The sequence below is a fragment of the Pseudophryne corroboree genome, chromosome 3, assembly GCF_028390025.1.
Source record: "Pseudophryne corroboree isolate aPseCor3 chromosome 3, aPseCor3.hap2, whole genome shotgun sequence".
Classification (NCBI taxonomy): Eukaryota; Metazoa; Chordata; class Amphibia; order Anura; family Myobatrachidae; genus Pseudophryne; species Pseudophryne corroboree.
Window position 1 is genome coordinate 407256156 of NC_086446.1, and position 121896 is coordinate 407378051.

Here is a 121896-nt window from a genome sequence, read left to right on the forward strand (position 1 = left end):
ACAGTATTAAATACCATCAGTTGTGTGCTGTCTGTCTGTATGGGGTTACTGGCTGCTGATTTAGCAGCTTCGTCTGCTCGGCTGTTACCAAGTGATACCGGGTCTTGGCTATACGTGTGAGCTTTACACTTGATAACAGCCACTCTGTCGGGTTCCTGTATCGCTGTTAGAAGTCTTTTGATGTGGGCTGCATGTGCTACGGGTGTGCCAGCTGCCATCATGAAATTTCTGAGGCGCCATAGGGCCCCGAAATCATGGACTACTCCGAAGGCGTACCTAGAATCTGTGTAGATATTGGCTGATTTGCCTTTAGCCAGTTCGCACGCTCTGGTTAGGGCAACCAGTTCAGCAACTTGTGCTGAGTGTGGTGGGCCTAGGGGTTCCGCTTCTATGGTACCTTGGTCATCTACGACTGCGTATCCAGTACACAAGTCTCCCGAGTCCGTCTGTCTGTGACAACTGCCATCAGTGTAGAAAGTAAAATCTACATCCTCCAGTGGGTTGTCACTGATGTCAGGCCTTGCCGTGAAATTTTGGGCCAAATATTCCATACAATCATGTGTGTAATTTTCCTTACTAAATCCTCCTTCACCATCACTCTCATCCTCCACCCTTTGTGCCTGTCCAGGCACACCTGGGAGATATGTTGCAGGATTTAGTGCGCTGCATCTCCTTATGGTGATGTTTACGGGGGCCATCAATGCCAATTCCCATCTTGTAAACCGTGCTGATGAGACGTGTCTGGTTTGGGCCGAAATCAGTAAAGCTGACACTGCATGTGGTGTATGAATTGTGAGGTTGTGTCCTAGCACTACATCTTCGCTTTTACTTACTAGCAATGCTATTGCTGCAACGCTTCGCAAGCATGTGGGGAGGGATCGCGCTACCGTGTCTAGCTGAGCGCTATAGTAGGCTACCGGCCTGCTGGCATCACCATGCTTCTGGGTTAAAACACCTGCCGCGCACCCAGCACTCTCTGTTCCGTACAGCTCAAAGGGTTTTCCATAATCTGGCATGCCTAATGCTGGTGCCTGCGTTAGGCACTGTTTAAGTCTCTCAAATGCCATTTCAGACTCGTCTGTGTGCGAAATCCGATCAGGTTTGTTTGAGGAGACCATCTCCTGTAAAGGCAAGGCCAGTATGGAAAAACCTGGGATCCAGTTACGGCAATACCCACACATTCCTAAAAACGTTCTAATCTGTTGCTAGGTTTGTGGCAGGGTCATGTCACGAATTGCTTGAATTCTATCAGCGGTGAGGTGTCTCAGTCCTTGTGTCAGACAGTGTCCCAAGTATTTTACCCTGGTCTGGCATAATTGTAACTTGTCTTTGGAAACTTTGTGTCCGGTGTCTGAAAGATGAAACAGGAGTTGTTTCGTATCTCTCAGAGATGATTCCAGTGAATCTGAACACAGCAGTAGGTCATCCACGTACTGTATTAATATTGATTCACTCTCAGGTTGAAAAGACTGTAAACAATCATGCAAGGCTTGTGAGAAAATACTTGGACTGTCAATGAAACCTTGTGGTAATCGAGTCCAGGTGTACTGAACTCCTCTGTATGTAAATGCGAATAAGTATTGACTGTCAGGGTGCAGAGGTACCGAGAAGAAGGCGGAGCAGAGGTCAATCACAGTGAAAAATTTGGCAGTGGGAGGTATTTGCATAAGGATGACAGCTGGATTTGGCACTACGGGGAATTGACTCTCAACTATTTTGTTGATCCCTCTTAGATCCTGCACTAATCTGTAACCCCTCCCCCCACTCTTTTTAACAGGGAAGATGGGACTATTGGCAGTGCTGGACGTTCTTACCAGAATGCCCTGTTGTAGCAAGCGCTCTATTACAGGGTAAACTCCTAACTCCACCTCTGGCTTCAGAGGGTATTGTGGGATTTTTGGAGCTATCCTACCATCTTTTACTTGTACAACTACTGGGGCTACGATTGCCATTAATCCAGTGTCTTGTCCATCCTTGGTCCAAAGTGATTCCGGTATCTGGGAAATCATTTCCTCTACCTTGGACGGACACCTATTTACAATAACAGTGTGTGACATTAATCTTGTTGGGGAGTCTAGCATATCCTGTACTTCCTGAGCGTGGTTTTCGGGTATGTCCAAGAACACACCTTCAGGAGTACAATATCTGACACATCCCATTTTGCACAGTAAATCTCTCCCTAGGAGATTAGTCGGAGCCGATGCAGCCAGCAGAAAAGAATGCTTGGTATGCAAAGGCCCTATCGTAATCTCTGCAGGTTTGCTTAAAGGGTAGTGTTGTACTACTCCTGTTACTCCCATGGCTGGAATTGTTTTACCAGTGGTTCTCATGCCCACGGTCGAATTTATCACTGACTTGGCCGCCCCCGTATCTACAAGGAAATTTAGAGATTTACCAGCTACATCAATTGTGACCTCGGGTTCACTTCCAAGGCTCGCAATTAATTTCACTGGCTGCAGACTACAGGTGTGGCCCCACCCCTATTGTATGTGGTGACCTCCCTGCATTGCGCTGGCAGCTATTACCTGTGAAGGGGGTAAATGGGAACTATCAGAGACTTGCCAGTCTCTTTTTGGGGGATACCTTTTTGTTTCCCCTGCGTGTGGCTCATAACTCCGTCTCTGCGGTCCTTGATCCCAATTTCGTGTGTCATGTCGTTGTCTAGGGGGTTGATATGAGTTTTGTGCACTTTTAAATCTACAGTCTCGTGCAAAATGTCCCTCTTTATGACAGTAATAACAAGTTACCACATTTGACTTACCCACAGGGGTCTGAGACTTATGCTGAGTTGGCCTTGTGGTAAGGGCCTGTATACTTACAGCCATCAGCTTATCACTCTGCGACTCCCTGTGTCTGGTGATGTTCTGATCATGATCAATAGCGGCCTCTCTCAAAGTAGCCGACAAACCTCGCCAACATGGTTGGGTGGTCTGTACCCTCGTCCTCAATACTTCCTTTAAACCATCCATTAACACAGATACTGCTACTTCTCTATGATTCACATTTGTCTTAATGTCTTCTATCCCTGTATACTTAGCCATTTCCTGTAGTGCCCGATGAAAATAATCAGCAGCTGTTTCTCCCTCCTTTTGCTTGATGGAGAAAATTTTGTTCCATTTAGCAACAGCTGGGAAATATACTCCCAGCTGCAAGTTAATTCTTTTCACATTATCTTGGTTGTACTCCTCAGTAAGGGGTACTTCTTCATCTAGTCTACAGTCAGTTATAAACCTCGCTGAGTCAACATTGGAGGGTAAACATGCTCTCAGCAATGTCCGCCAATCTTTGTTATTGGGCTCCACAGTATGTCCTAGCTCTCTAATGTACTTCTGGCTTGCAACTAGATCTTTCCTAGGATCAGGTAATTCAGACACCATTGATCTTAATTCCGTTCGGGAAAAGGGGCAGTGCATGGCGATGTTTCTGACAGGAGTGACTCCTGAAGTGTCAGTTTTCCCATTTGGTACTGCAATTACCCTAACGGGATTAAGTTCAATAACATCATTCTGAGTAGATTCTACAACATGTGGTGTAATGGTTTCAGCATAGTGTACAGTGCCGTACTTACCAGTTGATACGACCTCACCTGTCCCTCCACTAGGGGCCTTTGATACTGCTCTTACTGGTTGGGACGTGCCCACTGTTGTTTCTGCTATGGTGGCTGCTAGAGAGAGTGCCGATATTGTTGTGGGTTCATCCTCTTGGTCACAATCCTGGGGAAAGTTTAAAACAGGGTACAGCTTGCACGAGTTAGTATTAGCATCAACAATCTTAGTTACATTATTCTTAACATCTATACAGTTACTAAGTGCATGTTTATCATACACCAGTGTGCCATTCTCTGTAACCACTTTCTCTCCCGTTATGTATGGTGGTGGTGGAGCGGTGGCTATCAGTTTTCTGATAGGGTTAGATCCAGCCGCTTGAGCCAATCCTCTCTGTATTTCACCTTCCTGTTGCCATAATTGTAAATAATCATAATGTTTGATCCGTCTCTTTGCAGATTTAATGAGACATATCCTTCTCCTTAAATTTTGTAACACCTCAGGGCTAAAACTGCCTACCCGTGGGAACTTTTCCCCGTCATGCACAGTCATTCTTTCCCATTCATCGCACAAAACCTCTGTGTGTGAACCGTATTTCTCACACATGATATACCTTGCCGACCCGATTGGTCGGTTTATTGAATCAACTTGGACCAGGGTTGATCGCCCCCTACCTGAACAACTGGCCCCCATCTTTGCAGGTGTTGCTTTCGCTACCACTGACCTTCAAATCAGGGTCTTCAGCGAACCCTTACAAAAACCAAGATGTCCGGGGTAGACTGACGGTGAAAGTTTACCGAGTACCTCCACTCACTCCGCCCACGTCGACCAATACGCCCACACACTGCCTTAGCGCTGGCGTACTCAACCTAGGGCCCCTGCGACCTGAACCTCTATTTACTGGAACATGTGAGTGTGATCCGAAGAGCACTTAACCCTTCCCAGTAAACATCAGTTGCTGGAGAATTCCTGAGTGACCAGCGAACCTCCCTTAAAATAAAAAAAATTACACAAATCACGTTAGAATGTACAAATAGCGTTTATGACCCCTCTAGCGTACGCAAATGGTACTGGGTCAAGTTACTAACTAATGCACACAATTACATGCGGTACAATCGTTCTGCACATAAGCAACTAATCTTATGTGCGGAACGACCAGTGGAATCGAAAATTGTGGCTGCGAATTCCTTCAGCCAGAGCTTAATGGCCTATATGGGTATTGCACCAACCCTCCTGGTGTTGTGCTTCTTGACTCTTATCTGTAGCGGACTTCCTAGTCCGCTGTACCTAGACCTCCTGGTCTGTCTCTGGACCTCCTGGTCCGTTATCTCTAATGCTCTTATTTTAATATGTTAACAAGGGATGCCTCCCAAGCCACCGTGCTGTCACTTGCACGTATGTACCTCACGAGAACTCGATTTCCTGTGATTCCACCCAAAAATGAGAAACTTATATATATGTATACACACTCTTTCACCTCATATACTCTTTACTTTCGTTTCTGCGCAGAAATCCCTTTCATTCAGTATCACAGTCTAGTCCCGAAAGGAGTTACAACTAGAGAAGGATTATTTACGCTAAAATTTAGGACACTGAGATTGACTTGCGCTATTATCGCGTTGCCTCCGTATCGCCTACTAAAACAATACTATCGTGATTTGTATTACATGGGCGTACCCATACGCTCCGTTGCGTAATATACGCTACGTGCATCAGCCCTTGCGTCGCGTACGCTTGTCCCGCCCTTTGTTAGGGACACGTGTACACAGGCCAGACACGTCCACAGTAACACAAGTAACACGTTTATATCAATGTAAATGATCTTTAACTGTAATCATCTACCAAGCACCACACAGAACTTCCTTGTATCTTAGGCAAGCCGTGTGCGTGTTTTACAAATTACTCCCTTACGTATTAATTTTACTTTTAACTACCAATAGCAACAAATCTTTCTCAGAACGTTATCAATGATAAATGGCAAACAGGAAAGCGAGATATGAAATTACACAAATGACAAAATGCAGGTGTGTGCGTGTGTTGCGTACGCAATGCGTATCAAACAGAAATAAAACAGTTTTAAAAGACAATAGCGTACTGTTCTTACCTTCCGGTTCCGGATTCCACCAGCACTCCTACAGCGTAGCGATGCAGACGCTTATCTAGTCAGCACTACCGTATCCCTCACCACCAACACGGATACAAAGGGATACGCCTTCCCGCCCTTTGCTGACAGATAAAGTCTGCTTGTGTTCGCTAGAGCGGATATGTGGAGGACGGACGAGCCGCCAATTGATAAAGCTAAATATTTATCTTATAACATTCACTATACATTGGTAAGAGACTCAGTACGCAATGGGCGTACGGGGTACCGTAAGGGTACGCACTTAGCGTAGCAGATGCTAGGCCGTGGTCGAGACGCACGAGCGACACGTTCGCTCACGGCTTAGCTGGGTATCGAGCACGCTATAGGCGGTCTGAGTACCGTAATGCTACGCTACTAGCGTAGCGGACGCTGTGCCCACAAGAGGAACACGAGCGGCGCAGACACTCACAGGATGACACACAGTAAACCTTGTATGCAACACAATGAAAGGCTGAGCCTATACTGTAAACCTTGGTTTTGTAATGTGAACACAATGCAATGCTAATTAACCTCTATTATATAAAAGCCTCTTGAGCGATTGAGACGCTCTGAATACTCTCAGCAATGTAATAAACACACAATACCTTGCTAAGGTTCCAAAACCTTTACTAACTAGATTTAGTTATGTAAAAAGGGAAAAATAAGATTTTACTTACCGATAAATCTATTTCTCGTAGTCCGTAGTGGATGCTGGGACTCCGTAAGGACCATGGGGATTAGCGGCTCCGCAGGAGACAGGGCACAAGAATAAAAGCTTTAGGATCAGGTGGTGTGCACTGGCTCCTCCCCCTATGACCCTCCTCCAAGCCTCAGTTAGGATACTGTGCCCGGACGAGCGTACATAATAAGGAAGGATATTGAATCCCGGGTAAGACTCATACCAGCCACACCAATCACACCGTACAACTCGTGATCTGAACCCAGTTAACAGTATGATAAAACGAAAGGGAGCCTCTGAAAAGATGGCTCACAACAATAATAACCCGAATTTTTGTAACAATAACTATATACAAGTATTGCAGACAATCCGCACTTGGGATGGGCGCCCAGCATCCACTACGGACTACGAGAAATAGATTTATCGGTAAGTAAAATCTTATTTTCTCTGACGTCCTAGTGGATGCTGGGACTCCGTAAGGACCATGGGGATTATACCAAAGCTCCCAAACGGGCGGGAGAGTGCGGATGACTCTGCAGCACCGAATGAGAGAACTCCAGGTCCTCCTCAGCCAGGGTATCAAATTTGTAGAATTTAGCAAACGTGTTTGCCCCTGACCAAGTAGCTGCTCGGCAAAGTTGTAAAGCCGAGACCCCTCGGGCAGCCGCCCAAGATGAGCCCACTTTCCTTGTGGAATGGGCTTTTACCGATTTTGGCTGTGGCAGGCCTGCCACAGAATGTGCAAGCTGAATTGTACTACAAATCCAACGAGCAATCGTCTGCTTAGAAGCAGGAGCACCCAGTTTGTTGGGTGCATACAGGATAAACAGTGAGTCAGATTTTCTGACTCCAGCCGTCCTGGAAACATATATTTTCAGGGCCCTGACAACGTCAAGCAACTTAAAGTCCTCCAAGTCCCTAGTAGCCGCAGGTACCACAATAGGTTGGTTCATGTGAAATGCAGAAACCACCTTAGGTAGAAATTGAGGACGAGTCCTCAATTCTGCCCTGTCAGAATGAAAAATTAAGTAAGGGCTTTTATATGATAAAGCCGCCAATTCTGACACACGCCTGGCTGAAGCCAGGGCTAACAGCATCGTCACCTTCCATGTGAGATATTTTAAGTCCACAGTGGTGAGTGGTTCAAACCAATGTGACTTTAGGAAACTCAACACAACATTGAGATCCCAAGGTGCCACTGGAGGCACAAAAGGAGGCTGTATATGCAGTACCCCTTTTACAAATGTCTGAACTTCAGGCACTGAAGCCAGTTCTTTCTGGAAGAAAATCGACAGGGCCGAAATTTGAACCTTAATGGACCCTAATTTTAGGCCCATAGATAGTCCTGTTTGCAGGAAATGGAGGAAACGACCCAGTTGAAATTCCTCTGTAGGGGCCTTCTTGGCCTCACACCACGCAACATATTTTCGCCAAATGCGGTGATAATGTTTTGCGGTTACGTCCTTCCTGGCCTTGACCAGGGTAGGGATGACTTCATCTGGAATGCCTTTTTCCTTCAGGATCCGGCGTTCAACCGCCATGCCGTCAAACGCAGCCGCGGTAAGTCTTGGAACAGACAAGGCCCCTGCTGGAGCAGGTCCTTTCTCAGAGGTAGAGGCCACGGTTCGTCCGTGAGCATCTCCTGAAGTTCCGGGTACCAAGTCCTTCTTGGCCAATCCGGAACCACGAGTATAGTTCTTACTCCTCTCCTTCTTATGATTCTCAGTACTTTTGGTATGAGAGGCAGAGGAGGGAACACATACACTGACTGGTACACCCACGGCGTTACCAGAGCGTCCACCGCTATTGCCTGAGGGTCCCTTGACCTGGCGCAATATCTGTCTAGTTTTTTGTTTAGACGGGACGCCATCATGTCTACCTTTGGTTTTTCCCAACGGTTTACTATCAGGTGGAAGACTTCTGGGTGAAGTCCCCACTCTCCCGGGTGGAGGTCGTGTCTGCTGAGGAAGTCTGCTTCCCAGTTGTCCACTCCCGGAATGAACACTGCTGACAGTGCTATCACATGATTTTCCGCCCAGCGAAGAATCCTTGCAGCTTCTGCCATTGCCCTCCTGCTTCTCGTGCCGCCCTGTCTGTTTACGTGGGCGACTGACGTGATGTTGTCCGATTGGATCAATACCGCCTGACCCTGAAGCAGGGGTTTCGCTTGACTTAGGGCATTGTAAATGGCCCTTAGTTCCAGAATGTTTATATGAAGAGATGTTTCCATGCTTGACCACAAGCCCTGGAAATTTCTTCCCTGTGTGACTGCTCCCCAGCCTCTCAGGCTTGCATCCGTGGTCACCAGGATCCAATCCTGAATGCCAAATCTGCGGCCCTCTAGTAGATGAGCACTCTGCAGCCACCACAGAAGAGACACCCTTGTCCTTGGCGACAGGGTTATCCGCTGATGCATCTGAAGATGCGATCCGGACCATTTGTCCAGTAGATCCCACTGAAACGTTCTTGCATGGAATCTTCCGAATGGAATCGCTTCGTAAGAAGCCACCATTTTTCCCAGGACCCTCGTGCACTGATGCACTGACACCTGGCCTGGTTTTAGGAGGTTCCTGACTAGCTCGGATAACTCCCTGGCCTTCTCCTCCGGGAGAAACACCTTCTTCTGGACTGTGTCCAGAATCATTCCTAGGAACAGTAGACCTGTCGTTGGAATCAGCTGCGATTTTGGAATATTTAGGATCCACCCGTGCTGACGTAACACTACCTGAGATAGTGCTACTCCGACTTCTAACTGTTCCCTGGACCTTGCCCTTATCAGGAGATCGTCCAAGTAAGGGATAATTAAGATGCCTTTTCTTCGAAGAAGAATCATCATTTCGGCCATTACCTTGGTAAAGACCCGAGGTGCCGTGGACAACCCAAACGGCAGCGTCTGAAACTGATAATGACAGTTTTGTACTACAAACCTGAGGTACCCTTGGTGAGAAGGGTAGATTGGGACGTGGAGATAAGCATCTTTGATGTCCAGAGACACCATATAGTCCCCTTCTTCCAGGTTCGCTATCACCGCTCTGAGTGACTCCATCTTGAATTTGAACCTTTTTATGTAAGTTCAAGGATTTCAGATTTAAAATGGGTCTCACCGAGCCGTCCGGCTTCGGTACCACAAACAGCGTGGAATAATACCCCTTTCCCTGTTGTAGGAGGGGTACCTTGATTATCACCTGCTGGGAATACAGCTTGTGAATGGCTTCCAAAACTGCCTCCCTGTCGGAGGGAGACTTTGGTAGAGCAGACTTCAGGAACCGGCGAGGGGGAAACGCCTCGAATTCCCGTTTGTACCCCTGCGATACTACCTGTAGAATCCAGGGGTCCACTTGCGAGTGAGCCCACTGCGCGTTGAAATTCTTGAGACGGGCCCCCACCATGTCTGAGTCTGCTTGTAAAGCCCCAGCGTCATGCTGAAGACTTGGCAGAAGCAGGGGAGGGCTTCTGCTCCTGGGAAGCGGCTGCATGGTGCAGTCTTTTTCCTCTTCCTCTGCCCCGGGGCAGAAAAGAGTGGCCTTTTGCTCGCTTGTACTTATGGGAACGAAAGGACTGAGTTTGAAAAGACGGTGTCTTTTTCTGCTGATGTGAAGTGACCTGGGGTAAAAAGGTGGACTTTCCAGCCGTTGCCGTGGCCACCAGGTCCGATAGACCAGCCCCAAATAACTCCTCCCCTTTATACGGCAATACTTCCATATGTCGTTTGGAATCCGCATCCCCTGACCACTGTCGCGTCCATAACGCTCTTCTGGCAGAAATGGACATAGCACTTACTCTTGATGCCAGGGTGCAAATATCCCTCTGTGCATCACGCATATATAGTAATGCATCCTTCAAATGCTCTATAGTTAACAATATATTGTCCGTATCCAGGGTATCAATATTTTCAGTCAGGGAATCCGACCACGCGACTCCAGCACTGCACATCCAGGCTGAAGCGATTGCTGGTCGCAGTATAACACCAGTATGTGTGTATATACTTTTTAGGATATTTTCCAGCCTTCTATCAGCTGGTTCTTTGAGGGTGGCCGTATCAGGAGACGGTAACGCTACTTGTTTAGATAAACGTGTGAGCGCCTTATCCACCCTAGGGGGTGTTTCCCAACGCGTCCTAACCTCTGACGGGAAAGGATATAGTGCCAATAATTTATTAGAAATTAGCAGTTTTTTGTCGGGGGAAACCCACGCTTTATCACACACCTCATTTAATTCATCTGACTCAGGAAAAACTATTGGTAGTTTTTTCACACCCCACATAATACCCTTCTTTGTGGTACTTGTAGTGTCAGAAATGTTCAATGCCTCCTTCATTGCCGTGATCATGTAACGTGTGGCCCTACTGGACATTACGTTTGTCTCCTCACCGTCGACAATAGACTCAGTATCTGTGTCTGGGTCTGTGTCGACCCACTGAGGTAACGGGCGTTTTAGAGCCCCTGACGGTGTCTGAGACGCCTGGACAGGCACTAATTGATTTGCCGGCTGTCTCATGTCGTCAACAGTTTTTTGCAAAGTGCTGACATTATCACTTAATTTTTTAAATACGATCATCCAGTCAGGTGTCGACTCCCTAGGGGGTGACATCACTAACCCAGGCAATTGCTCCGCCTCCACATCATTTTCCTCCTCATACATGTCGACACACACGTACCGACACACAGCACACACACCGGGAATGCTCTGATAGAGGACAGGACCCCACTAGCCCTTTGGAGAGACAGAGGGAGAGTCTGCCAGCACACACCAAGCGCTATATATATATACAGGGATAACCTTATATAAGTGTTATTCCCTTATAGCTGCTGTTTATTATTATTAGCTGCCAATAGTGCCCCCCCTTCTCTTTTTTACCCTGATTCTGTAGCAGGTCTGCAGGGGAGAGTCAGGGAGCCGTCCTTCCAGCGGAGCTGTGAGGGAAAATGGCGCTTGTGTGCTGAGGAGATAGGCTCCGCCCCTTCACGACGTCCTTATCTCCCGCTCTTTTCTGTAAAAATGGCAGGGGTTAAAATACATCCATATAGCCCAGGAGCTATATGTGATGTATTCTTTTGCCAACCTAAGGTATTATCTGTTTATATTGCGTCTCAGGGCGCTCCCCCCCCAGCGCCCTGCACCCTCAGTGACCGGAGTGTGAAGTGTGCTGAGAGCAATGGCGCACAGCTGCGGTGCTGTGCGCTACCTTAGTCTGAAGACAGGACCGTCTTCTGCCGCCGATTTCACCGGACCTCTTCGCTCTTCTGGCTCTGTAAGGGGGCCGGCGGCGCGGCTCCGGGACCCATCCAGGCTGAACCTGTGATCGTCCCTCTGGAGCTAATGTCCAGTAGCCTAAGAAGCCCAATCCACTCTGCACGTAGGTGAGTTCGCTTCTTCTCCCCTTAGTCCCACGATGCAGTGAGCCTGTTGCCAGCAGGACTCACTGAAAATAAAAAACCTAAAATAAACTTTTATTCTAAGCAGCTCAGGAGAGCCACCTAGCCTGCACCCTTCTCGTTCGGGCACAAAAATCCAACTGAGGCTTGGAGGAGGGTCATAGGGGGAGGAGCCAGTGCACACCACCTGATCCTAAAGCTTTTATTCTTGTGCCCTGTCTCCTGCGGAGCCGCTAATCCCCATGGTCCTTACGGAGTCCCAGCATCCACTAGGACGTCAGAGAAAATACAGTTAACATCTTATACACTACAGACTAACATCAATATCTAAACATAATAACTACACATATACAATATACAACAGCGTAACAATAACAGAGAGAGAGAGAGTATGGCAAATACAAACAGAGAACAAGTTGGTTACAGAGAAAAACTTACACACTGGAGAATGATCGCTGCGCAGTCCTGGTACCAGCTCTCAGGTTAGTCAGTGATGAAAACCTTTTGTGGAGAGTAGACTGAGCTGGCCCAAGCTGGCTGCCTTATATACACTGCATACAGTACACTACAAAGGGGCCTACAATCTCATTGTTCATTGGACGCAGGAATCTGTCCCTACATTATAACAAAAGGTCATAGGTTGATTCAAACAGGAGGGCTGCGACTATTTCATACTGCTCAGGTGGGAGGGAATCTCAGGATTCCCGCCGCATGGATAATGAACTGCAAATATAGTAAATGTCCATAAACTTCTTATAAACATAACTATTTGCAGGAGCGATTAATTTCTCTCAAACCAATACCGGAATGTTACTAATAATATACTCTACCGTTGCATACCAAACACCACTGCTCAAAACCTGTCTGACCCTTCGTATCATGCAAAGAGGGATTTCTCTGTCCATGAATCAGTTACACTAAACAAACTTACTGATATTATTAAGGAGACCGTAACCTACAAAATACACTATTTGGATTAACTATGTGACAATTGAGTCGCCCGCCAGACGCACACAAACTCTACCGTAAATGCACATACCACGCGCTTGAGCGCATGTCCGTGGAGGCGCCGTCACGCAACTGCGAATATGCGCACGCACGGGAGAGAATGTGCACGTGCAGCGGGCAAGCGCATGGGGTTAGTACAAGGCATGAGAATAACGATATTTTTCGACTTTGACAAGATCAAGGTGTCTTCTGCCTCCTCTGATGTTCTTTTCCTCAATACTCACCCGGCTTCAATCTTCCGGCTCTGCGAGGAGGACGGCGGCGCGGCTCTGGGACGGATGGCTAGGGTGAGACCTGCGTACCGATCCCTCTGGAGCTAATGGTGTCCAGTAGCCTAAGAAACAGAGCCCTGAAACTCAGAGAAGTGGGTCTGTTTCTCTCTCCTCAGTCCCTCGATGCAGGGAGTCTGTTGCCAGCAGGCTCCCTGAACATAAAAAACCAAACTAAAATGCTTTCTTTACAGTAAACTCAGGAGAGCTCCTGAAATGCACCCAGTCTCCACTGGGCAACGTATCAAACTGAGGTCTGGAGGAGGGGCATAGAGGGAGGAGCCAGTGCACACCCAGAGTCAAAGTCTTTCTTAAAGTGCCCATGTCTCCTGCGGAGCTAGTCTATCCCCATGGTCCTTACGGAGTCCCCAGCATCCTCTAGAACGTTAGAGAAATATTATTCTTCAAAGGTTTGGTAGGAATGTATCAGGAGTAGTTTGTCGGCAAATTGGCTAGAAACAGCACTAGATTCTGATGGTGTTGGAGCGATGCACTGTAGAGCAATCTTATTCAAACCCACTGTATTTCTGATATTATAAAAAATGCGAGTGTGTTTAGATGGACTCCTTATTTGAACCTCACCTCATATTTGTCCCTTAGCGTATAACACAGGTAAGAGCAGGTTACTGATAAACAGACGCGTTTCTTCTAGATCCATCATTGTTAATTCTAATTCTGACCACTAGATGTCGCACTAACGCTTCCCCGATGCTAAAGACACAAATCCTGCTACACACACCTCCCTTACACTTGGTGCCGTGCGCCTATTGGCGCTGTCCTTAACCAATGAGATTAGGACCTATAGACACTGGACCCGGAAGTGGTGCAGTGTTGTCTCTGCTTCCGGTTGAGGAAATGGAGGCGCTTCACCGGCTTCGGCAGTTTGACGCTTATCCAAAGACATTGGAGGACTTTCGGGTGAAGACATGTGGTGGGGCTATAGGTGAGGGCAGCTCCGGCGCAGGGGAAAGCATTCATTTATGCAGGATGAAAACCTCGGGCTTAGAAATCTATTTATTGTAGCAGTGACTTCTGGAGATTGTGCACCGTGACAGGCGTCCTTTGGGGACTATACTTCCCATAATCCAGCAGGCCTGGCACCCTGTGGGGATTATATCATACCTCCCAACATGACCCTCTCCAGGAGGGACACAATGCTTTGCTTCTGGATTTTTCTCTTAATGTATGATTGCTGGCACCTGTTTTGAACAGATTAATGGATAGGAGGAAAGGTGTTTCAACCCAGGTGATGGCAATCATAAATTAAGAGGGAAGTCCAGGAGCAGAGCATTCTGTCCCTCCTGGAGAGGGTCATGTTTGGAGGCATGTTATATTTATAATACTCCTGCCTTTCACCCTGTGGGGACTGTACTTCCCAGAATTCTCTTGCCAGGTACCCTGATAATCCTCCTGTTTGCCAGCCTTTAGGAGCTGTATTTTCCATAATCCACCATGCCTGGCACCCTGTGGGGACTATACTTCCCGTAATCCACCGTACCTGGCACCCTGTGGGGACTATACTTCCCGCAATCCACCGTGCCTGGCACCCTGTGGGCACTATACTTCCCGCAATCCACCGTGCCTGGCACCCTGTGGGGACTATACTTCCCGCAATCCACCGTGCCTGGCACCCTGTGGGGACTATACTTCCCGCAATCCACTGTGCCTGGCACCCTGTGGGGACTATACTTCCCGCAATCCACCGTACCTGGCACCCTGTGGGGACTATACTTCCTGCAATCTACCGTGCCTGGCACCCTGTGGGGACTATACTTCCCGTAATCCACCGTGCCTGGCACCCTGTGGGCACTATACTTCCCGTAATCCACCGTGCCTGGCACCCTGTGGGGACTATACTTCCCGCAATCCACCGTGCCTGGCACCCTGTGGGCACTATACTTCCCGCAATCCACCGTGCCTGGCACCCTGTGGGCACTATACTTCCCGCAATCTTCCCGCTGGGGGGGGGGGGGCGAGCAAGCACAACAAAGCTCCTTGATTTATTCACACACTATGGGTGTCGTGGACACCTACGAGTGGGAATAGTCCGTTTAAGTTTTTAGTCGGCATTATCAGGGTTCGGAATGCAGGCGGAGGTATTGTGACTGGTGGTCACATAACTACATCCCGCTTGCACTTATTCTCCTGCCCAGCTGCAGAGCTCATGATATCCTGGTGTCCTGCCTATATCTGTTTTAGGGGCAGATTAAATTAGCCATGGGGTTTTAGTTCCCGGGTTAAGGCCCTCATTCCGAGTTGTTCGCTCGCAAGCTGCTTTTAGCAGCTTTGCACACGCTAAGCCACCGCCTACTGGGAGTGAATCTTAGCTTAGCAAAATTGCGAACGAAAGATTCGCAATATTGTGAAAAGACTTCTCTGTGCAGTTTCTGAGTAGCTCGAGACTTACTCTTCCAGTGCGATCAGTTCAGTGCTTGTCGTTCCTGGTTTGACGTCACAAACACACCCAGCGTTCGCCCAGACACTCCTCCGTTTCTCCAGCCACTCCCGCGTTTTTCCCAGAAACGGTAGCGTTTTTTCAAACACTCCCATAAAACGGCCAGTTTCCGCCCAGAAACACCCACTTCCTGTCAATCACATTACGATCACCAGAACGAAGAAAAAAACCTCGTAATGCCGTGAGTAAAATATACTTGACTTTGACTTGAAATTTACTTGACGCAGTCGCAGTGCGAACATTGTGCATGCGCAGTTAGCGGAAAATCGCTGCGATGCGAAGAAAATTACCGAGCGAACAACTCGGAATGACCACCTAAGTGCCCACAGCTATTCAGTTGTATCCTGCAGTAAGCCATAGTTTATAAGGGACAGTAATTTAACACAGTACCTAAAACCCCAAAGTAAGTCCCACCGGTAATTGAAGCTGCTCCTTAGTCTGATGCTTCTGAAACCTTATGCACTGCTGTGGTTTTTGTTCGTTTAGCCAACTTGGTACCAACTTTAATGACCATGGATTTACAAAAGTTACTTGAGTATATACTTGGGTGCCCCCCCCCCCACCCGCAGAAGAATGGCAATTCAATGTACTTAAAATAGTCGATATATTACTTTTAGCTGTGCTTGTGAAACCACAGTCTGGCGCAGCTCTTATTTATTATGCATTATAATCTTATGTATAATAGTGTTTTTGTTGCAACCAGTGACCTCCTCTACATAAATCATTTACTAAGTATTTATGGTACTATACAAAGCTTTTAAATTTTAAACTGAAATACTAGATACACATAAAAACTTTAAAAACCAGCAATTGAATCCCATTGTTCGACATACTGTCATAAAAATATGGCATAGAGTATTTTCGGAACATTTTTTATATATTTTAGTAAATAATTGTTCACTCTTGTCTAACCTACAACATAGAAAAAGTGTTGCTAAAGGTTTATCTGTGTATAAGGTTGACTGCTGATGGCGTTACCGTTCTATGACAAATACTGTGTTTACTCTATTTCTTTGTTAACAAATTCACATTTGATCTTTCCTTTCAGTTACCGTGGTTAGTGGTCTTATAATGCTGATTTTGTTTTTCTCAGAGCTTCAATATTTCCTCACTAAAGAAGTAAGTTTGTCTCCAGTATATATTATACATAGTTACTAGGGTCTTACATTAAGAGCAATAAAATATGAGCTCCTCTGTATAGAGTGCCTGTAATATAATACATTTATAGTAACTGTGTTTATAAAGCAGCACAGTTTGTGTTCTCGATCAATATATCCAGCTACTCTTCTCTTTTAATGTATAAAGCAAAGCCGGCCATACATGTGGCAATCAGTGTAGCCAATTTATGCCGGAAATCACTGTGTGTATCTTCTGTCTGTGATCTGGTGACATTTACTGTATCTGTATTTACACTGTTATTGTGTCCTCCTATGTATTTGTATCGCTTTACTGCAAACTGCCACAATGCTAGCAACAAAACATATTGAATCTGATGAGAAGAATAAATCCAGCCTGGGCTTTATGCACTATACCAGTGATGGGGAACTTTTGGCACTCCAGCTGTTGTTGAACTATACATCCCAGCATGCCCCGCTACACTTTTAGCATGCCAAATAGCAAAACTGTATCAGGGCATGCTGGGATGTGTAGTTCAACAACAGCTGGAGTGCCAAAGGTTCCCCATCACTGGTATACTGTGTGCTTTTATCCTTGGTTAATTTTCAGCAGACTGCACAGCAGGAGACTTGTAGTAGTGTTCACGCTAGGCTGTTTTAGCAGGGCGCTGCGCCCTGCCCGAATTTTTTTTTTTAAAGGCAAAATCCGCCCTGCCCCTTTTGCGGCACCCTGCTAGAAAAGCCGCCCGCTTCCTGCCCTCCCAGCGTGTAAAGATGCCGCGTGCATGTGCACGGCATCCATTCACGCTATGGGAGAGAGCTGGGGGAAGCCCAGCACATCCGTCGGTGCTGGCATGCCCCCAACAGTGACGTCACCGGCCACAGATGCCCCCTATAGCAACGTCTGTGGGCCGCACTGCCCACTAAAATGACGTTTCCATGGCCACTCCCCCTAATTTACATGGCTGCGCCCCCATTTCGGGCATGCGCGGCTTCGCCGTCCGCGTGCAGATATGCCCCCGGAGTCCGGCGCCCTGCCCAATTTCATTTCTAGAAGGAACACTATTGTAGGTAAGGCATAGAGGGAGGCATCTCTATACTGACAGCCAGACTTCTGTGTTAAGAGGTAATCTAACACTATGCACGCTTTTTTATACTTGCCTATGCAGTTTGGGGGACGCTGTCTTATGTCCCCCAGACTTGCTATGTCACTGTGCAGTTTGGAGGACGCTGCCTTATGTCCCCCAGACTTGCCTTGTCACTGTACAGTCTGGGGGATGCTGCCTTATGTCCCCCAGACTTGCTATGTCACTGTACAGTCGGGGGGATGCTGCCTTATGTCCCCCAGACTTGCCTTGTCACTGTACAGTCTGGGGGATGCTGCCTTATGTCCCCCAGACTTGCTATGTCACTGTGCAGTCTGGAGGACGCTGCCTTATGTCCCCCAGACTTGCTATGTCACTGTACAGTCTGGAAGACGCTGCCTTATGTCCCCCAGACTTGCCTTGTCACTGTACAGTCTGGGGGATGCTGCCTTATGTCCCCCAGACTTGCTATGTCACTGTGCAGTCTGGAGGACGCTGCCTTATGTCCCCCAGACTTGCTATGTCACTGTACAGTCTGGAAGACGCTGCCTTATGTCCCCCAGACTTGCCTTGTCACTGTACAGTCTGGGGGATGCTGCCTTATGTCCCCCAGACTTGCTATGTCACTGTGCAGTCTGGGGGACGCTGCCTTATGTCCCCCAGACTTGCTATGTCACTGTGCAGTCTGGGGGACGCTGCCTTATGTCACCCAGACTTGCCATGTCACTGTGCAGTCTGGGGGACGCTGCCTTATGTCCCCCAGACTTGCCATGTCACTGTGCAGTCTGGGGGACGCTGCCTTATGTCCCCCAGACTTGCCTTGTCACTGTGCAGTCTGGGGGATGCTGCCTTATGTCCCCCAGACTTGCTATGTCACTGTGCAGTCTGGGGGACGCTGCCTTATGTCCCCCAGACTTTCCATGTCACTGTGCAGTCTGGGGGATGCTGCCTTATGTCCCCCAGACTTGCCATGTCACTGTGCAGTCTGGGGGACGCTGCCTTATGTCCCCCAGACTTGCTATGTCACTGTGCAGTCTGCGGGACGCTGCCTTATGTCCCCCAGACTTGCTATGTCACTGTGCAGTCTGGGGGATGCTGCCTTATGTCCCCCAGACTTGCTATGTCACTGTACAGTCTGGAAGACGCTGCCTTATGTCCCCCAGACTTGCCTTGTCACTGTATAGTCTGGGGGATACTGCCTTATGTCCCCCAGACTTGCTATGTCACTGTACAGTCTGGAAGACGCTGCCTTATGTCCCCCAGACTTGCCTTGTCACTGTGCAGTCTGGGGGATGCTGCCTTATGTCACTGTGCAGTCTGGGGGATACTGCCTTATGTCCCCCAGACTTGCTATGTCACTGTGCAGTCTGGGGGATGCTGCCTTATGTCCCCCAGACTTGCTATGTCACTGTACAGTCTGGAAGACGCTGCCTTATGTCCCCCAGACTTGCCTTGTCACTGTATAGTCTGGGGGATGCTGCCTTATGTCCCCCAGACTTGCTATGTCACTGTACAGTCTGGAAGACGCTGCCTTATGTCCCCCAGACTTGCCTTGTCACTGTGCAGTCTGGGGGATGCTGCCTTATGTCACTGTGCAGTCTGGGGGATGCTGCCTTATGTCCCCCAGACTTGCTATGTCACTGTACAGTCTGGGGGATGCTGCCTTATGTCCCCCAGACTTGCTATGTCACTGTGCAGTCTGGGGACGCTGCCTTATGTCCCCCAGACTTGCTATGTCACTGTGCAGTCTGGGGGACGCTGCCTTATGTCCCCCAGACTTGATATGTCACTGTGCAGTCTGGGGGACGCTGCCTTATGTCCCCCAGACTTGATATGTCACTGTGCAGTCTGGGGGACGCTGCCTTATGTCCCCCAGACTTGCCATGTCACTGTGCAGTCTGGATGACGATTGCTTATGTCCCCCAGACTTGCTATGTCACTGTGCAGTCTGGGGGATGCTGCCTTATGTCCCCCAGACTTGCCTTGTCACTGTACAGTCTGGGGGATGCTGCCTTATGTCCCCCAGACTTGCCTTGTCACTGTACAGTCTGGGGGATGCTGCCTTATGTCCCCCAGACTTGCCTTGTCACTGTACAGTCTGGGGGATGCTGCCTTATGTCCCCCAGACTTGCCATGTCACTGTGCAGTCTGGGGGATGCTGCCTTATGTCCCCCAGACTTGCCTTGTCACTGTACAGTCTGGGGGATGCTGCCTTTTGTCCCCCAGACTTGCTATGTCACTGTACAGTTTGGGGGACGCTGCCTTATGTCCCCCAGACTTGCCTTGTCACTATGCAGTCTGGGGGACACTGGATTACAATAGAGCGTCATGGATCTAAAGCTTGTTGTTCTTAATGAGCAGGCCCCTATGCTGTATATTTTAAAATGTAGTCATTAACTTTTGTTATTCCAGAGGTAGGCTATTTGTATTGCAGGTAATGCTGGGACTTCTAGTAGTACAACTGCTTGAAAACCACAGATTTACTAGTTTATTTTAAATACTATTTGCAGTACTGATCGTTTATACATTTATTGCTTCCTAATGTTTCCACATTCTTTTCCACAACATTTTTAAAGAATTGTAAGGCATCTATGTTTTTCCTTCATCTGCTCTAGCTATATACGTCTTCATTTTTCAGGTCTACCCGGAATTGTTTGTTGATAAATCTAGAGGAGACAAGTTAAAGATAAACATTGATATTATATTTCCGCACATGCCTTGTGCTTGTAAGTAAACTACAGTTTATTATACTATATATATCTTAGTGAATATACTGCACAATGGTAGATTGTCCTGGAATTTCACTTTGTCAGTGGCATGAATAACTTGCTGTTGAAATACAAAGGGGGAGATTCAAATCTTTGAAAAGTAATTTGGGAGTCAGTTTTTTTTCCTATCTAATAGACAGGAAAAAAACAGACACCCAACCGACTTTTCAAACATTTGAATTCCACCCAATGTATCTTGAACTGCCAAACATTCCAGCTACCGTATGCTCATTACAGAGGGAGAGCTCACAGATAGAAGATTCAAATATGTGGAGAATGAGGAATACCAATATATATTAAATACCGTAAATATTTATTGGCCTGATAGATGTATGGGACCCACCAGGTTTTAATATTGTTTATGGAAATAAGCAAAAAATCAATTGAATTAATGCTTTTCTGTGACTCCGCTCATTTAAGATCCTTTGCTTGAGCACTTTTATACTTTGCAGCGTACATAATATTCACTCCCCCCCCCCCCCAGCCCCCCCCTCGCCCCTGAGGTTTAAGCTGTAGGCCACTGAAATGTAAATATGGTAAGCATTATTGCTTGTAATATTGGTAGGTGGGTTCACTTAAACAGTTAATAGGATGCATGGCTCAGCACCTGTGTCTTGTTATTTTGTGAGTTTCCTAATCATGTGATTATTGTATGGCAGATCTGAGCATAGATGCCATGGATGTCGCTGGAGAGCAACAGCTTGATGTAGAACACAATCTATTCAAGCAGAGACTGGATAAAGATGGGAATCCTGTGACTTCAGAAGCAGAGAAGCATGGTAGGAGTCTATCATGTCCTCATAAATGCCACAGATCTATGGTTTCAGTTGACCAGTGTCCAGTGCAACCAGAATCCGAGTTGTGTTACAGCTGAAATTGGTGGATAATTTGATCACAAATGGAGGTTAAGTACATCTTGAAAACCAAATTTGCCCTCGACTGAATTTTATACCACTATCAGACTTAAACCCTGGCTTTAACCCTGCTCAGACCCGGGCCGCTGAGAACAGGCTGAAGCCGTGGTTTTCTGTACTTATCCTTATTCACACATGGGTGACAGGTCGTCACCCTTCACACCGAACCTGTGCCTTTTGGCTTACAGTGGGCACTTGGAGATGTCATATCCAAGTGCTACTTTCCCCCGCCAATTATACCCCTTTCACACTGCACAAATAACCCGGTATCGACCTGGCATATTGCCGAGTCGACATGGGTCAGTGTGCGGTGTGAAAGGCCCATGTCTGAAATACCGGGTCGCCTGACCCGGCAATTCAACCCGGGAATAAAGCAGTGTTATACCCGGGTTGAATACCGGGTCAATGGCAGTGTAAACGGGCTCCGAGGTCGATGCAACCCGGGACCCATTTACCACAACAGGGAGAGGCGGCGCGGAGATGATCTCATCTCCCAGCGCCGCCTCCGCTGACGGCTGCGCCCCCACTGCTATGGCAATCCGCCAGGCATATTGTCTGGTCGAGGAAGCCAGCAGCAGCGTCCAATGCTGGATCCCACCCGGGAAAGACCCGTTTCCAATTCCTGGGTGGGATCCGGCATTGGCGGTGTGAAAGGGGTATCAATTTATTTTAGGCATGACCCATGTCTTACCTTTCACACACGAGCTGGGTCCCTGACCTGAGATACAAGTCCCGGTAATATCCTTGATCGGTTGCAGGGTTGCGGGCACGGGACTGTCGACCCAGGTCAGAACCTTTCAGACGCTGGACCCCGGGTCGATATGCATGCACTGCACAAAAACAGGGTTTTGACTTATCTCTGAAAGGGGGTATAAATTGTCTCTATTAAGGACCTTAATAGCAAAATGTTTGACCTAACATTAATAACATAGGTTTGGAACAATGTTCCAATACGCTGATTTAAAGTACAACAATGTAAAAGAAATTCTTGGGAAATTTGGAAAGAGACGGGATGCTTTGTGGAAGGGTGTGAAGTCAGGGGGACTAGATCAAGGTTTGACAAGGTATATGATGGTGTGAGAAAACTATTTACCAGTTTTCCTCCAAAGGATGTGGTGGTCTGTTTCGATGGCTATAAAGTACACTATTTAATGGTCATTGTCAATCATTGATTTTGTTTAGACGGTAATTAAGGGTTTATTCTCCTGACTTTTTTTTTTTTTTTTTTTAAGAGAACCTCTTAAACTGGATCTGAGGTGTTTTTTTTTTTTTTTTGCATTGTAACATTTGTGGAAAAACTATAGATGTGGAATTTGTGTTGCCACGTGTCACAACAAGGAATGTTGGAGACCACATTTATGTCATAAATTGTACATTTGTTATCTTAACTATGCAAAAATATATAGATGTTTTTTTCCCTTTCCCAGGTTTATAGTTGTTACCTAAAATTAAGATAAAATAGATCATTTTGCTAGTACAGTGTTGCCTAATTATGGCCTTGATGGATGCCTAACAGAGCGTGTTAGGGTTAGTGAATACAGTGATGAGTTGGCTTTTATGTTTTTCTGTGATTTAAACCAGATGTCCTCTACTTATTATATTATATAATTGTTTTTTTTTTCTTTCCAAGTGTTAAGGTTATATCTGTTAAGTTCATATTTTGTTACAAATTTTTATTTAGTAAGTAACACAAATGAAAGTATAATATTTGGATGTCCTATTCAGATACATCCAGGCATGTATTTGTGAAAGAACTGTATGGAAATACGTGCACTCTGCTATGTGATTAGACTCCAATATTCCTGCCAGGCATCCTTCTAGGTTTTGTCATATTGCCCATGAGCGCTCACAAGCCGGGATACATAAAGACATCTGTCCAGGAGCAAGTACAGATATGTGGGCTGATTCGTACACGGAGTCCCGGTATCTGCATGTAGGGTGTACTGGTTTTCTACGCTCTCATTCAAGGGGAGGGTGCATAGATATACATTTTTCAAATAAGCACCTCTAAAAGTTTCCTAATAAACATATATGCTCCAGGAAAAAGACATGCTAGCTCTGAGAGTTGAGCTACTACAATGCCACAGAATAGCAGGCCTGCAGAACTCAAGGTCCAGAAATAAACAAGTAATGGACAGGTGCCCAAAACCATAACAAAGATAGGCTTGTAGGATGGGTTAAACCATTAACCAGTGCTGTACTTCCTGTGTGTGATACCTATTACCGATGTCTGTTTTTAAGAGAAAATATGTAGCAAGATGATACAACAATGACCTGTTACTGCTCCAAGCCTAAGCCTTGGAGCATTTTCTTTTCACAAATACATACCCGGATGTATCTGAATAGAACATTCAGCAGGTGAACACATAATATGTGCTATATTATCAACCGACTATTTAAATAGAGGTACTTGACCCCAAAATATTGTGCTTGTAGTAACTTTTGTTTGTTTTCAGATCTAGGAAAATCAGAAGAACCTGTGGTGTTTGACCCCAAAACTTTAGACTCTGATCGTTGTGAAAGTTGCTACGGTGCAGAAACAGATGATTTTAGGTAATTGGATAACAATGGTACTGCATGCGTGTGTGGTGGTGTTCTCTGAGAATTTTAACATATTCTAAGTTTAATTTCCACTGTATCTCTACAGGTGTTGTAATTCATGTGATGATGTGCGTGAGGCTTACCGTCGGAAAGGGTGGGCATTTAAAACCCCAGATTCTATAGAGCAGTGTAAACGGGAGGGCTTCAGTCAGAAGATGCAGGAGCAGAAGAATGAGGGATGCCAGGTGTATGGCTTTCTAGAAGTTAACAAGGTAATGTCTTTTCAAAACATTTCTACCTGAATCTCTGAATTAACTTTGCTCAGCCGTTTTTTTGGAATTCTGCCCAGTGCATATGAGCTGCGGTAGTTCATGGTTTGTAGATTGCTCTACATGTCAACCTAACTTGTCAACAGTAGTATTGCCCTACTGCATAGCAGTGTGTGGTTACTGGAATGTGAAGTGACTAGATTTCAGTACCTACATTGATGAACATTATAGTTTTTCTGCATGTTATAAGCATTAATTGATGAACATGTTCTGCAAGATTATCACTTGATTTCGTTGTTTTTAGGTGGCTGGAAATTTTCATTTTGCCCCTGGGAAAAGCTTTCAGCAATCTCACGTCCACGGTGAGTACTATAATTCTTTAGTACAAAATAATAAATAGCATAAGATTAACAGTTCAGCTTTGTATCAGTCTTTAAAGGGTAAATAACTATAGTGCATGCATGAGTTCTTGTCAGAGCTTGGTAAAGGTTGAACAGGATCTGAACAGGTAGATAAACAAGGATCCTTTTTGGAGAATGCGAAAAGTGGAACGTTATTGTAATGTGCCCACAATGTATAGGGTTTTGAGTAGTATAAAGTGTTTGTTTTAATAACTATTTGTATTTACTTTATTATGCTTTAAGCTTTTATTTCCTTCCATAATTTGCTGAATCCAATGATTACATGTTTTTTCTCGTGCATTTTTCCGTCTTTGTTAACCAGAAATAGTAATAAGGATTATGCAAAGCATTCTGCTATTGTCAGGCGGTGGGTAATTCTCTTAATGTCTCTGTAACCCAACACTTCATATTCTCTGGTACTCCTCCTGGAATTGCAAAGCCAGATATAGGCAGATCTTGTCCTACTTTTTTGTAGTATTGACATATATTCCGCCACTAGACTTTGCCCATATAGGTTTTATATAAAAACACAGAGCTTTAAACAGAAAACTACCATCCCATAGAAACAAATTGTTAAATAGGGAAATACTAGTGCTTCTTCTCATGTGTGCTCTTTTAATGGATTATCTTCTATATGTATAATTGGAAAGCAAAAACCTAAAGAACCTTATATTTACACTCACTCCGGACATGTCTTGGTCACAGCTTCAAAATTTAAATATAGTTTTGGGGCTAGCCTTCACGTTGTTCTATTTCTGTGTCCAATGCAGACCACACACACGTTGCGATCCTACTGCTTGGCCCTTAGTCACTGTTGCATCTGAAATCCAACTAATGCTGCTTTCAGATCGCAAATGCCGGATCATACCCGGTAAGAGAAACGTGTCCTTACAGGGTGGGATCCGGCATTTGCTCTCCTCTGCTGGCTTTCCGACCCGGCAATATACCAGGTCGGTTGCCATAGCAGCGGGGGGCGCAGCAGCAGCAGGGGCGGGGGTGGAGGTGGCGCTGGGTGATGAGCTCATCTCCTGCGCCGCCTCTCCCTATGCTGTGAATGGGAACCGTGTCGCATCGAAACGGCTCCCATTCACACTGCACCTGACCCGGTATTCAACCCGGTAATAACCCTTCTTTCTGTAATGTCCTAGTTGATGCTGGGGACTCCGTAAGGACCATGGGGAATAGACTGGCTCCGCAGGAGACAGGGCACTTCAAGAAAGAATTTGGATACTGGTGTGCTCTGGCTCCTCCCTCTATGTCCCTCCTCCAGACCCCAGTTTGAATCTGTGCCCGGACGAGCTGGGTGCTACGTAGTGAGCTCTCCTGAGCTTGCTAAAAAGAAAGTATTTTGTTAGGTTTTTATATTTTCAGAGAGATCTGCTGGCAACAGACTCTCTGCTACGTGGGACTGAGGGGAGAGAAGCAGCCCTACTCTCTGAAGATAGGTCCTGCTTCTTAGGCTACTGGACACCATTAGCTCCAGAGGGATCGTACACAGGATCGCACCCTTGGTCGTCCGATCCCGGAGCCGCGCCGCCGTCCCCCTCGCAGAGCCGGAAGACAGAAGACGGTGACAGAAGCAAGAAGACTTCGGAATCGGCGGCAGAAGACTCCAGTCTTCATATGAGGTAGCGCACAGCACTGCAGCTGTGCGCCATTGCTCCCACACTTAACCCACATACTCCGATCACTGTAGGGTGCAGGGCGCAGGGGGGGCGCCCTGGGCAGCAATTAGAGACCTCTTGGCAAAAGTGGGCATATATACAGTTGGGCACTGTATATATGCATGGGCCCCCGCCATATTTTTACACAGAAACGCGGGACAGAAGCCCGCCGCTGAGGGGGCAGGGCTTCTTCCTCAGCACTCACCAGCGCCATTTTCTCTCCACAGTTCCGCTGAGAGGAAGCTCCCCAGGCTCTCCCCTGCAGAATCACGGTAGAAGAGGGTAAAAAGAGAGGGGGGGGGGGGGGGGGGGGCACATAAATTTGGCGCAAAAACAATATATACAGCAGCTACTGGGTTAACACTAAGTTACTGTGTGACTCCTGGGACATATATCGCTGGGGTGTGTGCTGGCATACTCTCTCTCTCTGTCTCTCCAAAAGGGCTTGTGGGGGAACTGTCTTCAATAGAGCATCCCCTGTGTGTGTGGCGTGTCGGTACGCTTGTGTCGGCATGTTTGACGAGGAAGGCTATGTGGAAACAGAGCGGGAACAAATGAATGTGGGGTCGCCGCCGACACCCGATTGGATGGATATGTGGAAGGTTTTAAATGATAATGTTACTTCCTTGCATAAAAGGATGGATAAAGCTGAAGCCTTGGGACAGTCAGGGTCTCAGCCCATGCCTGATCCTATGTCGCAGAGGCCGTCAGGGTCTCAGAAGCGCCCACTATCCCAAATTGTTCACACAGATGTCGACACGGATTCTGACTCCAGTGTCGATGGCGATGATGCAAAGTTACAGCCTAAAATGGCTAAAGCCATCCGTTACATGATTATTGCAATGAAAGATGTGTTGCACATCACAGAGGAAACCCCAGTCCCTGACAAGAGGGTTTAAATGTATGGGGAAAAAAGGCAAGAGGTGACCTTTCCCCCTTCACATGAGTTAAATGAGTTATGTGAAAAGGCTTGGGAATCTCCAGATAGAAAACTGCAGATTTCCAAACGGATGCTTATGGCGTATCCTTACCCGCCAACGGACAGGTTACGCTGGGAATCCTCCCCGAGGGTAGACAAAGCTTTAACACGCTTGTCCAAGAGGGTAGCCCTACCGTCACAGGATACGGCCACCCTAAAAGATGCTGCGGATAGAAAGCAGGAGGGTATCCTGAAGTCCATTTATACACATTCAGGTACCTTACTAAGGCCGGCGATTGCGTCGGCCTGGATGTGTAGTGCTGTAGCAGCATGGACAGATACCTTATCTGAGGAACTTGATACCTTGGACAAGGATACTATATTACTGACCCTGGGGCATATAAAAGACGCTGTCCTATATATGAGAGATGCTCAAAGAGACATTAGCCTACTGGGCTCTAGAATAAATGCAATGTCGATTTCTGCCAGAAGGGTCCTGTGGACTCGGCAATGGAGAGGCGATGCCGACTCAAAAAGGCACATGGAGGTTTTACCTTACAAGGGTGAGGAATTGTTTGGGGACGGTCTCTCGGACCTGGTCTCCACAGCTACGGCTGGAAAGTCAAATTTTTTGCAATATATTCCCTCAACCTAAGAAAGCACCGTATTACCAAATGCAGTCCTTTCGATCACAAAAAGGCAAGAAAGTCCGAGGTGCGTCCTTTCTTGCCAGAGGCAGGGGTAGAGGAAAGAAGCTGCACAATACAGCTAGTTCCCAGGAACAGGAGTCCTCCCCGGCTTCCACTAAATCCACCGCATGACGCTGGGGCTCCACAGGTGGAGCTAGGCCCGGTGGGGGCGCGTCTCTGAAATTCCAGCCACAAGTGGGTTCACTCCCAGGTGGATCCCTGGGCTATAGAGATTGTGTCTCAGGGATACAAGCTGGAATTCGAAGAGATGCCCCCTCACCGTTACCTCAAATCGGCCCTGCCAGCTTCCCCCTTGGAGAGGGAAATAGTGTTAGCTGCAATTCACAAATTGTATCTTCAGCAGGTGGTGGTCAAGGTTTCCCTCCTTCAACAGGGAAGGAGTTACTATTCGACCATGTTTGTGGTCCCGAAACCGGGCGGTTCGGTCAGACACATTGAATTTAAAATCCCTGAACATATACCTGAAAAGGTTCAAGTTCAAGATGGAATCGCTCAGAGCGGTCATCGCAAGCCTGGAAGGGGGGGGATTTTATGGTGTCTCTGGACATAAAGGATGCTTACCTTCATGTCCCCATTTATCCACCTCATCAGGCGTACCTCAGATTTGTGGTACAGGATTGTCCTTACCAATTCCAGACGTTGCCGTTTGGTCTCTCCACGGCACCGAGAATATTTACCAAGGTAATGGCGGAAATGATGGTGCTCCTGCGAAAGCAAGGTGTCACAATTATCCCATACTTGGACGATCTCCTCATAAAGGCGAGGTCCAGAGAGCAGTTGCTGATCAGCCTAGCATGCTCTCGGGAAGTTACAACAGCACGGCTGGATTCTAAATATTCCAAAGTCGCAGTTGATTCCTACGACTCGTCTGCCCTTCCTGGGCATGATTCTGGACACAGGCCAGAAGAGGGTTTATCTCCCGATGGAGAAGGCTCAGGAGCTCATGACATTGGTCAGAGACCTTTTAAAACCAAAACAGGTGTCGGTGCATCACTGCACGCGAGTCCTGGGAAAGATGGTGGCATCATACGAGGCCATTCCCTTCGGCAGGTTCCATGCGAGGACCTTTCGATGGGATCTGTTGGACAAGTGGTCCGGATCACATCTACAGATGCATCGGCTGATCACCCTATCCCCCAGGGCCAGGGTGTCTCTTCTGTGGTGGCTGCAGAGTGCTCACCTTCTAGAGGGCCGCAGATTCGGCATTCAGAACTGGGTCCTGGTGACCACGGACGCAAGCCTCCGAGGGTGGGGAGCAGTCACACGGAAGAAATTTCCAAGGTCTGTGGTCAAGTCAGGAGACTTGTCTTCACATCAACATCCTGGAACTAAGGGCAATATACAACGCCCTACGTCAAGCGGAGACCCTGCTTCGCGACCGACCGGTGCTGATTCAGTCAGACAACATCACCGCAGTGGCTCATGTAAACCGCCAAGGCGGCACAAGGAGCAGGGTGGCGATGGCGGAAGCCAACATAATTCTTCGCTGGGCGGAGAATCACGTAAGTGCACTGTCAGCAGTGTTCATTCCGGGAGTGGACAACTGGGAAGCAGACTTCCTCAGCAGGCACGACCTCCACCCGGGAGAGTGGGGACTTCATCAAGAAGTCTTCACGCAGATTGCAAGTCGGTGGGAGCTGCCACAAGTAGACATGATGGCATCCCGCCTCAACAAAAAGCTACAGAGGTATTGCGCCAGGTCAAGAGACCCTCAGGCGATGGCTGTAGACGCTCTAGTGACACCGTGGGTGTTCCAGTCGGTCTATGTATTTCCTCCTCTTCCTCTCATACCCAAGGTGCTGAGAATCATAAGAAAAAGAGGAGTGAGAACAATACTCATTGCTCCGGATTGGCCAAGAAGGACGTGGTATCCAGAGCTGCAAGAAATGCTCACAGAGGACCCATGGCCTCTGCCTCTAAGACAGGACTTGTTGCAACAGGGGCCCTGTCTGTTCCAAGACTTACCGCGGCTACGTTTGACGGCATGGCGGTTGAACGCCGGATCCTAGCAGAAAAAGGCATTCCGGATGAAGTTATTCCTACGCTGATAAAGGCTAGGAAGGACGTGACGGCTAAACATGATCACCGTATATGGCGAAAATATGTTGCTTGGTGTGAGGCCAGGAATGCCCCTACGGAGGAATTCCAGCTGGGCCGTTTCCTTCACTTCCTACAGTCGGGAGTGACTTTGGGCCTAAAATTGGGTTCCATTAAGGTCCAGATTTCGGCCCTATCCATTTTCTTTCAAAAAGAACTGGCTTCTCTTCCTGAAGTTCAGACGTTTGTAAAGGGAGTGCTGCATATTCAGCCCCCTTTTGTGCCTCCAGTGGCACCTTGGGATCTTAACGTGGTGTTGAGTTTCCTGAAGTCACACTGGTTTGAGCCACTTAAAACCGTGGAGTTAAAATTTCTAACGGGGAAGGTGGTCATGCTATTAGCCTTCAGCTAGGCGTGTGTCAGAATTAGCGGCTTTGTCACATAAAAGCTCCTATCTGGTTTTCCATATGGACAGGGCGGAATTGCGGACCCGTCCGCAATTTCTTCCAAAAGTGGTATCATCTTTTCATATGAACCAACCTATTGTGGTGCCTGTGGCTACTCGTGACTTGGAGGATTCCGAGTTACTAGATGTGGTCAGGGCTTTGAAGGTTTATGTAGCCAGAACGGCTAGAGTCGGGAAAACTGAGTCACTGTTTATCCTGTATGCACCCAACAAGCTGGGTGCTCTTGCTTCAAAGCAAACTATTGCTCGCTGGATCTGTAACACGATTCAGCAGGCTCATTCTGCGGCTGGATTGCCGCTGCCAAAATCAGTTAAGGCCCATTCCACTAGGAAGGTGGGCTCTTCTTGGGCGGCTGCCCGAGGGGTCTCGGCATTACAGCTTTGCCAAGCTGCTACTTGGTCAGGTTCAAACACTTTTGCAAAGTTCTACAAGTTTGATACCCTGGCTGAGGAGGACCTTGTGTTTGCTCAATCGGTGCTGCAGAGCCATCCGCACTCTCCCGCCCGTTTGGGAGCTTTGGTTTGATCCCCATGGTCCTTACGGAGTCCCCAGCATGCACTAGGACGTTAGAGAAAATAAGATTTTACTTACCGGTAAATCTATTTCTCGTAGTCCGTAGTGGATGCTGGGCGCCCATCCCAAGTGCGGACTTTTTCTGCAATGCTTGTATATAGTTATTGCTTACATAAGGGTTATGTTATAGTTGCATCAGGGTTGATCTGATGCTCTATTGTTCATACTGTTAACTGGGTAAGTTTATCACGAGTTATACGGTGTGATTGGTGTGGCTGGTATGAGTCTTGCCCTGGATTTCAAAATCCTTTCCTTGTACTGTCAGCTCTTCCGGGCACCGTTTCTCTTAACTGGGGTCTGGAGGAGGGACATAGAGGGAGGAGCCAGAGCACACCATTATCCAAATTCTTTCTTGAAGTGCCCTGTCTCCTGCGGAGCCCGTCTATTCCCCATGGTCCTTACGGAGTCCCCAGCATCCACTACGGACTACGAGAAATAGATTTACCGGTAAGTAAAATCTTATTTTTTTACCGGGTTGAATTACCGGGTCAGGCGACCCGCTAATTCGGCAAAGGTGCTTTCACATTGCACACTGACCCGTTTCGACGCGGCAATATGCCGTGTCGATACCGGGTTATTTGTGCGATGTGAAAGGGGTATATCTGAAATATATTAAATTAGACTGCCCTTATCAGCTCACATAATTTAATCCAGTATTTTGTAATCCTTCTCTGTATACACAACACATTGCTATGTACATCTAAAATGTTGTCATACAAGCAATCCTTTATACAGTACTGTGGAAAACTTTTAGGCTGGTGTGGAAACAAATACTGCAAAGTGAGAGGGCTTTCAAAAATAGAAGTGTTGATAGTTTATTTTTATCAGTTAACAAAATGCAAAGTGAATGAAGAGGGAGAAATCTAAATCAAATCAATGGGGGATATTCTATTACGCCCAGTAAAACATCGGTTGCGAAAAACATATGTTTCTCTCGATTTTTGTCGATGTTTCACCGATATTTTTTTACAGGCTATCCAGATTGATCGCTTTTAAAAAATAAAATGCTCTTTCTCACGAAAACACACAGGTTCAGTGAAACCTGTGTGTTTTCGGTAGAAACAGCCCCGTTTTCGCACGGAAACGGGGCTGTTTCTGGGGATTTGGTGAAACAAAATCCCTGATGAGCGGGACAACCTGCAGCGTCCCATGCCCGCTGCAGCAGGCTGGGACTGCAGGCATCTGGAAGCTGTCCTCGGCACGGTGACCACCGGCGGAGAAGCCGGGGCAGCGCCGTGACCGCATCCCCCTTCTCCGCCCCCTGGCAGTGGTCACATGACTGAAAAGCGGCCATGTGACCGAGGGAGCCAAAGGAGCAGCGCTGCAACGGGCGCTGTCAGGAGCCGGCACCCGTTGCAGCTTCAGGTAAGCCCCGATAAGCCACCGCTCATGCTGGCTTATCGGGGGTAATAGGATAGCCCCTGGCGGTACAATTTATCCCCCAATATTTGGTGTAACCACCCGTTGCCTTCAAAACAGCATCAGTTCTTCTACGTACACTTGCACACAGTTTTTAAAGAAACTTAACAGGGAGGTTGTTCCAAACATCTTAGAGAATTAATAATCTATCTATTCAGTGTGTTCTGTAGTTGTTGTAACTTGACCAATGTTATCTGGCTTCCAGCTGCAGGCAATGGTAGAGAACACACCCACACCATTTTCTTGGGGTGCAGCAGATCTTGCACAGGGGGTGGGTGGTTCAAGGGTTGGCAACTCCCTTAACGGCAGAATACTAAGTATATATACCAAACCTTAATGAATCTCTCTGCTCTTTTCTCTTAAGCACTGCTGTCTGAGGGAACGTCTGTGACATTAGTAACAGATACTGTTGTTTAATTAAGAAAACATTTCTCTCTTTTTCCCTGCCTACTCCTCTGTGCAGTACACGCTGTTGAGAGTAAGTAGGAAACTAATGTATACTTTTTTAACTGATGGACTTCTAGACTGGCTATGATGACACTTCCTATGTGCTCTTAATTGTAACTTTGGGGGAGATTTCAATGAATGATGAGTGCTGTAGTCCTATGTGCAGTGACTAGGAATCAAAACCATAGGTAACTTTCTCTTACGTCCTAGAGGATGCTTGGGACTCCGTAAGGACCATGGGGTATAGACGGGCTCCGCAAGAGACATGGGCACTATAAAGAACTTTTAGTATAGGTGTGCACTGGCTCCTCCCTATATGCCCCTCCTCCAGACCTCCGTTAGATTTTGTGCCCAGAGGAGATAGGGTGCATTACAGGGGAGCTCTCCTGAGTTTCTCTGAAAAAGAATCTTGTTAGGTTTTTTATTTTCAGGGAGCACTGCTGGCAACAGGCTCCCTGCATCGTGGGACTGAGGAGAGAGAAGCAGACCTACTTAAATGATAGGCTCTGCTTCTTAGGCTACTGGACACCATTAGCTCCAGAGGGAGTCGGAATGCAGGTCTCACCCCGCCGTTCGTCCCAGAGCCGCGCCGCCGTCCTCCTCGCGGAGCCGGAAGATAGAAACCGGGTGAGTATAAGAAGAAAAGAAGACTTCAAGGCGGCAGAAGACTTCAGATCTTCACTGCTGCGCGCCATTGCTCCCACACACTGAAGGCACTGATGGGTGCAGGGCGCAGGGGGGGCGCCCTGGGCAGCAATATAAACCTCTGGACTGGCAACAGGGTACATTAGGCTGCGGAGGCAGTAAATGAAAAAATCCCCTGCCATTTTTTGTATATTGGAGCGGGACCGAAGCCTGCCGCTGGAGGGGGCGGAGCTTGATCCTTCAGCACTAACCGCGCCATTTTCTCCACAGAACGCTGCAGAGAATCTGTCTCCCCTGACTCTCCCCTGCTGAACACGGTGACAGAGGGCTGAAAAGAGGGGGGAAGGGGCATTTGTAAGGCGCAGTAAGTGTATACACATTTATTATACATATAAAAAGCGCTATATCTGGGTTTTTATTCCAGTGTCAGTTGGCGCTGGGTGTGTGCTGGCATACTCTCTCTCTGTCTCTCCAAAGGGCCTTGTTGGGGAATTGTCCCCTTATAGATATATCCCTGTGTGTGTGTGGGGTCTTGGTACGTGCGTGTCGGCATGTCTGAAGCGGAAGGCTCGTCCAAGGAGGAGGTGGAGCAGATGAGTGGTGCGTCTCCGTCGGCAACGCCGACTCATGATTGGATAGACGTGGCAAATGTTAAATGCAAGTGTGACCTCATTACATAAGAGAATGGACAAAGCAGAGTCCAGGGAAAAAGCAGGGAGTCAATCCACGGATTGGACTGGGTCACAGGGCCCTTCTGGGTTTCAGAAACGTCCCCTATCCCAAATAGCAGATACTGGTACTGACACGGATTCTGACTCCAGTGTCGACTACGATGATGCAAAATTACACCCAAGGGTGGCAAAAAGTATTCAGTATATGATTATTGCAATAAAAGGTATTTTGCATATCACTGATGACCCCTCTGTCCCTGACATGAGGGTGCGCATGTATAAGGAAAAGAAACCTGAGGTAACCTTTCCCCCATCCCATGACCTTAGCGAGTTATTTGAAAAGGCTTGGGAAACTCCAGATAAAAAACTGCAGATTCCCAAAAGGGTTCTTATGGCGTATCCTTTCCCTGCACAGGACGGAATCCTCTCCCAGGGTGGACAAGGCTTTAACACGCCTGTCCAAGAAGGTGGCCCTACAGTCTCCGGACACGGCAGCCCTCAAGGATCCTGCTGATCGCAGACAGGAAACTACTTTAAAGTCTATTTATGCGCATACAGGTGCTTTGCTCAGACCGGCAATAGCATCGGCATGGGTGTGTAGTGCAGTTGCAGCGTGGACAGATACCTTGTCAGCTGACCTTGATACCCTGGATAGGGATACCATTTTATTGACCTTCGCCCACATTAAAGACGCAGTCTTGTATATGAGGGACGCTCAAAGAGACGTTGGGCTGCTGGGTTCCAGAGCCAATGCCATGGCTATTTCTGCGAGACGAGCTCTATGGACCCGCCAATGGACAGGTGATGCAGACTCAAAGAAGCATATGGAGGTTTTACCTTACAAGGGTGAAGTGTTGTTTGGGGATGGGCTTGCGGACCTGGTTTCCACAGCTACCGCGGGTGAATCTACCTTTTTACTTTTTGTTCCCCAACAGCAAAAGAAGACTCCACAGTATCAGATGCAGTCCTTTCGGTCGCATAAGTCCAGAAGAGGTCGGGGCTCCTCCTTCCTTGCCAGAGGTAAGGGTAGAGGAAAGAGAACGCCTGCTTCGGCTAGTTCCCAGGAGCAGAAGTCCTCCCCGGCTTCTACAAAATCCACTGCATGACGCTGGGGCTCCACTGAGGGAGTCTGCACCAGTGGGGGCACGTCTTCCGACTTTTCAGCCAGATCTGGGTTCTTTCAGACGTGGATCCTTGGGCGATGGAAATTGTTTCCCAAGGCTACAAGCTGGAATTCGAAGAGGTGCCCCCTCGCCGATTTTTCAAGTCGGCCTTGCCAGCTTCACCCCCGGAGAGGGAAGTAAGGTTAGCTGCAATTCAAAAGCTGGTAAAAGGGTACTATTCAACCCTGTTCGTGGTCCCGAAGCCAGATGGTTCGGTCAGACCCATTTTAAATCTAAAATCCCTAAACCTGTACTTGAAAAAGTTAAAATTCAAGATGGAATCGCTCCGAGCTGTAATATCCAGCCTGGAAGGGAGGGATTTTATGGTGTCATTAGACATAAAGGATGCATACCTTCATGTCCCCATATATCCCCCTCATCAGGAGTACCTGAGATTCGCTATACAGGACTGTCATTACCAGTTTCAGACGTTGCCGTTTGGGCTTTCCACGGCCCCGAGGATTTTCACCAAGGTGATGGCGGAGATGATGATGCTGCTGCGCAGGCAGGGAGTCACAATTATCCCATACTTGGACGATCTCCTGATAAAGGCGAGATCGAGAGATCAATTGCTGAAGAGCGTGTCGCTCTCCTTGAGAATGCTGCAACAGCACGGTTGGATTCTCAATCTGCCAAAGTCACAATTGGTTCCAACGACTCGGCTATCATTCCTAGGCATGATTCTGGACACGGAACAGAAGAGGGTTTTTCTCCCATTGGAAAAGGCCCAGGACCTCCAGAACATGGTCAGAGACCTGCTAAAACCAAAAAGAGTGTGTTCATCAATGCACTCGAGTTCTGGGAAAAATGGTGGCAGCCTACGAGGCCATCCCCTTCGGCAGGTTCCATGCAAGGACATTTCAGTGGGACCTTCTGGACAAGTGGTCTGGGTCCCATCTACGAATACATCAGAAAATAACCCTGTCCCCCAGGGCCAGGGTGTCTCTCCTGTGGTGGCTGCAGAGAGCTCACCACCTAGAGGGTCGCAGGTTCGGCATTCAAGACTGGGTTCTGGTGACCACGGACGCGAGCCTCCGAGGATGGGGAGCAGTCACACAAGGTAGAAATTTTCAGGGACTATGGTCAAGCCAGGCGGCTTGTCTACACATCAACATACTGGAATTGAGGGCCATATACAACGGCCTACGACAAGCGGAGAATCTTCTTCGCGACCTACCGGTTCTGATTCAATCAGACAACGTCACAGCCGTGGCTCATGTAAACTGCCAAGGCGGGACAAGGAGCAGAGTGGCGATGGCGGAAGCCACCAGGATTCTTCGCTGGGCGGAAAATCACGCAAGCGCTCTGTCAGCTGTCTTCATTCCGGGATTGGACAACTGGGAAGCAGACTTCCTCAGCAGACACGATCTCCATCCAGGAGAGTGGGGACTTCATCAAGAAGTTTTTGCAGAGATAACAAGTCTTTGGGGAATTCCTCAAATAGACATGATGGCGTCATGCCTCAACAAGAAGCTTCGGTGGTATTGTGCCAGGTCACGGGACCCTCAGGCAGTAGCGGTGGACGCCCTGGTGACACCGTGGGTGTTTCAGTCAGTCTATGTGTTCCCTCCTCTTCCTCTCATCTCAAAAATATTGAGAATCATAAGACGAAAAAGAGTGCAGACAATACTCATTGTTCCAGATTGGCCTCGAAGGGCCTGGTACTCAGATCTTCAGGAAATGCTCACAGAAGATCCGTGGCCTCTTCTTCTCAGGGAGGACCTGTTACAGCAGGGGCCCTGCGTGTTCCAAGACTTACCTCGGTTACGTTTGACGGCATGGCGGTTGAACACCGAATCCTAGCTGGGAAAGGTATTCCGGAGGAAGTCATCCCTACTCTGATAAAGGCTAGGAAGGAGGTGACTGCAAAACATTATCACCATATCTGGAAGAAGTATGTATCTTGGTGTGAAGCCAAGAATGCTCCTACGGAAGATTTCCATGTGGGACGTTTTCTCCACTTTCTACAGACAGGAGTGGATATGGACCTGAAGTTAGGCTCCATTAAGGTACAGATTTCGGCCCTATCTATATTCTTCCAGAAGGAATTGGCTTCTCTCCCAGAAGTCCACTCCGCTGCACATCCAGCCCACCTTTGTGCCCCCAGTGGGACCTTAACGTGGTGTTAAGTTTCCTAAAATCTCACTGGTTTGAACCTCTTCAAACGGTTTAATTAAAATTTCTCACGTGGAAGGTGGTCATGTTATTGGCCTTGGCATCTGCAAGGCGGGTGTCCGAATTGGCGGCCTTGTCCCACAAGAGCCCCTATTTGATTTTCCATGTGGATAGAGCGGAGTTGAGGACTCGTCCTCAATTTTTGCCTAAGGTGGTTTCTTCATTTCATATGAACCAACCTATTGTGGTGCCTGTGGCTACGGCGAACTTGGAGGACTCCCAAGTCCCTGGATGTAGTCAGGGCCTTAAAAATTTATGTAGCCAGGATGGCTAGGGTTAGGAAAACAGAGGCTCTGTTTGTCCTGTATGCAGCCAACAAAGTTGGCGCTCCTGCTTCTAAGCAGACTATTGCTCGCTGGATCTGTAACACAATTCAGCAGGCTCATTCTACGGCAGGATTGCCGTTACCAAATTTGGTAAAGGCCCATTCCACTAGGAAGGTGGGCTCTTCTTGGGCGGCTGCCCGAGGCGTCTCGGCATTACAGCTTTGCCGAGCAGCTACTTGGTCGGGTTAAAACACTTTTGCAAAATTCTACAAGTTTGATACCCTGGCTGATGAGGACCTTGCGTTTGCTCAGTCGGTGCTGTAGTGTCATCCGGACTCTCCCGCCCGGTTTGGAGCTTTGGTATAAACCCCATGGTCCTTACGGAGTCCCCAGCATTCTCTAGGACGTAAGATAAAATAAGATTTTAAACCTACCGGTAAATCTTTTTCTCCTAGTCCGTAGAGGATGCTGGGTGCCCGTCCCAGTGCGGACTAAATCTGCAAGACTTTTGTATATAGTTGTTGCTTACATAAGGGTTATGTTACAGTTTGAATCGGTCTTTGACTGATACGGTTTTTTGTTCATACTGTTAACTGGTTGCGTATTTTCCAGGTTATATGGTATGATTGGTGTGGGCTGGTATGAATCTTGCCCTTAGATTAACAAAATCCTTTCCTCATGTTGTCCATCTCCTCTGGGCACAGTTTCTCTAACTGAGGTCTGGAGGAGGGGCATAGAGGGAGGAGCCAGTGCACAGCCATACTAAAAGTTCTTTATAGTGCCCATGTCTCCTGCGGAGCCCGTCTATACCCCATGGTCCTTACGGAGTCCCCAGCATCCTCTACGGACTAGGAGAAAAAGATTTACCGGTAGGTTTAAAATCTTATTTTTGGTAACACTGATATAAAAAAACTAAAATGAATGCAGGGTTGTTTTTAAGATGGATCATATTAGACATAGCTTTAAAGCACATAATGGTGTTTAAGCTTTTTTTTTTTTTTTTCTTTTTCTTTTTTTCCTTTTCTGTAGAGATGGTGGTTTAGCATGATCCTGATGAACTGAGAGGGTGATTGTGGGACTGGGCAGAAGCTGATGGGGAGCACTGTGTCTCTAACCTTACCTTGCAGTGTCCCAGTAGTGATTTGCGGCTTCTGTCTAATTTGATTCACGCTGTGGCTGCTTTTCTTGGGGCATATGTAGTGAACTTCTAAATAGGACAGGTGCTGAAATTGTCCTGGCAATCTGATGGTAGTTATTTATCTAGTATAGTCTATAAAATAGCTATAATCTGATTGGTTGCTGTGGGCAACTTCACTGGGTTATTATAAACTATCCAGGTGTTTTCTCTTAAATTTTCAAAAGGGAGCTATTGGGAAATATCTGAACATGGGTGTAGTTTCCCCTTTTGAAGTGTAAATGAAGTGTACGGAGTAATGTGAATCTGAAGTACAAATTACAGCTGTACTATCCCTAAAGATTCGCACTGAGATTACATATACAGCAGTTTTGTGAGTGTCTCTTAGTAGCAGTATTTTAAGGCAGTATTTTTATGAGAACGGATTACTTGTATGTATAACATAGGGCAGAGGTCTCTAAACTCGGTCCTCAAGGTACCCTAAAGACCCAGTTTTTAAATATATCCATTGTTGAGCTCATGTGACTTAATTAGTACCTCAGTCAGTTTGAATTAATCTGTGCCAAGCCATAGACTTCTTTAAAACCTGGACTGTTACGGTGCCTTGAGCACTGAGCTTGGGAACCACCGATATAGGGTATAATTAGAGGAATCTCCACCATGCAACTATTATGAGTCGGCAATGCTCTCGGAGGAGGTAGTTGTACAGTCCCAGAAGGGGTACATTTTAGTATCTGCTTCCGAACACTGCATGCTGAGGACTTTCATTTCTGAGCAAAATCCAGTATCTCAATCTGCCTTTATTCCAATCTTTTATTTCTAATGCTTAGTAATCCTGCCATGCTAATGGTACATGTGGCACCTAGCTCCTTACAGATGTCTAACCTGCTTCAGCCAGTGACTCCATTTAGGAACCAAACCCTAAACTACATATTTTTTTGTTTTGACGATACGTGCTACACATGGTTTGTGTTCTCCTCTAGTGTCTCTTTGCTTTAGAAGAAGTGCTGAAATATGATGACTAAATCTTTGCCACATGTAAAATGTTTGACTTTCTATATCATAATCCATTTTCCTGTGGCTACTGTGTCTCTGTGTTCTTGCTGTACACACTAAAAACTACCAATGTTAGTGCATGGGGGCAGATGTATTAACCTGGAGAAGGCATAAGGAAGTGATAAACCAGTGATATGTGCAAGGTGATAAACACACCAGCCAATCAGCTCCAATATTTAAATCCACAGTTAGGATCTGATTGGCTGGTGCCTTTATCACCTTGCACATATCACTGGTTTATCACTTCCTTATGCCTTCTCCAGGTTAATACATCTGCCCCATGGTTCCTTAAGATGTGTCCATATGAACAGACAATGTGCTGTATACTTTACAAATGGTGTTCCTCTTGACAGCAACATCTGCAAAGTAAATTATAAACCTAGTGTCATATCTTTGGTAGCAGCAATATCACTGACCATTTAGCTGTGTGTTTTTTTTTTTTTTTTTTTAAATATAGATGTACTAATAGTTTGTGTTTTTTCCATTGACAGTTCACGACTTGCAGAGCTTTGGACTTGACAATGTGAGTGTGATAATTGTACAGTATATGTGCTTTGCTAAAACTAGACTCCAGTGCAGTCATTTAACCTCAGGATTCGTCATGATATTTTTCTTTAACATACAGTATGCATTAGAAATAGGTTTTCTAGACCTCATTTGAGAGCAATTTAATTAGTCAACAGATCTTTGTTGGCTTATACTTGAATGGACTAGCAGGCATGTAAATATTGCTTGTTTTAGCTTCTACTTCATAGAGGTACAGTAATGGCTAAAATTGGGTGCATTTGTCAAATGATAGTATTGCGCCTTAGAGATGATGCTCCCAAATGTAATCCATAGTGATGTCAAGTAAGGTAAATATTTGTCCAGATGTGGCCACTAGATATATGATTTGCTTTTCTGACATACATTTGAGAAAGCAGTTTGATAGTAAATGCAAATAAGCAAATTAGAGGAAACCTTTCCTCTTTCATCCATCTGGGGGAAGCTCCATTACCTCTGGGTATATAGTGTGGGCTTTGGAGTCTGGCACTAAAATAGTTAAAAACTGGCTCCTTCCCCCTATATAACCCCTCACTTCCATCAGCACCTCAGCCACAACATTTTGCTGATCCCGCTAAAGAGCCATTATGGGTCAATGTCTTTTCGGAAATGGCTATGTCTTTAAATAAAATGGTAATATTAGTAGGGGCTACAGCCACTAAGAGAAGTTAAGTCCAATCCCCTCTTGATTTTCTTGGAGATGATCCAGGCTCTGCTGCCTCCTAGGAAGAACAGGATGTGGATCCTGATTGGGAAGATACTTCTGTTAGGGAGGAGAATTTCCACTCTAGTTCAGGAGTTTCTCTTGTTGATGCAGTCCATCAGACTTTGCAGTTACAGGATTTGGCTGTTCCCGAGACCAGCTCGACCTTTCTTCAAACGTAAGAAGAAACAGGTTCCCAGCCTTCTCATAATTTGGAGAAGTCTTAAAGGAAGCATGGCTTAACCCTGACTCAAAGTTCCAGGTCCCAAAGAAGTTTAAATATCTGTACCCTTTTGCCGTTGAGGACTCCAATCCTTGGGAGATACCACCTAGGGTGGACGCTCTTATCGCTAGGCTAGCAAAAACAATTGTTGTTCCTGCTGTTACACTTAAAGATCCCTTGGATAGAAAGAGCAAGGCTGTTCTTAAATCTATTTTTCGCACTAACAGGTGTCTCCTTGCGGCCTATTCTGGCTAGCGCCTGGGTGATTATGTCTATTGATTCGTGTATGTCCCAGATGGTCTCTGGGTTCCAGTCGGATGATCCGTCTGAGGCTATTTCTTTAGCTAATCAGATTACGGAGGCTCTGGTCTGTATGGGCGGGGGGATCCTTTATTAGATAATGTTAATGTGCAGTTTCGCATCTCAGCTTTGGCGGTTTCTGACAGACGTTCTCTGTGGCATTAGGCCTATAATGCGGATACTGAGTCTAAACACACTTTGGAAGCAGTTCCTTTTGAGGGCAACATCCTGTTTAGATCAGAATTTACAAAGATTATTTTTCAGGATACAGGAGGTAAGAGCCCTTACCTTCCCATCTTGCCTTCCAGGCCTTCCGAAGTATGCTTAGATTTTCCTGCAGAGGTTCCTTTCGAGGGCCGTGGTATCCCTGGTATCAGTCATTCTACCACCATAGCAGCGGTGCATTCCGCATGATGGCCTTCAGGCCTTGGCCCACCCTCAGGTGGTGGGAGCTCGTTTATTCAGGTTTTGGGATGTTTTGATTCAATTCTGCCTGCATTGTTGGGTGAGCGGAATTGTATCCTGAAGAGTCTAGTCCGAAACTGTTTTTTTTTTTTTGTCACTCTGCTTCCTCAAGGTTGCTGCAGAAGAAGAGCTTTTTTATGCAGCCAGTCTCTTCTCTTTTCGACTCCAGGTACCAGTAGGTCTGGGGTTTAATTCTTTCCTGGTGGACAAAACAGATGGGACTTTCCATCCGATCCTCATCCTCAAGTGGTTAAATCCTTATCTCCACTTGGGAACATTAAAAATGGAGTCCTTGTGGTCAGTTATCAACTCTAATGGAGGAAGGAGAATATTTGGCTTCCATCAACATCAAGGATATCTATCTTTACATTCCTATTTGAAAGGGTCATAATCATCTACTGCGATTGGCAGTGGACCATTGGCATATTCAGTCAATGTTATAGCTTGTCTGGACAATTTTTTGATCGGGGCTCCTTCATTGTCCCTATTGCAGCAAAATCTTTAATTGACTGTAGACATGCTCCAGACTTTTGGTTGGATTGGAAACTTTCTTAAATCCAACCTCTGTCCATCTCAAAGGATGGTACTTTTGGGTCTCCTTTTTGATGCTCATTGTCAGAGAGTGTTCCTTCTGCAGGAGAAGGCTCAGGATCTCCAATTCAGAGTGAGAACTATTCTACAGTTGTCACAAGTCTCAATTCTCAGGGCCATGAGGTTACTGGGAAAGATGGTGGCAACAATCAAGGCAGTTCCATTTGCTAGGTTTCATGCCAGACCTCTTCAAAACCAGCTGCTTCATCACTGGTCAAAATCAGACCCTCAACTGGTTAGTTGACCTGACTTGCTGCACTCTGTTGTCAACGTGGAGCTAGGTGACTGTCACAACAGATGCCGACTTAACAGGCTTTGGTGTGGTGGTTCTGAACCTGCATCTTGCAAGGTCTTTGGTCCACTCAGAAATCTACTCTTCCTATCAACATTTTGGAATTGAGAGCGATTCACTATGCCTTGTTGCAGGAAACCTACCGGCGCGTATCCAGTCAGACAATGCCACAGCAGTGGCTTACATAAACAAGCAGGGTGGCACACGCAGTTGGCGTGCAATGAGGGTAGTTCTTCATTGGGCGGAGTTTTGGATTCCAGTAATCTCCGCAATTCATATTCCAGGTGTGGACAACTGGGAGACGGATTTCCTAAGCCATCCAACAGTTCATCCAGGAGACTGGGAACTGCACCAGAAGGTGTTTGCGGAGCTAGTGTCCGGGTGGGGATCACCAGACTTCGATCTCATGGCTTCACGTCACATCAAGAAGCTTCTGCAATGTGGCACTCTGTCTCTGGATCCTAAGGCAGTTCTGATGGATGCCTTGAAAGCTCCTTGGTCATTCCGTCTAGGGTATCTCTTCCCACCCCTAGTAATGCTTCCACGGGTCCTTCAGCGGATTTGACAAGAAGCTCGGCCAGTCATTCTCATTGTCCCAGACTGACCTTATCGTCATTGGTACACCATACTTTCTCTAACGTCCTAGTGGATGCTGGGAACTCCGTAAGGACCATGGGGAATAGCGGGCTCCGAAGGAGGCTGGGCACTCTAGAAAGATTTATGACTACCTGGTGTGCACTGGCTCCTCCCACTATGACCCTCCTCCAAGCCTCAGTTAGATCTTGTGCCCGGCCGAGGTTGGATGCACACTAGGGGCTCTCCTGAGCCCTTAGAAAGAAAGTATAGATTTAGGTTTTTTATTTTCAGTGAGACCTGCTGGCAACAGGCTCACTGCAGCGAGGGACTAAGGGGAGAAGAAGCGAACTCGCCTGCTTGCAGCCGGATTGGGCTTCTTAGGCTACTGGACACCATTAGCTCCAGAGGGATCGACCGCAGGCCCAGTCCTTGGTGTTCGGTCCCGGAGCCGCGCCGCCGTCCCCCTTACAGAGCCAGAAGCAAGAAGAGGTCTGGAAAAACGGCGGCAGAAGACATCAGTCTTCACCAAGGTAGCGCACAGCACTGCAGCTGTGCGCCATTGCTCCTCATGCACACCTCACACTCCGGTCACTGAGGGTGCAGGGCGCTGGGGGGGGGGCGCCCTGAGCAGCAATGTAAACACCTTGGCTGGCAAAAATACATCACATATAACCCCCAGGGCTATATGGATGTATATTAACCCCTGCCAGATTCCATAAAAATGCGGGAGAAAAGTCCGCGAAAAAGGGGCGGAGCCTATCTCCTCAGCACACTGGCGCCATTTTTCCCTCACAGCTCCGTTGGAGGGAAGCTCCCTGGCTCTCCCCTGCAGTCTACACTACAGAACAGGGTTAAAACAGAGAGGGGGGGGGGCACTAAATTTAGGCGCAGTATAAATTATATAAAAGCAGCTATAGGGGACATAACTCAGTTAGTCCCTGCATTATATAGCGCTCTGGTGTGTGCTGGCATACTCTCACTCTGTCCCCCCAAAGGGCTTTTGTGGGTCCTGTCCTCATTGGAGCATTCCTTGTGTGTGTGCGGTGTGTCGGTATGGCTGTGTCGACATGTTTGATGAGGAGACTTATGTGGAGGCGGAGCAGATGCCGATAAATGAGATGTCGCCCCTGTGGGCCGACACCAGAGTGGATGGATAGGTGGAAGGTATTAACCGACAGTGTCAACTCCTTACATAAAAGGCTGGATGACGTAACAGCTATGGGACAGCCGGCTTCTCAGCCCGCGCCTGCCCAGACGTCTCAAAGGCCATCAACGCTCCCTCAGATGGCAGACACAGATGTCGACACGGAGTCTGACTCCAGTGTCGACGAGGTTGAGACATATACACAATCCACTAGGAACATCCGTTACATGATCCCGGCAATATAAAATGTGTTACACATTTCTGACATTAACCCAAGTACCACTAAAAACAAAGGGTTTTATGTGTGGGGAGAAAAAGCAGGCAGTGTTTTGTTCCCCCATCAAATGAGTGAATGAAGTGTGAAAAAGCGTGGGTTTCCCCGATAAGAAACTGGTAATTTCTAACAAGTTACTGATGGCGTACCCTTTCCCGCCAGAGGATAAGTTACGCTGGGAGATATCCCCTAGGGTGGATAAGGCGCTCACACGTTTGTCAAGGTGGCACTGCCGTCTTAGGATACGGCCACTTTGAAGGTACCTGCTGATAAATAGCAGGAGGCTATCCTGAAGTCTGTAATTACACACTCAGGTACTAGACTGAGACCTGCAGACTGCTGCAGCGTGGTCTGTACCCCTTTCAAACAGGGATACTATTTTGCGAACATAAGACGTCGTCTTATATATGAGGGATGCACAGAGGAATATTTTGCCGGCTGGCATCCTGAATTATTGCAATGTCCATTCTGTCAGGAGGGTATTGGAGACCCGACACTGGACAGGTGATGCTGACTTTAAAAGGCACATAGAGCCTTATAAGGGTGAGGAATTGGTTGGGGATGGTCTCTGGGACCTCGTATCCACAGCAACAGCTGGGATGAAAATATTTTACCTCAGGTTTCCTCACAGCCTAAGAAACGCACTGTATTATCAGGTACAGTCCTTTCGGCTTCAAAAAAGCAGGCGGGTCAAACGAGGGAAGAGAGAAAAAGCTGCACCAGCAGCCAGTTCCCAGAATCAAAATTCTTCCCCTGCTTCCTCTGAGCCCACCGCATGACGCGGGGGCTCCACAGGCGTAGCCAGGTACGGTGGGGGGCCGCCTCAAAAATTTCAGCGATCAGTGGGCTCGCTCACAGGTGGATCCCTGGATCCTTCAAGTAGTATCTCAGGGGTACAAGCTGGAAGTCGAGGCGTCTCCCCCCCGCCGTTTACTCAAATCTGCCTTGCCGACAACTCCCTCAGGCAGGGAGGCTGTGCTAGAGGCAATTCACAAGCTGTATTCCCAGCAGGTGATAGTCAAGGTGCCCCTACTTCAACAAGGACGGGGTTACTATTCCACACTGTTTGTGGTACCGAAACCAGCCGGTTCGGTGAGACCCATTTTAAAATGGAAATCCTTGAACACTTACATAACAAAGTTCAAGATGGAATCGCTCAGGGCGGTTATTGCAAGCCTGGACGAGGGGGATTACATGGTATCCCTGGACATCAAGGATGCTTACCTGCATGTCCCTATTTATCTTCCTCACCAGGAGTACCTCAGATTGTGGTACAGGATTGCCATTACCAATTCCAGACACTACCGTTTGGACTGTCCACGGCACCGAGGATGTTTACCAAGGTAATGGCAGAAATGATGATACTCCTTCAAAAAAAAAGGGAGTTTTTATTTATCCCATACTTGGACGATCTCCTTATAAAGGCAAGGTCCAGGGAGCAGTTACTGGTCGGAGTAGCACTATCTCAGGAGGTGCTACAACAGCATGGCTGGATTCTGAACATTCCAAAGTCACAGCTGGTTCCTTCCACTCGCTTACTGTTCCTGGGGATGATTTTGGACACAGAACAGAAAAAAGTGTTTCTCCCGCAGGAGAAAGCCAAGGAGCTGTCATCTCTAGTCAGAGACCTCCTAAAACCAAAAAGGGTATCGGTGCATCGTTGCACACGAGTCCTGGGAAAAATGGTGGCTTCATACGAAGCAATTCCATTCGGCAGGTTCCATGCGAGGACCTTCCAGTGAGACCTCTTAGATAAGTGGTCGGGATCGCATCTTCAAATGCATCAAATGATAACCCTGTCTCCAAGGACCAGGGTGTCTCTACTGTGGTGGATGCAGGGTGCTCATCTTCTAGAGGGCCGCAGTTTCGGCATACAGGACTGGGTCCTGGTGACCACGGATGCCAGCCTTCAAGGCTGGGGAGCAGTCACACAGGGAAGAAACTTCCAGGGCCTATGGTCAAGTCAGGAGACTTCCCTACATATAAATTCTGGAACTGAGGGCCATTTACAATGCCCTAAGTCAGGCAAGACCCCTGCTTCAAAACCAGCCGGTACTGATACAGTCAGACAACATCACGGCAGTCGCCCATGTGACCCGACAGGGCGGCACAAGAAGCAGGATGGCAATGGCACAAGGATTCTCCGATGGGCGGAAAATCATGTACTAGCACTGTCAGCAGTGTTCATTCCGGGAGTGGACAACTGGGAAGCAGACTTCCTCAGCAGACACGACCTACACCCGGGAGAGTGGGGACTTCATCCAGAAGTCTTCCTGCTGTTGGTAAACCGTTGGGAAAGGCCACAGGTGGACATGATGGCGTCCCGCCTCAACAAAAAGCTAAAGAGATATTGCGCCAGGTCAAGGGACCCTCAGGCGATAGCTGGTGACGCTCTAGTGACACCGTGGGTGTACCAGTCGGTTTATGTGTTCCCTACTCTGCCTCTCATACCAAAGGTACTGAGAATAATAAGATGGCGAGGAGTAAGAACGATACTCGTGGTTCCGGATTGGCCAAGAAGGGCTTGGTACCCGGAACTTCAGGAAATGATATCAGAGGACCCATGGCCTCTGCCGCTCAGACAGGACCTGCTTCAGCAGGGGCCCTGTCTGTTCCAAGACTTACCGCGGCTGCGTTTGACGGCATGGCGATTGAGCGCCGGATCCTGAAGGAAAAGGGTATTCCGGAAGAAGTCATTCCTGCGCTTATTAAAGCCAGGAAAGATGTTACGGCAAAGCATTATCACCGCATGTGGCAGAAATATGTTGCATGGTGCGAGGCCGAAAAGGCCCCAACAGAGGAATTTCCACTAGGTCGATTTCTACATTTCCTGCAAGCAGGAGTGAATATGGGCCTGAGTCTAGGCTCCATTAAAGTACAGATCTCGGCTCTGTCGATTTTCTTTCAAAAAGAATTAGCTTCAGTACCTGAAGTTCAGACATTGTGAAAGGAGTGCTGCATATTCAGCCCCCGTTTGTGCCCCCTGTGGCACCTGGGGATCTCAACGTGGTGTTGAGTTTTCTTAAAATCACATTGGTTTGAGCCACTAAAAACCGTGGATCTAAAATATCTCACGTGGAAAGTGGTCATGTTATTGGCCTTGGCTTCAGCCAGGCGAGTGTCAGAATTGGCGGCTTTATCATGTAAAAGCCCTTATCTGATTTTCCATATGGATAGGGCAGAATTGAGGACTCGTCCCCAATTTCTTCCTAAGGTGGTGTCAGTGTTTCACCTGAACCAGCCTATTGTGGTGCCTGCGGCTACTAGTGAATTGGAGGACTCCAAGTTGCTAGACGTTGTCAGGGCCCTGAAAATATATGTTTCCAGGACGGCTGGAGTCAGAAACTCTGACTCGCTGTTTATCCTGTATGCACCCAACAAGCTGGGTGCTCCTGCTTCTAAGCAGTCTATTGCTCGCTGGATTTGTAGTACAATTCAGCTTGCACATTCTGTGGCAGGCATACCACAGCCAAAATCTGTAAATGCCCATTCCACAAGGAAGGTGGGCTCATCTTGGGCGGCTGCCCGAGGGGTCTCGGCTTTAAAACTTTGCCGAGCAGCTACTTGGTCAGGGGCAAACACGTTTGCAAAATTCTACAAATTTGATACCCTGGCTGAGGAGGACCTGGAGTTCTCTCATTCGGTGCTACAGAGTCATCCGCACTCTCCCGCCCGTTTGGGAGCTTTGGTATAATCCCCATGGTCCTTACGGAGTTCCCAGCATCCACTAGGACGTCAGAGAAAATAAGAATTTACTCACCGGTAATTCTATTTCTCGTAGTCCGTAGTGGATGCTGGGCGCCCATCCCAAGTGCGGATTGTCTGCAATACTTGTAAATAGTTATTGTTAACTAAAGGGTTATTGTTGAGCCATCTGTTGAGAGGCTCAGTTGTTTTCATACTGTCAAACTGGATATAGTATCACGAGTTGTACGGTGTGATTGGTGTGGCTGGTAAGAGTCTTACCCGGGATTCTAAATCCTTCCTTATTATGTCTGCTCGTCCGGGCACAGTGTCCTAACTGAGGCTTGGAGGAGGGTCATAGTGGGAGGAGCCAGTGCACACCAGGTAGTCATAAATCTTTCTAGAGTGCCCAGCCTTCGGAGCCCGCTATCCCCCATGGTCCTTACGGAGTTCCCAGCATCCACTACGGACTACGAGAAATAGAATTACCGGTGAGTAAATTCTTATTTAAAACATGTTGGCCGATGATCCGTACCGTCTTCCTCCGCGCCCAGATCTTCCTGGTCAAGGTCCTTGTCTTCACCCCAGCTTAGTTCTTGAAACCAAGAACCTGAGAGCTATCTGATGCGCGCTCCCCCCCCCATTAGCTTGCTTTGAGAATTCCCAGAGGTAATGGAGCATCATCCAGATGGATGCAAGAGGAAAGTGGATTTGTTTTCCACCGTAAAATCCCTTCTTCAAAGTCCATCTGGGGAAAACTGTTATAGTTGCAGGTGATTTAGTTTACAGTTGGTGGTTCTGATCCCCCCCCCCCCCCCCTCCCTCCCCTCCTCCGTACGGCTTTGCTAAACGAGGTGCTGATGGAGGGGGAGGGGTTGTATATGGGGAAGGAGCCCGCTTTTACAGTAATTATTTTAGTGCCATAATACAAAGCCCACACTATATACCCAAGTAATGGAGTGGCCCTGGTGAGTAAAAGATATATATATATATATATATATATATATATATATATATATATATATATATATATATATATATATATATATATATATATATAATATGTGTGTGTGTGTATATGTGTATGTATGTATGTATGTGTATATATATCTCCAAGAACAAGCTGGCACTCATGAAGACTTAATAAATGCGCAGACACAGTAATGTGATCAACGTTTCAGGGCTGCTGCCCTTTTATCAAGACCATCTGTAATATACAAATATAAAACATTTATACCTTACCCACACCTCGTGCACTTGCTTCCACGGCGCCAGCTGTGAGCCGATGACGTCATTGGCGCGCACCCGCGCCGGCGACCCAGCATCAAAGGGGGGCGTGGAAAATCCTAGTGACGTCCCATCACCATGGTAACCCGTTCTGTCTTCGGAAATAAAAACATGTAACAGAGATTCACCCGTAGCCCGCAATACATACAGCACAATAGGTCTAGGGGGACTAATGGATTATAGTAAACTGATATCATATGTCACCCGGAAACAAACTTGTCAACCTAAAGAGGCACATTAACTGATATTCGGAATCTACATGAGACTGAATTATAATAACAGATGTCTAAAGAACCTAGTACTGTCACTGTAACTCGGTTCATATCTCTTCAAAGTATGTAGAAAAAGGCAGTGCTATTATCACAAATTATAGGAAGCTGGTAAATGATAGAATTTCATTGAGTCCAAAAGGCTTCATGGACTGTAGTGTATGGATCCACCAGGATTCTTTTTGAAGTAAGATTCGACCTCGGTTGCCTCCTCTTGGGGATTCAGGTACTCCATCAATGATTTTATAACGTATAGATGACATAATGTGTTGTAACTCCTTGAAATGACGGGCTACCGGCTGGTCCGAGCCCCGTCCCTCCAAAGCCGCACGTATACTAGATCGATGTAACGCTATTCTTTCTTTAAACTGGCGAATAGTCTTGCCAATGTATAATAACCCGCAAGGGCATTTAATATAATATATAACGTATCGGCTTGTACAGGTATAAGGTCGTTTAATCCTAAACTCCTTTCCTGAGCGTGGATGATGGAAAACAGCACCTGGTTCCAAACTGCTGCATGTGGTACACCCGAGGCATTTAAAGTTACCTGGCTTCCTTGTCAAGAAATGGCCAGGCGGTGATACTTTAAGATTAGAAACGTCATTATGTACCACCCAATCTTTGATGTTTCTTCCTCTTCGATAAGAGGGTAAAATCTTCACTCCTTTGAGAGACTGTAATTGTTTGTCTTGGGTGATGATAGGCCAAATTTGTTTGGCCTTCTGCATGGTACTCATACTGGTGGTGGAAAAATCTTGAGTCCAAACTATGAAGTCCGGCTTTCTTGTATTTTGGGTTTTGTTTAATAAGCTTATTCTATCATGCTTCAAAGCCCTGCTTTTGGCTTCCTTTAGATGTTTTAGTTTATAACCTCTTTCTATGAATTTTCGTGTCATGATGTCCATCTGTTTAATGGTCTCAGCTTGATCACTGCAGATACGCCTGATCCTCATGTATTGGGAATATGGCAATCCCCATTTAAGGGTCGGCGGGTGGTGACTGTTAGCATGCAGCGTGGTATTTCTGTCTGTTTCTTTGACAAATAAAGAGGTGTGCAAGTGGTGCAGATGATCTTGTTTGATAGCCACATCTAGATAGTGTATTTCTTCATAGCTGGTAGAATATGTGAATTTTATGGAGTCATCCAACCGGTTGATGTCAAGCATGGCCTGTTGGAAACTCTCTTGCGATCCTGACCATAATACAAAGATATCATCTATGTAGCGGAAGTATGCTTTAATACTACCCGCTACATTAGGATTACTTAGAAAGAGGTCATTTTCCACTTCTCGCATAAAGATGTTTGCAAAGCTCGGGGCCACGCAAGACCCCATCGCGCACCCCGAGCATTGCCGGAAAAATCTACCATCGAAAATGAAGTAATTTCGTGTTAGAGTTAACTCCAGTAACTTAATGAAGAAATTGATGTCTGGACCATTATATTTGTGACTGCCTGTGATGCACCGTCTGATGGCTTCAATACCTCTTTGATGGGGGATGTTGGTATATAAGCTGATCACATCTATGGTGCACATCAGGTAGTTCTCCGGCAGCGGTGACAGCTTCTCCAATTGTAACAAGAAGGCCGTAGTATCTTTCAGACAGACCTTTTGATCTTGTACAACCGGCTGCAGGAAGAAATCTAAGTATTTAGAAATGTTGTAGAAGAGGGAATCTCTTGCCGCTATTATAGGTCTTCCTGGCGGGTTCACGGGATTTTTATGAAGTTTGGGGATCGTATAAAGAACCGGGATAATAGGCCAGTCCTGTATTAATGTTTCTTTTATCTTGTAATTTATGATATTATCTTCCACGGCTTTGTTCAAAATGTCATCTATTTCTGCTTTAAATATAGACGTTGGATCCGAGGGTAACTCCTGGTAAGTAGTTTCATCCGCAAGCTGTTTGTATACTTCAGACTTATATTGCCCCACGTCCTGGACTACTATACCTCCGCCCTTATCCGCCGAGCGGATTATGATATCATTGTAACCAGCTAAATTTTTCAAAGCTGTATGTTCTTCCAAGGACAGATTATTGAAATCGGGCATACGGTTCAACTGTGGCTCCTCAATTATGGTATTCATGAAGTTGATAAAGCATTTTATATTGCTGTTAGAGGATACTGGATCAAAGGTAGAGGGTTTGTGCAGGGGGATGTCATGTGTTGATAGTGGGGGACTATCTCCATAGTGTTCCTTCAGTCTTAGCCTCCGACCGAATTTATATAAGTCCACTTTATTTTTGAAGATATCCGGTTTCTTTGTGGGAACAAAGGACAGCCCTTTATTCAACACCGACAATTCATCAGTTGTTAGAGAGCGTGATGACAAATTGAAAACTAAGTTTTCTTGTTCTTGGCTCTTTTGGACTTTCCTTGCCCATTGTCCACCACGGCGGGTGTAGGGCCTTTTTTGAGCTCTCTTGCTGCTCTCGTAGTGACCCCCGTCGGGGGTTTCCTCCCGTTTTTTGACGAAGATGTGGCCCCTGCACATTCTGTGTCACTAGATGACTGTGCACTCGAATTATCTGTATCCAAATTAAATCTCTTGTTCCGTCGGAATTTAGGCCTCCTATTTGACTCGGTGCCCCGATTGTATGCCCACGAATAAACTTTATTTTCCTGGTAATCTCGGTCCACAGTAATTCGCTTTGTTTTTTTGAATTGGATGAGGTCCAGGCGATATTTATCTATATCCGTGGTCAATTTATTCAATAAATCTTGAGAGGTTTCCCCCTCTATAACTGCAGAATGACTTACTTCAAATTTAGCAATTTTTTCTCTGGCAAGGAGAAGCTCTCTGCGAGATTCCTCTATAACCAGAAGAATTAAATCGTAGGAGCACTTGTTTAAAACCGCTGCCCAACGCGGTTTTCGTATCCGCAATATTCCCACAATTGGACGGCATAATCCTGATTTCTGCAGGCGTTGGGCAGCGGTTTTAAACAAGTGCTCCTACGATTTAATTCTTCTGGTTATAGAGGAATCTCGCAGAGAGCTTCTCCTTGCCAGAGAAAAAATTGCTAAATTTGAAGTAAGTCATTCTGCAGTTATAGAGGGGGAAACCTCTCAAGATTTATTGAATAAATTGACCACGGATATAGATAAATATCGCCTGGACCTCATCCAATTCAAAAAAACAAAGCGAATTACTGTGGACCGAGATTACCAGGAAAATAAAGTTTATTCGTGGGCATACAATCGGGGCACCGAGTCAAATAGGAGGCCTAAATTCCGGCGGAACAAGAGATTTAATTTGGATACAGATAATTCGAGTGCACAGTCATCTAGTGACACAGAATGTGCAGGGGCCACATCTTCGTCAAAAAACGGGAGGAAACCCCCGACGGGGGTCACTACGAGAGCAGCAAGAGAGCTCAAAAAAGGCCCTACACCCGCCGTGGTGGACAATGGGCAAGGAAAGTCCAAAAGAGCCAAGAACAAGAAAACTTAGTTTTCAATTTGTCATCACGCTCTCTAACAACTGATGAATTGTCGGTGTTGAATAAAGGGCTGTCCTTTGTTCCCACAAAGAAACCGGATATCTTCAAAAATAAAGTGGACTTATATAAATTCGGTCGGAGGCTAAGACTGAAGGAACACTATGGAGATAGTCCCCCACTATCAACACATGACATCCCCCTGCACAAACCCTCTACCTTTGATCCAGTATCCTCTAACAGCAATATAAAATGCTTTATCAACTTCATGAATACCATAATTGAGGAGCCACAGTTGAACCGTATGCCCGATTTCAATAATCTGTCCTTGGAAGAACATACAGCTTTGAAAAATTTAGCTGGTTACAATGATATCATAATCCGCTCGGCGGATAAGGGCGGAGGTATAGTAGTCCAGGACGTGGGGCAATATAAGTCTGAAGTATACAAACAGCTTGCGGATGAAACTACTTACCAGGAGTTACCCTCGGATCCAACGTCTATATTTAAAGCAGAAATAGATGACATTTTGAACAAAGCCGTGGAAGATAATATCATAAATTACAAGATAAAAGAAACATTAATACAGGACTGGCCTATTATCCCGGTTCTTTATACGATCCCCAAACTTCATAAAAATCCCGTGAACCCGCCAGGAAGACCTATAATAGCGGCAAGAGATTCCCTCTTCTACAACATTTCTAAATACTTAGATTTCTTCCTGCAGCCGGTTGTACAAGATCAAAAGGTCTGTCTGAAAGATACTACGGCCTTCTTGTTACAATTGGAGAAGCTGTCACCGCTGCCGGAGAACTACCTGATGTGCACCATAGATGTGATCAGCTTATATACCAACATCCCCCATCAAAGAGGTATTGAAGCCATCAGACGGTGCATCACAGGCAGTCACAAATATAATGGTCCAGACATCAATTTCTTCATTAAGTTACTGGAGTTAACTCTAACACGAAATTACTTCATTTTCGATGGTAGATTTTTCCGGCAATGCTCGGGGTGCGCGATGGGGTCTTGCGTGGCCCCGAGCTTTGCAAACATCTTTATGCGAGAAGTGGAAAATGACCTCTTTCTAACTAATCCTAATGTAGCGGGTAGTATTAAAGCATACTTCCGCTACATAGATGATATCTTTGTATTATGGTCAGGATCGCAAGAGAGTTTCCAACAGGCCATGCTTGACATCAACCGGTTGGATGACTCCATAAAATTCACATATTCTACCAGCTATGAAGAAATACACTATCTAGATGTGGCTATCAAACAAGATCATCTGCACCACTTGCACACCTCTTTATTTGTCAAAGAAACAGACAGAAATACCACGCTGCATGCTAACAGTCACCACCCGCCGACCCTTAAATGGGGATTGCCATATTCCCAATACATGAGGATCAGGCGTATCTGCAGTGATCAAGCTGAGACCATTAAACAGATGGACATCATGACACGAAAATTCATAGAAAGAGGTTATAAACTAAAACATCTAAAGGAAGCCAAAAGCAGGGCTTTGAAGCATGATAGAATATGCTTATTAAACAAAACCCAAAATACAAGAAAGCCGGACTTCATAGTTTGGACTCAAGATTTTTCCACCACCAGTATGAGTACCATGCAGAAGGCCAAACAAATTTGGCCTATCATCACCCAAGACAAACAATTAGTCTCTCAAAGGAGTGAAGATTTTACCCTCTTATCGAAGAGGAAGAAACATCAAAGATTGGGTGGTACATAATGACGTTTCTAATCTTAAAGTATCACCGCCTGGCCATTTCTTGACAAGGAAGCCAGGTAACTTTAAATGCCTCGGGTGTACCACATGCAGCAGTTTGGAACCAGGTGCTGTTTTCCATCATCCACGCTCAGGAAAGGAGTTTAGGATTAAACGACCTTATACCTGTACAAGCCGATACGTTATATATTATATTAAATGCCCTTGCGGGTTATTATACATTGGCAAGACTATTCGCCAGTTTAAAGAAAGAATAGCGTTACATCGATCTAGTATACGTGCGGCTTTGGAGGGACGGGGCTCGGACCAGCCGGTAGCCCGTCATTTCAAGGAGTTACAACACATTAGGTCATCTATACGTTATAAAATCATTGATGGAGTACCTGAATCCCCAAGAGGAGGCAACCGAGGTCGAATCTTACTTCAAAAAGAATCCTGGTGGATCCATACACTACAGTCCATGAAGCCTTTTGGACTCAATGAAATTCTATCATTTACCAGCTTCCTATAATTTGTGATAATAGCACTGCCTTTTTCTACATACTTTGAAGAGATATGAACCGAGTTACAGTGACAGTACTAGGTTCTTTAGACATCTGTTATTATAATTCAGTCTCATGTAGATTCCGAATATCAGTTAATGTGCCTCTTTAGGTTGACAAGTTTGTTTCCGGGTGACATATGATATCAGTTTACTATAATCCATTAGTCCCCCTAGACCTATTGTGCTGTATGTATTGCGGGCTACGGGTGAATCTCTGTTACATGTTTTTATTTCCGTAGACAGAACGGGTTACCATGGTGATGGGACGTCACTAGGATTTTCCACGCCCCCCTTTGATGCTGGGTCGCCGGCGCGGGTGCGCGCCAATGACGTCATCGGCTCACAGCGGGCGCCGTGGAAGCAAGTGCACGAGGTGTGGGTAAGGTATAAATGTTTTATATTTGTATATTACAGATGGTCTTGATAAAAGGGCAGCAGCCCTGAAACGTTGATCACATTACTGTGTCTTCATGAGTGCCAGCTTGTTCTTGGAGATATTGAATTGCTTGTTGGAGCAGGGCACCGGAGCGTACACCGCATTAACCTTTGGAGTGCTGGACGCAAATTGGACATATATATATATATATATATATATATATATATATATATATATATATATATATATATATATATATATATATATATTATAATATTTATTTAAGGAAATCAGAGGGTGGGGGTTGCTAGAAATAAGATGCTCCTGTGTCTCATCTCCATGGTAGCTAGCTGCATATCTGCATATGTAAAATTAAAATAAAGGGAGTAGCCTGACTCTTGTGCACATATTAGAGTGCTGATATCACTGCCTTCATGTTTTTTTGTGGATGCACTTACAAGTATCCGCTCCTACTGTATAAGAGCTTTGTGAGCCATTAAATGACATTACTACTAAGATCTACCTGTTCCTGTGAGCAATTACATAAAATCCATGCTTTAATCTGTTAACTGGTTGTCCTGTGATGAGCTAAGCATGTTCTATGCTATTGTAAGATGTAATGGATGGCTTCAGTCAAAGCTACCTGCAGCTGCAACTAGAAATTGTCCTCAAGTGAGTGGTTCCAGGTGCGAGTAATAGTCTTGTGCTGGCAGAAGTTATGCCTCCTAGTACTGACGCCATCTTGATGCATTGCTAGTTTGGCCAAGCAGTTGCAGTAGTTAGAGAAAAGTTGCACAACCCAGTGGGAGATGCATCAAACATTGGAGAGAGACAATAAGCTACCATAATGGCAGAAGCTGATTGGTACTTTTTTTTTTTTCTCTCTCTCTGGGGTTTGATATATCTCTCCCAAGGTTTGGTGGGTTGAAATGGCAGAGTAAGCCTATCCTATCACTCTTCCATGTATCAGCCACCCATGAGTCTGACTGTTTACTTGTTCTAATAGTTGTTTTAATCACTTGAGGTGTAAACTAGTTTATCCTTTGTTAAAGCCTTATTGATGATGTGTGCTTTCCTGTAGATAAATATGACCCATAATGTGAGGCATCTCTCATTTGGAAGAGATTACCCAGGTCTAGTAAACCCTCTTGATGGGACAAGTGTTGCAGCCATGCAAGGTAAGCCTTTGAATGCTCTAAAATTCTTTGCTTGTTTGCTTACTTAGTTGGAGTGCCTTGGGGCTCAGTGCTGGGTACCCTCTTATCAATGTATCCTTTTCTTTTTGGTAAATTTAAGCAGCAGGTTTTGATTTCAATGATCTTTTCTTTTTCATCCACAGGGGGCACTGGAGTACTCTTGGGATATGGACGGCTTCCGCAGGAACAGGGCACTGAATATTTAAATTTAGAACTCTCCACCCCTCCATATCCCAGAGTACCTCAGTGTTTTTTCTGTGCTCATCGGAGCAACAGGGCTGGTGTGGGGCTGCCACACTTAGTGAATATTTTTTTATTTTAATTTTTCATTTTTTACAACTTCGGCACATCCCTTCCCAGTTTCTACTAAAAACGTGGGTCCTGGATAGTGCCGCTGCACGGAGCAGCGCATGGCGTGTCGGCCCTCACAAAGAGCACCCTCACAGCCACATGCAGCTCACAAGACTGCTGCTACAGCTGGACGGAGCTTGCAGATAGAAGCCCCGTCACAGCCATCGCTTCTGGAGTCAGGTATGCTGGAGGGACGGGGCGGTCAGCGCACGCTGCCGCCCCGCTGTGTGGGGACAATGTTCACAGAGCCGGCGCCGCTGCGCCCGCACCCGCCTCTCCTAACTGGCCGCCCCGGCAACCGCTCCGATCAGCGCCGCGCTCCTCCGCCGCTAAGACCCCGCCGGCCGCTGCTCACACCCGCCGGCCGCCGCTGCAGGACCGCTCTCCATTACAGCGCTCCCCGGCTCCCTGCACCCGATCGCGGACCCGCTCCCCGGTAACTCCCGGTCAGACAGCGGTACACGGGCCACAGGGGAGGGAGCAGAAGGGGGGGGAAGGATACACTTTAGCGGAGGGCTGCAAAAAGGGGGTGACAGCATTAATGACATAGGCTGTTAAGCCTATATTACCGGGTTTGCTGCACTTGTTAAATATACCCTGCGCTGTGAGGCATGGGGGCCATTTTAACCATGCTTCCTGTCTTCCTGTTGTGATTCCAGAACGTTCCTGTCCTACATCTCTACTCCACCGGAGGCGCAGGGGTGTTAGTGGGAATTTGGGATCAGGTTTCATATAGTAGTGGCCACGTGCACTGCTCTTGGCCAGAGATAGATAGAGATATATATAGACACACCTTAGTACTATTTTACTGAGTCGTGCAAGTTGTCTGTCTCTTGTATATTGTATTGTCTGTCTGCATAATGAGTAAGGCACCAGCAAAACCTAAAAAGCAGTTTCCCTGCCATGTCTGTAACCATACCACATGTACAGTATGTTTTGTGGATGCAGCTACGAATACAATTTCTGCTCCGGTTTTCATCCCCGGACCCGCCATGGGCTACACTAGCGGATGTCATGGCTGGTTTGCAATCAGAATTGGCCGCCGCTCGACAGTAGCTGGAAGCGGCAAGATCTGAGTCTAGGGTGAGACCGCTAGAACTACCGGAGGGGTCTCAGCCTTGCCAAATGTCCAAGTCCATTTTGGGTAGTAGGGATAAATTTCATTTGTCTTATGATTTACCAGTTTCTGCTATGTTGCATTCTGACTATTCTATGCCAGACCTCAGTGCGCAAGACCAGCAGTCAGATAGTGAAGATTTTGACAGCCCAGGCATTGATAATCTCATCCGAGCGGTGCATCAGTCTCTGAAGTTTACGGAAACTGAGGAGCCTCTGACAAATAATGAAGTCGTCTTTGCTAAACGGCAGAGGACTCCGATGGGTTTTCCTGTTTCGGGAACGCGACAGAATCCGGATAAACGGTTTTCTGTACCTCGCAGATTTAAGTCTAGTTACCAGTTTCCAGAGGCTGTGACAGCTACATGGGAGAATCCGCCATTGGTGGATTCGTCTGTGTCTAAACTTACTAAGAAATTAACCATACCAGTACCAACGATACTACGCTTAATGACCCTTCAGACCGTAAAATAGAAGCTATGCTAAAATCCATGTATATAGCAGCAGGAGTGTTGCTTAGACCAGGGTTGGTTGGCATTTGGGTTACTAAGGCGCTGATGGTATGGATAACAGAAATCAATTCTGCCCTACATGGATCACCTTATACTTCTCACTGATCAAATTTGTGAAGCTGCTGATTATCTATGTACAGCTTCTACTGACGTCTGACAGCTCACTTCTCACCTTTTATCGTCGCTAGTTACAGCACGACGAGTACTCTGGCTGCACTCTTGGCAAGCGGAGTCGGAGGTCAAAAGAGGTATAGAGGCGTTACCTTAGGGTGGCGAGAAGTTGGTTGGTCCTGAATTGGACAAATGGATTGCTGAGGCCACGGGAGGTAAGTCGGTTTTCTTACCATTGCCTCCACCGGTACCTAGACGGAAGTACTCGGGCCGGCGTTCAAATCCTTTTGGCCTCAGCCCTTTCGAGGCCGTGGTAGAGGACCAGCCATGCCCGGTAAACGAGGTCGAGGGCGTGGTTTCCAACAAACCAACGCCAGTCGTCAAGGCGCTAAGGTCACCGACAAGCCAGTGGCATGACTGACTCCCAGCCCATCTTGGATCTCCAATTGTGGGAGCACGCCTTCAGACGTTCCATTTAGCGTGGTTTCAGACGTCCACAGGTGGGTGGATCCGCAATTTAGTGTTTAAAGGTTACAAGATAGAGTTCGACTGTCTCCCGCCACTGCGGTTTTTCAAGACCGGACTGCCTGTGTCGGACGACAAGAGGGCGGTTCTGCAAATTGCCATTCAGTCCCTGCTGGAGTCAGCAGTTTTGATTCTGGTCCCTGTACACCAACAAGGTCAGGGTTATTATTCCAGTCTGTTTGTAGGTACCAAAGCCGGATGGCTCGGTCAGGCCAATATTGAACTTGAAGGGCCTCGATCAGTACGTCACTTACTACAGATTCAAGATGGAATCTCTGCGGTCAGTAATTGCAGGTTTAGAGCCACAGGAATTCATGATTGCGCTGGATCTCAAGGATGCGTACTTACACATTCCGATTTGGCCACCTCATCAGAGGGTCTTGCGGTTTGCAATACGGCAAAACCATTACCAGTTTCAGGCTCTACCGTTTGGCCTCTCGTCAGCGCCTCGGGTATTCACCAAACATCTCAGATCCCTGGTAGTGATAATAGTTCCGTACTTGGACGATCTGCTCATCAAAGCTCCGTCTCAACAGATGCTCCTCCAACATGCGTTGCTAACGTACAATGTACTGGTTCAGCACGGTTGGATTGTCAACTTCAAGAAATCACATCTGATTCCGTCTCAACGACTGCAATTCCTTGGTATGATCCTCCATGCGGTAAATCAGAGAATTTACCTACCAGAACAGATCATTCGTCATCTGGTAGGATTAGTGCTCAAGCCACGCACAGTCTCCGTACATTTGTGCATTCGCCTCTTAGGCACCATGGTGGCGGCTTTCGAAGCGCTTCAGTTCGGAAGATTGCACTCATGTACTTTTCAACTGGATGTGCGCGCACAGTGGTCGGGCTCGCATCTGCAAATTCACCACAGGGTGCGGTTGTCGGCACGGGCCAGAGTCTCTCTACTCTGGTGACTCAAAGTACACAATCTAACCGCAGGGAAACTGTTCGGCGCCTGAAATTTGATAATTCTAACGACGGACGCGAGTCTCGGAGGTTGGGGAGCTGTAGTTCAAAATTATCAGCTCCAGGGTCTCTGGGCGGATCACGAAAGATTGCTGTCTATACATGTCCTGAAAGCAAGTGAAAATGGTGTAGTTTGCACTGGCGCTAAATATTAAAAGATGTATCCCTTTTTGTTTGGAGGGATTTCCCGGCCAACAAACCAATAGGCCAAATAAAAGTTAAAATGTACAAACTTTTATTAAAACACAAAATACTGACATGAACATACACAAATAAAGTGCATCTGTGGGGCTGGACCAGTTTGAAGGTGAATGTGCAAATGGAAAAAATGTCTCTCACCATGAATCAGGGTTGCGGTGGGCTAGCTTTTTAGAAAAGCAACAGTGTCCCAGGCTGAATCTGGCCTAGGAACCACCGCAGCAGGTTTATTCAGCTTGTGAGTCCTTTTGAATCCACCACTGGTCCTCTCCCCTTGTCGCCTCCATCTGTAAACAACGCGTTTCGGTCACTTAGCTGTGACCTTTTTCAAGTTCCTGGATGGAGGCTGTATGATCCTGGTGGTCTATTTATACCCCTCTTTATTAATGGCAATGTTTTCACCTGCGGGTAGTGAGCTCCGCAATTACCGGACATTCACTTCCGGAAGTCGCGGTTTGCGTTCCAACTGCTACCGGAAATGACGTCGCGTGCGTTCCATCAGTACCGGAAGTTGCGCGATCGCGACTGTAGTACATTGTGCTTCTGGATTTACTTGCTTTAGGCATTGCAGATAGTTATTTCGTATTGCAAACACCCATTTCGTGTCCACAAATTATCAAGCAAGGCTTTTCTTTTCTGGAGATGTCATTTTGAGGGAATGGATAAAATTATTGTAGATGATGCCCGTTCCGCCATCTTTCTCCATGGAAAATAGCCAGTAGCAAATTATTTCTTCCTTTTAAGAGGGTTTTTTTTTTTTATTATTGGGTTCTTTTCTCCTCATATATTCAGGGACCCTCTCTGACCAAACTTTGTGGTACTTTTTATTCCCACCAGTCCATCCCTATTACCCGAGTAGGGTCCCTGTTTTCTTTATGCAGGAGTTCGCCCCAGGAATTAGTATCAATAGTAATTCATCATTGTTGATACATAGAAGAGAAGAGAGAAACATTTTTGTTAAAAAAAGAAGAATTGTATGTGACTTGGTATACGTGAATTTTTATGACCAGACAGAAAGATTAAAATAGTTAAAATGTAAAATATAAATAAATAAAAGGGGGATAACAGTGTGCATTCTTAAGACATTTCATAGAGACAAGTCAATCTAAAAACCATTTCAGTTCGAAATCGACATTGTGTCCGTTAGGTTTCAGGGAATTGAGGTCAAAGATCCAACGCATCTCGGTTTGTGCGAGACGCTTATCAAGATCTCTATTTTTCCAATTTGTTTTAATCTGTTGGATTCCCAGGTACCTCACAATGTGCCCCTCACATTTGTTATGTATCTTGCTGAAATGGTCCGAAAAGGGATGGCTATCCAGACCCTTGCGGATGTTATACACATGTTCCGCCATTCGTGTTTTTAAGGGTCTGGATGTTTTCCCCACATATATCTTTCCACACTTGCATTCAAGTAAATATATGACGTTTCTTGAATGACAAGTTATGAAATCCCTAATTTTGTATTTTTTTCCTTTGACTATGAATTCTGTAATTTTCCTTGGAATGTCTTTTTTAGTGGTGGTTTTACACATCAAGCAGGTACCACACCTATGGAATCCCTGATTACATGTTCTTGCTAATGAATTTTCAGGAAGACTGCTTTTCACTAGCCTATCTTTCAGGGACCTTGCTTTTTTATATATGAAAGTCGGTTTCTTAGGGATGATGTGTCCAATAACCGGATCATCCTGTAATATTCTCCAATTCTGTTTGAATATTCTTTCGATATGCTTATGATGTGCACCATACTGTGTAATGAATGCCCATTCGTGAGAGTTCTCATTTGTTTCTATGTGTACTTTCTCTTTGAGTAAAAGACTCCTCTCTGTACTCCTTACTTGTTCTTCTGCCTTAACTAAAATAGAATTTGAATATCCCTTTTCTTTAAAACGGTTTCCCATCTCTCGTATCTGTACATCCAGGACATTTGAATCAGAACAATTTCTCTTTAGCCGTTTGTATTGCCCCACCGGAATGTTCTCAAGCCATTTTTGATGGTGCTCACTATCTATATTGATGTAAGCGTTCGAGTCAGTTGGTTTTCGATGAGTCCGTGTCAAGATAGAGTTGTTTTCAATGTATATAGCTAAATCCAAGAACACCAACTCTTTTTGACTCTGAGTGAAGGACAAACTAATATTAAAAGTATTATGGTTAAGAAATTCTAAAAATGACAAACTTTCCTCTGATCCTCTCCAAATAAAAAATGTCATCTATAAACCTCCACCATGGCACCAGGTTCGCTCCCGGTCCCCTGATTGGGTCCACTGTTTGCATTTCCCAGTATGCCATATAGAGATTGGCATAACTAGGAGCGAACCTGGTGCCCATGGCTGTGCCCCTCATCTGGAGATAATAAAAACCATCGAAATAAAAATAATTGTTACTAAGAATAAAATCAATGGAGTCCAAAATGAATTGTCTCACCTCATTTTTGTAAGTGCTCTGTTGTAAAAAGTATTCTATGGCTTTTTTCCCTTCATCCCAATTTATTATGGTGTAGAGGGTACTTACATCTGCACTAACTAGAGTATACCCCTCTCCCCAAGTAATTGATTCGAGTTTCCTCAGTGCATCACCTGTATCTTTTAAAAATGCAGGGGTGTTAGTAACCAAGGGTTGGAGGAATGAATCAACCATGGCAGATAAATTGGACGACAGGCTATTTGTGCCTGTGATGATGGGACGTCCAGGTGGATTCTCCAAATCCTTATGAATCTTCGGAAGGACGTATATGGTGGGGGTTGAAGGGTTATCAATATGAATGAAGTTGCGCTCTTCTATTGATATTGCTCCATTGTCTACCGCATTCTTCGTGAGATCTTCCAATTTTTTTGCCATGATATTGAAGGGGTCTGCCTTGAGTTTCCTGTATGTCTCAGGATCTCTCAGTTGCCTCTCAATTTCCTTGATGTATTTTATTTTGCTCATAACCACTACCCCTCCTCCCTTGTCGGCAGGCTTTATTATAATTTCCTTATTTTTCTGCAAGGATACCAATGCTGATCTTTCTTTTTGTGTGAGATTATTTCTCTTTGATTTGGAGATTTGTCTGATTTCTTTTGTTACAATGGAATTGAAGCATTCAATACTGCCACCCTTCACATGTTGGGGATAGAAATGGGATTTCTTTTTAAACCCCTTCTTATTTCCCCCCTGGGTTGCTTCCTGAACTTTCACCCCTTGATCCTTCCCCTCAAAAAATTTCTTCAGGCTTAATTTCCTGATATATTTTTGTAAATCGACAAAAATTTCAAAGGGGTTTGTTGGCCGGGAAATCCCTCCAAACAAAAAGGGATACATCTTTTAATATTTAGCGCCAGTGCAAACTACACCATTTTCACTTGCTTTTCGGTATATGGAATTTGTGTTTTTTCCCTGGTGTGTAGAAGCAGGGCTGCTTATATTTATTTGCTGCGCAACATTGCGGTTGTACACCCATCTTCTTTTGCCATATTTGTTCCAAACACAAGTACACGGCAGGTTGCTGCAGGGATGTTCTCATTTCGTGATAAAAGAAGAGTCTCTTCTAAAATCTTCCAGAATGATAATTCAGAGGAGATTAATATTGTAGATGAGGACCTCACCACGGTATTAAATAAACTAGAGAGAATCATGCTGAAGGAAAATCGTATGTGGTGGGAGGTTACTGCACTTGAACATTATCTTTCCCACCATGTCATTCCCAAAGGATTAAGGATTGCAAAAAAGCCTTCCTTCTCCAATGAGAATGAAACCTTTTGCAAAGAGTGGGAGAAAATTCTCACACACTGTGGACTGTCACTAGTGGAATTGATAATTAAGGAAAGAAAAGAGAATCTGTTAGAAGCGAATAGAGAAATAGAAACGTTAAAGATTCTAGTTGATCCTTATTGTGATTTAGAGGAGGTAAAAACCAAAGAGAAATTTATCCTCACCAAACTAGAAAAGGAAACTAAAGAATTGAAAAGTAGGAAAAAGAAGAAATTTAGTAGAGACACCAAGGAACCCTCATATGAAGACACCAAAGGGGATACAGATAAAACTATCCCTGATAGAGAGTACACTAGGACCCCCACATGGCGAAAAAGGGAGAAAAAAGTCCATCACATACAGGAGAAGGGAATAGAGGAAAGATTCCGTTTCCCTTCAAAAATCCCCAGGGATAGACAATTTAGAAAAGAAAGGAGCCCCTACCAAAAAAATCCAATAGGTAGGAGAGAAAATTGGAAGTCCTGGGGAAACAACAAATCTGAAGATAGGAGGGACACATACTCTAAAATAATCTCACACAAAAAGAAAGATCAGCATTGGTATCCTTGCAGAAAAATAAGGAAATTATAATAAAGCCTGCCGACAAGGGAGGAGGGGTAGTGGTTATGAGCAAAATAAAATACATCAAGGAAATTGAGAGGCAACTGAGAGATCCTGAGACATACAGGAAACTCAAGGCAGACCCCTTCAATGTCATGGCAAAAAAATTGGAAGATCTCACGAAGAATGCGGTAGACAATGGAGCAATATCAATAGAAGAGCGCAACTTCATTCATATTGATAACCCTTCAACCCCCACCATATACGTCCTTCCGAAGATTCATAAGGATTTGGAGAATCCACCTGGACGTCCCATCATCACAGGCACAAATAGCCTGTCGTCCAATTTATCTGCCATGGTTGATTCATTCCTCCAACCCTTGGTTACTAACACCCCTGCATTTTTAAAAGATACAGGTGATGCACTGAGGAAACTCGAATCAATTACTTGGGGAGAGGGGTATACTCTAGTTAGTGCAGATGTAAGTACCCTCTACACCATAATAAATTGGGATGAAGGGGAAAAAAGCCATAGAATACTTTTTACAACAGAGCACTTACAAAAATGAGGTGAGACAATTCATTTTGGACTCCATTGATTTTATTCTTAGTAACAATTATTTTTATTTCGATGGTTTTTATTATCTCCAGATGAGGGGCACAGCCATGGGCACCAGGTTCGCTCCTAGTTATGCCAATCTCTATATGGCATACTGGGAAATGCAAACAGTGGACCCAATCAGGGGACCGGGAGCGAACCTGGTGTCATGGTGGAGGTTTATAGATGACATATTTTTTATTTGGAGAGGATCAGAGGAAAGTTTATTGTCATTTTTAGAATTTCTTAACCATAATACTTTTAATATTAGTTTGTCCTTCACTCAGAGTCAAAAAGAGTTGGTGTTCTTGGATTTAGCTATATACATTGAAAACAACTCTATCTTGACACGGACTCATCGAAAACCAACTGACTCGAACGCTTACATCAATATAGATAGTGAGCACCATCAAAAATGGCTTGAGAACATTCCGGTGGGGCAATACAAACGGCTAAAGAGAAATTGTTCTGATTCAAATGTCCTGGATGTACAGATACGAGAGATGGGAAACCGTTTTAAAGAAAAGGGATATTCAAATTCTATTTTAGTTAAGGCAGAAGAACAAGTAAGGAGTACAGAGAGGAGTCTTTTACTCAAAGAGAAAGTACACATAGAAACAAATGAGAACTCTCACGAATGGGCATTCATTACACAGTATGGTGCACATCATAAGCATATCGAAAGAATATTCAAACAGAATTGGAGAATATTACAGGATGATCCGGTTATTGGACACATCATCCCTAAGAAACCGACTTTCATATATAAAAAAGCAAGGTCCCTGAAAGATAGGCTAGTGAAAAGCAGTCTTCCTGAAAATTCATTAGCAAGAACATGTAATCAGGGTTTCCATAGGTGTGGTACCTGCTTGATGTGTAAAACCACCACTAAAAAAGACATTCCAAGGAAAATTACAGAATTCATAGTCAAAGGAAAAAAATACAAAATTAGGGATTTCATAACTTGTCATTCAAGAAACGTCATATATTTACTTGAATGCAAGTGTGGAAAGATATATGTGGGGAAAACATCCAGACCCTTAAAAACACGAATGGCGGAACATGTGTATAACATCCGCAAGGGTCTGGATAGCCATCCCTTTTCGGACCATTTCAGCAAGATACATAACAAATGTGAGGGGCACATTGTGAGGTACCTGGGAATCCAACAGATTAAAACAAATTGGAAAAATAGAGATCTTGATAAGCGTCTCGCACAAACCGAGATGCGTTGGATCTTTGACCTCAATTCCCTGAAACCTAACGGACACAATGTCGATTTCGAACTGAAATGGTTTTTAGATTGACTTGTCTCTATGAAATGTCTTAAGAATGCACACTGTTATCCCCCTTTTATTTATTTATATTTTACATTTTAACTATTTTAATCTTTCTGTCTGGTCATAAAAATCCACGTATACCAAGTCACATACAATTCTTCTTTTTTTAACAAAAATGTTTCTCTCTTCTCTTCTATGTATCAACAATGATGAATTACTATTGATACTAATTCCTGGGGCGAACTCCTGCATAAAGAAAACAGGGACCCTACTCGGGTAATAGGGATGGACTGGTGGGAATAAAAAGTACCACAAAGTTTGGTCAGAGAGGGTCCCTGAATATATGAGGAGAAAAGAACCCAATAATCCAAAAACAAAAAACCCTCTTAAAAGGAAGAAATCATTTGCTACTGGCTATTTTCCATGGAGAAAGATGGCGGAACGGGCATCATCTACAATAATTTTATCCATTCCCTCAAAATGACATCTCCAGAAAAGAAAAGCCTTGCTTGATAATTTGTGGACACGAAATGGGTGTTTGCAATACGAAATAACTATCTGCAATGCCTAAAGCAAGTAAATCCAGAAGCACAATGTACTACAGTCGCGATCGCGCAACTTCCGGTACTGATGGAACGCACGCGACGTCATTTCCGGTAGCAGTTGGAACGCAAACCGCGACTTCCGGAAGTGAATGTCCGGTAATTGCGGAGCTCACTACCCGCAGGTGAAAACATTGCCATTAATAAAGAGGGGTATAAATAGACCACCAGGATCATACAGCCTCCATCCAGGAACTTGAAAAAGGTCACAGCTAAGTGACCGAAACGCGTTGTTTACAGACGGAGGCGACAAGGGGAGAGGACCAGTGGTGGATTCAAAAGGACTCACAAGCTGAATAAACCTGCTGCGGTGGTGCCTAGGCCAGATTCAGCCTGGGACACTGTTGCTTTTCTAAAAAGCTAGCCCACCGCAACCCTGATTCATGGTGAGAGACATTTTTTCCATTTGCACATTCACCTTCAAACTGGTCCAGCCCCACAGATGCACTTTATTTGTGTATGTTCATGTCAGTATTTTGTGTTTTAATAAAAGTGTACATTTTAACTTTTATTTGGCCTATTGGTTTGTTGGCCGGGAAATCCCTCCAAACAAAAAGGGATACATCTTTTAATATTTAGCGCCAGTGCAAACTACACCATTTTCACTTGCTTTTCGGTATATGGAATTTATGTGTTTTTTCCCTGGTGTGTAGAAGCAGGGCTGCTTATATTTATTTGCTGCGCAACATTGCGGTTGTACACCCATCTTCTTTTGCCACGTCTATACATGTCCTGGAACTCCGGCCAATTTACAATGCGCTGCGACAAGCAGTGCACATACTTCGGTCTCAGCCTGTCCAGGTGCAGTCAGACAACGCGACGGCAGTCGCGTACATCTACAAACAAGGAGGAAAGAGAAGCCGCATGGCAATGCGGGAAGTAGTTCGAATCCTCAATTGGGCCGAGCATCACCAAGTGATATTGTCGGCTGTCTTCATTCCGGGAGTGGACAGCTGAGAGGCGGATTATCTCAGCCGTTGGGATTTTCATCCAGGATAATGGGCATTGAATCCAGAGGTGTTACACTTGTTGGTCCTGAGGTGGGGTTACCCTCAAGTGGACCTGATGGCATCTCGCCACAATCGCCAAACGCCCCAGTATGTGTCCAGAACGCGAGATCCAAAGGCAGTGGCGGTGGATGCTCTCACAATCGCGTGGCCGCACAGCCTCGTGTATCTGGTTCCACCGTTTTCCGCTGCTCCCTCTGTTGCTAAAACGTATCAAAAGAGAGTCCCTCACAGTCATACAAGTGGCGCCTCATTGGCCTCGGAGAGCTTGGTTCTCGGATCTCCGCGGACTACTCGCAGACGATCCTTGGCCGCTCTCACTACGTCTGGACCGGTTACAACAGGGTCCGTTCCTTTACCCCGATTTAGCGCGGCTGCGTTTGACGGGGTGGCTGTTGAGACCGCCCTCTTAAGAAGAGAGGGCATTCCAGATTCGGTTATACCAACCATGTTACGAGCTAGGAAGCCGGTTACGGCAGCTCATTATTACATTATTTGGCGTGCCTATATAGGTTGGTGTGAAGCTCGGAAGTTTACGACATCTTCTTTCAAGTTATTCCGTCTTTTGTTATTTCTACAGACTGGGTTAGATGGAGGATTGCGTTTATCTACACTAAAAGTGCAGGTATCTGCTTTGTCAATTTACTTTCAAAGACGATTGGCTCTATTGCCGTCTGTACACACTTTTCTGCAAAGGTGTCCTAAGAGTACAGCCTCCATTCATTCCACCTACAGCGCCATGGGACTTGAATCTGGTTTTAGATTTCTTACAGTCTTCATATTTTGAACCCTTACAACAAGTGGATATTAAGTTTCTCACTTGGAAAACAATTTTGCTCCTAGCCTTAGCTTAGGCAAGGCGTGTTTCAGATTTCGGTGCCTTGTCATGCAAGCCACCGTATTTGGTGTTTCATGATGACACAGCGGAACTTCGGACGAATCCCGCTTTCTTACCAATGGTAGTGTCCTCTTTTCACATCAATCAACCAATAGTAGTTCCTGTGTTAACAGGAGATTCAGGAACTTTAGATGTGGTACGCGCACTGTGCGTTTATGTATCCTGAGCGTCTACTGTTCGTAAGACGGATACGTTGTTTGTTCTCTATGATGCTGCCAAGATGGGTTGGCCAGCTTCTAAGCTGACCTTATCCAGATGGATAAAACTGACCATACGTCAGGCTTACCTTCATGCTAGGTTACAGCCGCCTACATCAGTAACAGCTCATTCCACACATTCTGTGGGAACTTCATGGGCAGTTGGTCGTGGAGCTTCTACGACGCAGCTTTGCCGTGCGGCTACATGGTCTTCAGTGCACACGTTTGTGTGCTTTTAACAGTTCATACGTTTGCGGCATCAGCATCTAGCTTTGGCCGCCTAGTGTTACAGGTGCCAAACAGCTCTCCCGCCCACGGGGGAAGCTTTGGTACGTCCCAAGAGTACTCCAGTGACCCCTAGTGGATGAAAAAGAACATAGGATTTTGGTACTTACCAGGTAAATCCTTTTCTTTGAATCCATAGGGGGCACTGGACGCCCACCCAGAGCAGTTTTACCTGGTTTGTGGTAAGTTCAGGGGATCTTATGGTAACACACTCTCACCGACTGGTTCAAATTATCAAGTGCTGGTTATGGTGTCAACTGTTTAGTTGTCAGTAACGTTATGTGTCAACTTTATTGTTGTCCGATATGTTATATGTAATTCTCCATTGTCAACCTCTCTAGCTCCTGTTCGGCTCAGTAAAAAACACTGAGGTACTCTGGGATATGGAGGGGTGGAGAGTTCTAAATTTAAATATTCAGTGCCCTGTTCCTGCGGAAGCCGTCCATATCCCAAGAGTACTCCAGTGCTCCCTATGGATTCAAAGTAAAGGATTTACCTGGTAAGTACCAAAATCCTATTTTCTATGTAGCTAACCAACACTTTGGGCTAAATGTAATAGCCTGCCGAGATGCCGTATGTGCGGGACTCTGTGAGAGTCTGCTAATCTGGTTTTGCCTTGTAACTGATTGTGCGAGTCTACCCGTATTATTAATGCAGCAAAGTCCCGCGCCTCTGGCAAATCACAGGCTATTACATTTAGCACATAATATCTCTGCTTTATCCCCAATAATGTCCATCCTTTGTTATTTTACGTTTACATCCACTTACCATTTATATTCCATAACCTAACATTTGCATTTGTCATTAATACTCATTCCTATCCCACCTCTCTAAAGTCCATTGTATTGGGGTCTGTCTTGCCCTCCTTACAGTCTAGCACACTCAAAATTAAATGTAACTGTTTATTGTTAGGAGTTTCCAGTGTACATCACATTGCTGGTACAGTCTCCTTGACTAAAATCACATACTCTGAGCACTGCTATGTTCCCAGAAAACCATTATATATTCTGCTTTCAAAGTTATGGGGCCAAATGTAATAGAGTGAGAGTTTCAGAAAGTGAGAGATTTGGTAAGGTTTTGCATTTTTTTTTTTTTTTTAAGTGGCAATCATTTACACTGCAAGATCCACCTGGTTTTGCTGTGTAAATGATTGCCACTTTTAAAAAAAACTGAAAAACCTTACCAAATCTCTCTCTTTCTGAAACTCTCACTATTACATTTCGCCCATGGTCTTCTTTCTCCGTGTTTTCTGTCTTTAATGTGAAGTCATCTATTTGGTGAGAGAACAAATGTTTTATGTATGTATACTGTGTTCAGAGCTGTGCAAGTGCCATCCTGACATTTGTGCTCACACAGTGAATAAAGGGGGTCGCTAGCAACTTTTTGCTGTGCTGTGATCAGATAGTCGCCGCCTATTGGGGAGTGTATTTTCACTTTGCAAGTGTGCGAACGCTTTTGCAGCCGATGGCAAAAAGAAGTTTGTTGCAGTTTCGGAGTAGCTCTGGACTTAGCTGCTGCGATCACTTCAGACTTTTTGGTCCCGGAATTGACGTCAGATACCCTTGGACACACCTGCGTTTTTCCAAATACTCCCAGAAAACGGTAAGTTGACACCCGTAAACGCCCTCTTTCTGTCAGTCACCTTGTGATCGGCTGTGCGAATGGATTCTTCGTTAAATACATCGCCCAGCACCGATCCTTTTTGTACCCTTACGACGCGCCTGCGCATTGCGGTGCATACGCATGCACAGTTTTGCCGAGTTTTAACCTGATCACAGCGCTGCAAAAAGTTGCTAGCGAGCGATCAACTCGGAATGACCCCCAAAGAGTAGGTAACGCCAAATGATATTTGGACAAGCAGTGTTTTAGATTCGTGGTTCCCAAACGCTGTCCTCAAGGAGCAGTAACTGTCCCGGTTTTAAGTATATTCATGGCTCAGCACAGATGGGTAAATCATATTGTCTGATGTACTAATTAAGTCACCTGTGGCCAAGCACGGATATACTTAAAACCTGGACACTTAGTTCTCTTAGTTCGAGTTTGGGAACCACTGTTTTAGATGACTGTTAGTCTGTGTACTCATACTGAATATACAGTTAGATCTATTTATATTTGGGCACTGACACAATAGGGGCAGATGTATTAACCTGGAGACAGCATAAGGAAGTGATTAAACCAGTGATAAGTGCAAGGTGATAAACGCACCAGCCAATCAGCTCCAATATGTAAATTAACAGGAGCTGATTGGCTGGTGCGTTTATCACCTTGCACTTATCACTGGTTTATCACTTCCTTATGCCGTCTCCAGGCTTTATACATCTGCCCCAATGTTTCTAAATTTATCTCTGTACTCCGCCATGATGGATGTGAAATTAAACAATGGAGATGCAATTGAAGTACAGACTTCCAGCTTTATTTCAATGGGTTGAACCAAAATATTGTATAAAACGTTTAGGAATGTCAGCCATTTTTATATACAGTCTGCTATTTTCAGGATCTCAAATCTAATTGGACAAATTGAGTTTGAGTTTATTATCATTAGATATTCACATGTGAACGAACAATGAGATTTCCGAATGAACAAGCAGATATCACAAGAATACAAATGCCAATAAAACACCATAAAATATTTTAAAACCCATAAGAACACAAGTGGACACGTAAATTAACATAATCATAAATAAAATGTTCATTTATAATACTTTGCGGAAAATCCTTTGCAACCAGTGACTGAAGTGTGGAACCCATGGACATCACCAAATGCTGGGTTTCCTGTTTTGTTATGCTTTGCCAGGCCTTTACCGCAGATGTTTTCAGTTGTTGTTTGTTCAAAGGTCTTGTTGCCTTTTAGTTTCGCTCGGTCGGGTTGAGATCAGGTGATTAAGGGGTATATGCAATTGCGGTCGAATTCCCAAAATTGTCGAATTTCGGGTCATTTTCGCCCCAAAAAAAAATTCGCCAATGCAATTCAGTGCTTTCCGACCAAAAAACGGACTTTCAAAATTCGACTTTTTGAAATTTGAATTTTTGCAAATTCGACTTTTCTGCAATGATACAAGTGCTGCAATTCGACAAAAGCATATTCAATTCAAGTTTGGAAATTCGACAGCAGTGCTTTTAGACAGCAAATTCGTCATTTTCAATCCGCCACACTTTGGAGGGTGAAAACAATAAAAAAAAATTTAAACATGTTTTTTTTGGTGTTTTTTTTTTTTTTAGGAATAGCACATCTATTTATATTAGAAGGGATTAGGTACTTTTTTTTTTTTTTTTTTTTTTTTTGGAGGCACAAATATTATTTATATATTTGTAAAAAAAAAAATTTTTTTTTTTTTTTATTGCTGGAACGGTAAAATCCTTTAAAAAAATGGCGTGGGGTCCCCCCTCCAAAGCATAACCAGCCTCGGGCTCTTCGAGCTGGTCCTGGTTCTAAAAATGCGGGGAAAAAATTGACAGGGGATCCCCCGTATTTTTAAAACCAGCACCGGGCTCTGCGCCTGGTGCAAAAAATACAGGGGACAAAACGAGCAGGGGTCCCCCGTATTTTTCACACCAGCATCGGGCTCCACTAGCTGGACAGATAATGCCACAGCCGGGGGTCACTTTTATGCCGTGCCCTGCGGCCGTGGCATTAAATATCCAACTAGTCACCCCTGGCCGGGGTACCCTGGGGGAGTGGGGACCCCTTCAATCAAGGGGTCCCCCCCCCCAGCCACCCAAGGGCCAGGGGTGAAGCCCGAGGCTGTCCCCCCCCCATCCAATGGGCTGCGGATGGGGGGGCTGATAGCCTTTTGTGATAATGAAAAGAATATTGGTTTTTCCAGCAGTACTACAAGTCCCAGCAAGCCTCCCCCGCAAGCTGGTACTTGGAGAACCACAAGTACCAGCATGCGGGAGAAAAACGGGCCCGCTGGTACCTGTAGTACTACTGGAAAAAAAAATACCCAAATAAAAACAGGACACACACACCGTGACAGTAAAACTTTATTTCATACGTCGACACACACATACTTACCTAAGTTCACACGCCGACATCGGTCCTCTTCTCCATGTAGAATCCACGGATACCTGAAAATAAAAGATCAATATACTCACCTCAGCCATGGTCCAGAGATACATCCACGTACTTGGCAAAAAAAGAAAACGAACACACGGGCCACCGGACTGAAAGGGGTCCCATGCTTACACATGGGACCCCTTACCCCGAATGCAGAGAGACCTCTCAGAGTGACAGCTGTCACACAAAGGTCTCTAAAGCCAATCAGGAAGCGCAACTTCGTTGCGCTCACCTGATTGGCTGTGCGCTGTCTGAACTCAGACAGCGCATCGCACAGCCCCGTCCATTATATTCAATGGTGGGAATTTAGCGGCTAGCGGTGAGGTCACCCGCCGGTCAGCGGCTGACCGCGGGTAACCCCACCGCTGACGACAAAGTTTCCACCATTGAAACTAATGGACCGAGCTGTGCGATGCGCTGTCACAGCACAGACAGCGCACAGCCAATCAGGTGAGCGCCACGGAAGTAGCGCTTCCTGATTGGCTGAAGGGACTTCAGTGACAGGAGTCACGTGATGTCCCGGCATTCGGGAGAAAGGGGTCTGATGTGAAAGCATGGGACCCCTTTCAATACGGCATGGAGCGGGTGTTCGGTTTGTTTTTTTAACAAGTACGTGGATTTATATATCTGGACGTGGATGTACCTCTGGACGCTGGAAGGTGAGTATAATTTTTTCACAGGTACCCTCGGATCGTCGGAGACCGTGGCAGTCGGCGTGTCAACATAGGTAAGTATGTGTGTGTCGGTAGTGTGTAATAAAGTTTTACTATCAAGGTGTCTGTGTACTGTTTTTATTTGGGTATTTTTTTCCCAGTAGTACTACAGGTACCAGCGGGCCCGTTTTTCTCCCGCATGCTGGTACTTGTGGTTCTCCAAGTACCAGCTTGCGGGGGAGGCTTGCTGGGACTTGTAGTACTACTACTGGAAAAAACAATATCTTTTTATTATCACAAAAGGCTATCAGCCCCCCCATCCGCAGCCCATTGGATGGGGGGGGACAGCCTCGGGCTTCACCCCTGGCCCTTGGGTGGCTGGGGGGGGGACACCCCTTGATTGAAGGGGTCCCCACTCCCCCAGGGTACCCCGGCCAGGGGTGACTAGTTGGGTAGTTAATGCCACGGCCGCAGGGCACGGCATAAAAGTGACCCCCGGCTGTGGCATTATCTGTCCAGCTAGTGGAGCCCGATGCTGGTGTTTAAAAATACGGGGGACCCCTACTCTTTTTGTCCCCCGTATTTTTGGCACCAGCACCAGGCGCAGAGCCCGGTGCTGGTTTTAAAAATACGGGGGATCCCTGCCCAATTTTTCCCCGCATTTTTAGAACCAGGACCAGCTCGAAGAGCCCGAGGCTGGTTATGCTTTGGAGGGGGGACCCCACGCCATTTTTTTTTCAGGCTTTTTCCCGTTTTTTAAAATCGCGGCAAAATCCGCCAAATCGGCCGATTTTCGCCCGCGGGACTGTCGAATCCGTTTTGCATTGAATATGGTGAATTCCGGCAGCCACCTGCCAGAATTCACCCGTCGAATTGTGTCGAATTTAAAAACGGCGATAATTTGCCGCGATTCGCCGTGAATTGCATATACCCCTAAATCTGCCATTGCAGAATATTCCACTTAGTTACCATCAGAAAAACTCCTAGGTTACTTTTGCAGTACGTGTACTGTAAAAACACAATCCATCAACTTTGCTGAATCTGACCAGACAGTATATCCATATTTACAGTACTTCAGAATTCATCCGGCTGCTTCTTTCTTATGCCACATCATCAACAAACACTAGTGACCCAGTGCCATTGGAAGCCATGCATGCCCATACTGCCTTCACCATGTATTAAAGATGATGTGGTATGCTTCAGATCATGAGCCATTTCTAAGCCTTCTCTATACTACTTTCTTCCTATCATTGTGGTACAGGTTGAGAATAGTTTTATATGTCCAAAGAATGTTGTTTCAGAACTTTTTTAGATGTTTTTGGCAAAATCTAATTGGTCTTTCTGTTCTTGAAGATTATAGGGGGTATTCAATTGTTTGAAAAGTCAGTTGGGTGTCTGTTTTTTCCTATCTAGTAGACAGGAAAAAAACAATTGAATTCCACCCTGTGAATGGTTTGCACATTGCAGTGAACCCTCTTTATATGCCCTTGTGAAGTCTTCTCTTTATGGTAGAACTGAAAATAATAGGCTTACCCCCTGGAGAGTGTTCTTCACTTGGCTGTACGTTGTGTATAGTTTTCTCTACCATAGAAAGTATCCTGCGATCATCCACCACTACTGTCTTCCGTGGACTTCCAGGCCTTTTTATGTTGCCAAACTCGCCAGTGCATTTTTTTTTTCTTGGAATGTACCAAACTGTTGATTTGGCAATTATGTTTTTTTAATGTTTTTGCAGCCTAAAGATGGCCTGTTTCACTTGCATTGAGAGCTCCTTTGACCGCGTATTGTGGGTGCACAACAACAACTACCAATGCAAATGCCAGACTTGAAATCAGCTCCAGAGCTTTTGCATTTTTAATCGATAAAGCATACGCCCACAACTGTCCATGAAACAGTTTTTGAATCAACTGTCCAATTATTTTTGGTCCTTTGAAAAAGAGGGGGATACACATTAAACATCTGTAATTCCTAAACCATTCCTCCAATTTGCATTTGAATACCCTCAAATTAAAGCTGATAGGATTGTTTTGAACTACATATTAACTGTTTAACTGTAACTTGAATATGTGTTGGTAAACAGCTTAAATAACAAAAATTGTGTCTGTGTCCAAATAAATATGGACCTAACTGTATAATCTCACATGACCTTTATTACAACCACTCTCCCTCTTGTGTGTTTTTTTTGTAGCTTCCATGATGTTCCAGTACTTTGTGAAAATTGTTCCTACAGTATACGTAAAACTTGATGGAGAGGTAAGTGATATATCCTGCGCCTCACTCACTAAGATTCTCAGGTCATCTGATTAGTTTTACTTCAGCTTTGAAGCAAATAAACCAACATTTAGTTTTTTGTGACACTATGGGGGTATTCAGCTGTTTGAGAAGTCAGTTGGGAGTCTGTTTTTTCCTATCTAATAGACGGGTGAAAAACACACCCAATCGACTTTTCAAACAATTGAATTCCACCCTATGTGTTGTCTTTCAAAAAAAAAAAAAAAAATTGGAAGGGAATTGGTTTCCTGGACTGATTTCAAGACACATGGGACGAGTATACGAAGCCTAATGAGGAGTGGAGAATTTGCTCATAGCATAAATGAGCTTTTAGGTAGTATTTGTCAAGTACATGCTGTGATAGGTGGAAGCTGATTGGATGCTATGGGCAACTTCTCCACTGTTTAACTCTTTAGGCGATTGATACCTCTCTGGCCTTGATACCTGCATTATAACACTTCTGCAATGCATACAGAGACAGATGAGCGATGCCTAAAGAGACAGCCCAAACAGTCATGGTAAACTGTGGCCCTTCAGTGCAGTGGTCTCCTAGGTATTGATGAAAGCTGATATGCAGTCAGGACTATTAAATGCAAACTGGTCATTCAGAAATACTTCTCTTCATATTTTATCAATTCTGTCTTTAAGACAGGTTGGATGTATGAACTTTGTTTCATATTGTGGTACATTGTCACCACAGTGTGTTTGCTTCAGCGTGACAGATGTTCTCGATGAGAGTAGTTGTTACTTAGCTTTTGGGCTGACGGAAGCGCCATTTCAGGTCTTAAGCATGTGTTCTCTTCTACTTACGTGCCTTTGTCACCATGCCTGCTGTTGTTTTTTTTTTTTGTTTTTTTTTTCATGAATGTCCAAGAACTTTAGTAAAGGTATATGTAACCTGTGATTAAATATTTTTATAATAGAAGAGTGTGATTTGTTAACATGTTAGCAATGGCACACTTTTTTGTTTTTACATTACCTTATTGTGTTGTGACACTTGCCCTGAAATACTGTGGCTTCCTGTCATTTGATAGGCTACAGATTGTTCTGTTGCCTCTGATTTCACAACGGGGCACATACATATATTTCTCTTTCATCCACTAGGGGACACTGGAGTCCTATACAGTAGGGGTGTGAAGCCTTGAACCGGAGGTGTGGCACAATCTAAAATTAGCATGGTCTGCACAGCCGGCTCCTCCCCCTTCACATCCCTCCTCCCTCAGTTTGAAAAATTGTGCTTGAGGTAACAGCACGTGGAGCACTTGAGCTCCTGCCTAAAAATCTAAAAGAGGCTACGTAACCCTAATAAAAGGGAGACAAGGCTACCTGATATCAGAGAGACAAAGATCCCTATTGAAGGGACCTGCCTCTCTCCACAGGAGATCCTCCAAGTCCTTCTAACAGTGAGTACTGGTCGAAGGAAAAGCTTAGGGTCCTTCATGTATTTTTATTTATTTCTCTATCGTCCTAGTGGATGCTGGGGTTCCTGAAAGGACCATGGGGAATAGCGGCTCCGCAGGAGACAGGGCACAAAAAGTAAAGCTTTTCCAGATCAGGTGGTGTGCACTGGCTCCTCCCCCTATGACCCTCCTCCAGACTCCAGTTAGATTTTTGTGCCCGGCCGAGAAGGGTGCAATTCTAGGTGGCTCTCATAAAGAGCTGCTTAGAGAAAGTTTAGCTTAGGTTTTTTATTTTACAGTGATTCCTGCTGGCAACAGGATCACTGCAACGAGGGACAGAGGGGAGAAGAAGTGAACTCACCTGCGTGCAGGATGGATTGGCTTCTTGGCTACTGGACATCAGCTCCAGAGGGACGATCACAGGTACAGCCTGGATGGTCACCGGAGCCGCGCCGCCGGCCCCCTTGCAGATGCTGAAGTAAGAAGAGGTCCAGAATCGGCGGCTGAAGACTCCTGCAGTCTTCTAAAGGTAGCGCACAGCACTGCAGCTGTGCGCCATTTTCCTCTCAGCACACTTCACACGCAGTCACTGAGGGTGCAGGGCGCTGGGGGGGGGGCGCCCTGGGAGGCAAATGTAAACCTATATAAAGGCTAAAAATACCTCACATATAGCCCCCAGAGGCTATATGGAGATATTTAACCCCTGCCTGTATTCACAAAATAGCGGGAGACGAGCCCGCCGAAAAAAGGGGCGGGGCCTATCTCCTCAGCACACGGCGCCATTTCCTCTCACAGCTCCGCTGGTCAGGACGGCTCCCAGGTCTCTCCCCTGCACTGCACTACAGAAACAGGGTAAAACAGAGAGGGGGGGCAAATTTAATGGCAATATCTTGATATATATAAAGCAGCTATAAGGGAGCACTTATTATAAGGCTATCCCTGTCATATATAGCGCTTTTTGGTGTGTGCTGGCAGACTCTCCCTCTGTCTCCCCAAAGGGCTAGTGGGTCCTGTCTTCGTTTAGAGCATTCCCTGTGTGTCTGCTGTGTGTCGGTACGTGTGTGTCGACATGTATGAGGACGATATTGGTGTGGAGGCGGAGCAATTGCCAAATATGGGGATGTCACCTCCTAGGGGGTCGACACCAGAATGGATGCCTTTATTTATGGAATTACGGGATAGTGTCAACACGCTAAAGCAGTCGTTTGACGACATGAGGCGGCCGGACAATCAATTAGTGCCTGTCCAGGCGCCTCAAACACCGTCAGGGGCTGTAAAACGCCCTTTGCCTCAGTCGGTCGACACAGACCCAGACACAGGCACTGATTCCAGTGGTGACGGTGACGAATCAACCGTATTTTCCAGTAGGGCCACACGTTATATGATTTTGGCAATGAAGGAGGCGTTACATTTAGCTGATACTACAGGTACCACTAAACAGGGTATTATGTGGGGTGTGAAAAAACTACCTATAGTTTTTCCTGAATCAGAAGAATTAAATGACGTGTGTGATGAAGCGTGGGTTGCCCCTGATAAAAAGCTGATAATTTCAAAGAAATTATTGGCATTATACCCTTTCCCACCAGAGGTTAGGGAGCGCTGGGAAACACCTCCTAGGGTGGACAAGGCGCTAACACGCTTATCAAAACAAGTGGCGTTACCTTCTCCTGAGACGGCCGCACTTAAAGATCCATCAGATAGGAGGATGGAAAATATCCAAAAAAGTATATACACACATGCAGGTGTTATACTACGACCAGCTATAGCGACTGCCTGGATGTGCAGTGCTGGGGTAGTTTGGTCAGAGTCCCTGATTGAAAATATTGATACCCTGGACAGGGACAATATTTTACTGTCGTTAGAACAAATAAAGGATGCATTTCTTTATATGCGTGATGCACAGAGGGATATCTGCACACTGGCATCACGGGTAAGTGCTATGTCCATTTCGGCCAGAAGAGCTTTATGGACGCGACAGTGGACAGGCGATGCGGATTCAAAACGGCATATGGAAGTTTTGCCGTATAAAGGGGAGGAGTTATTTGGAGTCGGTCTATCAGATTTGGTGGCCACGGCTACAGCCGGGAAATCCACCTTTCTACCTCAAGTCACTCCCCAACAGAAAAAGGCACCGACTTTTCAACCGCAGCCCTTTCGTTCCTTTAAAAATAAGAGAGCAAAGGGCTATTCATATCTGCCACGAGGCAGAGGTCGAGGGAAGAAACAGCAACAAGCAGCTCCTTCCCAGGAACAGAAGCCCTCCCCGGCTTCTACAAAAGCCTCAGCATGACGCTGGGGCTTCTCAAGCGGACTCGGGGACGGTGGGAGGTCGTCTCAAAAATTACAGCGCGCAGTGGGCTCACTCGCAGGTAGATCCCTGGATCCTGCAGATAATATCTCAGGGGTACAGGTTGGAATTAGAGACAGATCCACCTCGCCGTTTCCTGAAGTCTGCTTTACCAACGTCCCCTTCCGAAAGGGAGACGGTTTTGGAAGCCATTCACAAGCTGTACTCTCAGCAGGTGATAGTCAAGGTACCTCTTCTACAACAAGGGAAGGGGTATTATTCCACTCTATTTGTGGTACCGAAGCCGGATGGCTCGGTAAGGCCTATTCTAAATCTGAAGTCCTTGAACCTGTACATAAAGAAGTTCAAGTTCAAGATGGAGTCACTCAGAGCAGTGATAGCGAACCTGGAAGAAGGGGACTTTATGGTATCCTTGGACATCAAGGATGCGTATCTCCACGTTCCAATTTACCCCTCACACCAGGGGTACCTCAGGTTCGTTGTACAAAACTGTCACTATCAGTTTCAGACGCTGCCGTTTGGTTTGTCCACGGCACCTCGGGTCTTTACAAAGGTAATGGCCGAGATGATGATTCTTCTTCGAAGAAAAGGCGTATTAATTATCCCATACTTGGACGATCTCCTAATAAGGGCAAGGTCCAGAGAACAGCTAGAGATGGGATTAGCAATATCTCAAGAGGTGCTAAAGCAGCACGGATGGATTCTGAATATTCCAAAATCCCAATTAATGCCGACAACTCGTCTGCTGTTCCTAGGGATGATTCTGGACACGGTTCAGAAAAAGGTTTTTCTTCCCGAGGAAAAAGCCAAGGAGTTATCCGACCTGGTCAGGAATCTCCTAAAACCAGGAAAGGTGTCTGTACATCAATGCACGCATCTTCAGATGCACCTGCGGATAACCCTGTCTCCAAGGACAAGGGTATCTCTTCTGTGGTGGTTGTAGAGGGCTCATCTATTGGAGGGCCGCAGATTCGGCATACAGGATTGGATCCTGGTGACCACGGACGCCAGCCTGAGAGGCTGGGGAGCAGTCACACAAGGAAGAAACTTCCAGGGAGTGTGGTCGAGCCTGGAAAAGTCTCTTCACATAAACATTCTGGAACTAAGAGCAATCTACAATGCTCTAAGCCAGGCGGAACCTCTGCTTCAAGGAAGACCGGTGTTGATCCAGTCGGACAACATCACGGCAGTCGCCCATGTAAACAGACAGGGCGGCACAAGAAGCAGGAGTGCAATGGCAGAAGCTGCCAGGATCCTTCGCTGGGCGGAGAATCACGTGATAGCACTGTCAGCAGTGTTCATCCCGGGAGTGGACAACTGGGAAGCAGACTTCCTCAGCAGACACGATCTTCACCCGGGAGAGTGGGGACTTCATCCAGAAGTTTTCCACATGCTAATAAACCGTTGGGAAAGACCAATGGTGGACATGATGGCGTCTCGCCTCAACAAAAAACTGGACAGGTATTGCGCCAGGTCAAGAGATCCGCAGGCAATAGCTGTGGACGCGCTGGTAACACCTTGGGTGTACCAGTCGGTGTATGTGTTTCCTCCTCTGCCTCTCATACCAAAGGTATTGAGAATCATACGGCAAAGCGGAGTAAGAACGATACTAGTGGCTCCGGATTGGCCAAGAAGGTCTTGGTACCCGGAACTTCAAGAGATGGTCACGGACGATCCGTGGCCTCTACCTCTAAGACAGGACCTGCTTCAGCAGGGACCGTGTCTATTCCAAGACTTACCGCGGCTGCGTTTGACGGCATGGCGGTTGAACGCCAGATCCTAAAAGGAAAAGGCATTCCAGAAGAAGTCATTCCTACCTTGATTAAGGCAAGAAAGGAAGTCACCGCGAAGCATTATCACCGCATTTGGCGGAAATATGTTGCGTGGTGCGAGGATCGGAGTGCTCCAACGGAGGAATTTCAACTGGGTCGTTTCCTACATTTCCTGCAATCAGGATTGTCTATGGGTCTCAAATTGGGATCTATTAAGGTTCAAATTTCGGCCCTGTCAATATTCTTCCAAAAAGAATTGGCCTCAGTTCCTGAGGTCCAGACTTTTGTCAAAGGAGTACTGCATATACAGCCTCCTGTGGTGCCTCCGGTGGCACCGTGGGATCTAAATGTAGTTTTAGATTTCCTCAAATCCCATTGGTTTGAACCACTAAAAAATGTGGATTTGAAATATCTCACATGGAAAGTGACTATGTTACTGGCCCTGGCGTCCGCCAGGAGAGTATCTGAACTGGCGGCTTTATCTTATAAAAGCCCTTATTTAATTTTCCATTCGGATAGGGCAGAGCTGCGGACGCGTCCGCATTTTCTCCCTAAGGTGGTATCAGCGTTTCACCTGAACCAGCCTATTGTAGTGCCTGCGGCTACAAGCGACTTGGAGGACTCCAAGTTGTTGGACGTTGTCAGAGCTTTAAAAATATACATTTCAAGGACGGCTGGAGTCAGAAAATCTGACTCGCTGTTTATACTGTATGCACCCAACAAGTTGGGTGCGCCTGCTTCTAAGCAGTAGATTGCTCGTTGGATTTGTAACACAATTCAACTTGCACATTCTGTGGCAGGCCTGCCACAGCCTAAATCTGTTAAGGCCCATTCCACAAGGAAGGTGGGCTCATCTTGGGCGGCTGCCCGAGGGGTCTCGGCATTACAACTCTGCCGAGCAGCTACGTGGTCAGGGGAGAACACGTTTGTAAAATTCTACAAATTTGATACCCTGGCAAAGGAGGACCTGGAGTTCTCTCATTCGGTGCTGCAGAGTCATCCGCACTCTCCCGCCCGTTTGGGAGCTTTGGTATAATCCCCATGGTCCTTTCAGGAGCCCCAGCATCCACTAGGACGATAGAGAAAATAAGAATTTACTTACCGATAATTCTATTTCTCGGAGTCCGTAGTGGATGCTGGGCGCCCATCCCAAGTGCGGATTATCTGCAATACTTGTACTTAGTTATTGTTAACTAATTCGGGTTATTGTTTAGGGAGCCATCTTTCAGAGGCTCCTCTGTTATCATACTGTTAACTGGGTTTAGATCACAAGTTGTACGGTGTGGCTGGTATGAGTCTTACCCGGGATTCAAAATCCTCCCTTATTGTGTACGCTCGTCCGGGCACAGTACCTAACTGGAGTCTGGAGGAGGGTCATAGGGGGAGGAGCCAGTGCACACCACCTGATCTGGAAAAGCTTTACTTTTTGTGCCCTGTCTCCTGCGGAGCCGCTATTCCCCATGGTCCTTTCAGGAACCCCAGCATCCACTACGGACTCCGAGAAATAGAATTATCGGTAAGTAAATTCTTATTTTTTATAGTGAGTAGGGAGAGACTTTCCTTACTAAAATATCACTGAAATCCTGTAATAGATCTCTGTAGTAATGCTGCCTCCTGTAATAGATCACTGTAATGCTGCCTCCTGTAATAGATCAATGTAATGCTGCCTCCGGTAATATAGCCCCTCACATGCAGTTACAGCGGCGGGAGAAGAGTGCGGCGCGGGACTTGGCCTTTCCTCCCTGTGAGCAGGGAGGGACGGCAGAGCGGCGCGCTACACAGTGAGAAGCACAGGCGCCGCTACGGGAAACTGTCCAGGCGCGCGCCGGCCAGCGGGTCCGGAGCGCGCCAAATAGTGTCCGCACAGAGCGCCAGAGAGTGGACTCGGCGCGCGCCGGTCAGCGGGAGGGGGCTAGAAATAAAAGTACTTACATACCATGAGGAGACATCCGAGGCAGCAGCAAGTGGAGCTCATATAGCCTAATGGCTAGGGTTCCTGACAGCAGCATATTTTTCAAAAGTCTTGCAGGACATTAATAGTTAGGGCCATATTTAATGATTATGGCGCCAGGCTGAGTAATGGGTGGGTCCTCCCCCTCTCCCCAGTAGACTACATAGGGGAAGTTGTTTATTAAAGAATTAGCTCCCCCTGCTGCACTGCCTGCATAGTATAATATAGCGGGGAGATCGTTAGGTAACGGCTCCCTCTGCTGGTGAATAATATATATACAGATGAGGATCTCCTGAAAAGTAATCAACTTTACAATTTATATTTTCAAGGGACTTCTGTTTCAAAGATCCTGCAGAAAATACACGGAAGCAAGCGAATACCAACTCTAACATCGTAGCTGATTTACAGTTGGGGTGTGAGGATTGCGAGTCGGCTGGTGTTTTAAATTTTTTTTTTCTTTAATTTTTTATTATTGTTAATTAAAGTAAAGTTATTGGCCTGCTCCTTTTATATACAAAAAGGACAGGTAATTCCAGCCGGATCCAATACCTTCGCTTCCGTCATCTCCCAGTCTTTCTCTTCCTAGTTTAAAGGGTGAAAGCGCGGCGGGCTACCCTGGTACAGGGTTTTCAAAACAACATGTCTAAGGCAACCAAGACCTCCAAGACCTGTTATGTTTGTACGAAATGTAACAAGAAGAGCACGCGGGTTGGCAGCTCCGGGGTGTGCGACTCCTGCTTAAACAAGGACGCTCCACGTGGGAGCAGTGCTCTGGCCAAGGTATGGGAAGACAACCTTGCTAATAGAATCTCCATGGAGATGGCAGAGTCGCGCAAGCAGCAATCAGAATGGGCTGCTGGATTCTCAAAGACGATGGAGGAATTTCTCATCAGGTTAACGCCGCCCGCACCCGCAGAAACGAGTGTGCGCAAAGCGGTTAAAAGAACTCTCCCTATGATACCAGAATCAGAGGAGGAAGAGGGTTTTCTTCCTGATACGGAGGAAGGTGAGTTAATCGAACCTAACCTAGACGCCGACTTTCCAGAAGAGGACTCTGCAGTCTCAGGTCTAGACTCCTTAATTGACGCGGTAAAAGAGATCCTAAGTTTTAAGGACGAGGAAATACGGGAGCCGGAGGATTTAGATTTGTTCGAATCCCAGAAGCCGCGTTCAGCAGTGTTTCCTATTCCTAAATCCCTCCAATCTCAGATAGAGGAGGCTTGGAAACAACCTGACAAACGGTTTCAATTTCCGAAACGGTTTCAGGTAACTTATCCCCTACCTAAGGGTGTAATGGACAAGTGGGAGACTCCGCCGGTAGTGGATGCTCCCCTAGGGAGGTTGTCAAAAAAGACAATTTTACCAATTCCTAACGTAACTACTTTAAAGGATGCGTCAGACCGTAAAGTTGACACTGCGTTAAAGTCAATTTTTGTTGCAGCTGGTGCAGCGCAGAGACCTGCGATCGTCTGTGCTTGGGTCAACAAGGCCATGGGGGCATGGTCCGGCCGTATTGTACAAGCTATTGAGGAGGAAAATAGCTTAGAAGAGATTACCCAACTGGCAGAACACATTCGAGAATCTGCATCGTACTTGTGTCAGGTTTCTAAGGATATTAGCAGAATAGCATCCCGCATATCTGCATCGGCCATATCGGCTAGAAGGATTTTATGGCTCAGAGAATGGCAGGGAGACTCTGAGACCAAGAAGGCGGTAGAATCCATCCCCTTTGGGGGTGAAATGCTGTTCGGACCAGAATTAGACAAGTGGATTTCGCAGGCTACAGCGGGGAAGTCCACTTTTCTGCCTACTCCGTATACGAGAACCGCTCCACAAACTAGGAGAGGTTATTCGGGACCAGCATTTACTTAATTTAGATCTCAGTCCTTTCGAGCCAGAGGAAGGGGTTTCAGTACACAAGCACGTGGGGGCAGAGGTAGAGGCCGCTCACAAGCAACAACCAGAAAGCAGGATAAACCCGCTGACAAGGCCGTGGCATGACTGCCTCCCAGCTCACCTGGGGTCCCCCTTGGTGGGCGGCCGACTGGAAGGTTTTCAGGACATCTGGGCCAAAACCTCACCAGAACTTTGGGTGAACAACTTGATCTCTCAGGGATACAAACTGGAATTTCAACAGAGGCCTCACAGTCAGTTTTTTACAACAGGATTGCCTCAGTGCCCTCAGAAGGCAAGGGCACTACGGGCAGCAATTCTCAAATTGCTAAAAGCAGAGGTCATTATTCCGGTTCCCGCTTCTCAGAGAGGAACGGGGTTCTATTCCAATCTTTTTGTCGTGCCAAAGCCAGACTGGACGGTCAGACCAATACTCAATTTAAAAGTTTTCAACCAAATTTTAAGAGTCTACAGATTCAAGATGGAATCAATCCAATCAGTCATTGCAGGCTTAGAACAGGGCGAGTTCATGGTATCCATGGACATAAAGGATGCATATCTGCATATTCCAATCTGGACTCCTCACCAGGCTTACTTAAGGTTCGCACTGGTGGCGGATCACTACCAATTCCGGGCATTGCCGTTCGGCCTAGCATCAGCCCCACGAATTTTCACAAAGATCATGGCGATCATGGTTGCAGGACTGAGACTGTTGGGGGTCACGATTATACCTTATCTGGACGATTTATTGATCAAGGCTCCATCTCAGAATCGACTGCTCAAGGATGTTCAGACATCCCATCAATTCCTAATTCAACATGGATGGATTGTCAATTTCCAAAAGTCCAACCTCATACCGACTCAACGGATTCAATTCCTCGGTCTCATCTTGGACACGGTCCTATTACGGGTGTTCCTACCAGAGAACAAGATCTAGGACCTACGGAGATTGGTGGCTCAGGTACTGAGGACGCAAACCGTTTCTCTGCACCTCTGTGTCCAACTTCTCTGGAAGATGGTGGCGTCGTTCGAAGCTCTCCAGTACTGCAGACTTCATTCACGACCATTCCAAATGAACCTCATTTCTCAGGGAGCAGGCTCGCACTGGCTTCTACATCGGAGAATCCGACTTCACCCACAGGTACGGGTCTCCCTGATATGGTGGTCGTTACACAAGAACCTTGCAGCCGGAAAAAAATGCGGCATTTGGGATTGGAGGATCCTGACGACGGATGCGAGTCTCAGAGGTTGGGGAGCCGTCCTAAACGACCATCAGTTTCAAGGACGGTGGACCCTACAGGAGAGCAAACTACCCATAAATATCCTCGAACTAAGGGCAGTTTACAATGCACTTCTCTTAGCAGAAGACCTAGTCGTGAATCAACACATCAGGATTCAGTCAGACAATGTCACGACGACGGCTTACATAAACCGGCAAGGAGGAACAAAGAGCAGGATGGTGTTAAAGGAAGCCACAAAGATCTTGTTGTGGGCGGAAAGAAGAGACATCATTCTCTCGGCAGTGTTCATTCCAGGTGTGGAGAACTGGGAAGCAGATTACCTCAGTCGCCAGGACATGCATCCGGGAGAGTGGTGCCTTCACCCACGGATTTTCAACATGATTGTGAGAAGATGATGGGGTCTACCTCAGGTGGACCTAATGGCGTCTCGGCAAAACCATCAGCTGCCCAGATATGTGTCAAGGACGCGAGATCCAGCAGCAGAAGGAGTGGACGCATTAACACTTCCTTGGTGTTACAGGAGGGTTCACCTATTTCCACCATTCCCACTCATACCCAGGGTTCTGAAAAGGGTAAAGTGGGAACGAGTGTGGGCCATTCTAATCGCACCAGATTGGCCCCGCAGGAGTTGGTACTCCAACCTGAGGGGGTTACTTGCGGAAGATCCTTGGAGGTTACCTCAGAGAGAGGACCTGCTATCTCAGGGACCGTTCCTACACCCCGACCTGAACAGGCTGCGTTTGACGGCGTGGCTATTGAAACCCGGATCTTAAGAAACAGAGGGATTCCACGAACGGCCATCCCTACGATGATTGCCGCTAAAAAAACGGTCACAGCCAGGCACTACTACAGGATTTGGAGACGGTACATGGCTTGGTGTCAGGAGAGGGGATGGAATTCAACGAACTTCCATTTATCTCGACTTCTACTTTTCCTTCAGGCCGGTCTAGAGGGAGGCCTCAGACTGGGCTCTCTGAAGGTTCAGATTTCGGCTCTCTCCATCCTTTTTCAACAGCGGTTAGCATCCTTGCCAGAGATTCAAACCTTTTTACAGGGGGTTCTGAGGATTCAACCCCCTTTTCGTCCTCCCACTGCACCATGGGACTTGAATTTGGTGTTAGAATATTTGAAGTCACCGACTTTTGAGCCGTTGACAAGAACAGACCTGAAATATCTCTCTTGGAAGGTCACATTATTACTTGCCTTGGCTTCGGCTAGGCGAGTTTCTGAGTTGGTAGCCTTATCCTGTAAGAGTCCTTTCTTAGTTTTTCATGAGGATAGGGCGGAACTCCGTACAAGGGCGGACTTCCTTCCGAAGGTGGTTTCGGGGTTTCATGTAAACCAGCCAATAGTGGTTCCATCTTTCCAGGGTCTCACAGATGAGGACGTGTCCTTGGATGTTGTCCGAGCTTTAAGGGTATACGTACAAGTTACGTCGTCCTTCAGAAAGTCGGACGATTTGTTTGTTCTTTATGATGGGCCAAAGAAGGGTTGGCCAGCATCTAAGCAGTCTTTGGCTAGATGGATTAGACTTACCATTCGGCAAGCTTATGTTTCCTGTGGCAAACAGGTTCCGGTTCAGACGGGTGCTCATACTACCCGTTCAGTGGGTGCCTCGTGGGCGGCTGCCAGGGGTGCTTCCACTACTCAACTTTGCAGAGCGGCGACGTGGTCTTCAGCCCACACGTTCGCGAAATTTTACAAGTTTGATACTTTTGCGTCCGGAGAATCTAAGTTCGGACGTTTAGTTTTGCAGGCCACCGACAGCACTCCCACCCTGGGGGGTAAACTTTGGGACGACCCCTACTGTATAGGACTCCTGTATCACCTAGTGGATGAAAGAGAAAAGAGGATTTTGGTACTTACCGATAAATCCATTTCTCTGAATCCTCTAGGGGACACTGGACGCCCGCCTCCGTGCTGTTAACCTGCTGTGTTCTAAGTTCTTGTTTTAAAACAGTTCGTATAAACAGCGTTCCTTTTTTTCGGTTAAGAGTTCTTGGCCGCTGTTTGATATGTTGTACGGTTCGGTTCCTCGCCATGTGCTATAGTGTCATGTCCTATTCTCTCGGTCAAATTTTTCAAACTGAGGGAGGAGGGATGTGAAGGGGGAGGAGCCGGCTGTGCAGACAATGCTAATTTTAGATTGTGCCACACCTCCGGTTCAAGGCTTCACACCCCTACTGTATAGGACTCCAGTGTCCCCTAGAGGATTCAGAGAAATGGATTTATCGGTAAGTACCAAAATCCTCTCTTCTGGGAAAAATTACTTCACAGAAAGGGTAGTGGATAAGTGGAATAGCCTCCCATCAGAGGTGGTAGAGGCTAAGACTGTAGGGCAATTTAAACATGCTTGGGACAGGCATATGAATATCCTTACAAAGAATTAAGGTTAAAAATGGGTTGAGATTGCCTAAAGGATAAAATAAAAAAGGGGCAGACTAGATGGGCCAAGTGGTTCTTATCTGCCGTCAAATTCTATGTTTCTATTTATGAGTGGACTATAAATATTAGCAACACGAAGGTGTTTGGTCATTAGTCAAACACATCCTAAAAATTCAATGTTTCAATCTTGGACACTGCAGACATGTGCCTGATGAAAGTCCCTGTCCAGGACTGGAATCTTGTAGTTAGGTATTTCTTTTTGAGAGGTGCAGCTAATTTTAGGATTTGAGTGCCTTCATTTGCCCTTTACAGACAGAATGGTAGAGGTACTATAAAATGATTCACAATTTGCAAATTGCAAAGCCATCCTTGGTACTTCTGAGTTTAGTAAATCACCCAGCCTTTGCATTTAATTTTCTCTAACGTCCTAGTGGATGCTGGGGACTCCGAAAGGACCATGGGGAATAGCGGCTCCGCAGGAGACTGGGCACAAAGTAAAAGCTTTAGGACTAGCTGGTGTGCACTGGCTCCTCCCCCTATGACCCTCCTCCAAGCCTCAGTTAAGATTTTGTGCCCGAACGAGAAGGGTGCAATCTAGGTGGCTCTCCTGAGCTGCTTAGAGTAAAAGTTTAAATAGGTTTTTTATTTTCAGTGAGACCTGCTGGCAACAGGCTCACTGCATCGAGGGACTAAGGGGAGAAGAAGCGAACTCACCTGCGTGCAGAGTGGATTGGGCTTCTTAGGCTACTGGACATTAGCTCCAGAGGGACGATCACAGGCCCAGCCATGGATGGGTCCCGGAGCCGCGCCGCCGCCCCCCTTACAGATGCTGAAGCAAGAAGAGGTCCATAAATCGGCGGCAGAAGACTTTCCTGTCTTCATAAGGTAGCGCACAGCACTGCAGCTGTGCGCCATTGCTCTCAGCACACTTCACACTTCGGTCACTGAGGGTGCAGGGCGCTGGGGGGGGCGCCCTGGGAAGCAATGAATTTACCTTATTTGGCAAAAAATACATCACATATAGCTCCTGGGCTATATGGATGTATTTAACCCCTGCCAGTTTTCCAGAAAAAAGCGGGAGAAGAGCCTGCCGTGAAGGGGGCGGGGCCTATCTCCTCAGCACACAGCGCCATTTTTCCCACACAGCTCCGCTGGTAGTAAGGCTCCCAGAATCTCCCCTGCATCCTGCAACTACAGAAACAGGGTAAAAAAGAGAGGGGGGCACTTATTTGGCAAAATAACAGATATAAGCAGCTATAAGGGATAGACACTTATTGTAAGGTTGTCCCTATACATATATAGCGCTCTGGTGTGTGCTGGCAAACTCTCCCTCTGTCTCCCCAAGGGGCTAAGTGGGTCCTGTCCTCTATCAGAGCATTCCCTGTGTGTGTGCTGGGTGTCGGTACGTGTGTGTCGACATGTATGAGGAGGAAAATGATGTGGAGGCGGAGCAATTGCCTATAATGGTGATGTCACCCCCTAGGGAGTCGACACCTGAATGGATGGCCGTAATTAAGGAATTACGTGACAGTGTCGGCACGTTACAGAAAACTGTTGACGACATGAGACAGCCGGCAGCTCAGTTAGTGCCTGTCCAGGCGTCTCAAACACCGTCAGGGGCTATTAAACGCCCGTTACCTCAGTGGGTCGACACGGACACAGACACTGACTCCAGTGTCGACGGTGAAGAAACAAACGTATTTTCCAGTAGGGCCACACGTTACATGATCACGGCAATGAAGGAGGTTTTGCACATCTCTGATACTGCAAGTACCACAAAAAGGGGTATTATGTGGGGTGTGAAAAAACTACCCGTAGTTTTTCCTGAATCAGATGAATTGAATGAAGTGTGTGATGAAGCGTGGGTTACCCCCGACAAAAAACTGCTAATTTCTAAAAAATTATTGGCACTATATCTCTTCCCACCAGAGGTTAGGGCTCGTTGGGAAACACCCCCTAGGGTGGATAAGGCGCTCACACGCTTATCAAAACAAGTGGCGTTACCGTCTCCAGAAACGGCCGCCCTTAAGGAGCCAGCAGATAGGAGGCTGGAAAATATCCTTAAAAGTATATACACACATACTGGTGTTATACTGCGACCAGCAATCGCCTCAGCCTGGATGTGCAGTGCTGGGGTGGCTTGGTCGGATTCCCTGACTGAAAATATTGATACCCTGGACAGGGACAATATATTATTGACTATAGAGCATTTAAAGGATGCATTCCTATATATGCGAGATGCACAGAGAGACATTTGCACTCTGGCATCAAGAGTAAGTGCGATGTCCATTTCTGCCAGAAGAGGATTATGGACGCGACAGTGGTCGGGGGATGCGGATTCCAAACGGCATATGGAAGTATTGCCGTATAAAGGGGAGGAGTTATTTGGGGGCGGTCTATCGGACCTGGTGGCCACGGCAACGGCTGGGAAATCCACCTTTTTACCCCAAGTCACCTCGCAGCAGAAAAAGATACCGTCTTTTCAGGCTCAGTCCTTTCGTCCCCATAAGGGCATGCGGGCAAAAGGCCACTCATATCTGCCCCGGGGCAGAGGAAGGGGAAAAAGACTGCAACAGACAGCTTCTTCCCACGAACAGAAGCCTTCCCCCGCTTCTGCCAAGTCCTCAGCATGACGCTGGGGCCTTACAAGCGGACTCAGGCACGGTGGGGGCCCGTCTCAAGAATTTCAGCGCGCAGTGGGCTCACTCGCAAGTGGACCCCTGGATCCTGCAGGTAGTATCTCAGGGGTACAAATTGGAATTCGAGACGTCTCCCCCTCGCCGGTTCCTGAAGTCTGCTTTACCAACGTCTACCCCCGACAGGGAGGCGGTATTGGAAGCCATTCACAAGCTGTATTCCCAGCAAGTGATAATCAAGGTACCCCTCCTACAACAGGGAAAGGGGTATTACTCCACGCTGTTTGTGGTACCGAAGCCGGACGGCTCGGTGAGACCCATTTTAAATCTGAAAGCCTTGAACACTCACATAAAAAGGTTCAAGTTCAAGATGGAGTCACTCAGAGCAGTGATAGCGAACCTGGAAGAAGGGGACTACATGGTGTCTCTGGACATCAAGGATGCCCTTCTCACCAAGGGTACCTCAGGTTTGTGGTACAGAACTGTCACTATCCGTTTCAGACGCTGCCGTTTGGATTGTCCACGGCACCCCGGGTCTTTACCAAGGTAATGGCCGAAATGATGATTCTTCTTCGAAGAAAAGGCGTCTTAATTATCCCTTACTTGGACGATCTCCTGATAAGGGCACGGTCCAGAGAACAGTTAGAGGTCGGAGTAGCACTATCTCAAATAGTACTACGACAGCACGGATGGATTCTAAATATTCCAAAATCGCAGCTGATTCCGACGACACGTCTGCTGTTCCTAGGGATGATTCTGGACACAGTACAGAAAAAGGTGTTTCTCCCGGAAGAGAAAGCCAGGGAGTTATCCGACCTAGTCGGGAAACTCCTAAGACCAGGCCAGGTGTCAGTGCATCAGTGCACAAGGGTCCTGGGAAAGATGGTGGCTTCTTACGAAGCGATTCCATTCGGCAGATTCCACGCAAGAACTTTTCAGTTGGATATGCTAGACAAATGGTCCGGATCGCATCTTCAAATGCATCAGCGGATAACCCTGTCTCCAAGGACAAGGGTGTCTCTCCTGTGGTGGTTACAGAGTGCTCATCTCCTAGAGGGCCGCAGATTCGGCATTCAGGATTGGGTCCTGGTGACCACGGATGCCAGCCTGAGAGGCTGGGGAGCAGTCACACAGGGAAAAAATTTCCAGGGCTTGTGGTCAAGCATGGAAACATCACTTCACATAAATATCCTGGAACTAAGGGCCATTTACAATGCCCTAAGTCAGGCAAGGCCTCTGCTTCAGGGTCAGCCTGTATTGATCCAGTCGGACAACATCACGGCAGTCGCCCACGTAAACAGACAGGGCGGCACAAGAAGCAGGAGGGCAATGACGGAAGTGGTAAGGATTCTTCGCTGGGCGGAAAATCATGTGATAGCACTGTCAGCAGTGTTCATTCCGGGAGTGGACAACTGGGAAGCAGACTTCCTCAGCAGACACGATCTTCACCCGGGGGAGTGGGGACTTCACCCAGAAGTCTTCCACATGATTGTAAACCGTTGGGAAAAACCAAAGGTGGACATGATGGCGTCTCGCCTCAACAAAAAACTGGACAGATATTGCTCCAGGTCAAAGGACCCTCAGGCAATAGCTGTGGACGCTCTGGTAACACCGTGGGTGTACCGGTCAGTGTATGTGTTCCCTCCTCTTCCTCTCATACCAAAAGTACTGAGAATCATAAGAAGGAGAGGAGTAAAGACTATACTCGTGGCTCCGGATTGGCCAAGAAGGACTTGGTACCCGGAAATTCAAGAGATGCTCACGGAAGACCCGTGGCCTCTACCTCTAAGACAGGACCTGCTCCAGCAGGGACCATGTCTGTTCCAAGACTTACCGCGGCTGCGTTTGACGGCATGGCGGTTGAACGCCGGATCTTGAAGGAAAAAGGCATTCCGGATGAAGTCATCCCTACCCTGATCAAAGCCAGGAAGGATGTAACCGTACAACATTATCACCGTATTTGGCGTAAATATGTTGCGTGGTGCGAGGCCAGGAAGGCCCCTACGGAGGAATTTCAACTGGGTCGATTCCTGCATTTCCTGCAAACAGGACTGTCTATGGGCCTCAAATTAGGGTCCATTAAGGTTCAAATTTCGGCCCTGTCGATATTCTTCCAAAAAGAACTAGCTTCTGTTCCTGAAGTTCAGACGTTTGTCAAGGGAGTACTGCATATACAGCCTCCTTTTGTGCCTCCAGTGGCACCTTGGGATCTCAATGTAGTGTTGGGATTCCTAAAATCACATTGGTTTGAACCACTCACCACTGTGGACTTGAAATATCTCACATGGAAAGTGGTAATGCTGTTAGCCCTGGCTTCAGCCAGGCGTGTATCAGAATTGGCGGCTTTATCCTATAAAAGCCCTTACCTAATTTTTCATACGGACAGGGCAGAATTGAGGACTCGTCCTCAATTTCTCCCTAAGGTGGTTTCAGCATTTCACTTAAACCAACCTATTGTGGTGCCTGCGGCTACTAGGGACTTGGAGGATTCCAAGTTGCTGGACGTAGTCAGGGCCCTGAAAATATATGTTTCCAGGACGGCTGGAGTCAGAAAATCTGACTCGCTGTTTATCCTGTATGCACCCAACAAGCTGGGTGCTCCTGCTTCTAAGCAGACGATTGCTCGTTGGATTTGTAGTACAATTCAGCTTGCACATTCTGTGGCAGGCCTGCCACAGCCAAAATCTGTAAAAGCCCATTCCACACGGAAAGTGGGCTCATCTTGGGCGGCTGCCCGAGGGGTCTCGGCTTTACAACTTTGCCGAGCAGCTACTTGGTCAGGGGCAAACACGTTTGCTAAATTCTACAAATTTGATACCCTGGCTGAGGAGGACCTGGAGTTCTCTCATTCGGTGCTGCAGAGTCATCCGCACTCTCCCGCCCGTTTGGGAGCTTTGGTATAATCCCCATGGTCCTTTCGGAGTCCCCAGCATCCACTAGGACGTTAGAGAAAATAAGAATTTACTTACCGATAATTCTATTTCTCATAGTCCGTAGTGGATGCTGGGCGCCCATCCCAAGTGCGGATTGTCTGCATTACTTGTACATAGTTATTGTTACAAAAATCGGGTTATTGTTGTTGTGAGCCATCTTTTCAGAGGCTCCTTCTGTTATCATGCTGTTAACTGGGTTCAGATCACAAGTTGTACGGTGTGATTGGTGTGGCTGGTATGAGTCTTACCCGGGATTCAAAATCCTTCCTTATTGTGTACGCTCGTCCGGGCACAGTATCCTAACTGAGGCTTGGAGGAGGGTCATAGGGGGAGGAGCCAGTGCACACCAGCTAGTCCTAAAGCTTTTACTTTGTGCCCAGTCTCCTGCGGAGCCGCTATTCCCCATGGTCCTTTCGGAGTCCCCAGCATACACTACGGACTATGAGAAATAGAATTATCGGTAAGTAAATTCTTATTATTTCATCTATCACTTTGGTATAGTAATGCATTGATTTCACACTTTATTTTAATTTCACATTTTCCTTTGTAGGTATTACGCACCAATCAGTTCTCAGTGACCAGGCATGAAAAGATTGCAAATGGGCTAATTGGAGATCAAGGCTTACCCGGTGTGTTTGTCCTGTATGAGCTTTCTCCTATGATGGTAAAACTCACAGAGAAGCACAGGTTAGTTGAATGCTATCAATCCCGTTGGCCTGGCTGTGACTTACTACTGATCTTGCTATGTGATTTAGGTGAATTTCATTTTTTTGTTTCTAATTTTAGATCATTAACTCACTTTCTAACTGGAGTGTGTGCCATAATTGGAGGAGTGTTTACAGGTAACTATATTTTTGTGTGCTGCAACTTAAGGGGGGAGATTCAAATGTTTGAAAAGTTGGTTGGGTGACTGTTTTTTCCTGTCTATTAGATAGGAAAAAACAGACTCCCAACTGACTTTTCAAACATTTGAATCTCAACCAAGGTGTGTACACACGGTGAGATAAATCTGTAAGATTTTGACTATATAGTCAAAATATTAAGGATCATTGGACATCTCAAGGTGTTGGGCAGTTTGATACCAATTTGATCCCGCTGCGCACTCGCGCGGGGTCGGTATCGCAAGGCTAAGTAGACTGTGCAGGCAAGTCAATCTTGACTATCTAGTGTACTATGTAGTAGAAAGTATAGTCAAAATTGGCACTTAAAATCGTACATAGACAAAATCTCAAGCACAGGTAGTCAAAATCTGTACAATCTGTGCTATCTGGGCTCTGGGGGAGTTCAAGGGAAATCGCATAGTCAAAATCGGGCATAGCAAGGATCTCACCGTGTGTACCCTTTATTTCGGTTGCCCAAGGTTTTGTATTGATGCTTCAAAATTACCCATTACCGAAATATCTATCCTGTTTTAGGCTTAAAATAGTATTTTGCTTCAGTAACTAGGTAATGCCATGCAGACCTTGTTGTTGGTGAAGATTCTAAGATTATCTTGTCATTCTGTGGCACTGTTATAAATTTTGTTGTATTTAAAAGAACATCTAAGTCTGCATTATAATTTCATACATGATATAATAAGCATGGCTGCTTTAAAGTACGTAGCCTGACTTTCTAATGCAACTTTGTATAAGAGAGAAACACATGATGCAGACTATTTGTCCTCCCTTTATGCCTAATTGCAACATGCACCTGTTAGGGGGTATCCTATTAGCCGCAGCTAATTGTCTCGCCGGGGGTTATCAAATTCGCCCCGTAAAGCCACGGCTCATGACAGCTTTTTGTGGATATTATTTTGTCTTCCTCAGGCAGGCGAAACCAAATGCCCGGAAACTGTTTCTACCAAAAAACACACAGGTTTCACTGAAACGGTGTTTTCTGGAGATAGTGAGTGTGTGTGTGTGTGTGTGTGTGTGTGTGTGTGTATATGTATATATTTATTTTTTTTACAGCTGACCAAATTGGATAGCCTGTAAAAAAAAGAAAAAAAAAAGGAAAAGGGTGAAACATTGAGAAAAACAGAAGTTTTTCATGCCCAATGTTTCTTCACCTGTAATTGGATACCCCCTTAAGTGACCGAAAGGCTGTTATTGTAACCTAAATTGCTGCCTCCCAGCTATGACCATGCCTCTTATAATTCACAAATTTGTACAGAATGCCTTCTGGACGACTGCAATACTTGGGCTTAACTTTGCCATTGTTCATTGAACCCTTTTAAATAGCACTTTACAGCATTTGTCATGTTGACTTTTAGCCATTGCATGGTAATTGCTAGCTATTGTTGAAAAACTGTCACTACTTATACTGAAACACAGAAGCCGATTCAATTGTAGCGTGTGCTCCCTGCAGGACGTCTAAACGTATCAGTGTGTATTGGAGTTCTTCAGTTGTTGCACTGATCAGACGCCCGTTAGCTGTGATGCACAAATTTTTTTTTCTCACTGAGGTGTGAGCAAAAAAGGTATGAAAAGTTCATAGTCTGGACGCCCAAACAGTAACTTTAGACTGGTTTAGCCGCTTTGCTAATGGGTGTATGATCTGAGCAGCAATTGAATAGCTCCGATAGATGCCAATTTATTTAGATGTCCAGCAGGGGGCACGCACCACAATTGAATTGGCTGCATAGAACTTAACGGCTTATAAGGACCACTTGGCCCGTCTAGTCTGCCCTTGTTTTAACCTTTTTGGTAACCTCAGCCCTAATTGATCCTTAGTTCTTTGTCAGGCTATCAATAGAAACACTTGGTAAATAAGACACTGGGGGGTATCCAATTAGGCCCGATGCCATTTCAGCCAAACAGAATGCTGGATATTGCGATGTGGCACCCAAAACATAATCCCCGATAAGTGCCGGCATTGGGGTGAGGAGTGTATCACATCGGGGCTAAGTGTATAGCCCTAGGTGTTACAATTACCCATGGACATTGGATACCCCCCATTGATTGGCCCAACATGGCACTTGATTGCATTGTAATGAATAGCCATTCATCTTGATGAATGTAAAAATACATAGGAGCAAGTTTCTCTGTACAATCTACCCTGTGCCTATTTATTATCCATCCATATGGGTTCAATGTGATTTGCTAGCGTATGGAATGCCGGTAGTCAGAACACTGACACAGGCATCCAGACACTTGAAATCACGATGGGGGAGATAAGACTGTTCCCCCTTACCCTGTAACCCTCCCTTCCTCCAGCCTAACGCTAAAAGCCCACCACCCTTCCCTCCCACCCCCTTAGTGCCTAAACCAGGCATGTCCAAATTGCGGCCCTTCAGCTGTTGAGAAACTACACATCCCAGCATGCCCTGACAGCTTTAGCATTCTCTGACAGCAAAACTGTGTCAGGGCATGCTGGGATTTGTAGTTTCACAACAGCTGTAGGGCCGCAGTTTGGACATGCCTGGCATAGACCTAACCTTCCCCATATGGTGCCTAACTCCCCTCCCCCTTTCCCGCAACCTAGCCTATCAGCTATACTTACGGTTGGGATTCCGGCGTCTGCGTTCTGACTGCTGTTGGGATTCCGGCGTTGGCATTCCGACTTCCGGGATCTCGACAGCCGGCATATTGACCACATCTGACCACACATGCATCGAACTTTGTGTGAGGGGGAAAATGTTTTTCAATGCACAGCAGACTTCCAGTCAGTACTGGTATCAACTGGCACTGGATAAACACTGTGCATGCAGCACATATAAAACTTCTGTAAGCTTTTTTTCGTGTATCTATATTATTTGTAATCTCTTCTGATTAATTTTTAGTGGTCTCGTAAGTAGTCTCTGGAATCTGACTCTTTTCTAATATAGTTGCAGGCCTCATGGACTCTCTCATCTACCACTCCACACGTGCTATTCAGAAGAAAATTGAGCTTGGCAAAACCACATAAAGGGAAAAATATCCTATATCTCCAGGCCAGAGACTATCAAATTTTGCTCGTCTTCTATGGATATCTGGAAGGGGCAACTAAAATGACAGGGAGAAAGTGTGTGTGCGCTCACATAAACTCTATATTGTCATTCTGAGAAATGCACAATGAAAGACTCTTTTAAATATCATTTGCCGGAGCCTGCGCTGTTTCCCACGGAAATGTTATTAGTGTAACATGCAATGTCATTTGGCAGGTTACAGCAGGTACATTCTTTATCACTGGTGAGATTTTATCTTTATTATTTCATTTCTCCTTGTGCTGCTCCAAGTGGACGTTGAATGTACTTTTCTGTAGTGATGTCTGGCCACTTGGAGAAGCTACTTTGGAGAATGCAGATTGTGGTGTATAGAACTGGAAACCATCCATTACCATGCAGCAAAGCAACAGTCACCAGCAGAGAAGCTGACTACAGGTGTCTGTCGTGAGACGTAATCTTTACAGTCATCCAGTTTTATGCTGTTTAAAGAGCTGAACAACAAGAAGTTGCAAGAAAATGACCTTAAAAGTGGATTTTACTATTTGTTATGCAGCTATTAATTGTTAACAGAAGGATTTTTTTTCTGAAGTTGTCATATGAAGGCGAGTTGTGTAACCAGTATAGTGTCTAGATAATCCCACATTTTACAGATGCCATGTTGCTGGTGATGCATTTAAGGACAGGTGGTCTTTCCCGATACAACCTTTTTAAAATACAAAGGTCTTCAGTTTTTTATTTTATGTGGATTGACCCTTAAATGTTGACTTGCATATGAAGTAGGGAGCAACAAAACAATTTGGGTACAATGAAAGCATATCTAATAAGTTTACTGGTCCTGTGCATGGCTCTGGTATATCCCCTCTTATTAGGAAATTTGTTAACATGTTTTATTTAAGACTTCCAATGCATTAAATTGGCCAAGGGTGCTTTTGTTCCTGGCTACGGAGACGGATATCAGTGTTCTAAGTGAGGTAAAACTGATGCGGTCTGTCACAGAAATGTATTTATAACATATATATTATATTTTCCCATGGAAAATATTGGCACGTACCATGCTAGGATGTTTCCAATTTTTTTTTTTTTTTTTTTAGGTAATTTGTGCCAATGTACTGGTATGATCCACACAGTAGAAACTATTCAAGTGGACCTGTCACATAGGGAGGGTATCCAGTTTTCATACTTCCAATCTGCTAGGTGTGGGTGACAGAACCATGAGCACTTCATATACACATAAGGTTTTGGTTTCTAGGGCTACATTTTTAGGAGTTCAAAATGGCTACCTCAAGTGTGTGTCCACTTAAAAACAATAACTTTTTGGTTTTGTGCAGCCTATTGTTGATCATTTGCTCTGACATCTAGGTTACAGTACAGATGTCTTTTTGGATTGTTACTAGTAATTAATCTTTATACTGTGTTGCGTTTTGGTGCACATATCTGCAATGCTCAGTCACAGCATTTTGTTTGCACTTAAGGTGAGTTCTATGGTTATGCTTTATACACTGTCTTGTATTAGGGCATATGCTAACAGTACTTTGCTTATAGTTAACCAACGCAGTCTTAACAAGAGAAGTAGCAAACAGATGTTTCCAAAAGGATTGTGATATTTGACAGAAGCAAAGATCTGTTCAAAAACGCCAACTATTTTAGGTAATTAAAATAATCTTGCAATATTGTCTATGGTGCATTCAGTGTTGCACACAAAGTGGCCACATTACTTGCTACAAAAAATAGCGGCAGATTTCCGCCAGTCGCTGGTATGTATGGCTAAACCACCCATGGGTGTAGTATGGCTGACCGGTGGTCTCCTGACCGCCGGTCAGCTTACCGACGCCGGGATCCCGGCAGCATACCGACGCCGGGATCCCGGCAGGGAGAGGCGAGTGCAGCAAGCCCCTTGCGGGATCGCTGCGCTCGCCACGCTGCGGGCTCGGTGGCGACCTGCGGTCGCCACGGGTTCTATTCCCACTCTATGGGTGTCGTGGACACCCACGAGTGGAAATAGTCCCTGTTGGTCGGCATGCCGACCATCGGGATAGTGGGTGTCGGGATGCTGCAGGAGGTCATGTGACCGTCGGTCTCCCGAATACCACCCCCACCCATATACATATGCTTGTGAGAGCAGCTTACATCACTGTCTGCACACATTTTCACCGGGTGTAGTATGGTTTGCCGGCGGTCAGCATACCGGCGCCGGAATCCCAACCACCGGCATACCGACAGCTGGGTGGGCGCAAATGAGCCCCATGCGAGCTCGCTGCGCTCTCCACAGTGGCGCGCCACGCTATCTATTCTCCCTCCAGGGGGGTCGTGAACCCCCAAGAGGGAGAAAAGATGTCGGGATTCCGGTGCCAGTATGGTGGTCGCCGAGAGCCCGGCCGCCGGCAATCCGAACACCACCCTTTTCACCAGCCCTATCATCTGTGCAAGAGATCCTTTTACAATTGGCTGTTCTTTGCATGTGCTTACTTATGAATAGGGAGCAGTTCCATCTACACACCTACGACAAACATATGTTAGATGTTACTGTACCTCCTGTTGTTGCCCACTTAAACCCATTTAGCCACCAGTGGTGTGCCTTCCGTGCTACTCTTAATATGCCACAGATCTGCAAAGATGCATGTGTGCGTTTTTGGGTGCTTACGCAGAGCGTGTGCTCCACTTTATATCAGGCCCTAAGTGTGTAGTAAATATGAAATTGTAGATTTTATTTTCAGCTAACGCCTGGTTCTTTTTAAAATAGCTGCAGAAAAAAGGAGTTGCTGGGCAGGCGCACTGGTTCCCACTTATAGTGGACTAAAGATATTAAACTAGTATATAAGGTTGATTACATGTAAATGTGTACTATTCAATGTATGTATGAATGGACAACATAGAAAAGAACCGGTGGTGCTCCCAAGAGTAATAAATAAACCTTTTATGAGAGGAGGACAGAGAACTCTATTGGCTGGGGCACTACTTATTTCACATAAAACCTAACTTTTATTGTAATTGGGACTCACAAACACACACAAAAGACATTAATCAATGGTGGTTCATATGTGCATCATGAACCTTATTCAGTAAGGATTGCCAGTTCCGCTTCTTAGCAGAATTTGCAATCCTTTGAATCGCATGCTTGGGGCTGCCCATCATGCAGCCCACCCACTGCCATCATGCTGAAATTGTGGATGCCTCCTGCTGGCACAGCCTGGCTGTGACAGGAGTCCTGCTGCCATTTTTTATGTTGTCACGCAGCCGCCACGCCCATTTACCCTGCGTTGCCTGCCCTGCGTACACCTCTGCCTGTCAATCAGCCAGAGTCTTGCGCAGTTCATGCTAAACATTAGCATTAACTGCACGCGCAGGACCTGCTCGAGCCCACTGGGTGCCATTGTAAAATCTGCGATTGGATCGCGTTTTGCGATCTAACCTGTATTAGGCCCTATATTGGAACCATTCTTAGTGCTGCAGAGATCTCCTACTTAAACCAATGTTAGAAAATGTATCAATTGTCAATAATGTATAACTATGAATGTGCATATCTAATATTCTAAAAAAAAATGTGACCTATTGTACTCGGCAGTACTGCATACAGTTGCGTGAGGTCTGCTGCAACAGAATGTACTCTTAGTGGGCTGTCTACAATATCCAAAGTGCTGTCACACACATAGTATGTGAGTACACAAATAAGAGGATGTCAAAATTATACAAAAACAAGGTATCTAGAAAAGAATTGCTTTGATGCAGAAATTGTGTGTACAATAAATAGGCCTTAAAACGCCTGTTGCAGTAACTTACTGCTATATATCTATAGATGCTTTCTAATACGTCACCTTTACTGATTTATGAATTTTTATATGTTCTCATTGCTGCTTTTTGTACACAAGCTAACTATGATAGGGTTCATCTGTATGCTCATTAACTCAGGGTAGTTCACCTCTGTGAATCATCAGGGGTTAACAGCAGACTAGGAGCAACTTTACACATATATTTGTATACATAAAAGGGTGCTCTCATTGGCGGGTGGTCTTCAGTATGCCGACGGACGGGATCCCGGCGCACAGTATACCGGCGCCGGAATCCCGACAGCCGGCATACCGACACTTATTCTCCCTCGTGGGGGTCCATGACCCCCCTGGAGGGAGAATAAAATAGCGTGGCGCGCATAGCCACCGTGCCCGCAGCGTGGCGAGCCCGCAAGGGGCTCATTTGTGCTCGCCACACTGTTGGTAAGCCGGTATGCTGGTCGCCGGGAGCCCGACCGCCGGCATACCATACTGAACCCCTCATTGGCTCCATCCAATGTTCTATCCGGACACAACGGACAATAGCAGAAACTCAGTATCCGATATGTGTGCCTTCCTTCCTACTTTTTACACAAACTACCTTGTTTTGGTATCATTTTTATATCCTCTTATCTGTGTACTCGCATACTATGTGTGACAGCACTTTGGGTATTGTAGACTGCTCACTAAGACTACATTCTGTTGCAACAGACCTCTCGCAACTGTATTCAGAACTGCTGAGTATAATACGTCAAATACTTTTTAAAATATTATATATACACATTCATAGTTATATATTATTGACAATTATTTCATTTGGTCTTAGACCACTAACTAGTGGTACCCCTGCAAATGCCCACGGTATCCACTTTGGGAGCCACTGATTAGAAGTCTGTACCACAAGGAAGAAAAAACAATAGCTAAAGCTATGGACATAGTGGGGTATATGTACAAAGAGGTGAGCTTTGCAAGCAGCTGCTTATCAGTGGATTTGAGCTTAAAATTTAAAGCACCGATAATGAGTACAAAACACCTAACACAATATTCTGCATTCAATTTTAAGCTTGAATATGCTGCTTCCAAAATATACCCACACTGATATTAAGCTGATGAGCAATCAGTGGAGCTATAACAATGCTTGACTAGTGAACACCATGAGCCAGTATCATCAGTCTGGTAGTACTTTTGTTAATAAGTGTAGGTATAGGGCGCTTTACAATAACACCACGTAAGTGTTGACAACGTAATATTGAAAACACTTCCTCCAGGTGTTTGTCTAAGCGGTGTTATTTATGTGGTTTCATTGTTTTCTGTATAATGGCCTATATCTATACTAATCATTCAGCCATTTTGTTTAAGTAAGAAGTAGGTGGCTCTACTTGCACCGTTCTGGGGCAGCATTACTCGTTTGTCCTTTTGATTGTTTATCATGTTCTCTATATTCACTAGGCTGACACTTTGCAAAAATAATACTGCATACATTCAGAAGTCATTGTCTGCCAACCAATAAAAATTGTGAATGGAAGCATAGGTGACTGACTTGCGTCCGCTAGTTTATGCTCAGTCCAGTCATTGAATCAGTCTGCATGTGTTTTTTTTTTTTATTGAAAGCAGTGTGTTTTACTAGCATAACCAGCAGAGCAGAGGTGGATTATTATCTCACGTGACTGTTATTGTTAATCTGATCACAGGAGCATAAGTTTAACTGCTCATCTAAACATCTACTGCAGATGGGGATGGCTCTTGCCTAGCTACAGCACATTTTTAGTAAAGGAGATGAGGGAACAGAGCTAAGGCTTGGTACATACTATGCAATTATTGGGCCAGTTTGCCAATATTCAGGTTATTGGCATGTTTTTTGGTAATGTGTTGGCATGACTGTTTCGGCCAAACGCCGATAAAACAGGCCAGACATGCTCTGCTTTGGTTATCGAAAACCTCCAAAAATATTGCATTCTCAACAGTCTGTCTGGATTTCCTGCGAATTATTACCAGATTACATCATCCTTCTTGTTAGCAGACATATGCAAACTCAGTGTGGTGTGACAGAAAACCAGTAACTTTAAAAAAAAAAAAAAATACAAAACAAAAAACGTGTACAGTGCCGTTATTGGGACCATCCACTGTAATTTGTTGCTCGGATCGAATAATCACTACAGTGTGTAGATAACTTAATTTTGCTCACATTTTTGTATATCAAAACATCTATGGTGCACACACTTAAAATCAAAGTGTATAAAAATTATAGTATGAAAAAAAGAAACTGATGCTCCAGTCTGTAACTTGGAATGTAAAGAATCTGACCACTTTTGCACAGCTCTTGCTTTAAAAAAAAAAATTATATATGTATGTCTGCAGTAAAAATGAACAAACTCCATGTAGCTTTATTGCGTAGGTATTGATGGACAGCACTTCAGCACGCATGAGAGAGGCTGGAAAATATTTTTTGCGGTACATTAGCATCTAATACATTGCAATAACTTACCGAGGACCAGGCTTTGAAAATACTGTAGTAACTCAGCCGACCAGGGTCCAAATTCAGATTTTTTTGCCTTTATGGTTTTGCCCAACTACTAACAAATTTACCGCTGTGATCAACTCTGAATTACCCCCTAGGTCTACTGTGTATCTGGGTTATTACTTCTGACAGTTGTAGCAGGGCTTTAATGCTGAAACCTTCCTTGGAATGCTGTATTTAATTAAATCAATTTTCGTAACTCCATTTCTGAAAATGGTCTATTGACAAAATATAGTTCTCCACATGCATTAAGGAAAAGATCCCTTACAATATTTTTGTCTGTTCATACTGATATAACTGTAAAATAAGAATTTACTTACCGATAATTCTATTTCTCGGAGTCCGTAGTGGATGCTGGGGTTCCTGAAAGGACCATGGGGAATAGCGGCTCCGCAGGAGACAGGGCACAAAAGTAAAGCTTTTACAGGTCAGGTGGTGTGTACTGGCTCCTCCCCCTATGACCCTCCTCCAGACTCCAGTTAGGTACTGTGCCCGGACGAGCGTACACAATAAGGGAGGATTTTGAATCCCGGGTAAGACTCATACCAGCCACACCAATCACACCGTACAACTTGTGATCTAAACCCAGTTAACAGTATGATAACAGAGGAGCCTCTGAAAGATGGCTTCCTAAACAATAACCCGAATTAGTTAACAATAACTATGTACAAGTATTGCAGATAATCCGCACTTGGGATGGGCGCCCAGCATCCACTACGGACTCCGAGAAATAGAATTATCGGTAAGTAAATTCTTATTTTCTCTATCGTCCTAAGTGGATGCTGGGGTTCCTGAAAGGACCATGGGGATTATACCAAAGCTCCCAAACGGGCGGGAGAGTGCGGATGACTCTGCAGCACCGAATGAGAGAACTCCAGGTCCTCCTTTGCCAGGGTATCAAATTTGTAAAAATTTACAAACGTGTTCTCCCCTGACCACGTAGCTGCTCGGCAGAGTTGTAATGCCGAGACCCCTCGGGCAGCCGCCCAAGATGAGCCCACCTTCCTTGCGGAATGGGCCTTAACAGATTTAGGCTGTGGCAGGCCTGCCACAGAATGTACAAGTTGAGTTTTGTTACAAATCCAACGAGCAATCGACTGCTTAGAAGCAGGTGCACCCAACTTGTTGGGTGCATACAGTATAAACAGCGAGTCAGATTTTCTGACTCCAGCCGTCCTTTAAATGTATATTTTTAAGGCTCTGACAACGTCCAACAACTTGGAGTCCTTCAAGTCGTCTGTAGCCGCAGGCACTACAATAGGCTGGTTCAGGTGAAACGCTGATACCACCTTAGGGAGAAAATGATGACGCGTCCGCAGCTCTGCCCTATGTCGAATGGAAAATTAAATAAGGGCTTTTATAAAACAAAGCCGCCAGTTCAGATACTCTCCCGGCCGAAGCCAGGGCCAGTAACATAGTCACTTTCCATGTGAGATATTTCAAATCCACATTCTTTAGTGGTTCAAACCAATTGGATTTGAGGAAATCTAAAACTACATTTAGATCCCACGGTGCCACCTTAGGCACCACAGGAGGCTGTATATGCAGTACTCCTTTGATAAAAATCTGGACCTCAGGGACTGAGGCCAATTCTTTTTGGAAGAATATTGATAGGGCCGAAATTTGAACCTTAATAGATCCCAATTTGAGACCCATAGACAATCCTGATTGCAGGAAATGTAGGAAAACGACCCAGTTGAAATTCCTCCATCGGAGCACTCCGCTGCTCGCACCACGCAACATATTTTCGCCAAATACGGCGATAATGCTTCGCGGTGACTTCCTTCCTTGCCTTTATCAAGGTAGGAATGACTTCTTCTGGAATGCCTTTTCCTTTTAGGATCTGGCATTCAAACGCCATGCCGTCAAACGCAGCCGCGGTAAGTCTTGAAAAAGACAAGGACCCTGCTGAAGCAGGTCCCTTCTCAGAAGTAGAGGCCACGGATCGTCCGTGACCATCTCTTGAAGTTCCGGGTACCAAGTCCTTCTTGGCCAATCCGGAGCCACTAGTCTTACTCCTCTTTGCCGTATAATCCTCAAAACCTTTGGTATGAGAGGCAGAGGAGGAAACACCTATACCGACTGGTACACCCAATGTGTTACCAGCGCGTCCACAGCTATTGCCTGCGGATCTCTTGACCTGGCGCAATACCTGTCCAGTGCCTTGTTGAGGCGAGACGCCATCATGTCCACCATTGGTTTTACCCAACGGTTTAATAGCATGTGGAAAACTTCTGGATGAAGTCCCCACTCTCCCGGGTGAAGGTCGTGTCTGCTGAGGAAGTCTGCTTCCCAGTTGTCCACGCCCGGGATGAATACTGCTGACAGTGCTATCACGTGATTCTCCGCCCAGCGAAGGATCCTGGCAGCTTCTGCCATTGCCCTCCTGCTTCTTGTGCCGCCCTGTCTGTTTACATGGGCGACTGCCGTGATGTTGTCCGACTGGATCAACACCGGTCTTCCTTGAAGCAGAGGTTCCGCCTGGCTTAGAGCATTGTAGATTGCTCTTAGTTCCAGAATGCTTATGTGAAGAGACTTTTTCAGGCTCGACCACACTCCCTGGAAATTTCTTCCCTGTGTGACTGCTCCCCAGCCTCTCAGGCTGGCATCCGTGGTCACCAGGATCCAATCCTGCATGCCGAATCTGCGGCCCTCCAATAGATGAGCCTCCTGCAACCACCACAGAAGGGATACCCTTGTCCTCGGCGACAGGGTTATCCGCAGGTGCATCTGAAGATGCGACCCTGACCATTTGTCCAACAGATCCCTTTGCATGGAATCTGCCGAAAGGGATTGCTTCGTAAGAAGCTACCATTTTTTCCCAGGACTCTTGTGCATTGATGTACAGACACCTTTCCTGGTTTTAGGAGGTTCCTGACCAGGTCAGATAACTCCTTGGCTTTTTCTTCGGGAAGAAAAACCTTTTTCTGAACTGTGTCCAGAATCATCCCCAGGAACAGCAGACGAGTTGTCGGCATTAATTGGGATTTTGGAATATTCAGAATCCATCCGTGCTGCTTTAGCACCTCTTGAGATAGTGCTAAACCCATCTCTAGCTGTTCTCTGGACCTTGCCCTTATTAGGAGATCGTCCAAGTATGGGATAATTAATACGCCTTTTCTTCGAAGAAGAAATATTATCTCGGCCATTACCTTTGTAAAGACCCGAGGTGCCGTGGACAAACCAAACGGCAGCGTCTGAAACTGATAGTGACAGTTTTGTACAACGAACCTGAGGTACCCCTGGTGTGAGGGGTAATTGGAACGTGGAGATACGCATCCTTGATGTCCAAGGATACCATAAAGTCCCCTTCTTCCAGGTTCGCTATCACTGCTCTGAGTGACTCCATCTTGAACTTCTTTATGTACAGGTTCAAGGACTTCAGATTTAGAATAGGCCTTACCGAGCCATCCGGCTTCGGTACCACAAAAAGAGTGGAATAATACCCCTTCCCTTGTTGTAGAAGAGGTACCTTGACTATCACCTGCTGAGAATACAGCTTGTGAATGGCTTCCAAAACCGTCTCCCTTTCTGAGGGGGACGTTGGTAAAGCAGACTTCAGGAAACGGCGAGGTGGCTCTGTCTCTAATTTCAACCTGTACCCCTGAGATATTATCTGCAGGATCCAGGGATTTACCTGCGAGTGAGCCCACTGCGCGCTGTAATTCTTGAGACGACCGCCTACCGCCTCCGAGTCCGCTTGCGAAGCCCCAGCGTCATGCTGAGGCTTTTGTAGAAGCCGGGGAGGGCTTCTGTTCCTGGGAAGGAGCTGCCTGTTGCTGTCTCTTCCCTCGTCCTCTGCCTCGTGGCAGATATGAATAGCCCTTTGCTCTCTTATTTTTAAAGGAACGAAAGGGCTGCGGTTGAAAGGTCGGTGCCTTTTTCTGTTGGGGAGTGACTTGAGGTAGAAAGGTGGATTTCCCGGCCGTAGCCGTGGCCACCAAATCCGATAGACCGACCCCAAATAACTCCTCTACGCATCGCCTGTCCACTGTCGTGTCCATAAAGCTCTTCTGGCCGAAATGGACATAGCACTTACCCGTGATGCCAGTGTGCAGATATCTCTCTGTGCATCACGCATATAAAGAAATGCATCCTTTATTTGTTCTAACGACAGTAAAATATTGTCCCTGTCCAGGGTATCAATATTTTCGATCAGGGACTCTGACCAAACTACCCCAGCACTGCACATCCAGGCAGTCGCAATAGCTGGTCGTAGTATAACACCTGCATGTGTGTATATACCTTTTTGGATATTTTCCATCCTCCTATCTGATGGATCTTTAAGTGCGGCCGTCTCAGGAGAGGGTAACGCCACTTGTTTTGATAAGCGTGTTAGCGCTTTGTCCACCCTAGGAGGTGTTTCCCAGCGCTCCCTAACCTCTGGCGGGAAAGGGTATAAAGCCAATAACTTCTTTGAAATTAGCAGTTTTTTATCGGGGCACCCCACGCTTCATCACACACGTCATTTAATTCTTCTGATTCGGTAAAAACTACTGGTAGTTTTTTCACACCCCACATAATACCCTGTTTAGTGGTACCTGTAGTATCAGCTAAATGTAACATCTCCTTTATTGCCAAAATCATATAACGTGTGGCCCTACTGGAAAATACGGTTGATTCGTCACCTTCACCACCGGAATCAGTGCCTGTGTCTGGGTCTGTGTCGACCGACTGAGGCAAGGGGCGTTTTACAGCCCCTGACGGTGTTTGAGGCGCCTGGACAGGCACTAATTGAGTGTCCGGCCGCCTCATGTCGGCAAACGACTGCTTAAGCGAGTTGACGCTATCCCGTAATTCCACAAATAAAGGCATCCATTCTGGTGTCGACCCCCTAGGAGGTGACATCCTCATATTTGGCAATTGCTCCGCCTCCACACCAATAACGTCCTCATACATGTCGACACACACGTACCGACACACAGCAGACACACAGGGAATGCTCTATACGAAGACAGGACCCACTAGCCCTTTGGGGAGACAGAGGGAGAGTCTGCCAGCACACACCAAAAAGCGCTATATATGACAGGGATAGCCTTATGATTAAGTGCTCCCTTATAGCTGCTTTTATATTAATATATTGCCATTTATTTTGCCCCCCCTCTCTGTTATACCCTGTTTCTGTAGTGCAGTGCAGGGGAGAGACCTGGGAGCCTTCCTGACCAGCGGAGCTGTGACAGAAAATGGCGCCGTGTGCTGAGGAGATAGGCCCCGCCCCTTTTTCGGCGGGCTCGTCTCCCGCTATTTAGTACATTTAGGCAGGGGTAAATATCTCCATATAGCCTCTGGGGCTATATGTGAGGTATTTTTAGCCTTTTTAAAGGTTTTCATTTGCCTCCCAGGGCGCCCCCCCCCCCAGCGCCCTGCACCCTCAGTGACTGCCGTGTGAAGTGTGCTGAGAGGAAAATGGCGCACAGCTGCAGTGCTGTGCGCTACCTTAAGAAGACTGCAGGAGTCTTCAGCCGCCGATTCTGGACCTCTTCTTGCTTCAGCATCTGTGAGGGGGCCGGCGGCGTGGCTCCGGTGACCATCCAGGCTGTACCTGTGATCGTCCCTCTGGAGCTTCATGTCCAGTAGCCAAGAAGCCAATCCATCCTGCACGCAGGTGAGTTCACTTCTTCTCCCCTCTGTCCCTCGTTGCAGTGATCCTGTTGCCAGCAGGAATCACTGTAAAATAAAAAACCTAAGCTAAACTCTCTAAGCAGCTCTTTATGAGAGCCACCTAGAATTGCACCCTTCTCGGCCGGGCACAAAAATCTAACTGGAGTCTGGAGGAGGGTCATAGGGGGAGGAGCCAGTACACACCCCCTGACCTGTAAAAGCTTTACTTTTGTGCCCTGTCTCCTGCGGAGCCGCTATTCCCCATGGTCCTTTCAGGAACCCCAGCATCCACTTAGGACGATAGAGAAAACAAGTTGTAAACTCTTAGGGGTATAAGCAATTCCTGTCGGATCCTCTCCGACGGAGAGGATCCAACAGTTCATTAGTCAATTTGCGGGCGTTTTCACAGACTTTTGTCCCATTTTTACCCATGCCAATCCAACTTTTTTTTCAAGTCGAATTAGTATGAACGAAAATGGCCCAAAAAAACAGGCGGAAATGCCAGCAAAATTCGCCAAAACAGGTGGATCGGCGGCCAGTCCACCTGTTTTTCAACAGTGTCGGAATTTCCGACAAGTCGAAAAAACTGCACTTATGTTGACTAGGGCGAATCGAAGTGCCGTTTTTTCAACCTGTCAGGAATTCTGACAGGAATTGAATATACCCCTTGGGCCCAGTTTTATCAAGCCTTGGAGAGTGATAAATTACCATCCAACCAGCTCCTAACTACCATGTTACAGGCTGTGTTTGAAAAATGACAGGAGCTGATTGGCTAGTTCTTTATCACCTTCCAAGGCTTGATAAATATGGGCCTTAATATGAACCAAGTGGTAAATCTCTGACTGTGTTCAACTGACCACGTTACGGTTTACAGAAGTAGTTTTTTTTAACCCACAATTATGTTTTACACAGTGAAAACATGATTTAAATCGAGATTTAAAACATAAGTACAGGGGAAAAACTACATTTGCTTGGCACACTGCTTAAGTGTAATTTGTGTACGAAAAAACCCAAAACAAAACGTTTTGCAACCTGGATTTAAAAAAGCGTGGCAAGGTCTGTGGTATTGGAGATACTAAGCCAAAGCGCAACACACCATATGGAAGATTTATCATTACTTATTTGATAACATTTTCTAGATGTTATATAAAACCATCCTTCATCTACATGGACAGAAGTGCTAGCAGTTTCACTGGAATATTATCTCACTAGTGTCCGTTAGTAGCAAACGGAATGCTTCTGAAAATGGCTGATTTTTTTAATAACAAATATTAATTTACACCTTTGTTCAAACAGCAAATCTGCAACTTCAGAAAATTGTTAGAAATAAACATGAAAAATCGTGTTTGGTTACAAATTTGACGTTTACACTATTACGTGCTCTTAGTTTACGCTGAAAGAGTTAAGCAAGTAATAAAATGATAGACAATTTATATGTAGTATAATATGATGTCACTTATGAAAATACTCCAAAATGGTCAAGAAATTTGTTCTGAAAATTCAAATCAGCCATATCTTTTCCAATCTCAATTTAATAGTTGTTAATTTTATATTTTGTTATTTTAAATATTGATGATTAATTCAGATAAACTTGCCAAAAATGTGATGCTTGGGGAAATTACTGTATTAAATGTTTTCCTGTTTTAAAGGGTGGTTTTATTGGAAAGTGGTTTATGTCAACATGGGTTGTCATTAAAAGTAATTCTTATTAACTAAGACAGTGACGAATCAGTTGTGTTCCTTTGTTGTTGATTGGTTGATCCACAACCTGTATACAACATTAAATGGTATATGGATGAAGCAGCACTAAGGGTAACTGGAAACAGGTTCAGTACAGTATGAGTTGCTGATGGATGGGATGCCAGCGGTCAGTATACCGCAGTAAATATCGATGCCAGGTTTGTCTCCTCCCATGGGATCCCGACGTCGGTATTTCTTTTTCATCCACTAGGGGTCACTGGAGTACTCTTGGGATATGGACGGCTTCCGCAGGAGCAAGGCACTGAATAATTAAATTTAGAACTCTCCTCCCCTCCATATCCCAGAGTACCTCAGTGTTTTTTCTGTGCTCATAGTAGCAACAAGGCTTGTGTGGAGCTTATCCACACTACTTTTTGAATATTTTAATTTTTTATTTTTACAACGTTTTCCACATCCCTTCCCCCCCTTCCAATAGGCGTGGGTCCGGGATAGTGGAAGCTGCTACAAGCAGCTGTGGCGTATCGGGCCTCTCTAAAAAGAGCTCCCTCACAACCACGTGCAGACAACCTGCAGGAAAGGCTGGACAGAGCTTACAGAAGAAGCCCCGTCATAGCCCTTCACCACAGGCGTCCAGGTATGTTGGGGATGGGGCAGTCAGCTCACGCTGCCACCCTGCTGTGTGGGGACACTGTTTCTGTGATGTGCCGAGCCGCCTGCCGCAGCTTCCAGGACACAGCCGCTGTGAGCGCCCGCCGTTGCTACCTAGCACTGCCGCTATGTGCTGCCTCCCGCCGCTCACAGAGCCGCTCCACGGCTCTATGCAGCGCGCTCCCCAGCTCCCTCTACCTCAGGTTCGGGGGCAAGGGAAGCACACACACAAGGCGGGAGAAGTGCCCATAGCAGCAGCAGAACGCTGCATGGGTTATTAGATAGGCTATTAAGCTTTTTTTTAACAGGATTATTGACTGGTTATATCTGTTTGGGAAAGTTATAATCTGCACTTTGTTTATACTGTAAGCATGGGGGCATTTTAACCATGCTTCCTGTTTTCTTCCTGTTGTGATTCCAGAACGTTCCTGTACATCTCTACTCCACCGAAAGGTGCAGGGGTGTTAGTGGGAATTTGGAATCAGATTTCATATAGACTGGCGTTCACTGCACCTGGCCAGATATATATATATATATATATATCTCTATCTATCTATCTATCTATCTATATATATATATATATGATAGATATATAGAGACACCTTAGTACTTTTTTTTACTGAGTCGTGCACGTTGTCTGTCTTTGTATTTTGTGTTGTCTGTCTGCATTATGAGTAAGGCACCAGCAAAAACAAAAAAGCAGTTTCACTGCCATGTCTGTAATACAAGTTCGGCTCCGGTTTCATCCCCGGACCCTCCATGGGCTATGCTAGCAGATGTCCTGGCTGGATTGCAATCAGAATTGGCCGCCGCTCGACAAGAGCGGGAAGCGGCAAGATCTGAGTCTAGGGTGAGACCGCTAGAACTACCGGAGGGGTCTCAGCCTTACCAAAAGTCCAAGTCCACTTTGGGTAGAAGGGATACATTTCATTTGTCTTATGATTTACCAGTCTCTGCTATGTTGCACTCTGACGATTCTATGCCTGACCTCTTTGCGCAAGATGACGGTGAGGAGGGCGAAGTAGACCAGCAGTCAGATAGTGACGATTTTGACAGCCCAGGCATTGATAATCTCATCAGAGCGGTGCGTCAGTCTCTGACGTTTACAGAAACTGAGGAGCCTCTGACAAATGATGAAGTCGTCTTTACTAAACGACAGAGAACTCCAATGTGTTTTCCTGTTTCGGAATCTCTTAATAAGATGTTACTAGAAACACGAAAGAATCCGTATAAACGGTTTTCTATACCTTGCAGATTTAAATCTAGTTACCCGTTTCCAGAGTCTGTGACAGCTACATGGGAGAATCCGCCATTGGTGGATTCGTCTGTGTCTAAACTTACAAAGAAATTAACCGTACCAACTGCTACTACGCTTAAAGACCCTTCGGATCGTAAAATAAAAGCTATGCTAAAGTCCATGTATATAGCAGCAGGAGTGTTGCTTAGACCTGGGTTGGTTGGCATTTGGGTAACTAAGGCGCTAATGGTATGGATAACAGAACTCAAGTCTGCCCTACGTGACGATCACCTTATACTTCTCGCTGATCAAATCTGGGAAGCTGCTGATTATCTATGTACAGCTTCTACTGACGTCTGTCAGCTTACTTCTCGCCTTTCATCGTCGCTAATTACAGCACGACGAGCGGAGGTCAAAAGAGGTATAGAGGCGTTACCTTACGGTGGCGAGAAGTTGTTTGGTCCTGAATTGGACAAATGGATTTCTGAGGCCACGGGAGGAAAGTCTGTTTTCTTACCATTGCTTCCAACAGTACCTAGACGGAGATACTCTGGACCTGCGTTCAAAGCCTTTAGACTAGACCTCAGTCCTTTCGCGGGCGTGGCAGAGGAACAGCCACGCCTGGTAGACGAGGTCGAGGACGTGGTTTCCAACAAACCAACGCCAGTCGTCAGGACGCTAAGGTCACCGACAAGCCAGTGGCATGACGGGCTCCCAGCCCATCTCGGATCTCCAATTGTGGGAGCATGCCTTCAGACGTTCCAGTTGGCGTGGCTCCAGACGTCCACAGATGGGTGGATCTGCAATTGTAGATTGTAAGCTTGCGAGCAGGGCCTTCCTACCTCTATGTCTGTCTGTTTTTACCCAGTTTTGTTCTATTACTGTTCTAATTGTAAAGCGCAACGGAATATGCTGCGCTATATAAGAAACGGTTAATAAATAAATAATTTTGTGTTAAAAGGTTACAAAATAGAGTTCGACTGTCTCCCGCCACTGCGGTTTTTCAAGACAGGACTGCCTGTGTCGGACGACAAGAGGGCGGTTCTGCAAATTGCCATTCAGTCTCTGCTGGATGCAGCAGTTTTGATTCCGGTCCCTGTACACCAACAAGGTCAGGGTTATTATTCCAGTCTGTTTGTGGTACCAAAGCCGGATCGCTCGGTCAGGCCAATATTGAACTTAAAGGGTCTCAATCAGTACGTCACTTACTACAGATTCAAGATGGAATCTCTGTGGTCAGTAATTGCAGGTTTAGAGCCACAGGAATTCATGATTGCACTGGATCTCAAGGATGAGTACTTACACATTCCGATTTGGCCACCTCATCAGAGGTTCTTGCGGTTTGCAATACGCCAGAACCATTACCAGTTTCAGGCTCTACCGTTTGGCCTCTCGTCAGCGCCTCGGGTATTCACCAAGGTGATGTCTGTGATGATAGCTCATCTCAGATCCCTGGGAGTGATAATAGTTCCGTACTTGGACGATTTGCTCATCAAAGCTCCGTCTCAACAGATGCTCCTCCAACATGCGTTGCTAACGTACAATGTACTGGTTCAGCACGGTTGGATTGTCAACTTCAAGAAATCACATCTGATTCCGTCTCAACGACTTCAATTCCTAGGTATGATTTTCGATACGGTAAATCAAAGAATTTACCTACCAGAACAGAAAGTACAGGTCATTCGTCATCTGGTACAATTAGTGCTCAAGCCACACACAGTCTCGGTACATTTGTGCATTCGCCTCTTAGGCACAATGGTGGCGGCTTTCGAAGCGCTTCAGTTCGGGAGATTTCACTCACGTCCTTTTTCAACTGGATGTGCTCGCACAGTGGTCGGGCTCGCATCTGCAGATTCACCACAGGGTGAGGTTGTCGCCACGGGCCAGTGTCTCTCTACTCTGGTGGCTCAAAGTACACAATCTAACCACAGGGAAACGGTTCGGCGCCTGGAATTGGATAATTCTAACGACGGATGCGAGTCTCGGAGGTTGGGGAGCTGTAGTTCAAAATTGTCAGCTCCAGGGTCTCTGGGCGGATCACGAAAGATTGCAGTCTATAAATGTCCAGGAACTCTGGGCAATTTACAATGCGCTACGACAAGCAGTACACATGCTTAGGTCTCAGACTGTTCAGGTGCAGTCAGACAATGCGACGGCGGTCGCATACATCAACAAACAAGGAGGAACGAGAAGCCGCATTGCAATGCGGGAAGTAGCTCGAATCCTCAATTGGGCCGAGCATTACCAAGTGATATTGTCGGCAGTGTTCATTCCGGGAGTGGACAACTGGGAGGCGGATTATCTCAGCCGTCTGGATTTTCATCCAGGAGAATGGGCATTAAATCCAGAAGTGTTTCACATGTTGGTCCAGAGGTGGGGTTACCCTCAAGTGGACCTGATGGCATCTCGCCACAATATCCAAACGCCCCAGTATGTGTCCAGAACGTGAGATCCAAAGGCAGTGGCGGTGGATGCTCTCACCATCGCGTGGCCGTACAGCCTCGTGTATCTGTTTCCGCTGCTCCCTCTGTTGCTAAATCGGATCAAAAGAGAGTCCGTCACAGTCATACTAGTGGCGCCTCATTGGCCTCGGAGAGCTTGGTTCTCGGATCTCCGCGGACTACTCGCAGACTATCCTTGGCCGCTCCCACTACGTCCAGACCTGTTTCAACAGGGTCCGTTCCTTTACCCCGATTTAGCGCGGCTGCGTTTGACGGGGTGGCTGTTGAGACCGCCCTCTTAAGAAGATTGGGCATTCCAGAATCGGTTATACCAGCCATGTTCCGTGCTAGGTGCAGGTATCTGCGTTGTCAATTTACTTTCAAAGACGATTGGCTCTATTGCCGTCGGTACACACTTTTCTGCAAGGTGTCCTCAGAGTACAGCCTCCATTCATTCCACCTACAGCGCCATGGGACTTGAATCTGGTTTTAGATTTCTTACAGTTTTCATATTTTGAACCCTTACAACAAGTGGCTATTAAGTTTCTCACTTGGAAAACAATTTTCCTCCTAGCCTTAGCTTCGGCAAGGCGTGTTTCAGATTTGGGCGCCTTGTTATGCAAGCCACCGTATTTGGTGTTTCATGATGACAGAGTGGACCTTCGGACGAATCCCGCATTCTTACCAAAGGTAGTGTCATCTTTTCACATCAATCAACCAATAGTAGTTCCTATGTTGACAGGAAATTCTGGAACCTTGGATGTGGTACGTGCATTACGCGTTTATGTATCCAGAACGTCTACAGTTCGTCATCAGTGCACACGTTTGTGCGCTTTTATAAGTTTGATACGTTTGCGGCATCAGCATCTAGCCTTGGCCGCCTAGTGTTACAGGTGCCAAACAGCTCTCCCGCCCACGGGGGAAGCTTTGGTACGTCCCAAGAGTACTCCAGTGACCCCTAGTGGATGAAAAAGAAAATAGGATTTTGGTACTTACCAGGTAAATCCTTTTCTTTGAATCCATAGGGGGCACTGGACGCCCACCCAGAGCAGTTTTACCTGGTTTGTGGTAAGTTCAGGGGACTTATGGTAACACACTCTCACCGACTGGTTCAAATTATCAAGTTCTATCGGTTATGGTGTCAACTGTTTAGTTGTCAGTAACGTTATGTGTCAACTTTATTGATGTCCGTTATGTTATATGTAATTCTCCATTGTCAACCTCTCTATAGCTCCTGGAAGGAAGATCAAAGGCGCTACTTTACACAAAACTTGTATATAAAGAAAGAGATATAGTATACATCACATGAAATCTTCGTAGTCCTTTGTTAGTCTCTTTCTATTATTCCAGTGATTGCTGGATATTTACATGCATAAAAAGCAAAATTGAAGACAAAATGTGTAGTAATGTTTATAATATGGTCAATTTCTGTGAGTTCTCCAACGGAAAAGAGCCCTATATTGTGTGGATTTCTTGATAGTAGATAAGAATAGTTTCTCACCACCACTTCATATGCACAGGTAAACGTACCAAAACTCACTTAGAATTATATATCACCATACATGTAAAGGTTTCTTTTACACTTCTGATTATAGCACACGAGACGAGCTCTGTTCAATAAAACGTACCAACTCACTTTTCAGCAGATGGAATTCCATACGTAGCGGTTTCTTTAAACAGATGAATCACTCTTCTCTCCAAAAAAATGATTTATTTTCACATAATAAGATTATAAACAATCAGATAAAAACTCCATATTCAATTCCAAAAAATTAGTTCCAAGATAAAACAAATGTGTCAGAATGGAATAAGACAATCACAAGTAAATTACGGACTTATACTTGTGGACACAAATGCTATATTACCTTGGTGGTATGAGTGGAGAAGAATAAAAAACACTGGTAGCACCAACGCCGTTTCGACACAAGGTCTTTATCAAGGTGTATGCTCAGACAGTGAATGACAGAACTAGTTATACCAGTAGACAGGAAGTTAAAATGCATCATGGGTAGATTTTATATAGTATAAAATACAGAGATTTTCTTATCCCACATTATGATGGATTTAAATAGAAGGCATTATACCTCTTCCCCCAATGTTAATTTGTGCTTTTGTAAAACCTACAAGCTGGATAAACGAGGAACGCACCATGGATGCGGCCAGCCGCACTTCCGCGTTCCACAGCCCGGAAGTGAGCCGCAATCACGTGACATCAACTTCCTCTCTCACGGGAAATGGTGCTCGGTGCGTCCCGGTCTCCTAGAGACGATGTTATGAGATCCTGCACATTCTGCTTGATTGTTTGTGGATTTATTTTTCTCCTTTTTCAGAATTTCTCTCCTATCACTTCTTAGACCTGACTATTTACATTAAGGATGATATTATACATACTAAAGGTTACACGAAACCTACGGACTCAAATAGCCTCATACCTTTCTCAAGTCAGCATCATCCCCAATGGATAAGGGGTATTCCAAAAGGACAATTCCTGAGGTTAAAAAGGAATTGCAGTGAAAACCAGCACTACATCAATCAGAAGAAAGAAATGAAAAACAAATTTTTGAAAAAGGGATATGATCCGAAACTTTTAGAGAAGGCCGAGGAAGAAGTGGAAAGGTTGGATAGGAGAGAAATTCTGAAAAAGGAGAAACATAAATCCACAAACAATCAAGCAGAATGGGCTTTTATATCCGGCTTTGGGGCTGATTACAAAAAACAGGAATATATAATTCGACAACATTGGCATCTTCTTCTAAGAGATCCAGTGTTGAAAGATATCATTCCAGCCCAACCAAGATTCATTTATAGAAGAGATAGAAACTTGAAGAATGCATTAGTAAAAAGTGCATTGCCATTTGATTCTTCCAACCCTATACGCACTAAAGGTTTCAACAGGTGCGGCACATGCATAGCATGTAGAACCATATCCTCCGAAACTTCAAAAATAACAAGTTTTTCAGTTAATAATGTAAAATATGAGATAAATAATTTCATCACTTGCCACACAATTAATGTGATTTATCTAATAAAATGCGATTGTGGTCTATTATATGTCGGCAGGACGGGAAGAGCACTTAAAACAAGGATTGCGGAACACATACGTAATGTGAAAAAAGGTCTGCAGACCCATTCCCTTTCTGATCACTTTGCCAAAAAACATAACTGTGCAACATCAAAAATATCTTCATTTATGGGAATTCAGCAAATCAGATCTAATTGGAGGGATAGGGATTTAGAAACAAACCTTGCAAAGGCTGAGATGCAATGGATTTTTAAACTTAACACCCTTATCCCCTGTGGCTTGAATTCAAACTTTGAGCTAAAATGGTTCATGTAAATTGATTAAAGTTGATGCTAATAATACTTTTATTAATTAATTTTAAATACATATTTTAGAGTGCACTTACTGCTATTCTGTGGTGTCAGGGTTCTTAATGTAATGTATTCTAAGCATTTTTATTTCTGTATGTAAAAAATATCTTTAAACATTTATTGTGCACTGATATCCACCAATTATGAGGCTTGGAACGCATTCTGGAACGCAATAATCATGTAACCAGAGGGTACTAAAAATTCAGCCCTTTAGCAGTAGCGCCATATTGGCTTGAGCAGCTAGAGGCATAGTGCAGGATCTCATAACATCGTCTCTAGGAGACCGGGACGCACCAAGCACCATTTCCCGTGAGAGAGGAAGTTGATGCCACGTGATCGCGGCTCACTTCCGGGCTGTGGAACGCGGAAGTGCGGCTGGCCGCGTCCACGGTGCGTTCCTCGTTTATCCAGCTTGTAGGTTTTACAAAAGCACAAATTAACATTGGGGGAAGAGGTATAATGCCTTCTATTTAAATCCATCATAATGTGGGATAAGAAAATCTCTTTATTTTATACTATATAAAATCTACCCATGATGCATTTTAACTTCCTGTCTACTGGTATAAATAGTTCTGTCATTCACTGTCTGAGCATACACCTTGATAAAGACCTTGTGTCGAAACGGCGTTGGTGCTACCAGACAGTGTTTTTTATTCTTCTCCACTCATACCATTCCAAGGTAATATAGCATTTGTGTCCACAAGTATAAGT

At 45.9% G+C, this 121896-nt stretch overlaps 1 protein-coding gene across 1 annotated transcript; it reads left to right on the top strand.

Annotated features, from left to right (window-relative positions):
• Positions 1-13765: 13765 nt before the first annotated feature.
• Positions 13766-102838, top strand: ERGIC3 (ERGIC and golgi 3). Its single transcript, XM_063960179.1, has 13 exons — positions 13766-13941; positions 16502-16572; positions 20292-20379; positions 21081-21200; positions 23792-23888; positions 23983-24148; positions 24450-24507; positions 40385-40416; positions 57437-57533; positions 77398-77462; positions 96550-96686; positions 96786-96841; positions 99805-102838. The coding sequence occupies exons 1-13, from the start codon at positions 13785-13787 to the stop codon at positions 99882-99884; spliced, it is 1224 nt and encodes a 407-aa protein (XP_063816249.1). The 5' UTR covers positions 13766-13784; the 3' UTR covers positions 99885-102838.
• Positions 102839-121896: the final 19058 nt, after the last annotated feature.

Bases quoted from the DNA above. Each gene is read 5' to 3' on its own strand.
- ERGIC3 (XM_063960179.1), top strand. From the start codon at position 13,785: ATGAGATTAGGACCTATAGACACTGGACCCGGAAGTGGTGCAGTGTTG. The intron at 13,942-16,501 runs GTGAGGGCAGCT...CTTTCCTTTCAG, and splicing joins GACATGTGGTGGGGCTATAG to TTACCGTGGTTAGTGGTCTT. The intron at 77,463-96,549 runs GTAAGTGATATA...TTTCCTTTGTAG, and splicing joins ACGTAAAACTTGATGGAGAG to GTATTACGCACCAATCAGTT.